Here is a 133,454-nt window from a genome sequence, read left to right on the forward strand (position 1 = left end):
TGGGCTAAAGCAGTGAACTATTTGTCTTTGTCAACGTGACACATTTTTACTGATTGGCCGTGTCGGGTGGTGGAGGGTTACGACACATTTATAAATAAACGCGATCTAAACCCAAAAACGTTGATTATGAAATAAAACATAATAAAATAATTCTCACGTTTCGGCCACAACGGCTGCTTGCGTTGTGGCCGAAACGTCGTGAGAATTATTTTATTGTTTTATTTTTATTATTGTATTACTTCCCTTCTACGTGACTTTACCAAAAGAACCAAGAAGGTTCTTCAAGGGTTATGCCTAAACCAATGCACCTTCCGTTTCTTTTCTACGGCCAGTAGTGGTTCCTGTACCCAAATGTTGTCACATCTGCACAAAGCAACTCATTTGCACGAGTAATGCAAGGAGTTGGAAGTGGTCTTCAGAAGCACCACATCTCAAACGCCCACTCTCTTCTTGGGGTCATTTGTTAGTGTCTAGGATATGCCATATCTAGTATATTATTGTTCAAAATTAGATGAGTTTTCGACTTGAGAAATGTCTTTCGTTTTCCTGTTTTATATAATTCTCCGATCCGTTTTCTGTTTTCCCATAAATAAAAAGGCCACTCATTCCAGTGTTTCTCTTTTGACGTGTCCTTTAGCTACTGTTTTACAATTTTTCCCAGCACCCATCAACTTGTTCTTCACTCATTTCCATTCTACATGTTTCACCAGTCTTCGTCTGTGTTAGATCTGATTATTCCTCTGCTGACCCTGCAATGACATTTATATAAACTGCAGGCCAAAGATTGCAGGTATTCCTCCAAAACTGTTAAATTATTCAAGGGAGTGTGACAATAACTGGTCTCAATAAAGTTAAATAGGCATGGTGATTCGAGACAAGCCCTGTTTGACACCAACAAAGTATTGTCATCCACCAGAACGTATAAGTGACAAAACTGTTTAAATACAAACTTTATTGATGAAAAATGTGAAGATTTAAAACAAGTTAAACTGGTTGTAGGAAAAACACACTAACAGGAAAGTCTAAAAACATCTTAAACGTTTTAAAAACTTTAATCCATGGTCACTTTATAAGACACCATCATTTTAATCAGTTAAAACTTTGAAATATTTAATCAAAAATGATCATGAAACAAAATAAACACTTGTCAAACTGTAAATTGTTAAATTCCAGAAAATGTAAGAGATTAAAATATAGATATATGCAGGTGTGATAGGTTTACTCAACATTAGAACAGTGTTCATTAAAAATTGAGTAAAAAAAACCTGAAATAGTTGCAAGATAAAATTGCAGATTATGCCCAAGACCATGTTTTACTGCATTGGAGTAAGGAACACACCGTTTACGAACATCAATTTAAAATTCTGATGCAGACCCATCCCATTTTAACTTTACATACTTGGCACACGATGTAAATGTGTAAATATTTTTAGTACATTTTATATCACCACATGCCATCTGTGTTGTGCGCCCAACAGCAAATATCTTTCACTGCCCTATTACTCTTAATATCTTCATCTCTATTCCCCTCCCATGTCCTTCATCCCATTCATAGCTTTTCTGTTGAACTTCGTTTACGGTCTTGGAGTCAGGGGGCCAGCAGGACTGATGATTCAGGAAGACGTGTCCATTTTCACAGCTTATGTAAAAAGAAAATGCATATACACGTTCATGTCAATACCTCTACTGCAATATTGATTGTACAGTCATGAGCAGTTGACAAAGGCAGTGGTAAGACAGAGATATATTCAATAGGCCTTGTGCAGATGCATTGCTGCATTTTGTAAATGTCAGATGAACCACGAGACAATGTGTCCATGAGAAACGTGGTGTGTGTGGAAGTATTTTGTTATGACGTTCACTTGTGCAATTAACATCAGAATTATCAGTGAGGTACGGTTGTGGTATAACAGTGAAGGTGAAACAAGTAGTTAATTTAAAAAGCAGAAAAAACTATGCGAGAAGATTTCTTTGACTTACCTTCTCACCGTACAACTAATAACATGTTAGATTTTGCATTAAAAGCAAGAGTGGTAATGATATTTTTACATCCAGTAGCCGAGCGCGTGCGAGTTATTAACTGGAGAACATTACAAACGCATGTTAGCTCATGCAGAACAAACCGTACTGCATGCAGTGAAATCAAATCAAAGTACAAAATGTAATCGCGCAAGTCATTTGAGCTCACTCATATGGTATCACATTTAAAACGCAAACATTGCGAGCCAATCTATGGAGACATCACCGGCAGGGAAATTTTTCAAAAACAGTTTACACAAAAGACCAATGCATTCTTATATATTCATTTACATTTAAAGCGAAGTGAAATATTTCACGATAAATAGTATGTTATATTTACGCTTTCATGTAGTGAAACAAGTCGTTAATTACTATGGAGTTTTTAATTGCATAAAGTTTACATGTTTTTTTACATTAACAATGGCACCTTCTGGATTTTCATTCATAAAGTCAGCATAATGATATTCTAACCTGTCCCAGTAGAAATTTGAATGGTTTAATTGGCTTCTAATTGGCCTCCATAGCCACTGCAAGTCTTCCCACATGGAGCATCACCCTTAAATGAGCACCTGGTCTACATACCATTGCTCATAATTCAATAAATCCAGTATAATGTTATTCATCCACTAACCCCTTGTGTGCACGCGCTTGTTCAGCACATGTCCACTCAGCCACGTAATCGGCTAAAGGGAGAATAAATACTTCCACGATTCATTGCATTTTCAAAATAAGCAGTGCACAAATCACTTTGACCTGAAGTGCCGAATTTTCCAGCATTTTGTCACTCACTGGTGCAAATGTGGCCTCATTACCAGACTCCAGTAATGAACCTCAACACGAAGCAAAGTACCTTTGGAAAGTAATGATGCCCGATACCCTCACACTCATTCTAACTAAACTTAGAAATTTCTTAAAATCGAAATATATCAAGTGCATACATTTTTGTGCCAATGTGAAAACCACTGATGTGCACTAAAAGGATAGAGAAAAATGAAATACAGATAGCATTTTTTTTGGCTTACACTTGGCCAAGCTTCACGTCTACCTCGGGTACAAATGCCAAAATGCAACTTTAATGGATTACCATTTTTAGCCAGCTCGCTCTTTCTGGACTGCTCCACACACTTTTTGATCTCCAGTCCAATTGCTTTTGCCAGAGGTGGTGGCACTGCATTCCCAACCTGTACATCAGAGACACACAAAATAACAAAAGGCATGCTCAACACAATAATATATACAGGCCATACAAATATACATTTTGCTTTTAGCCCATTTGTACTGTGGAAGCAACTGCTCTAAGTGATCATCTATGGGTAGCAAGGTGGCAGGAGTGTTAACACTTGCACCTCACAGCAAAGACGTGTCTGGGTTTGTATGTTCTCCCCCTGGTTCTGAATATAGGTTTCTTACCAAAGCTAAAAAACCTACAATGTAACGGACCTGCTATTTGTATTTAGTTTGTTGTCCTTCCCCCGCACCTCCGATTAACACGGTTGGTACGTTCGAAGTTCAACATACATACTGTATTAGCCAGTTTAACACGTAGCAGGCTTTCGCGACCAATATCATCCATAATACAGGTTTTTTTGGGTTAGATCGCGTAAATATATAAATGTGTCGTTAAACCCGCCACAACCCACAACATTGTAAATGTTGTGGCTTGGCTCTCCAACACACCGGTGTGCTGTACTAGTAACGAATTGGAATGTCCTGTTTACGTGACAAACCCTACTAATTGGCTGTGTCGGGTGGTGGCGGGTTTAACGACACATTTATATATTTATGCAATCTAACCCAAAAAAACCTGTATTATGGTATTGGCCAAATATCCAAATGCTGAAATATTAACTACATATTACTCGATTGATAAAACACAAAGCAAAATTGACCCTGACTGCAAATACATGGCAGGACCCACCTGAGACTCAGTAAGGCTTTACTGGGTAAACAAGTGTTAAATAAACAACTCAAATTTACATTAAGTGGCCCATGCCAGGATCACAACTGGCAGCTTCTCCGCACTGTTGTTGCAATGCCCCACCAGTTACGGAATAGCTGTCGAGTCAACCTAAGAAAGGACACCAATTTCCATTGATGGTCAAGGCTATTAATATAATTGGCAGTGGTATATAGTGGAGCCAGAATTCCCACTCTGTGCAAACATATGCAAGAATATATACACACAACAACAAAAAGGAAAATGTATTAACTTGTTCATATCCATTGCTCAGAAAAGATGAAAATCAAAATCTGGTTTTGGCAATACAGCACATCAAATTGTCTTATTGGCAGCGTCGACTGACATGTTTAAGTACACACATCAGAAGCACAGCTGGAGCTTTGGAATTGGTCACTAAAATATTAGTGGTGTAAATATCTGGTTTTCTATTAAGTTCTACGCTTAAACTATAAATAACTTACATTTCTTCCTGCCTCAGCAGTCCGCCTGCTGTATTTTTTCACCTGAAGACGATTGCTTGTGTTGCGATCGACACATCGTGATTTTTTAAATTATTTTTCTATCTACGTGACTTTACCGAAAGACCCAAAGAGTATAAATTACTGTTAGGTGTGCAACTGTTTAATTGTTAGTAATCTAACAAGATAAGATCAATAATGTTCTGTTGCTTATCAATCCCCATGTTATAAAGGTGATTTACACAAAGTAGAATTCTGATGCTATTTTAGCACATCAGCATGGTATAAAATAGTATTGTAGTGAAGTTTTGAAGGCTACAAATTATTGCATGCTTTACCACATCATGATATTCCTTCTCATTTACAGGCAATTTGCTGCCAATAAATAAAGTTAAACTGGCAAAATAGATGGTTACATTCATAATTCCTCCTTATTTAACTCACAAGAACTGTACTCATAAATTACTACGACTGGCAGACAGAAAGAAGAATACATGGTTACAGGTTAAAAACTAAATTTAAACTGTAAAAAAAAGTGTGCTTGGGCAAGACATACCGCCTTAAGGGATAATGGCCAGTGGTCAAGAACAGCACCAGTGGCAGCAAAGGAATGGAACTAGGTCAACAGGACATCCACCGTGGAAGATGTTTCAATAAAATCATATCGTGTGCAAGTGCTCAGTGGATTGTCACATCACAGATCCACGAGAGATGGCAGTGGGTTGAGGAAAACTTTATCTACCAGTGGATCGATCATGTTTGATAATAATAACAACTCTGATATGCACAAACGCCCATTAAGCCAATGTGCTGCATGTTCATCTCGAGAAGAATGGCAGATGTGACAGCACCTGTCTGTGTTTGTCCAGGGTGTTCCCGAACAGGCGGTAGGTGTCGGGGAAGCCCTGTGAGCGCGCGCACTCCCGCACGCTCACCACCCTGTGCTGCTCGGGATGCAGCACGCGACCCTGAAATGGTAACACAGACACATGTACCAACGAGTAGAAACAAATGAAAAAAAATCACACGGGCAAAAAATGTCACGAACCTTCTCCTCCCCCGAGTCCTCCCATAGAGGAGGGTTACTCAAAAAACAGCCTGTATGACGTGAAAATGATGCAGCGCGTAGTGAAAACAGGGTCTAGTACGGCTTATGTTAAACCCGGCTTTTAGTTGGCCACCGACATGCTCTGATTTTACACCAACGAACTCCGTTCTAGGCCACTGTCACGCGAGCACGGGCCCAGCAATAGCTCCTAAGGGGAAACCCCCAAAGAGGCAACCTCTAAGGGGCAACCGCACCCATCGCATATCATGCTGCCTCATACTTGGAAAGAATAAAGTGGCCTCATAAAAGCACCGGAGCCCCATTTCTCCGTGGCTTTTTGACACCAAATGCACAATCTCCACGTTGTCCTATCTCGTGAGGGTAATGCCTTAAATCTAGTCCCGTAATTATGGCACTTATTGGCATGCGCGGGCACATTCTGTTGAAAACAAAATTCCAGCACTAATACAGTACTTGCACACACAGCAAATAACTAACGAAAAACGCTGCGTTGCGCTAACTCATGGCAACAGCCGGTAATATTACCTGCGGGACGTTTTGAATGTCCAGCCGAGGTAAAAAGATCTTAAGCTTTAGCTCCTCATAGACATCTAAATTCTAAATAGTAGCGAGAGCTAAACACTCTACACCCAGCACAGCGCAGAACACTGAAGAAACGTGATGAGGTGGGGTTCCACTAATACAGGAAATTAATAGAACTAGTATTGAACCGGAGCATACCGGCGGCCAACGTACAAATAAACCGTAACCACAATCGTCAGGGTGCGAACGCACACAGAAATGTGTTGCGAGAGAAATACAATTTAAGTACAAGTGCGGCACCATTGCTGAAGCCTACAGTGTGGGAAGGGGACGTTTGGCTGCACACCGATGCTTTTCCACCACTCCTGCTTGCTCTCATATAGGCCGCCATACAGCATATATCCCAGCTGTCAAGCGCAATGGGTAGTTATTGAAATCCCTGACATCATTAGGATGCCTCACCTGCTTGTGCACGAGCCAAGGGGTCAAAGTGGGTCGAATTTAACGTCAAGTTTAGCTCGTCCAGTGGACCCAATGTCCGTATCTTTTCCCATATTTTTTTGGTGTTGGAAGTCAGCTGTGGCTGCCAAAATTCACCCTGATGGACAGGTTGGCATTGCGACTTTAAATTTATCCCACCTGCTAAATCTGACAAACTACTTTTCACCCTTTCCCAATAACATTTTGTTCATGTCTTTGGTAATAAATATGTACTTGATTAAATATTCATATTCTTAAATACTTGTGATTATATAAATATGCTGCGATAATTATTTGTGCGACTATGAAGGGGCTGAGAATAAGTTGTTTTGCTACATATGTTGAGTGTTTGTTGGTGATGGTAATGACTAATATGAGGCTAAATTGAAATTAGCAATAAAACCCATATTCTTGGTTCTTTCTGTAAAGTCACGTAGAAGGGAAATAATAAAAATAAAACAATAAAATTCCCACGACGTTTCAATTGCAACACAGGCAGTCATCATCGGGTGTGAAAACCACAGCAAGAATTTTTTTGTAAAAAGTAGCGTTTTTTTCTTGCTGTGGTTTTCACACCTGATGATGATTGCTTGTGTTGCAATCGAAACGTCGTGAGAATTTTATTGTTTTATTTTTATTATTTTATTATTTCTCTTCTACGTGACTTTACCGAAAGAACCAAGAATATGAATCCCTGCAGTCACGAAAGCTTTAAATCGAAATGAAACCCATGTTAAAGCAACCCAAGCCTAATTTTTTTCAGTTATGTTACCTAGACACACCTCTCTCGGGCAGCTGAACCTTATTGTATTGCTTTGAGAAATGAGTTAAAAAGCCAAACACAACTTGTTTAAAAACATTTTGCAACTAATTCAAGTTGTATCATATTGCAGCAAGCTTTCAAGAAACAATTAAATAAAAAAACAAATGTGTTCAACAAAAGTACGGTTGAAATAATGCTGCTAACGGCAATTGAGGCAATAATTTAAGTTACATTAAAAGCAACAACAAAATCAACTTAGGGCGACAATATTGAGAAATTATCCAAAAAAATCAGACATGAAATACATTTCTGGCGGATACTGGGTGACAATGTTTCTTGGGCCGTGGAAATAATGTTGTTATACCTATTAAGCAGGAAGGCTGCTTTCCAATTTGGCTAACGCCATTAATCACCTGTAGCACATCTCCTGTGCACACCGAGAAGCAGTTAACCTGCAACCACTCGATTACCCGCACATTTATTAAGCAAATTGGCAAGTCTAAAATGCCTCGACTTATAAAACCACGGCTTTATTAATTTATAGATTTACAAAGCTGATTTTTCTCTCATCACAAAACTCATTAAAATTAAGTTGTGTGAAAAAAGCAGTCTGCTATAAATCATTTTGTTTTGGAAGCTGGCATTTATGAACAAGCTATGTTCATTAAGCATAAGCTTAATACACAATATATTGTAGCTGTAAACGCAGGTAGTTATGGTTACTTTAGTTATTCCTGGATTACAATTTTTGTGATACAACGTATTAAACTAGCATATCAAGCAGGCATTAATAAGACTTTTTTTTTAATTTTTAAGAAATGTAATTCTTCTATGGGATCACGCATCTAATGTTTATAATTTGGGACAAAGACTTTAAAAAAATGACTGCACTTTTGTGATTATTGCTTGTACATGACAAGAGCCTGATACCTACTCTTGACCAGTCTTAATATGCTCGGCTGTTCTTAGAAAATAAGATTCAGGAAATATTCTGGACAAGGTAATCACATGGATTTCATAACAAAGGTGTACATGTAAATGTAAACGTTTGTGTTTGCGTATAGGTCAGTGTTTGGATTCACTGCGGAAAGAAACACAGTCAGTAAGTGCAGCACAATGAATTGCCCTTTGCAAAGTTCAAGGACGATGCAACCCTTGGCTCTGCCACGTGTGGCTCAAGTTACCTGCTTTCCCATTGGCTCGGGGTTGGTGACGGTCGTGCTGAAAAAGCCATCCCACTCGAGCCGTCCATACAGACCGGCCCAGTGGTTGTGCCGATTTCCCGTGTGCGGCAGGCACCAGGGGATCAATGTGTTGAATTGCCGGTCCGCGGAGTCACACGGCTTGCCTGCAAGTGCGCGAAAGGGGGGGGGGGGGGGATTGGAGAGGATGATCACCACAAATGGTGGGGGGGAAAAACTGTTTGAGAGTAGTCCAAACACATTCCTGCGGAGGGAGCTGGTAGGAACGTTGGGTTGCTCGGTCACTCGGTCAATGGCCAGGGTTAATGGCGGCGTGGTGTATTATGCAAATATGGCCGACTGTGAGGGCGGGCACAAGCCGGCGTGAGTAGGTTAAACGTTGAGTTTTATAAGGGCACCACGGGGTGACCACCCCCTCCCCACCCAGCCCCACCCAGCCCCACCCCCCACCCAACCCCACCCTCCCCATCCAGCCCCTCCCTCCCTCCCCCACCCCTCCCATTTTCGGATGCACGACGGACAGACACAGATTCCCCTGTGGGCTGGTGGAACCAGGTGGTTCCTACCAGTATATGGTACGTTAAAACTTAATACCACAAAACAATAAACTCTGTAAAGGCAACGATTTTCTTTTTCATTTGAATTTGAAGACATTAATTCACACGCTAACTGCTAATTCTGGTGATCCATTAAAGGAATGGACTGTCAGACTTTAAGACCTGTCAGGAAAAACTGGGCCATCAGACGTTTGTGTAGTCTGCATCATTTATTACTGATAAATTGTTAAAGCCATGATTTGGCACTCAATTCAAGGCATGCACCAAATTAAGCCGAGCCAAATATTTCATAGTACATTTCATACTGCATAACAAGTATTACAATATACCTACTCACTGCATTCAAGGAAATTCTTAACTCCTGCCCAAATCACCACTTAAGTTAAGCTTATTATAATAGCTAAAGCGTGCTTTATTCTCCTCAAAAAAAGAGATGTATTACTTTACAGGTAAATGATGAATTATTTCCAACTTTATGTATTTATAACTGTGCAATTCACCCAATGGACCATAGTGGATAATCGTATTAAGCCTCGCTTACGGGAAATGTTCATGATGCGAAGATGAGTGGAAAATTAGAATGCTTGAGTGACTGTTTTCAATTGCTCTTAGTGGCGGTCAATGAGAAAAATGGATCACAGTACATAAAATTATCGTCTCTCCAGAGAAAGAGGTATGCACAGCTCAAGATCATCAAACATTGGCAATGCGGTTCCCCGTTATTTTTCTTCATTAAACACTCCTGACAAGATCATCTAGCCTCGCGTGCTTCTGTGCTATGTGCGTGTCCCTACACGACAACACAAGAAAAGTGCTTAATATGCAGCAGTCAATTCTGGCACAAATGTGGAGAAAAGGCACAGTCTGCGGTGGCTTAATTGAGACCCATGTGGTTACTGGTATCGATCGCAAATAAATATTTACGCCCTTAAATGCTTAGTCAGGAGAATTTTAAACCAGTTGAAACATTTCTAACAGCTTGAGATAAAACTATTAAATATAAAAAAAAGCACGAGTGGCAAAATGATACATCAAACAGTTAGTTAATACCACTTTGTTGGAAGTCAAAAGTGGTTGTTCTGCGGAGGGACTCATCTGCACAAGAATCTAGAATTGCAACCACCTGCTTAGGAGAGCCAAATATATATGTGTATATATATTTAATTTGCAGGTGTTCTGGAAGCCCCACAGTGTGACGTGCCAACTAGCTATAAGCCATTCTCGCTATTCTCTGTAAAGAAGGGCTGTTGGTCAAAATGTTAGCCTACTAAATATATTCTCCATTATGAGGCAGTGATACCGATTGACGTGGTGAGTTTTTTTACTTGTGCCTGTGATCCACTGCAAATGCAGTCACCTATTATTCTTGTTTTGTCAAATACTGATTTGTGCACCGAGACACTCTCTGGGCCAAATTCAGATCTTGAAATGGTTTGAAACAGCTTTGATGTTTTTTCCCACTTTGTAAGGAATGTAATACATATTTTTTTATCAGAGTTTTTTTTTGGGTTAGAGCGCGTAAACATAAACGTGTAGTTAAACCCGCCACCAACTGACATGGTCAATGAGTAAGGTTTGCCACATAAATAAAACATGCCAATCTGTTGCTACTACAGCACACCAGTGTGTTGGAGAGTAAACCCACAATAATTACAATTTGAGCACAACGTGTCGCTGGTGATTACAACCAGCCTCATCAGGCGATAGCCAGAATTGTGAAAAAGTCTTCCTGTTTCGGTCTTAAATAGATTAAAGGTGATGTCATCACTGTAAGGCTATCAGGTGCAAATACCAGAGGGGGGGGGGGGATTAATGTCATCATATAAGTCGTTTTTTCTCCCAAAAACAGAACGGTAAAGGCCATTTCACCAACGCGCCACCTCTGAACGTCAGCCGTACCCTCGGAGCAGGAGCAGACTCCGCGCAGCATCGCTGAGCCCTTGCCGTTCTTGCGGTCGTGGTGCGTGTAGCGCAGGATCTTGGAGGTGGTGCCGTCGGACAGTCGCACCTCGATATTGGGCAGGTCACGCCAGTCCGAGCCGGGCGCCAGCGGGATGTAACGCATGCGTGCCTCCACAAGTGGGCTCAGGTCCTGCAAAGTACCAAATGCGGAGTTTTAGTCAGCGATGTTTAAACCAAGGTATTTACTCGCCTAATTTTTTATGCCCCCGAATTAATTGCGGCACTCGTTTCCATCGTTGATATAAAATATATAATAATGCAATTTATTTCTGCAGGAAAGCTTTGTTGAATCTCAAGGACTTCCAAAAGGGTCGGATGTTATAATGTTTGTCAAATTCCTTTTTTAGCAATGCATTGCATTTGGGAGGAAACAAGTACCCAGAGAAAACCCAAGCAATAAAGGTCTGTGCAAACAGAATTACATATGTTTTACTGTACCAGCTCACAGGGGGTTTGGGAGTAAACTGGCAAACGTTTTTTGCCAAGGCATTCCTCTTACAACTAGTGTCTTTCGCCGAGTTGGTTAGAGAGGACATGAATACAGGGCAACTCAGTATGGATAAAACGTATTGATTTCACTATTGACAAAGGTTTAATTTGTGTTGTTCTCCCTTCTATGCCTAGTACAGTGTTTTAAGAACAAATTTGAGGGTTCATCCATTGATAACAAGAACAAAAACCCAAAATAACATCACAACTGTACTCCACTGCCCATTAAACACTCCTGCACACCCGCGCTGCCGATCCACTGTTTTGGCTGTTATAAAGCGCCGCACGGTTTTCAACAACGTGCGTGGGAGACCTCCAGGGAATGGTGCTCCAGGCACGTGGCCCAGCACACGCACTCAGCCGCCAACGCCCACCCACATACCAGGGGCTGAATATCACCGTACCCCAGCGGATGCAGCGTTCTAACAGCACAGGCTGCACACCGTGTCAAACAACGCTCAGCAAAAGCCACCGGGGAGGGGGGGGGGGTGAGCCAAAGACTGGCTCGCTACACCCAACTGCAGAATGTAAACCTATTGAGCGTTAACTAACACTGATGAAATCAATTTTGAAAGCACACTTTTTTCTGAAACCGATGTCTTTATAAAAGGTGTGTCATTGATGTCATCTTTCATGTTAACCCCCTTTCATGTTCACGGTGGAATGAAGCAAATCGAAAGCAAAAAAAAAACCCAAGCACACTGCATCACGTAATCTGAAGTGTTTGTTAACATTCAATTATTCGTCAAGGAATGGCTGAAGGCAAGTGTGTGTGGTCATTAACTGCAATGGTTGAGCGTGTTTTTAGGTCGCTTTGGCCAAGCTGTTATGTTCTATAAATATGGTTCCACAAAAAGGTTGGAGAGGGTAAGGAAGGAGAGGACTCGATCAGCATCTAGTGTTCCCAGTTTTATCTCGCCAAGCTGATTGTGCAGGCTACAGGGTTGATGGTGCAGACTGACATAAGCATGCGGATCAATAAACACATTGGACAGCTCAAAACAATGGGGGGGGGGAATAAAAAAGCACCGTCAAATCCCACTATCCATGCAGATTTTGTTAGCTAGTATTGTGGAATTGAACATTTGGTAAATGCACGAGGGACATTAATAACCAGATCACGTAGCGGAGCTGTAAATAATTGCACCATTGCACATATTATTTTCTTTGTACCTTGCACCCTTGGTTTTGCATGCTTCATTTTTTTTGTCATGTTGGTCTTCCAAAAGGGAGACCGTCCTGAGAGACCAATCTATAGCATAATCATTTTACAGCTGTGCTTGTGTCTTCAAGGCACCATACTACACAGTGCAGACTTCAACTATAAGCCTCTCTCTACCCTAATGGAGAGCCATTGTTAAAAATGTTACTTAATATAGGAACTCATCTTCTTGGTTCTTTCGGTAAAGTCACGTAGAAGGGAAGTAATAAAATAATAAAAATAAAACATAATAAAACAATTCTCACGACGTTTCGGCTACAACGCAAGCAGCCGTCTTCAGGTGAAGAATGAGACACTACCATTCTTCACCTGAAGACGGCTGCTTGAGTTGTAGCCGAAACGTCGTGAGAATTGTTTTATTTTTATTATTTTATTACTTCCCTTCTACGTGACTTTAACGAAAGAACCAAGAAGATGAATCCCTGCAGTCACGAAAGCTTTACATCGAAATATAGGAACTGTTTTATGCTTGAATAAAATTGCCAATGTAGAGCCTTAATTTCTCTCACTGGATTACCACCTGTTTTAGAAAAGGTTAGGGCAGCCGACTGAGGACTGATTTACTGACAGTTGCTCTGCATATGCCGTTAAATCCAAAGCTCTCACTTGAGCAGCACATTGGATTTTATGTGTGCAAGCGAATTAAAATGCAAGTCAACAAAAAACGTAGCAAGGTGGCTCAGAAGTCAGAGAAACAAGGCCAGCATGACTGAGATCCTGAGTTTGAGTATGGGTAACATACATTTTTAGAAATGGTTCCGAGATCGATAATTAGGATTATTCCAGCTTTGAGAATACAACATTTAACTTTATAATTACAAGAAACTCACTTGGCTGGGCATAAAAGAGCATGCCTACATTGTGTAAATAAAGGGGCCTAATAAAATAACATTCTAAAAGTAGTTACGTGACATTCTAGGGGGCTATTCTCTGATACAAGGTGGTACACCACTAGAAGCTTGAATTCAGAAATGCCATTTCCTAGTCTCATGACATGACGTTGATACCACAACCAGAATATAATCGAAAGGGGGGGAGAAATACATCAAGATCAATGTTTGTCAATGACACACTGTGGGTACTGGCCTTGCAGATGTGGTCGCGCAGTATTGGCTGGTATTGCATGCCACGGATCTGCCGCTGGAACCAGGACTGTGGCTCGCTGTTGTAGGAGATCTCAAGCGCCGAGGCTCCGTTGCGAATCTCGGGAAGGTCCGACATGGTGTCCCGTACGGTGATTGTGCGGAACGGAGCAGAGGACACCCTGCATTCAGCAGCAAAATATATGCATGTGTCCATAAGCATGTGCTCAGCAGGACGTGGATTCACAAGCGCTATATATTTGTTTGTCGCATCCCTAGAACCCATTGCTTTTTTGCCCGCCTTACGAATTTTAATGGTGTCAAGCGAGTATTCGTATTATGACAACTAATGAGACTAATATTGTCTACAACAGCGGTAGTAAATGTTTACAATCCCCAACACAAAACCACGATGGGATTTCTGCAATTAGTCTCCAGAAACAGAACACAATGCCTAAAGGGATCATTGGGACTGTAGAATTTCTAGCATTTTTAAAAATACAGAAATGCCAAAGCATGGAATTGCCAAAGCATGCAATCTAGTGGCGATCCTGGGAATTGGCAATAATTATTAGGGTGTACAAATCTAATTTATTTAAACGGAGTTGCAGGATCCACTTACAGAATCACCACAAATAGTATTGAGCATTCTGGATGCTCCATTCAAATTAAGGGGATTCCAGTAGATTCCAAGAACTGGAACAAGACAGGACGCTAACACTGCTATAATGGAGATATTAATATGGCACTCCAGGGTAAAAGAATAACGATCTCTGCAAGGATTATCCATGGAAGAAAAATAGGATTCAAATTATATTCCTGCAAAAAAAAAACTCCCAGCACGAGTTCACACATATATCAATGCACTTTAAAATCGACTCAAAAAGTAATAATGGTTTGGTGCTCTAACTAGTCATTAGGTACAGGAAAGCTTGTACCCGAGTAAATGTTACCCCCAAAAAATAATGAACATACATTCACAACCATTTTGGCTTACAATCACTAAAAAATCAGCATTGATCCAGCCCTGCTACATTAATTTTCCTTGAAATTAAATTTTCCACTGCTGTGTGAAGCCCATTGAATGTTCTACCGCTGTGCAAAGCTTTCTTGGTCTCCCACTGGGCTCCCAATGAGTAAAGCTTGATATGTGGCAAGGAAAGATGGCAGTGGTTTCTGGAGTGCAGCGAGCAAGGAGATATAAGGTATTCTTCTTCTTTAGTGCTGCCTAACGGCGTGTGCGACTTCACGATGATATTGGTCCCGGTCTAGCACGGCGTGTAGAGTTTGTGCTCTTGTTAATTGTAGCCATGTTTTGATGTTACTGAGCCATGTCGTTTTTGGCCGTCCTGGTCGTTTTTTCCCTTCGATTTTTCCTTCCAGGATTTGCTTTAATAGCTGGTATTTGTGGTCGTTTCGGGCAATGTGGCCTAGGTAGTAACACTTCCTGCTAATGATGGTCTTCAGCAGTTGCCTGTCAGTGCCCATATCTTGCAGAACTTGTGTATTGGTGGTTTTGGCTGTCCATGGGATTTTCAGCATCCTTCGATACAGCCACATCTCGAAAGCTTCGAGCCTTTTTGTTGCTGTTGTTGTCAGTGTCCACGTCTCTACTCCGTACAGCAAAATTGACCAGATGTAGCATTTCAGTGTGCGCAGTTTCAGTGATGTACTCAAGTTGCAGTCTGCAAGGAGTGTTTTCCATTTATATATAAGGTTACATAGTTATTATACCATTTGTTTACCCAGGAAAGTCTCACCCGAGACTCAGGACTCTTTTTTTCTGGAGGGTCCTACCAAGTTTTCACACTAAGGGGTGAAGATTGCTATGCATATTCGGATAGTTATCTGCAGGTACATAAAAACATTTGGACTAGCACGACATCGCACAACGGCCTACTCTTGCGAATTACGTCATGGGATCTCTTTAACATCCACTGTGAAGCTGAAAGTGAGTATTTGTGTGGTTAATACGCCCCGCAACATTAATCAGGGCAGCCACTGTGAACCTCTGCAACAAACAGCAAACACACTACGACTGCTGGACCATGTCAACGTCCAAGTTAGAAAGGCACAAAGCGGATTAAAAAGCATCGGTAAACTGTTCTTAACAAGATAATTATTACACAATCTTTCCTTCGCAGTATTATTCTGCATCGATTAACTTATGCATGGGTTTATCCAGGAAGTCCGATTTTCTCACATACACATGCCAAATCTGCTCATGAGCATAACTGTGCAAATATCCCATTGTACAAAAAGTCTTCTGGAAAAGATTGCTGACACTCGGTGATGTTTTCCTGGGTAAAAGGCATTATTATTACTCTACAATTGATGCTCCACTGCATGCGAGCGTTGCGTACTTGGTGACGTTGCTGACGTATTTCTTGTCGCCGACCACGACGCTGAGCTGGCAGGCGCGCGGGGCGAACACATGCAGGGGCGCGGGGTAGAACGGCAGCTTCTCTCCTGGGGCGGCTGCGAGGATTATCGCCCTGCGCCGCGTCTGCGCCACACCGTACTGCCCAGCCTGTGGGCACATCACCAGCAATGCCATAACGCTGCATCCACAGCAAAGGGAGGGCACACTCCCATCAACTGTACAGACCAATCTTGATTTGAAGCTTTCGTGACTGCAGGAATCCATACTCTTTGTTTTTTTTCGGTAAATTCATGTAGGTCGAAAAATAAAATAAAAAATTATATATCACGACGTTTCGATCGCAACACAAGCGGTCGTCCTCAGGCTGAAAAAATAACCCAGCAGTGGAACTGCTCAACCAGGAACTACAGACCAGTGGATTGTTTTGTCCCAGACCAGGGGTCGGCAACCAAAATAACAAGTAGCCATTTTTTCCAATTCGGTAAAAAAAAAAAATTCAAGAGCCGCAATCCACACGAATATGAAACGGTCCTTAATAAATAACGTCACGAAGTAGTCCTTAAAGAGCCGCATGTGGCTCCAGAGCCGCAGGTTGCTGACCTCTGTCCCAGACAGATTTCTACCCTCAAAGCTCTGGCTCAGCACAGTCAAATAACACTAGCACACATTCATCCAGTAAAATAATTTCCTCACTTTCCAAGTGACCAAACTTGGTTTTAACACATGGTGTTCTGTGTACTGGCACACTCATTTAACCATAATAATTTTCAGCCATTTGTCAATTTACTGCTGGATAAAAGCCTCGCCATGCCATGCTGGCATTAAGGGGTTGTTTGGCCACACTTTACCACGCTGGTCAGAGGTGGGTTGGTTGGCGAAGAGGAGAACAAGAAACGAGCACTACATTGAGTCCGCACATGTGCACATTCCTACCACATGTTATAAAGAGGGTGAAGTTGGCATGGAACGAAAAATACCCTGAATTTCAGTATCCCAGTAACTGCGAGGCTGTACAAATCCTACAAATAATATAATTACAACTGAGGAAAACAAAATGTACTCCTTTGAGCTGTTCTTTTACAGCAGCTGTAATCCTGTTTATAGGCATTCGTTTTCATTGCAACTTAGTTTCAGCGATCCCAAACACAACCATGTTATCTTTAATAACCTTTATATTGCTTTACACAAGTTTTTTTTACACAACTATTGGAAATATATCAAAGGAACTAAAAATAAAGGTTTTCCCAGGCATCACAGTGGTGACTCGATCACAGTGGTTCTTTATTTTAAAGGACAAGTTATACATCAAGTGAACAAATGTCACCACAACCGAGGGAACGCATCCCTCTGTTTTACTTCTCCATTCCTGTCTGGAGGTCAAAGTAAAATATGAGCACAGGAAAATGTATGTATGTATGTATGCAGAACTTATTTCACACCGTACATAGCCAAACATGCTAATCAGAGGTGCAGGGAAGGTCAACAAACTAAACACAAATAGCAGTTCTAAAAAAAGTTTTCAATCAGAATTTAAAAGTATATAGCTGCAGTGGCTTCCTAACATTTGAAGGAAGAGCGTTCCATACAGCCACAAAAGCGCATCTGAAAGCGTGCAATGCAGTGACTGTCTTTTTGTTCGATGGCCGGCTAAAAACTGCTGCGAGGATGGCTGGAATGTGACATAAAAGTGGGTGCCATTTAGAGCCATTGTTAACTTTGGATTTACTGCATGGCCATATCAGTTATAATTGCACGGAGCTATTCTCTAATTTAACGATTCTGTCTTTGCTAAATATACAGTGTTGCGATCTTGATTTCAAGCTTTCGTGACTGCAGGAATCCATACTCTTTGGTTCTTTCGGTAAAGCGACCGTCTTCAGATGAGCGAGAAGACGGTCGCTTGTGTGCGATCAAAACGTCGTGATATATAAATGTTCTACCTACGTGACTTTACCGAAAGAACCAAAGAGTACAGTGTTGCAACTTTCAAATTAGCTTCAGAGCATTCTTTAATCACCTGAACTCCTAGCCTCTAAACATGGTATTAAATTAAACAGTCTACGCATGCATCGGTCTGTCACGCCATCGCTACTTTGTGTGAAAATCTAATTAAAGGATTCCGTCAAGACTCAATTCCGACAATTGAGCTACACCAAGATGACGGAGATTTGTAAGGAAGCAGGCAACGGTTTTGGCAAATGTTTCAGAAGCAAATTGATTCATGTAAGGATTATAATGTTGATTGTTTTCACTGGGTAAGACCTCAAGAGACCAGGAAAGAGAGCATTATTTGCAAGAGTGACCAAAATGACAAAAGCTAAATAAATTAAGGTAGAGCAATAAAGCAAGCATTATCAAAGCACTCTTGATTGGTTTTATTCATATAGACCTTTTAGAACCATATATGACCTGGATGACCGTTTAATCTTACAACCTGTAAGTCAGGTTTAATGATGCTGCCAATTGCGACACCACTAACGGAGCGCAAAAGCACATGCAAACCATCACTTAGTGGATGCTGCTGCTGCATATGAGTGAAGGAATCGGTAAAAGCATTCCACAAATAGAGCCGAGATAAAGGCAATTGCAGTTAAGCCTAAGGTGGATGTGTCATTAATTCGTAAAGTAAAAATGTTCTTCTCATATTGATTACAGGTAATTCCTTCTTAACATCGGTACGAGAAAATGTAAAACTGTGTAAAATGTAAATGTGTTTTAGAAAAATGCTCTGCAAACATGACCTGTGCATATTACCGTATTAGTAACAAATTACGTTAATCAGCAGTTTGTAATTTTAACACAGGGTTAGCTTTTTAAGACGTGCAAATAAAACCATGTATTTCCTCTTCAAGATGTTTCACATCACGCGAAGCCTCACATGCTATGAAGTTGCTTAATTTTAGTTGGATACAGCCATGTTATTCAAATACATTGGAATTTGTATCCATTGCACAAGGTAAATTTCATTCTAATTAAGTCGAACGAGGGAAATTTTTACCTTGACAGAAAACGAAATTGGGACAATATAAGTCCATGAGGCTCAGAAAAGTGGGGAACAAAGTACTTGTTTCAAAAAGTCTCCAAGAAAATATGCTGAGTTTGTATGCTCATTTGACAGCTCAAATGCTGCGTGTCAGCTGGATTTTGCTTTGATGCCATTAGTTTTCCTCATTTCACTTCACTATATTCACATTACCAGCTTCAACAAACACATCTTATAGATATCATAACAAAGACACACCTTTGAATGTCTGTCAATCTTATTCAGTTTTAAATAGGATAATACATTATTCTGTTTATTAATGAGAAATATTTTATCGTTAAATGTAAAAATAATGAACGTCTTTGGTCCGGAGGGTCTAAAACCTTCCCATCCTCGAACTCAAAAGAGTATAACAAAAAAGATGTGGTGTGTATTCACGTATTCTATATTTTTTCAGAAAAATGGCACACATTGGCACAGATGGAATGAGTATGCAGAGGCAACTTTTTTAACGATGCCACACAGATAAAATATTAAGGGAACACACGTTGGCCATGGTGCACATGGACCAATGGCTCGCCACGTTCGTCTCACACCACCTGATAAAAATATAAACCCATCGTTTCAATGACTCTTGTAAAACGTCAGCCTATTATCTAAAAACTCAGATATTACCCTGGGGATGGACGGGAGCAGATCACCGCTCTATGAGACTATAATAGGTTGGATATGTTCACCAAGCGCATGTAAGTTATTCCTTCCTAAGTGTCCTTCCTTACACTTTTGGTTCTTTCGGTAAAGTCACGTAGGTACAAAATAAAATAAATCACGACGTTTCGGGCGCAACACAAGCGTCCGTCATCCCACCTGATGAAATAACATTGATATATGAATAAAACACAAGTGTCCGTCATCCTACCTGATGACGGACGCTTGTGTTGCACCCGAAACGTCGTGATTTATTTTATACCTACGTGACTTTACCGAAACAACCAAAGAGTATAGATTCCTGCAGTCACGAAAGCAACAAATCAAGATTGTCCTTCCTTTTTATTTTTCCATTTCTCCCCCCATTCCCCGCTACCCCCCTCCCCCCACTCAGTGGGGCAGCGAGCCCAGGTCCCCCCCTTCTTTCAACTCAAGTGCACTGCGTTCAGAGGACTTATGTCCGCGTGGTTTCTGTACCCCCTCCCTACGTCGCGATTTATGCTCTGTACCGGGCTCCAATTGAAGTATAATAAAAACATATGAAAAAAACTCAGAAATTGATCCGAGTTGGCAGTGGAGCAAAAGGGGTAAATAAATAAAATATCGACACACTCAGGCAATATGTAATGCTAAACGTGGAGTGCTGGTTCTTATAAAGACAGCAGAGGCTGCTGGCAAGGGAGTGTGGCAGGCAGACAAACCTGCATGACGCCAAACGTGCACTGATATCCCATGCGCACAAGGCAGCGCAGCGTGAGTTTCAGCACCATGGAGCGCTTGAAGGACACAAAGTTGCGCACATTCTCCAGCAGGAAGAAACGCGGACGGTAGTAGTCGCAGTAGCTGCGGACGCACACGGAGGGCAGCGTTAGCGCAGATGAAGACAGCTGCAGGCTCTGGATGGATTCGTAACGAAACACAGCAAGATAACTGCTAGTGCTACTGGGAATTGCTCAATGTCCAAAACCTTGTACGTGTGAATCTATGAGTGTATGTACGTGTGTTCGTTTCGCAAGCACATATTCATTAATAATGGCACCACACATGCAAGGGGATGGTAGGTGTGGTGTGGCTAGCAACACCCCCCCGCTTCCTTAGTCTACCCTCTGAAACAGATATCCACATACCACACCAGGTGGGTCATTTTATGCAGTTGACCTTGACCAACTTGATGTACGCGCAATAAAATAACTTGCACCAATGGCCTTTACGGCGAAAGGTCTTTGTATATATGTTCAAGTCTGCGTGTTTCCCATGAATGCTTCAACAAGACCTCCTGTACACTGCAGTGTTTAAATAAATAAAATCTCCTCGCGTTGCTATAAATTTCGCAGAATCATAACTTGTGGGAAAGTTCCAAAGTAAGGCAATTTTTATATTTGAAACTCGGCTCGATGATGCACCTGCCGGCAGCGAGCTTCTGTAGTATGTTTAATGCCATGGAGGCGCACACCGGCGCCAACTGAAATTCACTCCGAGAAAGAAATGTCAGCACTGGACCACCCCCTGATGTTCAACATTTCAACACCTATACCACAAGTGAAATGGATAAAATTACATTGCCATGTGTAATCTCACCAAAATCCACTTTTATTCATATATCAATGTTATTTAAATGCTAGGATGTTATAAAACTGCGTTTAGCAAAACAGTGTTTAGCCCAGCGTGTGCCTTATTTCAATTCGAAACATTTCCCTGGGTAGTTTTTCATATGGTAGTCGCCAATTTGTATTCAACAGAAATCTTACATTTACACATCCAAACATTTCATCGCTTTAAATAAACTACGAGTGAAGTGAACCAACACTCCATAAATTACAGCCTGCACTCAAGTGACCAGCCCTGAGTTCAATGCGTCCAGGAGAAGAGAAGTAAATATTCGTACGGTATAACATTGCTTAGCCAGAGTTAAAAAAATATCTTTGTATGCTGAATGATGAATGGTAACATGCAACATATAACATGGATGCAAAAAAAAAAATAACTGTAACCTACAAAGTAGACATACCTCTTGAATGCCATCATCTGTGAATGTTTACATTACACTTCTTGTGCTCAAAATAGCAGTTTGGAAATATCAACTTGTTTTTCCAGTGGAATGTTTTGTTTGATATCGTTAAGAAAGCCTGGCAGGCTACTGTACGAGGCATATGTTTAAATAAACTGACCACACATGTTCATGGTCCAACTAGACAACCAAGAAGCAATTATATCCGTGACCCGGAAAACCTGCCAATTTTTTTTTCTTCAAATATTTTTTTCTATGTCAAGAAAAACCTTGAAATTGTAATGAGTATTTTAAAAATTTAAACACACTCCATGTATTCTCACACACCTTCAACCTATTTAATTCCACCAGCACAAAAACTGTGACTGAATCCGTGCTATAATCAAGCAGGCTGTGAAATTACGCCGTTAACAGCAAGGTTACACTACTTAAGTCCCAGAACTTTGCACAGCATGCAACCCATTTATATGATAAAAGTAATTAAACGAATGGCTGCATTTAATCATTAAACCCCACTATTAGTTCAAATGAAAAAAAAAACAGTAATGCTGCGTTGGCAGTATTGCTATGAAGAAGGGCCATTCCCCCAAATATCACCACTTGTGCATTTTTTCCCTTTTTAAAGCAGTATTATTCAGTCTTTTGTAAATATAAATTGTAATATAAAGAATAATATTTCTCAAAAATATGTATACATCGCTGTAAAGATATAGCCATGTTATTGCATCCTTGTTTATCATTTTGGGATATGGCTACATGGTGCATTAATTTTAAATCAATTCCATGGCACACAGACACACAAGTAGAGCATTACATATGCAGGGTATGCAAAGTTGAACAATACAATTGCCAAGACATGGCTCCCATCCAAAAAGCCAACATTTAACCATGAAGCTGATATTCACATGCAAAAACCCGCAGACGTGCTTAGAGCCAATGCCCTGCTCCCCCCATCTGTGCGCTCACCTGAGATAGGAAACGACGAGCGAGTTCTTGAACATGGAGTACGTGCGAGAGTTGAATCGGTTCATGCCACTGAAGCCCTGGCAGGGCGGACCGCCACACAGGAGCTCAACGTCGCCCTTCTGCGGCAGCCGCTGGCCTAGCCCGTTGGTTTTCTCTCCTGACATGACCAGCTTTAGCAGAATGTTGCAGTCCTCCGTGAAAACCGTGCTGCCCGGGTTGTTGAGACGGAAGGCCTGCGCGGCTGGCTCCCACATCTCGATGGCCCACTTAGTCTCTGTGATGCCTACATAAGATATTGCAGACACATTGGCGAGTTATATTACGACTGGCCCTGGCCCTTGCTTCCCGTTCACCAACTTGTGGCGACACATGGTCAAACAACCCCATGAACAAAACTGCATGGAGGCCTTCATCCAGCTGTGGATAGATCATGGAAGTCAATGATGATGGAACTTCTCCCTTATATACTTTCCCTCTGCGTGGAAGTACTCTCAATACCTGCCTTTCCCTATAATTACGGTACACTGGATTTATGGATGGTCTAAATACAGCTGAAAGATGTTGTGTACCTGCTTGGTGGAAGCCCTCCGAGAGGCCACCACAGCCCGAGAAGACGTCCAGACCCCGAAGCTTCCTCACCTTCTCCTCAGGCTCCTTTTCCACCGAGTGCTCTACACTCACCTTCCCCTTGCCTTTGCCTGGACGTGAAACGACAATGGAGATGTGTTACGAACCGCTCACTGAAGAGACCGGGTGTGTCTCAGAAGCCATAGCTCTCAACTGGCACCGCTGAGGTTCTGGGTTTGAATCCAGGAAGCTGCTTATGATCAAACCGTGTCCCCTGAAGTATGAGTTGATGGTCTCAGCTCGGTCACCAATGACCGACTAATAAATCCATTACATTAAATGTAGTTTTGCAGTTAATTTGGCTGAATTCCAGTTCTTAGATTTAAATATATATCTTTGGCTGTCATGCTGTCATATGACAAACCGTATTCTCTTAGGCAGAGCAAATTAGATGTGCTGCTCTCTACTATGTGTGGGCCACAGGTCACTTGAAGGAATCTGAGGTAGCTCTGTTATATCCACTCTCATGTAATGATCTCTTCAAGCGATTCAAAATTATACCGTATCACATGACATGGCGCCGATAGCACAATTATAAGACAATATTGGGGGAGGAGGGGGTGGCAGAATGATAAAATAAAACATTACTTTTCTTTTATCTTGCTGTAAGCCCAAAGGTAATCACTTAAAATTCTAAAAACAACTACAATTGACAACAAATGTCTTCCTTCCAATGTCAAGATTATTGTCCCACAGATGCAAAATGGCATGTAGCAATTGCGAAAGCACAAACAATTATTTAACTATTTTCTTCATGTACTTTATCAGTGAGATCAAATATCCCTTATGTAGGGGAGAACTGAATATTATATGCTGAGCAAGCACTGACATTTTTATTTTTTCAACTCGAGAGTAATGTCGAAACATGGGCCCGTGGCAGCAGCACACAACGGGTTACTCTTCCAAATGATTACGTGATGGAATCATTCACATCCACTTTGATATGAACATTATCAGGTAGCCATGGGAATCAAACCGTCAACAATGCACGCAAACCGACAGAGGGGAGTGTGCGCCAACTACTTTGGCTCTTCAGCCACCCTCAAAAGCAATGAGCCTATGAATGTATTCTTTGAAGAGGAATTTATATTGGGGGGTGAATAAACTTTTTTAAAAAGAAATGCTGCTAATGCATGTACAATTTGGGGCAGTGCCATAACTACAGTAAACCTTATTATTTTACTAAAAGGTCAGGATGTACATGCATAAGTAAAAAAAAATGCCATGCAAGAAACAGAACCAAAAAGAACGTTGGTATATTTTGGGTGTGAATAAATATTCAATGTGATATCTCACCTTTTCCTTTGCCTTTGCCCTTCCCTCTGCAGCCTGCACTGCGTGCATTGTAAGGAACATCCTCAAAGCTCTTTGTCTTGGCATTGTATGCCTGCAACGGTGAGGCAGGTCACAGCAGGCCATCCAAAATGATTCACAAAAATGCGTTCAATTGAGCAGGCTAACAAAGAGGAATACAATTAAACACAGTAACCAGTGATTTTTGCTTTAAAAAGACTCGTGTTTTATACGAAGGAACAAAAATAACGAACAGTGACCCATTTGCCAAGATCACAAGTAACCTTTAACAATGCAAAAATGTATGGCAAATGTATGACATTTCTCCACAAATCTGGATGTTGTCTGATGATGCTAATTGTAATTACTGGTCAAACATCATACTGAAATGTAAATGTTGTGGGTTTACTCTCCAACACACCGGTGTGCTGTACTAGTAACGAATTGGAATGTTTAATTTACGTGACAAACTTTACTAATTGGCTGTGTCGGGTGGTGGCAGGTTTAACGATAAATTTATATTTACGCGATCTAACCCAAAAAAAACTCTTTTGGATAACATGTCAGGAAAGCCTACGTGTTAATATGTATGACAGTGGCTTACACAATTGTTTAATGCTAGTGTAATTCACTTGGGTGGGGAAATCAGGGTCTACGATGGTGCACGACAAACTGCAATCTACCGGCTAATTCTGAGCGGGGGTCGGGGGTTTGTGTGGGAGGAGAAAACTAGTTGCCCAGAGAAAACCCACGTGAGATAAGATTCTCTTAATGTCCACAGGTAGCAACTAGGAACCTAGTTGCTGTACCAATTCGATATGTTTTACTCAAGACAGTTCAATCTGCATGATCCAAAACCACCACCACCTTAAACCGCATCCACACAAACCATAGCAGATGCAGATACTCGATGCACAAATGGAAAATATAAAACTCTCCAGTGTGCGACTGTGGTCATCCAGACCAGACCATGCAACATATAATAACGCAATGTCCGATTCACAAATACGAAGGAGCCATCACAGCGATACACTCTGCTGCTCCAGACGTGGTTATCTGGCTTGGCCACCTGAACGTGAAATTGTAGTTGTTGCTCTGCAATCTACATCAGCCATTGGAAAGAAGCAGATTTTATATCAAAAGGTGAATTTAGCCCTAGTCTGGTCGAACACCGAAGCACATCCCCAATGCGTGGTCGTAAGTCCACAGCTGGGAGCTGTGGGGGTGTGGGAGGGGGGCAGCATGGAGTTTTGGTTGCATCACCTCAAGGAAGTAGAAGCGGTCGGGCCCTCCCTGCGAGTACTCGGCCACAGACTCGGGCAGGTCCTCTCCGTACTCCACGCGGCATTTTCCCTGCACGTTGCGGAACTCCACGACAGTCTCCTCGTCGCTCCAGTACAGCAGGTTCACGTCACCATGGAATGCTGCGCTGATGCCCTTGTGCGTGTTCTCTGGCCTGCGGTGAGCACACACATGCACGCACGCACGCATTTATAATGCACAAACGCCACGTGCCCGACAGAGCCAGTTTAGTACTGTGCCGTATAGTCATTTTTTTTACATTCTGTTGTATTGCTTTTTTAGAACATGTAAGTGAATAAAATTTGGTTTTCATGGAAGCAATATAATAACACATTCCTGCGGAGGGAGCTGGTAGGAACGTTGGGTTGCTCGGTCAATGGTAAGGGTCAACGGCGGCGTGGTGTATTCCGCAAATATGCCCGACTGTGAGGGCGGGCACAAGCCGGCGTGAGTAGGTTAAACGTTGAGTTTTATAAGGGCACCACGGGGTGACCAGCCCCTCCCCACGCAGCCCCACCCCGCCCCACCCTCTTGACTCTCCCGTCCCCACCCCGCCCCTCCCTCCCCTCCCCACCCAGCCCCACCCCTCCCATTTTTAGATGCACGACAGACTGACACAATAATCCCCTGTGGGTTGGTGTAACCAGGAGGTTCCTACCAGTATAATTGGACCAATATCTAGACTTGCAATTGCTTACTCATACCACTGCTGTCCCCAGAGCTTCCACTAGTGGGAGCACTAGAGAGTCCCTCTAGGGGGTATTAGTCTGCACACTGGCCAGACATCTTGGAAGACGTGGGAGTTTCCACACTTTACCCCACCACATGTGACGTATGTATGCATGTCGAACGTTGTCACATCATACGTGGGCAAATGTGCCAATCGAAGGTGTGATCTGCCCACTGACAAACTCTTTTCCATAAATCCAACGCAATTTGAACATGGTGTACAACATCAAATACAATTGTTTCGTTATATACTTGACCAGAGATACAAATGATATATAAGGTTGGATGAAACCCAGAAAAATAACTGTAATGAAATGCACTCAAACACAATGACACCCCTGCTGTGTACAGCTCATGTGCAGCTCAGCTTAAGCAATTATTTTCGGTCTGTGTTTGTATATGGATCACAGTTTTTATGTCTAGTTTCATTTTTGAGAACACTCAGGGCATTTTCATATAGCTTGTAAAAAGGTCTGAAATGAATTCAATTTCTGTGGGCAATTATTTGTTAAATAATAACCCCATCCCTATTAAAAGGGGCACAAGGAAACTTCAAATCAAGATTGAAACCTTTTACGTTTGCTCTGTAATAGTTACAGGCGAAAGATTCAATTTTCACGACATAAACTCATGGACTGAAGCATGAATATCTATAATGTGATATTTGTAATGGTCAAGATTGTGGTTTGTAAATATTTAGACAACTTTTTCGGCTCAATTCACAAGACATCAGTTTTTTTGGTATAATTTTCTTGCTGGAAAAAAAACCCCACCTCTTTTTTATTCTTACAGACTCCGAAGCAACATCCGCACCGCCAACTTGCCACTTAGAACCCCATTAACGTCAAGCAAGCTCTGTTTCACTTTCCGAGTGAAGACGTCAGGGCATTTTTAATTTTTAACTGAATCTTACGTGGTCCTACTGCTACAAAACAGCTGTGTTTTCCTGCAAACTCACGTCACTGGGCGGTAACAACAGCTTTCATACTGTGGTAATGATTTCTACGCTAGTGGAAATGGAATATTTTCGGGCACGGATATGATGGTGCACCATTGGGAATCTGAGACTACACTTGGATGTATGTTGACAAAACTGAGATGTAAGCAATCTACATTATAATCAATGGCATAAAAACTTAGCTCAGTGATTTCATGCCTTTATGAAGTTTGCTCGCAAAGTCGGTAAGATTTGCTGGCTGAGAATATAACCCCAATATATTACTGCCAAGAAATGATAGACTCACAAAGCCCCAGGCAAACACTTGTGACATTTAAGCAACTGGTTAACACAATTACAGCTGTCAAGCTGTTGAATATAAGAGACTACATTTTCAACTTCTAATCTAGAATACATTTTCAGTTGTTTGCCAGCACAGCTTGAAATACTCCGCAGTTATTACTCCGCTGAATTTGCAAACATAAAATCAACTATAAATATGACATGGTAGGCGTGTTTTTAGTCTACTCCAAAACTATATATTGACTTCCAACCGTGCCTACAACACAGGTTGCTGCTGTGCCCTCAAACAACAATGCCGAGGGCCAAGCGGTAGAGTTGACAAAATGTTTGAAGGTTTGGAAGACATCAGAAAGCACAAATTCACCTGTAAAATTTGTTGATTTTAAACTTGATGTCCGTCTCGCGGTTGTTGCGTTTGTTGCAGAAGATCTGCGAGATGCGGCCCACACGGTAAGGCTCGGGAGCATCCAGGTTGCTGCCCTTGATGTAGTCCGACGACTTGCGGTAATACTCTGGGTGTACCTCCTCATCAATGTCCTCCTTCCGTGGAGCGCGCTTCACCGGCGATGCTGGCTTTACGCTGCAAACAAATGGATCTTTTTTATCATCACAGTTGCTGAGGACAGGCCCTCAAAGCCCAAAATGCCATGCGGCCAAAAATAAACAGCGCTATTGAAGGTATAAGAGTTATTATGTTTGAGCTGAGAAAGGTTATAAGAACTAAGAGACCATCGGAAGCAATTGCATAGTTGAGCAGTGGGAAGAAAGAAGCTGAAAAAGGAGTGTTAACTGCAGCATGGTGGCTGAACACTGAATGTATGGGACGAAACAGCGTGGGTGGAAGAATCAATGAAGTTCATAGGAAGAGGAACCAATCAATGCAGGACCAGCTTATCCCAAAATGCATGCTATGTGAGGGCACACAAAGACTATTTTATGATATATTATTTTATATCTATATATAACTTGGACCATATTGACGCACAATGGTAATTATATTAGAGGTTAATTTAATACACCCTACAAAGGCACACATTAATAACGTTATTAAACTCTTGAAAAGACTCGCCGAGTGTCAAGACACCATTTGAGAGGGGTCATAAACTAGATTGTTGGGACAATTCCTTTTTAAATGAGGTTTGCATGTGAGAATACCTTGAGAAAATTAGGTGATAACACTTAAAAGTTAGCACAGATGAGCTACAAACCCACGTGCTTGGGAGTTGTCACAAATGTCAATATGATCTACGAACCTTTGCATGCTAAGAGTTGGATTATAGGCAATGTGCCACAACACCCAGCATTGATAATTTTATGCAGAATTACTGGGTGCAGGTGTTACGAGGTTTCTAAATTCTTGACTTTTTTGACACCACTTGCAGAGTACGCTATCCACAATGATAACGTGCTGTGAAAAAGTACAATATTTTATGTGATAATTTTATTACATTTAAAAATGGCTTGCACATATTTGCCTTATGCCAGTTTTATTCCGCAACTACCTTCACTGGTGATTGATTGAAAATGTCACTGTCCAAAACTCTTAACATGCCTTCTTCTGCACAAGCTTTAAAAAAAAACACACAATCTGACCATCTGACAGGAATGCTTAATGGGCTTCGCAATGCTTTGCAAGCTTTATATTGCATTAGTGCTGTACACATAATGCACGCATGCCTTTAAAAAAATAAGCATTGATTTATAGCTGTGGAGATGTTTATAATTATGCCAGAGCTGTAAATGGAAGTTGTTTACATTGAGAGCTGTTTTCCATTGAATTTCAGGGAACTGATAAATCAATTCTCGATTGCATTTCAGAAAATCCACGAATGTAAATGAGAAAACACTGGCACACATCTATATTTTTTAACAAGAACCATTTTGCAGCATGCTGAAGCACTTGCAGTTTGAATAAACTGCGTGTATTAATGCACAAACCGTGACTGAACAATAAGTGAACGAGAATTAACATGCATGGCCAACACGATTAGCCATGTTTGCATATTCACAAACCTATTAAAGTTCAAGGTACAACAATGAATTAGGTACCATTGTGACTAAAGAGGTTGGTCCTCAAATTTTTATTTTAGTTTAAACAAGTATAAAAACAGCCCACAAAATACCGTGCAAATTTTTGGCCAAAATATACTTCACGAAATACGGTAAGGGCTCGACATCCGCTAAGATTCTGTTCTTGGAAATGGACATAAAGTATTTACAAAAGCAGATTCTATGTTAAGTTCCGTGTTTGATGGATAAGGGGGAAAATGACTATGTTTGATAACATTAATTCTGTACTATACACATAAATAACATCCTTATATTTCGTTACATTGTAGAGTAATACAAATATATAACACAATGGAAAAAAAACCCCATCAATTATTTATTCTGTAAATGTGCAAGTTTTATTTACTTTGGATTATGGGGGAATGATGATTATAATTTGGCGGTCATCGATGCACTTGACGCCACACTCTCCCCAATTGCCTTCGAGAGTTATTTATACAATCGGATTGTTGACTCGTTTACCATGTAATGGCAACCAACAGCTGACGCACTATCACCACCGAGAAAGTCTATCAAAAAACGTAACTTTTCGAGATAAACTCATTACATTGCTCTGCCTTTGGCTCCTACTCTCCCTTCCTCCATTTCACTTGACACTTAGAGAACCCATGATTCGAAATAAATCAATAACCACCACAAATAAGGCAAGAATAGCACAAGGCAAAAACACTTGAGTAAAAGCTTCAGCATTTGCAAAGCTGCACAGTGGCCACCATCCACTGCTGTACTGCGCAGGTTCAATACTACTCCCCATAATGCGATATTGCCAAATCAAGGGAAAAGGTGCAAAAGTCAACTAGTATACAAATGTAAAAATCACAAATAATACAATCAAATTTCGCTGAAGAAAAATTAGCGAATGAAGAGGTTTTACTCTACCGAATGCAAAAACCTTAATGTCAAATTTTTTTGCCTAAAACTACAGCAGTATAATTATGAAATGTAAAAAGAAATACTATACTGTGATATCAAATCTTACCAGGAGTAACATGGTTAAAAGTTACCGACTGCCTTTTTTAATATGTACTATATATCTTTTTTTAAATATATATTATATTCCGAAAACGTTCTGCTGGTGGAATTTCTGGCTCCCTGGCCATATCCCTGGTGCATGATGACGTCACTCGCATCTCACAGTGTTGAGCAGGGCTCGTGCGTCATGCAGACGCCATTGATGCCTCCCTCCTGCCCCCGGTCCCACCCTTCACCCCAGCCACGTTTCCCACGCAAATGTGTTTGATACGCTATCAAACTATCATCATACTACTTGAAAAAAATTATCTATGGCTCGGGTTTTCTGGCTGGCTGCTAGCTCGGCTCCTCTGTACCCAAAAAATAACTCTGTTGTTAGCGGCTGTGGGCTGTTGCCACCGAAAATAGCTGGGCAATTGGCTTTATGGGATTTTCTGTAACAAATAAACATTGTATTGAAACGGTGAAAGACGTTCGAAAGACAAATCACAGATAGCCACACCAAAGAGGTGGGGGCAACGAATACAGAATACTGACATGGTTCATTAAATAATGCTCCAACTTTTCAATTTGTGCTAATAATATAATTAATTCTAGATTTGAAGCTTTCGTGACTGCAAGGATTCAAACTCTTAAGTTTTTTCGGTAAAGTCACGTAGGTATTATTTTATTTCTATTATTTCTATTAGTTTATTACTTATTAATTTTTACCTACGTGACTTTACCGAAAAAACCTAAGAGTATAATTAATGATCTCGTGAGAATATTCTTTAAATCAAAGAGTATTATAAAATAACTCGCTACATATTATCTTGAATTTTATTATATAAAAAGCTAATAATTTTTACTGCTCTGAGTACAGGATTGTAAGCAAAGTATCAACTTGCCAGCTATCTCTTATTTTCCGTTGCAGAGCAACGCACGTCCCTTGGATGTGCGTTGTCCGTCGGAACGGGCCATGTCGGAGGGAGGGGGAGGCGAACATCAAATATACAGTGGGCTGGTAGTCATATCTTTAAAAAATATATAGGCCATAATAAGTCATTGCAATATAAATAACAGAAAACACCAGAAAATAAGACTAAGATTAATTAAAGTAATTTTGTATTGAATCAACTATGCGAATGCATTCCCCCCCCTGTTTACAACCCTGAGCCATTGGTGAAAATTTGATATTCCTGTAGCAAGGTGCAGTAATGCATAAGAAACCAAAAGAGGACGTGCCACCGAGTGGAAATAATTTTTATCAACCCCAGAGGAAAGAATGGCCAAGTCAACCTTACCCGGAATTTTAACTCGAATCTGCAAGCGGTGAGCTATAATGGATGCACCACCACCCAAGTGGAAGGTCGTAACTAAACAATACAACTCAACAACGTGGTGAACACATCAGGTGACCTAAAAACAAGGCCAGTTTATCCACACTTTCTTCACAAAGTGGTTGCTCAGCCCGAGTCCCAAAATACCAAGTTGCAAGCAAAAAAAAACAACACTTTTGGAAGTATAACAGATAACACAGTTAATGTTTCCTTAAATGAGCCAGGTCATAAGAGCCTGGGAACAGAAACAATGGGAAGACATTCCAAAATTGAGTACTGTCAGGAAAGAAGCATAAAGATAAGTGATCCATATTTTTTGGTGCGAGTTTTGATCTAAAGTATAGCGGTTTAACACAGTATGGATGAGGCTAAACAGTAAAACTATGTTTTATTTTACTAGGGAAGGCCCAGAGCGATATAGCTCTTTTTCAGAAGCAACCTGGCCACAAATGATAGTTCAACAAAGTGGCTTATCATATGAAAATTTAGCACAGCCAAATACTGCAAACGCATGTTTCAAAATGTGGAGGGAAAAACCAGAGGACCTGGAGAAAAATCCACGCAACCACAGGGAGAACATGCGAATTCCAAATATACAGGCGCCAGTCAAAATCGAACCCACAACTTCCTGTCTACCAGGCAAGGTAGTTAACGTTTCGTCACCGTGCCTGGTCGACAAGAGTCTTCAACAGTCGGAATAATCAACGAGTGAAGTTCGCGAGGAAGGTAACAGAGGAACAGCACTTGCAAGAGCAAAGATAAAAACGTGGGAGAAAAATAAAAAGACAGGTCCTTTTGAACGGTGACAAAGGCGGCGTCGCTGCACTACCTGAAGTTGAAGGCGTCAGGCATGAGGTAGACCCCATCCCCGACTCGGTAATCGACACCGTCCTTGAGCGCAAGCATGTACGTCACGATCGCGTCATCCTCCGGGTTATCCAATCGCGTCTGCACGCACGGCGTCTCCCGTTGGTTCAGGTCCGACAGCCGCACGCAGCTAGCGCAAAACCTGCACATGGGCCAAACAAACACAACAAAAACGGAGTTCGTCAGTGCCAGGGTGGGAGGCAGAGACTTCCTACCACTCAAGACGTAGAACGCAGGGCCATCAAATATCAAGTAGTGACACGGTACGGCATTTATTCACGATGTCAACTTATGATCACCGTCTGAATTGCGAAGCTGCCTTCAAAAAGTCTTGTTAAGTTACATTTCTTCAGCCCTCGTTAATAAATGCATTTCTTTCACGGATCATATAATGTGGCACAAAATGTAATATACAGCTTGACAACATTACAAGAACCACCCACACGCACTTGTCTCCGAATGATTCTATTATTAAAATAATACAACGTGAAGTTGAGGGCTTGACGCAGCAGCAAATAGTCCAATTGAAGGTAGCAGCTAGGATTATTAAGCAAGGGCAAGCAATGATAAAGCCACATTATACACACGTACAACAAAGATGGAAAATATATAAACTGAAAGACAATACCAACCCTTGATAATACTAATTAAAAACCAGCCGATGGAATTCGGGGGCTACATGCCACCCTGCTAGCTTACACATTAAGTGGACACAAATCGTCTGAGATGCAGGTGTTCCTATTCCCTTAGGTGTCCACGCTTTCATTCTGTCCTATTCAATGTGTAATCACCACCACAAAGTATGCATGTAATGATTCAACCCCGCTTATATATGCGACTGGATGAAATTTCACAATTCAAATCAAAATCTTGTTTTGTCTTTTACTTTTCACGGATTTTCTTGATCGTTCCAACGACTTGCTTAAAGAAACAAGGGTGTACAAATTTGCAAGGTTCAAATGATTGAACTCTCACACGCACAATTCTATGAAGGTATCACGATCATAGGAAACAGTTTTGATTGACGAATTGATTAACATCGCGACAGTTATGTTGGTTGCGAGAGTTCATGCTGGTGTTTCATTTAATTTTCTCTTAATTATACGTCGCGCATAGATGTCACAAATTCAATCTACACTGTGTACATGTGGATGCTTGCAAGATCCTCACTTGAATTTGTTTTCCTCAGAAGGCATCACTTCGGGAGGGCTCTCGAATCTCGCGTACTCCGGGTCGTACCACAGCTGGTAGAAGAAAGATTTCTCTTCGTCGTCTTTGCTGGTCTTTTCTTCTTCTGTTTCCATGCCACCCTGCACAGCAAGCAAAGTTATGTCCATATCACCGAAACAGGACACCCTCCTAGCCTGGAACAAGACCGAGATGTCATGATGGCAAAAGTCGCCGATGCCACCACAACGCGACACTGCTTTCTACCCTCTGCCAGGTCCCAGATTTGCTACACAGTCGATGGCCTTCAAGATTTAGCATGGGCATAAGGGACATTTAATTTCCCATACATTTCCCTCTTATCATTAACAATTTACGATTTGCTTTTTAGTTAACTCTTTATTTTGGTAATTTATACCAAACAAACTTGTCCTGCTCATGACCAGGATTTTTTCTTCTTATTTTTTAATGAATAAATGTAGTTAGGAGAGAGCGAATGAAAAAGAAGTATAAATAAGGTACATGTGACAAATTCCACAGACAGCTCTAATCAGAAAGCATACTATGAATACAATGCATGTTTACAGTACAATGTCAGTTATCGGTTGAGTAGAACATTTTCATTTCAAAAACGGGAAGCTGCATATGAATAAGAACATATTCTATGGTTCAACGGAAGAATATTCTATGGTTCTTTCGGTAAAGTCACGTAGATAGAACAAATAACAATAAAATAATAAAAATTAAGTGAATAACAATATCACGACGTTGAGATTGCAATACAAGCGGTCGTTATCAGAAACAGGGAGGTTAGCCTCTGAGGGCAAGCTGTTTATAAAGGTTTAGAGATGGGTGGGGCAGCTAACGTTAATGTAGAATGACTTAAAATGAAAGTTTTAAGTCAAAATTGAATAAGGACAATTTTGATTATAATTGGGTATAATTATTTTCCAAATTGTTAATGTAAATTCATCCATGGTTATATTACCTAACTTATGGACTTCAATTAAAATAGCAACATAGTTTCAATTATTCTTCATACCTGGAGGTTTTAGCACCACCCAGTGGTAACAGTAACTTTGTAAGTTAAAGTGTATATTGTACAGCATGAGCAGTGGTGTCCACATAGAGCATTATTTAGTAGTAACCGCAAAATATACTGATCACTTTACGAAGTAATTATCTAATTTAATTTTTGCACATTTGAAAAGTCACCATTGCATCTGCGACCGGTCTACTAGCGATCGAGAGCTTAGTTCGAGGGAGACGGTTGTCACTTTGTCGACACGTTGCCCGTCTCGATGCGCAGATTCCAACAAATTGCACCACTGCAGTTGGCGGTCGATATTCGAAGTGGACTGCGACCCTCAAAGGAATGGTGCAGCCCCCATGGTTGCCACCCCGTGATCCGTGGATTCAACAAATCACTCGAAAACACTGGCATGGCAGCAAGAGCAGTTTATGTGAATGCTGTCGCAAGAGGTCACACGTTTGACGCAACGGTCCTTCGCTTGCTATGCGCGATGAATGAATTAATGAATATCTCATTTCAAATTGGTTTAAAAAAACGCCCACAAACATAGTAATAGATTTTTCTGCACTGCCCTCTGCTGCCCACAGCATAGCACTAAACTACAATGGCAATAATATGACCACTGACGCACACAGAATGAGCCACTGTGCGCAATGACTGGCACCAACCTCCATGAAAAAGTTTGGCGAAGGGGCCTTGTACGTTACGGACACCTTCCCGTACACGTACGACAGCAACATGTCCTCGCACTCATCCACCAGGAAGAGCTCCAGCGGGTCTGATGTCTCCCCCAGCACCGTGTCCGGGCCGCGGCAGAACCAGTGTGGGTGGAACCACTTCTCCCCGTTCTCTTCTTCCCACATGGACGTGATCCTTCAAACGGGGGAGTAGAGGGACACAATTCAAGTCCAGTTCATCCATTGCACGCTGTTAATCAGCGACACGCCGTATTAGGCTTGGAGATGTGCAGCATGGAGCCAATCTCGCATCCTAGGTCACTATCTCTTACAACCTTTTGTCAATCCACCGTTGGATATCGGCCTCCCCTATGTCATGCAGGTGGTTGAACGCAGGGAGCATAGGGATGGAATCAAGAATACAATACAAGATCGATTTTGCCGTTGACCAAGTAGCCCCACAGCCACTTGTGGCAACCTGGCAACAGTGGAAGTTGCCCATCCAAGCAATAAACCTAGCCGTCACACTCAGCTTCCAATATCTGGGTCTATTGGTAATTAATTACATGAATACATTTATAAATTAACTTTTTTTAGGCCATGTACACCAGTACTAAACCATAAAAATCCAGAGAGAGCAAAATACCAGTGTAACATTGCATTAGTTCACATGTGGAATACAAGGCTTCGACAACATCTCGATCTACAATGCAGTTAACACACACATAGTATGCCTGACATTTATTTTAAGTAAATTATTCATGTTCTGGTTTTTAACATGCACAAATCAACATGACATTTATTCATGGCCACTGGGAAAACATTTCAATATTGCTACAAGCCAAGGGCCAAGTGTAATTAAGAATATAATATTAAATTCACAGCTCTAATTTTGCATGGTGTGTTTTGGCATGTCTGATGTTAAGCTTTCATCATAGGTCAGATCCAGAACCGAGGAAGATCCCCGCACGTGAAGCAAAACGTCATGTCGATCAACGTGCAATCCAACCAGAAAACATGTCGGAGAACTATACATAAAAACCACGAAAACCTATGCTGTAATACTTTCGTTAGGTACCCTCCCTACCTGGCTGGGAAGAGAGGCTTAGAAGGGTCATCTGGACACACGACCACACAGTCTCCAACACCCAGCTCCTCATCATCCAGACGAACACGCTGGAAGTATTTGCGTTCGGTTTCCGTCTTCACCACATGCGTACACACGCACAAAATAGCAGTCAATGGCACATGCTATGCATTCCATGGTCAATCAATACAATGGCGAGGCAGATGACATCTCGCCACCTGGGTGCCCTATGCATGCAATGCATAAACCTTACCTTCTGAGGCTCTCCAATCCATGAAATCTGAGACTTGGACTTCTTCTTTTTCTTGATGTCTGTCACTTTCTTCTGATGGACCTTATTCACCTCCTCCGAGTCGGACTCCTCAAAGTTCTCATCTTCTTCAGCCTCCTTCACGGCCATATTTGGACACCTGGTCGAACAGCAGCAGCAATCCATACCACTTGACAACCCACGCGATACGAATACCAATGTGCAAATTGGTATAAACAAGGTGGCTAATCTAGTCAGAACTTGGGAGAAAAAAAAACATGAAGGATGATGCTAATTAATGTAAACATGGGTTTGTCTTTGGAATTATTTAATTAGCAGTATTGAAGCTGATGGGTAGATGTCAGGGCAAAAACATTTTCATATTTGCAACTCATCCTTTTTTGCAATCCTTTGTTCAATGTATTCTGCCTTCAAGAGGGCAGGTTTCAAATAGCAACACAACTTTATACTACAATTGGTTCATATTGGATCTTTATAAGTTACTGTGCCCATATTCTTGGTTCTTTCGGTAAAGTCACGTAGATAGAAAATAAAAAACCACGACGTTTTGATTGCAACACGGTCTTCATCTTTTCTCTCCGCCTGATGAGGACCGTGTTGCCATCGAAACGTCGTGGTTTTTTATTTTTTTTATTTTCTATCTACGTTACTTTACTGAAAGAACCAAGAATATTAATTACTGCAATCACGAAAGTTTTAAGTCAAAATTTACTGTGCCCACCCACCCCTTTATAGATGGATGGAGACAATGCGTAACTGTTTCAACCTTAGTTGGCAAGGATAGACAATAACATAAATCTAAACAAACGCTGGCCAAAGATATAACCCGACTAAAAGAATACAGGCAGCGAGAGAACTACGTGTGTTCACAGAATGCAATGGGATACGCACTTCCGGTTCATGCAGGCTTGCTTGAAGCGTCCAATTCCGCCAAATTTAGGCATGACCTTGCAGGTTGAACATTTCCCACAGTCTTGTTGTTGGCACACCTACACAATAAAACACACACTTTTAGGAACCTTGTCACCCATCTATATCTTAACAGATCCAAAGTCAGAACAAACTTGACCTCGGTCAATATAGAAATATTCAGGCATATTATTTACACTATTCAAATGTAACACGAATACATTCTAAAATATGCATTTTGACCTTGCCCTACCATACCTGACTTACTGATACGATACACAACCAACTAGTTAATAATTTGGATATCAGAGCTCGAGTGGCTCTGATATAGGTCATTTATAGGAAATGGCACTTACATTTTACAATAATTTCAGTCTTGGCTTGTCCTGCAAATAATTAGATTGCAATTTGTGACAATGTATGAACTACAAAGAGGTGTTGATAACGTAATAATCATGTGCCGGGTTCACGACTTGTGTGATTTTTGCGAAATCGTTTCAATTCTGGGTCACGATTTCATTCAGAAAATCAAAGAACTTTCGGAAATAGTTACTATACTATTCAGTTGCATGAATCTACAGAATGTGCTATTTATGCAACATTTATGCTAACAGACTGAGGTATGGATATATACTAATGAGCAAGACAAACAGAATTAATTCCCATTGCAAACATGAATTGTGACAAATGTCAAATTTGTTGCACGGATGAATATGGAAATGTCGAGTTACTATGTAGTATATATCAAATCGCTCACAACATCCGCATGGAATCATGCATTAAAAGGATGTATTACTTATGACTCGCACGTTGTAGTTTTGTAAGGCCATATATCAGATGCATTCATGCATGCACGCATGTTGAGCATTAAGTGTGAATTTGAAAGCATTGAAATGAATCAACGCATTATTACACCCCTATATCTCAAAATTTGCTCGACTGTAAGGCAGAGGAGAGTTGACCCATCACAGCTGCTTTCTTCCAGCACAGCGTCGCCGCTGTTGCACAGCATTACCTCGCAGACCCCACAGCGGCGGCGCTTTATCACATTCTCCTTGTCCCGCTGCTCTATCTGCTCATCAAAGAACTCGTCGAAGATCTGCCGAACGAGCAGCGTGGTGGTGGCCTTGCTGGGGCCCTTGGCGTCTTTGGCGATCTTTGTCGGGTGCTTAATGGTCTGCCTACGCTGGGCTCTCCTGCAAGAGAGAGCATCAAGAATGGGGGAATAAACAATATGAAACAATGCGAGATTGTAAAGACCCTTTAAAGCATGTGGTATTTTCATTCAGTCATAGAACTCTCTGCCTCCCAAAACTTCAGCTATTTTTTCACCTCACAATGCATGTCCTTCACCGACTGTAAAAGAAAGACAAATCCAGGTACTTTTCGAAGGGAATTCAATTTTCCTTCCCAACACTTGTAAGAAGGTCATTCCAATACTAATAAAAAAATGCTTTACAACATTCAACAAAGGACACATTTATGAATTTTATTTTGCTATGCACAGAACATTTACAAGCTACTATTTTACAGCACCATTTTAACCAGGTTTCCATGCATACCTAAATGGCTACAGTCATCTTCATGCTTGTCCAGAGAGTGTAAAGGGGTTAAAGGGCAGGTCAAACCTCAATCTGCGCCTCTTCCCCCTCTGCTGGTCTGCATTTAACCGGTAGTAGAATTGTATATCTTCAACACCGGATATATTGCTACTAATAATTTGCTTTACTTAGCCAAGCCACGATGGGTCTTTCAGAAGGGTCCGACACATTTGATGTTTGTCCATTTCCATAATCGAGTGCTTTGCATTGGGTGGAACCGGAAAAAACCCATGACTCTTATGAGTCACTCAAAACGTGAATGTAATCTATTGCTATATGGTCATCTCTTGACCACGTTTCAGCCTAAACCAAGTAGTAACCAGACCAATCCTTACTTATATTTGAAGATCTGCAAAGATTCAGGATTATTTTGTCGTAAAAAAAAAACACTACTCACGATAAATGGACCCCCCATTAGATTTTGATAGAACATCGAGGAGATGGTGTCATCGTATCATCTACATGCGTCATGACCAAAAAAAAACATGGCGCTTCCTGTGCCGAGCGAGCCAGTCTGGCTCTGTACGGCTCCGGTAAGGCTCAGTTGTACAGTGGAAAAAGAGAGGCACCAAAAACAGAAAGGGAGGAGGCGGGATGGTGCCTGCACACACCGCTTCCCGAGTGTGACGCCGGCCAGCTTGATGAGGTCGCGCATGCAGGGCGTGATGATAATGGGCGGCTCGTCCTCGTCTCCCGCCTCGTCGTAGCTCTCCACTTGCTCCACAATGAACTGCGCGTGGCGCAGCAGCGAGTCCTCCGTAAAGCGCGTGAAGCTAAGGCCGCACGGGGGCACCGTCGTCTAGTGCAAGAAAACGCAGGCAGATGGAACGAATGAAAGCAAAGTCATTTCATCGCTCACTCACTCATTTATCATCTCACAAAAGGCATGTAGAGGAAATTGCCTACAATCCATTTTTGATCAGTAATCTCGCATCATAATGTGTAATGGAACGCTGGTGAAGTAGTTCGAGCACTACTCTATGAACTTGCCTTTATTCTCGGGCCAAGGCCAACACGAGTGGCGAGTTGTATCGCAACCGGTCGAGTTCACATTCACAAACCCTCACTGATCAGCGTGAAGTATGGTCAAATAACACCAATGACTCATCGTGTGAGGAGGCCTTCATCCAGCAGCCGATTAAAACAATTGTTGTACAATATTACATAACTTCTCCAGTCATTTGATGAATTTCACAATTCAGGAGCGCAATTTTATTGCAAAATCAAATCTCTTTCATCTCTTTTTTAGGGTCTTGTTTGCATTCTTGTTATTTTTTCTCATTTGCAGTTTTGTTCACTTCTTTAGCCTTAACACTGGGAAATTATTTTCAAATAATTTTCAAAATCAACAATTAATTCTCACAATGAGCATAATAATACATTTTAAATTGACGAATCGTTGCACATTCATGCGCATCATTTACAAAGTCGAGACATATGTTATTAATACTGACATTGTCTTCATTCCGGTAGAGATGTATACATTAAAACATGTCTTGAGTATAACAATATATGATAAACTATGCTTTTTTCTGGGATCCAAAACAACAGTTCAAGTTTGATTGAAGCCAACAGTTTGCAATCTGTGCGTCATGCCCCCCTGGAAGCCTTTCAGGGGAAGCGCAGACTGCGGCATGGATATTATTAAGGATAATTTTTGAATGAGCAGGGAGAATTTTTTCTCTACGTCGTGGCAACAAAGGACTTGAATACACAACATGACACAAATACATTACGAACGCCGTGTTTTTCCTGGAGGCAACACGGTGTTCGTAACCTCGGGGGCAGGGTCAACGTGAGGGACACCATACCAACAATGTTGATTATCGCTGTTCTAAGTATCTATATATATATAAAATCGCGAATCTGTCTGTCTATCTGTCTGTGTGTGTGTGTGTCGCCGGACCATACGCACTTTCATTGGACGGCGGTTGCCCCTGGCAACGAGTAGCGACTTTTTCGACGTGGGGTGGACGCCATTTTTTATTCCCGTTAAAAATAGGCGCACGCATTAACACAAAGTTTCACGTCCTCTTCACTCCCCCCCCACCACAATGTGTGCAATTACTATTATACGCTCGGTAAATCATAAAATTATAGCGATTACACAGTATTATTGTATCGCGGGGGATCGGCGCCCCTCACTAAAACCCTACAACGGATCGGTGCGCCTCACTAAAACCCTACAACGGATCGGCGCGCCTCACTAAAACCCTACAACGGATCGGCGCGCCTCACTAAAACCCTACAACGGATCGGCGCCCCTCACTAAAACCCTACAACGGATCAGCGCGCCTCACTAAAACCCTACAACGGATCGGCGCGCCTCACTAAAACCCTACAACGGATCGGCGCGCCTCACTAAAACCCTACAACGGATCGGCGCGCCTCACTAAAACCCTACAACGGATCGGCGCGCCTCACTAAAACACTACAACGGATCAGCGCACCTCACTAAAACCCTACAACAGATCGGCGCGCCTCACACAAACCCTACAACGGATCGGCGCGCCTCACTAAAACCCTACAGCGGATCGGCGCGCCTCACACAAATCCTACAACGGAAGCGTAACGCAATGTAGTGTCGTGGTTAGCGCGCCACGCTACGAACCCGGCGACCCGAGTTCCATTCCCGCTCACGGCCACCACCGGTGACGATTATTTGAACCGGTCCTGGGCCTCCCCTAGGTCTACTCAGCCTCAAAACGAGTAACTGCTGTGGCGTATGAACATCGCCACTGGGGAGACAAAGGCGGCCTAGCGTCGTGGATCCAAGACCCGGGCGAAGCCGGGTAGTAAAGCTAGTATATTTATAGATTAAGCAAGAACAGTGTCAATTAAAGATGATTACTAAAATCAGTAGCACAGCACCATCACTCACCTATCATGAGAACTGTTCACATGCAGTGGCATTATAATATATAAAGGGGACATGCATAAATCCGGTGATATGCCCTTTTATTATTTTTCAATGTTCTCATTACAGATTTCACCTGCGCTAAGAGACTGACCTCGATCTTGTTGAGCAGGTCCTCATAGGTGGCATCCCGGTTGTGCTGCAGGAACTCGATGACGATCTTGAACATGTAGATCTTCTCCTGCATCACAGCAAACGTCGAGGCGTACTCCTCGCTTGGGTTCATTAAGATGTAGTCGGCAAATGCTGGAGCACAGGTGCATGATGACATGCATCAAACACACAATTACACAAGCCAGAACTAAGGCCTCTGGTAAATCATTAGTTTAATTACATGACTGCTAATTTAGACCACATGGCCCTTGGCAAGACTTGGTAGAAATAAAATGTTCATGGTACAACTGAGGGTGGAATGATAAACAAGCATCATGGGCCAGATGCATTTTGACAAAATTACCAAAAAACATCACCTGAGTGGAGTTGTTAATGGAGTCATGGGCATGTCTTAGCAAAAAAAGCAACAGAGGAACTTTCAACAACATGTGAAATGAGCCACATAAGTGTTTAAAGCGCAACAGCAGCCACAAAAAGCTGAATAATCATATGCACATTTACTTTTATTTCATTTTTTACCTACGTGACTTTACCGAAAAAACTAAGAGTATGAATCCTTGCAGTCACGAAAGCTTCAAATCTATAATATGCACATAATTAGTACCATTGTGTGCCTGTGTATTGAACAGTTATATCCACAATTATATGAGAAACTGTGTAATATTAACAGAGTGAGTTCCAGAAGCTATGGAAGGACTCTTTTGCTCATTTACCCGTGGTGATGCCAACAAGGGCCTTTTCTCCTCCATCAAACCCAGTAGTCCACCATGAATTAATGGGACCCAGCTTCTTGGCACTCACACCACCTAGTCAAAGAACGTAAATCCATCATTAGCGCAACGTATCTATAGAAAACATGCAATTCTTTTAACATTAAATTTATAGCTCCAATGCTGATTTAATGCTGCATTATATATTTAAAAAGAGCACCGTTTCTGATGGATACAAATTAAACATTGTTATATCACAAAACAGTTAAATTTTGACAAATAGCTACATTTTAACATGACTGTAAAAATGAAGTATATTTGAGTTGATCTCGATGTTTTAAATGCAAAAACTAATGTATGGTTTATTCACATACTACATCATTCGAAAAGTCAGAAAACTAAAGTAAACTATGTACACATTGAATTTTTTTTTTTTTATCAACGGCTATTTGATTTGCACACACCATCATTGCAGGGATTCTCATCATAAATAGGCTTGACGACTCCACTCAGATAAAGCTCCACATTTTTTTCCACGAGTCCGGTGTCGAATGCGCACAGGTGCAGCTTGCGGTCGTACACGCTGCACACGGACATAACCAAATCACGCTCCGTAGATTAAAGAGAATGCAACACAATTAGTCTGCAATTGTCAGCAATCAATGGTCTACATTAAATGCACACAGGAATACATGATCATAATTTAATAAAAAAATGTACAGGCCTGAGTAAATTCACTGCTGGATTATCGGCTTACCCATGCTGTGGGCCAGATTTATATATTTTTTGGCAGTCATGGGGGTATTTACGTATATTGTACCATGCTGGTCAGTGTGGGTTGGTGAAGTAAGCCATGGCCAGCAATCGACCTCAGGTCACTGGGTTCATAGCAAAGCATACAAACCACTGCACCGCCAGTCTCCATACATGATAACATGTTGAGCAAATAATCCAAAAAAACATAAATCAGATTTCATTATAGTTTTTCGATTTAAAACTTTCGTGACTGCAGGGATTCATCTTCTTGGTTCTTTCGGTAAAGTCACGTAGAAGGGAAGTAATAAAATAATAAAAATAAAACATAATAAAACGTCGTGAGAATTATTTTATTATGTTTTATTTTTATTATTTTATTACTTCCCTTCTACGTGACTTTACCGAAAGAAGCAAGAAGATTCATTATAGTTGTAATAGTTGTTTTTTGAATAACAGGGATTGTTTGTACTGTACGTACAAACAACATCATTTGGAACCAATAGAAGAAGATAGATCCCTAGTGGGCATTAAAACGTTCAGATAAATGTTCTATAGTTGACGTCTGTATTTCCCCAAAAGTTAAAAGAAATTCTCAAGGAGCTGTCTAAGAATATTAAGTTTACTTGCACACCAATGAGTCTTGAATAAATGCATTGTTGTATGCTGCGACGCAACACCTACCTGAAGTTTGTGACTTTGTGCTGAGGTAGGTCATCGTAGCTTTCCATCGCATCCGAGTTGCTTTCAAACACCGAGAGTCGCTCGTCCGTAAGCATCTCTGGCTCATCCAGCTGAAAACAATACAGGGTAGAAACTTTACATTAATAAATCTGACGCATCTTACCAGTATGTCTCTCGATGTGGTTCAGCAAACCCCATCACGGCATTTCAGGGGGGGTGGGGGACAGGCTGTGGCATGGATGCCGTACAGTATAAGTTGCTAATGTGCAGGCAGAACAATTGGCACCACATTGCAGTGACAAAACACGAATGCACAACACGCCAATAGATACTTTAAGTGAGGTTTGGAGGGTATGGGGCGAGAGGACAAATGGTCTTTATTTAGGAGCCGACAAACTAAAATAGTTGAGAACTACTGGATTATATCACGTTTTGAATTGCCAGGCAATTGACACTACGGCAAAGTCAAATATGATTATTTCAATAAATGAAAAAAAAAACATGACCTTAACAGTCACCCTTAAATCTAAAAAGGCAAAATCATGTGCTTGGGAATGTCACAAATGACTAAAATTACATGATTTTTTCTACAGCTCAGATTCTGACCATTTAGCCAATTGGACTGGCCATGTTTTATATATATTTGTAAGGACCTCAGTTAAATATATATTTTACAACGGACACACAAGTGAAATGGATAAAACTGAGTGGTGAACTTATGACTTTACACTATCAAATTGACACAATTGAGCCCTTAAATGACATCAGCAAAGTCAGCCGATAATGGAATGCGAGAAGGCGGGACACGATTACAAAGAAAACTTACTGCATCATCTGGGTCTCCTTGAAACAATTTCAGGTCACGGTCATCCAGAAACTGCTTACACTCCGTACACTTCGGTGGTGGGGTCTTCAAGCGAGGCGAAAGAGACAAACCACCCATAAAGACGTAAACATGAGCAAATTTAAACGACATTTCATACAGAAATGTTAATGGAAAAGCAATCCACTACTTTACGCGAGTTAAAATGCTAGTGAATATTAAATCTGTATAGCATATCTAATGTCATATAATACACTCCAACAAATACATACCCTTGCTGGTTTGAACTTTGCAGGTGAACTTTCAGGTGCATCAGACAGCAATAGTGGCCTACAAACACCAAAGTTTAGAACCGACTCATCAGAATGTAATGCAATACAGCGATATTAAAAAAGGGGCAGTTGTCATACAGCATCATAATGGATGGACATATGGGTGTCGTCATGAAAGTTAAAGTTGTCTAAGCCATGAAATTAAAAGGTGGCAAAAGCAACAGCCTACTTACTTTTCAGCAAGCAATTCCACTTTTCTCCTTTTGTCCTCCAGACCCTCCTTTATCAAAACAACAAAAACAATGAATGTTTAAAGAATCAGCATATAACTAAGCATGTAATTAATGCGCATGACAAAGTTTATACAGTGGAACCCCATTAAAACAGTATTTGTACAGCTTTCACAATGACTCAAATGAATTGCAATGAAAATTCCAGATTTACATAATTGATTCAAATTAAACACAACAAGATTAATGTTGGGCATAATGCAACTCGCATACACACACAAAGTATTTCTACTTTCAACAAATGAACAGCATGAACATGAAAGTAAATAATATTCACCTCTTTAGTCTGGGAATCTTGAATGACTTCTTCCTTCACCTTTCCATTTGCCTCCTCCGACTTGCGTTTTACAGACCTGCAGATCGCAACGTTGACAAAACCGATTAAATCCTCACGCCAGCCAAAGCCTCTCTCACACGACAGGCTGCACCGATCTTGGATCATGATGATAATGTTCATGATGTCAGCATGAGACACTAACCCTTTGCCAAACATTGAAGCGATGGATTGCTGGCTGCTCCCAGCTGCCGCCCCCGACTTGCGGCCACGCTGACCACCTCGACCACGGGGACTTGCGAGTTCTGCTGCGAATATAAAAATGTGTTAATTCAACTGTCATCAAGTATAAAACGGAACATCAACCGAAATTCAATTCTACAAGGAGAAATGTTCAGAGTGTCAACCTTCGCACACTGTCAGCAACTAATGTATCACTTTATAGTTCTTCATGAAAAATGCTTAATTTATTGGGCATACCCCTCCACTTAAACCAGTTAAGTGGTTTAAATGTAGGTAATTAGCTTAACATATTCAACTTGCTCACACTGGATTACGTTTTTTGAATCACTATAACTATATGTATTCATCTAGAGTGAAAGTTATACGTCTTGAATTTGTTACAGATAATGGTGTGAATCTTCCGTTCGTAGGAATTATAAATCGCAAAACTGGACTCTATCCCAGTAGGAAAATTAGAAGGTTGGCATCTTAAAGGAAGCAGGCCACCAAACTAAGATTTACTTGTTCCTAGAACACTATAAATGCTCGGGCGTCCCCTGAAAGTGATGCACAAATTCACTTTCTGAGCAGGATGGAAAGTGGGCAAAGGCTATCGGATTGATCCCAATAGATGCGCCTAAAAAAGCGAGCTGTGAGACAAAAGATCTGAGTGTAATGCTGGAATGATTTTAACGATGCGTAGAAAGATTGCAGGACTGGAAAAGATACGGAAGAGTAGGCAAGAGTCGTGCCCATCTAAAATTAGTTGAAAAAAAGAGCCGACTCAGATGGCTAGCACATGTTGTAATAAGAGACAAAACCCACATCAGAAGAAAGGTGATGGACATTGAATGAGGTGGTTTTAAGTGGTGAACCAGAATATCAAGAACTGCAGTGTATCTAGAGATGGCCTAGGACAGGATGAGCAGAGAGGAACAACGAAGCACACCCCATGAGTATGGAAAATGCCAGAAGGAAAAAATTTAAAAATATTTTAGTGACAACCAAAGATTGATAAGTGAATTTTTGATAGTTTGATCGGGCTGAAAGTCTAGATGATTCTCAATAAAATTTTGGTTGGCGTGACATTTCCCCTCAATTATGTTTTCCAACTGCAAATGTTCTAATTTAACAAGCATCACAATAAATGGCAACAGCAGTTCATTATTTGCAATTGCATTACATTTTGCTATGCAACAACTATCCTGAAATAGCAGAGGGGACAACAGATTCTGTTCCTCTTAAGATCCAATGTAATCAGCATAAACGTGTTCACATGGACAATTCTGTGTTCTGCATGTTATATATATATATTTAATCCATTCATAACTTTTCTATTTTCTAGATTATTTATGATTTTCTTAGACCTATTTAAAATGTTTACATTTACTTCAGATTTAAAGCTTTCGTGACTGCAGGGATTCATATTATTGGTTCTTTCGGTAAAGTCACATAGAAGGAAAATAATAAAAATAAAACAAAAAATCTCACGACGTTTCGATTGCAACACAAGCAATCATCATCAGGTGTGAAAACCACAGCAAGACACTTTTTTCAATTATTTTATTATTTCCCTTCTACGTGACTTTACCGAAAGAACCAAGAATATTTACTTCAGACTTGAGAAAAACTTTAGACTTATACATCAGCATAGTACTGTATTGTATTTTGACAACGATGTACTAATAAAGGCCACTCTCATGGGGTGACAAATAAAAAAATCTCACCACAAAACAAACTTGTGCACGTATATATTATCAATTATTTCACGAACCAATACAACATTCAACGAATTGGTGATTTTTTCCCCATTATAAATACAGGTGCTTTTCTCAATATTCCACAAAACAGCTGCGTCTTATTAAGGTGCCCACCCACCGCCACTGCTGCTCTCCGCTTCGACCGCCTGCTTCTTTTTGCGACCCCGCGTTTTCCCGGCAGAGGCCGCCGAGGAGGACGATGACGACGACGACGCAGGTTCAGCATCATCTCCCTCCACGTCCCCATCGTCCATCTCCGCATCGGACTTGACGAGCACAAGCCCGTCACCGTTGGCTACTGCCTTGCCGGAGCATTCAGGCGAGCCATTGGCCATTGCGGGATGCGCGTCTCCATTCTCTGTTGCCGCCTCATCCCCGTTGGCCTCCACAGATTCTGTTTTGCAGGCAGTGGAGGTGGTGGCGGCAGTGGCGGCATGGTGCGTGGTCCCATTCTTTCCGTGCTTCACTTTGCCGTTTTTGGCAGCACCATTTTGGTGGGGCTTTTCCGAGCCTTCTTCCTCCAGCTTTGGAAGCTCCCGAAGGAGAAGGGTCTTAACTTTGTTGAAGTACCCCTTCTGCAGGGGGTACAGGGAGTGGGGGCATCTACGATTAGAATGGCTGGCTACATACAATGCGAAAGAAGTTCAATATACATACATAACGCAGTGTTAGGAATTATAAAGAAATCACAGTGATCTGCATTTCCCATAAATATGCTAAATTCCTCTTGATATGCAAATTATTTTGTCAAGGCGCCCTTCCCCCCTTCCAACCCAGCTTAAATATACGCTCCAAGCGTGGTGGTGTTTCATTCAGACGCTGTCTCCCCGACAGACCTGGTCTTCACCTGAGGACAGCTGCTTGCGTTGTGGCCGAAACGTCGTGAGAATTATTTTATTATGTTTTATTTTTATTATTTTATTACTTCCCTTCTACGTGACTTTACCGAAAGAACCAAGAATATAAATCACCATGTCTTATGATTTTACTCTCACTATGAACCAAGTTGTGGGCTACATTGTAGGCAGTAGACAGCAGTTCAGCAGAATAAATTGTTGTACTCTACATCTACGCTCCTCACTTTAACCAACTTGCATTGACCAGCATGGTCAATTTGGTCACATGACCGACATGGCCTGCACTGTATGTAAAGCACAGGGAGAACTGGTATTTTGGCACAGGAATAACGTATGTCATTGCATCGGAGATGCATACCAACTGGAAATACTCAAAGCAATCCACAAAGGTGACGACAATTGATGCGTAAAGTGAGCAGTATACAAATCGCTTTTGTTAAACCGATTTAGAGTTGCAGGTGCATTGAATGTATGTATGTAGAACTTATTTCGGACCTTACGTAGCCAACTGTGCTCAACGGAGGTGCATTGTCAAAGCAAAGCGATGAACTAACCCTTGCCGTGGAAACACTAAAGTGCTATTTTTTATTATAGGCGCTCTTAAAGCAAGAACACGTCTCAAATTGCGCTGTGTTGCTACAGTGCATGGATCGTGTGTTACCACTTTACCTCTGTGATGTCTTCCTCCTTCAACTCTTCCTGCAACGTTTCCAGCTGCGTTTTCACCTCTCCAGAAAGAAAAGGTTGCACCAGGCCCAGCTTTTTCTTCATGTATCCCTGTGTGAAATAAGATGTCAACCACAGCTTACATTTGGGCTATATAAAAGCCTTTATGGATACCGATTAATATGGTAAGGATGGAAAGATTCACTTCTTCAGTGATTTAAGGAATTGTCCCAATTTTTGGTCACGATTTGATTCAAAGTTCTGTCAACATTAATCTCATACTGTTATGTTTGCATTTTTAATGTTCTGTGACATGTGTAGAGTTGCATTTGCATGGAGGGAGAAGTGGTGATCTGGTTAGTGCATTGCACTATAAACCCAGTGACACAGTTCCATGCCTACCCATGTCTCACATCAGTGTGAGCGATATCTAAGCTGGTCCAGGGCTTCCTCTTCACCAACTGGTTTATTTCAGGATGTTTCTGTTACGCGTCGTCGCTCTAAATATTCTGTGTTCATATTTTGTTTGTTGCGGTTGCACCCGACTTAAGAGCCGCATGGCTCACAGGGCTATACCTAATAAATGAACTTGAACTCGAACTGAGTAGTATCGTGAAGTATAGTCAAACAATTAAGGGGCGTTTTATCCTGCAATGGATTGACAGAAGGATGTAACATTTATCTGCACTGCAATAAAATATGCTTTTTCTATAAAGTGAATGTACTATTTATTAGACTGTTTTAATATAAAAAACTCCTTTATTAGATTAACAGTTCAATCAGCAATACCTATACTATAATATATTTAAATCGAGAAACCATGCTTAATCTATTCTCTCAAGTACCATTCAAGGCATTAAATGTGAGCTTAAAAATCAACATTAATAAAACATATTTATACTTGCTAATTGTGTGAACAGTTGGTCTCTTCAGCCAATGAAAACTGATGGGAGCACATTGTGAAAATGCTCAAAAAAAGAATGCCATTATACGTTAATGAAGTACATACACGCAGTTGTTTATGTTATGCATACAGCTATATCTTATAGAAAGTGCAGCGGCCACAATAAGGGTCTCGCTTTAAAACATTCATTCACTACAGACCTAGCGACTCTCAAATTGTAAAGTTAGAGTACCTTTAACTTACCTTCTCTGTTAAACATTCTGTCCGAAAGCGTTCTTCCAACTCTGCGAGCCTGCACACAGATTAACACAAAACAAAGTTTCCAATGAGTACTGTTCATAATCCGACTTATTTTTATTTTCTATCTATATATAATTTTGGATATCTGAAAGAACGCAAACAGAGGAGTTCGAGCGATTCAATAGGTTCATGTGTTGGATGGATTGTTCCATTGCAAGATCGTGAGAGGCAGTAGCAGCTTGGTATGGCCTTCATCCAGCAGTGGATTGATCATGGCTGAGGAGTTGATGTTTTTGCTGCAATTCAGATTCATTTTATCGAAGCTTTTTTTACACCTCAAAGATTTTGAAAATCAAACGTATGATATAACCCAGGGCAGACACCCTTGTGAATAAACGTCTCATTGTCTTCTATTATTTGTTTCCATCTCCAGGTAAAATTAATGTAAACTTGATAACTCTTTTCATCACTGTACATTAGCACTCCTAAAATGTTTACAACTCATTTATGAAGTCCTAGACCATATCTATGTACTCATCTCGTCAATGCAATGATTTTTCAATGAAATAGGGTATCTTTATAGTCTTGAAAATGACCGTTAACGGTGGTTTTACCCACGTGCTATGGCCTAATAATACCACAACGCCTAACCACCAAAAAAAAACTGACAATATTGCACATATCACAGTTTGCTTAAGGAAAATGGTAAATTTGATGTCTATTTCGAACCTCAGGAAACATGCATTACAATTACATTGCACATTCTGTTCAGTTTAACTAATATTGGCATATTTAAGCTTTGCACATTATTGTCAAGGGAGGGAACTTTATCTACACATTTCTAAAAACCCAACGAGAGCAGGTGCACGATAATGATTACGATAACGATGCCTGCCGTTTTTTCAAGCGACACTGTGCCATGCAATTTCATTGATGGACATAATTACTCAATGGCTTAGCAAGCCCACACATGACTGTGCGAGAGACACGAAGCATGGATGGATTAGTGTCAGAAATATTCTCAGACAAGAGGCCACCGAAATGGCAGTGGTGGCCTGTCTGTCCATATTAACACAACTACAAAACCACGCAATGTCTCAGTCCATTGAACGCACGCACTTTTGATGGGCGCATTAAAATCCAAAAGATTCAGCCCAAGTTCCACACTCGAGGGGCCATGGTGACTCACAGCTTGGCTGTTCAATTTGCTTTAATGGTGACAATAGGTGACATCAATGACGCAAACGTTCCCACTACTTCAGGTACAAAACGTCCCAATACCAAGCAAACAGGACAAACCACAGATTAGTGTACAGTATCTGCCTGTATGAAGGTGTAAGAATTATCCTATATTATGCAGTACATTATGCAGTAAATAATGTAAACAAACATGCAACATGGCACATTATTTTGCACGAAAAACTGAAGATTTTTATCACATTGCTTTTTAGAGCAGTCTCAATGCGAGGCATTGTCCGAGCAGTCTCACCTATAGTAGTCGCTATAAAGCACAGAATAAAATAAATTACAGATTTGCTCAACAAGCCCATACCATACTGCAACATGCAAAATTACATAATCTGTGACGGGAAAATATAGAATGTTCTAATACCCAAGAACACAGACATTCCATCCAAAACTGCATTCCACATGAATGCATAAACAATACAGCATCTGGTTACTATTGTTTTCCATTGTATCGTTTACATGAATAGAACAAAACAAGATGACTTCAGATGTAATCATGAAGCGGAGGTTGCAATGGGTGGGACTTTTGTATTTTAATGAAGGATGGCAGGTGAGCAAGCCAAGTATGGCACCTAAGGGGCCGATTTCAATTCAGATGGTGATGAGACCATCAGAGTGGTCCATGAAAGATGGGATTCGACAATAACCATCAAGATCTAAAGTCATAAAGTGCCGAGAAGTAGGCCTTGAAGGTTGGGTCTTGATTTTGCAATAACTAACGATCTAGCAAACAGAAATAAATCCATGGCATTGATCACGATGACCTCAACTATGATACCTTAATTTATAAATACTTAACTCAACCTGAAAGCCTACATGTGTGTATTTTATTGCCTAGAAGCTTTGCCAGTTTGTCCATATCTTAACTTATAACCTAATATGTAAAAAAAAACATGTCCATTATTTTATTGACGTTCATGACCGCTTTGTATATTTTAACTGAGCCTTCTGTACTTAATATTATTTGCTTGTTTCCAGGTCCCTCTTGCAAAAGAGACTCATGTCTCGATGACCCGTCACTTCGCGATTAGCAGGAATTCTATACTTTTTTATTTTAACCAAATAACCACAAAAAATTAATAAGCCTCCAAAAAAACCCCAGCACAAATTGTTGCTCTGCTTGTGTTGACCTGAATGGTAACGGTTACTCCACAAGTCAAAAACATTATTTTATTTATATGCATATATTAAAAAAATTGCATGGATTCAAAGTAAATGTCATTTCATATTCTTGGGTTTTTCGGTAAAGTCATGTAGATAGGTTCATATTCTTGGGTTTTTCGGTAAAGTCACGTAGATAGGTTCAAATAAAATAAAATTATTGGAACCTATCTACGCAACTTTACCGAAAGACCCAAGAATATGAATTCCTGCAGTCACGAAAGCTTTAAGTCAAGATTTAAATGTCATTTATTTAGATAACCAATCGAAAAAAAGAGCGCAAAATATGTATGTAGGACTTTTTACACCATCCGTAGCCAACCGGACTAATCAGAGATGCGGAAGTACCACGACTGCCGCACGCAGCAGCATGACGCAATCACCAAATCCATGTCCTTGAGTTCCTCCTTAGTCTACCACGTGCACTTCAGAGTATGGAAACAGAGCACAGCATGTACCTTTGGCAAGTTATTGAAGGTGGACTATATTCAAAAGGATGAAAGAGGCAAACAAAAGCAGGTTGATGTGCTTTTGATGAGGCGACGAATGAGAAAGATCGGATACTGTGAGCAACTTAAGTGTGGGTTGAGGCGACGCAAATTTGGTAGTGATATTAAAAAAGTAACGACGTATTTGCGAAACGATGTAAATGGGGGAGATGTAAACCGAGATATATTACTACAGTATGAAATGATACAGCACATACATGGAATGCAAAACTATTGAACCACCACAAAACTATCACTTTTGGACAGGTAGAAAGTACTAACAATTTTAAAGAAAAATTAACACAGAAAATCCGAAGCCCTAATGATAACTTTATGCGTACACGCACTACCTCCACAAGGACCACTCGCCAACAGTTCTCCATCACAGTACCGCACTTAAGACCCCACACGCACAAACCTTTGTTAAATACATTGCTGGACGGGGGGGGGGGGCTCCACACACCGTCTTGGGAGCTATTTTGACCACACTCCCCCACAAAGGTCAGTGCAGGGTGGGGAGGCAGTGTGGTACACATAGATGTGGCAGCGGAGGACAGCAGAGCAACCAATGGATTGTGTTGCACTGCCCTCTAACCCCACTACCACATAAACCCGCAGCTAATAACATTGTGCATGGCGGCCTTCCATCCAAGTATTAAACACGCGCATATAGCCTGCTTAGCTTTCTGTGATATCACACGATGTCACATTCAGAGTGATTTTATTATAGGCATAATCACTGCACAGTGATTATAATTAGTCATTGTTTTTACAATACTATCCCACGCTTGCCAGTAAGGCTACAACTATGGCATGATATTTATTGCTGTTTACATTTTTTAAAATCTATATTATGTATGTTGCACACTTCGTCAATTTTCGACATTTCATAAACTTGGTATGTCGTCAATAATCGGCAAACATTCAATAACGCATTTAACGTTATCTTCCTTAAATAAGTGTCTTGAAATACCTATTTCCGGAAATGAAACGTAACTCAAAACACAGCAACGAATAGCACGCCATAGATCGCTGCACGTGGTGTGTGCCCGACCAAGGCCAGAGCAATCGAACCTAACAAACTATCCAACCGGGATTGAACGTACAGAATATAAACCAGCTGCGTCCTTTATACGCCGTCGATTCAATAGGCAGGCAGTAGAGAATCAACAACATATTGAGATGCAGCATAGCTATATTGACAACTTGAAGATGTTAAACTCTTGATATGACGATTTCGTGTTGTCTATAATTGAGGACATACATACAGTATTTCCAAACTATAATGTATATTCAATTAAAATTAGCAACCAAAAGCACGCCGTACACAGCACCCAAGCGTGTTCGTGGCAGGGCGATGCTGCTGTTCTGCAACACTAAAACAAAGATCACCACGCTGTGTGCACATGCACACACTCTGGGGGTGTTTGAAAGCACCTATTAAGGCTCGTGCGGCACACGGCTTCCCATGATCACTGTTTCATTGCTTTCATGGCTTTATTTTGGTGATTTCGAAAAGTTTATTGGTTTGGCCATGTTTGTTTGTTGTACTACGGAGTAAGACCGATGGCATTAATCTAAGTTGTCTTGTGGTTGTTGTTGTTGTTTGACTTGCATCCCACTGGGATGTTGGCACACAGCGTTGGTGTACGGTGCTTTTTCTGCAATATTTTGCTGTCTTTTCTTGGATTTTCTGTTTGCACTTAGTCACATAGTCACTTTAAAGATGTTTTCTTGTTCATGTTTTTGTTTTGTTGCGGTTGCACCCGATTCAAGAGCCGAATGGCTCACAGGGCTATACCTAATAAATGAACTTGAACTTGGGGATAACACCACGCCCGGTCGTCTTTGTCTCCCCCGCTCTGATGTTTTTACACACGCAGCACCAAGTCCCTCGGCGATTTCAGGAAGTCGACGCAAGGTTAAGTAAACACGTGCGACAGTGACGTCCATGGCGGGAAATTGTAGAGCGAGAATATCGTGATATCGTGGCACAAGCCACACACGCACATGTCATCTACTGCTGGATAGTGAACTACCCACAGCTCGTGCGATGTAAGAGTAAATATTTGGCCATAACTCAAGCTGACACGTGCCGTACCGCACCACAGACATGCCAACCTTACACACACACATACACCCAATAGCTGTTATCGAACACCTATAAGCGTCTGCACACAGCAAGAGGGGTTGGTGGTGGTTATGCTCGGTCACCTTTGTCTCCCCAACACTGGCGTTCACACACACACACCTACACCGCGCACCGTGCATTACTTATTTATGGATGATGATGATGAGGGAGGAGGCCTTGTTAGTCGAGGCCGGTAATCGAACCTCTGAGATTGCCGGTAATCGAAGTCTGCGGTGCCGCGAACTTGGGGCGATGGTCGAGACTAACGACGGAGTGGCGGGCCCAAGGCGGAGTGAAAGAAACGCCACCGAGGGTGTCCCCCCGTTGCGGAGATGTTGCGATTCAATCAACTCCGTGTGTGCATTGTGAACATCGCCGGACTGACGGCGAACCATGGCGACGATTCGGAGAGGATTTATCCGGCTGACGATCATGAACCACGGCACTGCACCACTGCCCCTCATAAATGAACGACAACCACCACCATCGTCAACCACCACCGTTATCATCACGATGACAATCGTCAACTACCCCATCCACCACGACCCACCGTCATCACCGCCATCGACAATCAACCACCGCGGCGGCCGCCCTCACCTCTCCCTCACGTCGTCGGGGAGCGTGAGCGCCATGGCGAGACGCCGCGGTGTCCGTGCTGCTGCTTGTGGCGGTGACTGATTGTGGTTGGTGTTGTTGTTGTTGTAGCGGCGGTGGTTGTCCTCGCGGTGTTTTCGTGCTGCTGTGGGTGGTGGTGGTAGCGGTGGTGGTGCAGGAGGAGGAGACGCCGCTAAGATGTCCCTCAATGATGACAGCGTTTCCCGCGTAAAAGCGGCCTCGGGCGGAACCAACTCGCGAGATCGCGGGGGGGGGGGGGGGGGGACTGAGGTTGGGGCCACGACTCTCGGGGTGAAGAATTGCCTCCCTTCACCCTCCCACCCCCCGAGATTCCGCTAATTGTCACAATTATGGTAAAGAATCGATGTCTATATTTTGGTTTTGTTAGTTCAAGTTCATCTATTAGGTATAGCCATGTGAGCCATTCGGCTCTTGAATCGGGTGCAACCGCAACAAACAAAAAACAAAAACATGAACAGGAAAACATCTTAAAGTGAATATGTGACTAAGTACAAACAGAAAACCCAAGAAAAGACAGCAAAATATTGCAGAAAAAGCACCGTACACCAACGCTGTGTGCAAACATCCCAGTGGGATGCAAGTTAACAACAACAACAACCACAAGACAACTTAGATTAAGGCCATCAGTCTGACTCTGTACTACAACAAACAAATATGGCCAAACCAAAAACTTTTCGAAATCATCAAAATAAAGCCATGAAAGCAATGAAAGTGCTGCCACCGCCGCCGCTGCCCCCGCCTCTCTCTATCTCCTGTGTGTGGGCCCGAGGTTCAACTGCAGTACGTGGGAAATTTGATATCAGTGGTAGTTCTGTGAGGTCCGCTTCCGCTAATTGTCACGATTCTCGGCCACAATTACGGTTAAGAATCGATATCTATATTTTGGTTTTGTTAAAGTGCTGCCACCGCCGCCGCCGTCTCTATCTCCTGTGTGTGGGCCCCGAGGTTCAACTGAAGTACGTGGGACAGTTGATCTCAGTGGTAGTTCTGTGAGGTCCGCTTTCGCGGGCCCCGTTCTCTTGTTACGTGGAGGGTTATTGGGTCGTCTGGTTTCTGCGTCTCGTGACACTGAGAGCACAATTGGGAAGAAAGTTTCATGGGTGGGGGGAAATTATAACAAAAAATTACATCTATCGCTTTTTAATCTCGGGTTTGTTTGCACTGTTTCCTGTTTTGTTTGAGTTTTGTTTTGTTTGCATGTCGTGTGCTTCGAAAGCCTCTATTTTAAATATTAATATCTAATCGCGCATATGATTGACTTACGTCTTAAGTGATATGCGGTACACATTGCGCAGCATTTTCATCAATGAATGTAGTGCAAGCCTAACGGTGACATTTCGGACGAATCCGAAATTTTGGGTTTTATTTTGGATTAATCCGAAAATCCGATGCCCCTTCCGTGATTTTCCCGCCATAAGAAATGTCGCGTATCGGAAAACTTCACAATTGTTATAGCTTGGAATATATTTAACTAATGAATGTTATATATTATCCATCTAACAATCCGAAAACCCCGGAATGTGTGTAATCCGAAACGTATCCCTTATATTATGTTCAAATGCATCATATTCTTGGTTCTTTCGGTAAAGTCACGTAGAAGGGAAGTAATAAAATAACAAAAATAAAACATAATACAATAATTCTCACGACGTTTCGGCCACAATGCAAGCAGCCGTCCTCAGGTGAAGACATCGTAAGAATTATTTTATTATGTTTTATTTTTATTATTTTAGTACTTCCCTTCTACGTGACTTTACCGAAAGAACCAAGAAGATGAATTCCTGCAGTCACATAAGCTTTAAATCGAAATTCAAATGCATCATCACCCATTCAACATCCATAATATTTTGCCTGTTACAGATTTAAACTCTGCAAGTATAATTCATTACGTGTTTGCTATGTACACGTGGGGATGGCCATCACCACACCCAACTAACAATGTTTTTACACACCGCACAAGCTACTCATTCGACGCTGAGTCGACCTAGTGGAATCACAGGGCCGGTTCAGATAAACCTCACCGGTGTTGGTGGCCGTGAGCCCAATGGCTCACAGGGCTATACCTAATAAATAAACTTGAACTTGAAACTCGGGTAAGCCGGGTTTGTAGCTGCACACAGCGTGCTAACCACTGCACCACCGCTCCCCCAACACCCCCATTTCAAAGTGCGCGGGCCCGAGTTGGTAGAGTCCGGTGACCCCCCCCCTCCTCCATCACGCGTCACGTGCCGCTTAAACCAAAACCCCGCGCTTGTTAATCACCGGCTGTACGTAAGTTTGTTCTAATTTAAATTGCAATTTATGTTTTTACAAACGATTATAACCTATTGCGACTGCTATTAAAAGCCGGACGGTCAACGTTTGCTTCTGTTTGCGATCGGCACAGGCGGTAAACGCGCTCGCGTGGGCCTTGTTTGGAGCCTCTTTTACATGTACCACTTGGTTAGCTTAAACATTACAACTTTGAATTTGAATGAAATGATCAACATTGATGCAGGTTATTTCTGTAGTGGTCAGCTTTAAGTTGTATGTATTGCTGTGTTACTCGCCTCGAGAGCTTGTGCAACAGCAGTTTAGCAAATGTACTGATTTTAAGTAATGTCCATATAAACATCATTGCTACAATTACCGTAAACTTGTAACAATATTAAAAGGCATTTCATTAAAATGTCTACTTGCTTTACTGAAAATACGTGACCTGGAATATCCTAATCTGTTAACTTATGCCATTAGTATTGTTTAGCACACTTTAAAGGTATCGAGGTGTCAAGTGTAAAGTTAACGTGGTTATGAATGAAGTAAATGCTAAATTATATTTTTTCAAATAACCACTTTCCTAGTTACAGTATAGTATTATTATTGGAGTTGTACGGCTATGTGGTACGGTGTTGTGTTTGAGATAAAGCGTCATACTCTTGAGTTATACTGTGTTGATATACTCTACTCTTATGTCATGCAATATTCTGATTTATAATAGGCATTTATAAAGCACTTCATAGTACTAGATATGTAAAGTATCTGTAATAATCTTAAAGTACTTGCATGAATGTGAGCTATCCCAATGCCACCACATTTAGACGCTTTATAAATACACATTGTGATATTGTAAGGAATTACACTGAAGACGATGTACAGGACACTGACACGCAGGCCTCTAAACTGAAATGAGTTGTGTGTGCACCAGTGTTAAAGACTTGTTTTAAAACTGTTTAGGTCAGCATTACACTGTTTTAATAGTTTTGATAATGCGTTGCTGGAATGTGCCACATGTCATTTCACGTCTTTATCAATTGGACTTGTGCTACTGGTACGATCTTATTCTGGTAATTGGAATAATTTTATTTCGTGTGGATGGTGCTGCTAAAATAACGTCTGTATGTTTTTTCTATGAACGCGCATGTTTTACAGAGTAATGTCACAAAGCTCTCAAACTTCCCTTTTGGAAGAGGTCTCGCAATGGAATGCTGAAACCTGTCAAGAACAACTGGAGGCTGTTCTACCCAAGCTTCTAATATCCTATACACAAATGAAGAATCTTGATTTGAAGCTTTCGTGACTGCAGGAATCCATACTCTTTGGTTCTTTCGGTAAAGTCACGTAGGTATACTTTACCGAAATAACCAAAGAGTACAAATGAAGAAGTCACAGCAATATTTCCCGTAAAATAACTTAGAGTATACATTTTTGTAATATAAAAATAACAGTATTGCAGAATTTTGGGAAAACAGTATTGTATTAAATTTTGGAGGCTACATTGTCAACAGATGGCAGTTATACTGTACTTATCCAATGTTTACATTGTACAACTTCAACCCAAACTGATCAGCATGATGAAGTATGGTCTAACATCCTTCATCCAGCAGTGGATTTACACAATTATGTGCATGTACTGTCAGGTCTAGTGTTTATAGACTTTTAAAAGGCAGTTGATTCAGTAAATACGTACCAACATTTCATAATTGAGAGGACTAGAATTTGAATGACATTTGTTAATGCTATGTGGAATGCTTGTAATTTAAGACTTAATTTGATATGCTCTCGAAATATTTTGTTTTTAATATAACACTCAAAACTTACATTTATTTAATTCAGCAGCAGCAGCTTCATGATTAGAACATTTGGTCAAATATTTTACGTAAAAGTTATACACCCATTGACAGCAGTTGTATGTAATTATGTTGAACTTCTTTCGAACAGTACGTAGCCAACCGTGCTAATGGAGAGGTTGTGATGCTTGGAATTCTGTCATTTGAGCATAAAATATTTTCTCGAATAAAAGGTTCCCTTGACTAAGCTTACTGTCTATATTCTGAAGAGAACAGTTTTATGAAGATAAGTAAGTATGTCTCTACATTCAAGTTATGTATCATTGTGTTCTGTGACTGATATATAATTCAAAGTAAAAAATGTAAATGCCTCCAATTTGACAACAAACTTTGTATGGCTCATTAGAATATACACTTGCAAATTGCAGCCGAATATACTTTTTTATGTGGGGCAGTTTGATAAATCCATTGTGTTTATTGCTGGAGCCGTGAAAAGCTTTTGGTTTGGCTTAATGTCTATTAGGATACCACTTTTATGGGACCATTTTTGTGTTTTTGTTTACAGAGGTGCTAAAGGTGTTGACAAACCATTTCCTGCCACACATTCCACTCAGTGATGTGGAACCTAAACTGTTCTCCAAAGTTCTTCCTGGGGTATGGCACGTCTACAAATACTGCACAAAGCTTGACGTTTTTATATTCATATTCTTGGTTCTTTCGGTAAAGTCACGTAGAAGGGAAATAATAAAATAATATTAATATAAATCAATAAAATAAACTTGACGTTTTTGTTATTCCATCTCAAGGGCAAAACTATTCCAGTTTCTAAAATATGTAAATTTGTAAATGAATGAGGACTCGGTTTCATTTGGGCACTCAACTCAAATTGACTATCGTGTCTTTGCGCTGGATACATCTATTTCCATTTCTCGTGATAATTTTCAATGGAAATATAATGCATCAGGAAAGGTCCCAAATTATGGTGCATAATCATGGATGTCTGTTCCAATGAGCTTAACGTTCCACCTTGAAGCAGTAACATTTCCGTGAAAAATATCGAAACTAGTATTGTGTTTACTGCATGACTCGTGATATCACTGTTGTATTTCAGGTAAGGGAAATCGTCGATGATTTTATTGAGGAATTAACATCTCAAGGTGCAGAGCTGTCCAGCCAAAACATTGAACTTAAAACACTGCTTCGAAACATTTTAGAGGTCTGTAAACTACTACAACTGTTTTACAAGATTTTTTAAATACATGGTATCCTTGCAGTATTTACGTTCTTACAAGTACACAATTTAAAACATGTATTCTGGCCAAATCAATTTACTCAGTATTTATAAATACCTAATGTAGAACAATATCGATTTTTTTGTAAAGATAACACGTGTTAGTACATTTCCACTTTATTTGTAAGTTCATGAATTGCATTATTTTACCCTTCCAAAATCAGTACAGTATCTCAGTAGCTCTCATTTGAATAAAGCAATTATGTCAATGGTGAACGATCAGTGTAATTTAATATATTATGCTACAATTGACCACATCCTATTGTATATTATTTCTGTTGTAAGTGAACATTACTCTGGTGTAATATGTATCTTGTGCTTTACAGGCATTGGTATCCATAGTTGAATGTCTGGAGGCATGCATCCGACAAGTTATTTCTGGAGACAATGCATTGTATCTGGAAACCATCCATTCCCTTCCATTTTCAGTTCTTCACATCCTCAAAAGCACCTTTCAGCACTGCAAGGTAACATGCCACACAAGCACATACCACCCACCATGGCCTTATTGTTCATATAGACAACTTATTTTTTATTGAGTAATAATATTTTACAACAACTGATACATTTTTATATGAGAATAGGTTTTCCCCTTTTTTCTGGCAACAAAACAGGTGTTAAGATGTTAAAACACCAAACTGATACTTTTTACAAGGAATCATATCTGCATTAACCACAATGCTTATGGTGAGAATGCAAACAAAAACGTCCTCTGATAATATATGCATTGTCTTTGAAACTGATTGGTCCACACCAGAGACAGCTTTATTTTGAGCCTAGTCTCAAACAGCGTTAGACCAGAGGACGTCAAAACGCGTGTATTCAAGTAAATGGCTCGTTATTAATGAAAGAAGACCAGTATTATTGCATTGTTTCATTTCAGTCCACTTTTGGTGTAACGCAGGAGAAATGGCACTCCAGACAATTCGGTCCCTAAGATCTTCAGATCGCCTTCTAAGTACTCCGAGGTTAAGGCTCGGTTTTTTGGGGTGATCAGGCTTTTTCCAGTGCAGCTCCTCAGCTTTGGAATGCTTTGCCTTTGCTAATAGGACAATCAGAATCATTAGCTATATATTTAAGTCTGTCTTGAAAACTATGTTCTTTAAACTGGCTTGTACCCCCTAATTCTGGCCGTTTACCCTGGTTCTATTTATTTCCTGCTTTCCATGCATGGTGCATTGGAATTTGGGATCAAATGCACCTTACAAATGTATTTTTTTCTTGAGACAAAGTTTAATTTTGAATTTGTCCTGTGATATTTTTTGCTAACTGTGTTGTCGATGCTGCTCCATGTATTATGGTTTCCAGCACTGGGAAATTAAGGTTATATGTGGTTCTGCGACTTGCAAATTTGTTCAAAGTACATCATGGGACCTTCTTTGCCAGTACCAAAATATAAGAATAGGTTTTTACCCTTTTTTCTGGAAACAAAACTGAAACTTTTTTACAAGGAATCATGTCTGCATTAACCACAAAAGAAAGTTGTCTCTGGTGTGGACCAATACGTTTCAAGGACAATGCATATATTATCAGAGTGTGTTTTTTTTGCATTCTGACCACAAGAATTGTGGTTAATGCAGACATGATTCCTCGTAAAAAGGTTTCAGTTTTTTTGCCAGAAAAAAAGGAAAAAACCTATTCTATTATTCTTGTTCAAAGTAGTTTTGAAATTTGTCTTGTTGCATACGCAGCAATTCTGTGATTTCCCGTATAGGGTCACATGGTCATGCCAACGTGAATGCAAACGTTACACATTGCGGATTTTATTTTAGTTTGTGATGGCATGGAGATATTTGAAAAGGAAAACTTCAATTATGTTTTTTTAAGATAGATGATTAACACACCTTGTTTATTACACTCCACCTTGCTTATCACATTTATTTCATAGGCAAAGCATTTGCCTACCAGATTTGCTTGTGCTCCTTGGGGCAGGAATCCAGACAAGAGGAGGGTTGGTGGTCAAGCCGTGGGCTTTCCGAGCCTATATACAGGCTGTCATTGACTATATTGTCTCAGTAATGTATGACACCATTGCAAAAAACAAAAGCAACAAAGTTCATATTTAACGTGGGGTGTTACATAGGTCGCTCTCATTTACACACAACAGTGCTTGTCACAAATGAACCGCAATACCTTGCTGATCTCGTCAAGAAGCATACACCATCATGCGAACTCTGGCCATCCTCGCAGCACATTTTGGCTGGCCATCGAACAAAAATGGTCACTGTATCGTGAGCTTTCAGATGTGATTCTGCGGCCTTCTGGAACATTCTTCCGATATTAGGAAGCCACTGGAGCTATGCATTTTCAAATCTAGATTAAAAACTAATTTATTTAGAACTGATTTTTGGGTTTAGTGTGTTGTCCTTCCTTCGCACCTCTGATTAGCAATGGCTGGCTACATGTGGGGTGAAAGAACCTGCACTGGTTAAGCTTTTAGGCGGTTTGGACCAATGCCTCTTCATGGCGCACGTGTGACTCGTTTATGCTTTGCAGAACAGCGAGGCGGTGTATGGCTGCAAGCTGCAGCGTGTAGCGGACCTGCTGCAGGCTGTATTCAAGGAGACGTACTCCCTGCAGAAGCTCTTCCTGGAGATGATTGATAGAGTGGTGATTAATCCGGAAACTTCTCAACAAGACGTCACAGACTTGATCGCAGGTGCTGACATGAGGCGAGGGGTCACAGAGTCAATGTCCCCTCAAGAGTGTACATAGTTAAAATATTCCTGTGCAAGTCCCGATTATGATATTTGTGCCACACCAATTCAACACAAACTCCGATACACACAGCGATTCTTCATTTATCTGTATTAACATATTAATAAAGGTGTCCCTCAGAAGAGACATCCTATTTCCCACACTAAAACACAGGGGTCAAGTGACGAATTAATTAAATTACCTGCATTACAACACTACATCATGATGATGATTGATGACCATCCTCATCATGCAGCTTCTGCTTCCAATGAATGATGTTGAGGATGTTGATTATCATTGCTGCAGCAAGATGAAGCGCTCAGAGCTATTACATAATTTAATGCACATGAAAACATGGATAAGAGAAGTCAGCTGGAAGTGACAGAAAATGTAACAATATTTTCACTTATGCATGCTTTACTTCACCTTAAAGGAATAATTTGTGATGATGGAAACACGTGATATTTTACTCACATCACCTTGGATAAGAAAATATGATTGTAATGCTTCTGCTTTATTTAATTAACTGTCGTTCATATATTATGTGAATTTAAACTTTGTTGGTTGTTGCACAGAGGGCCAATGACTAAATGCCAAATAGCCAGCAGCAAAGAGTAAGATTACAGTTGTAATAGATTACAGTTAATACACTCCTGAATTGATAACTTTGGAAAAGAGATAATGGGAGGGAATTATAAAGTGAGCTGTGTGAGGGAAGAAACATAAAGAGAAGTGTTGTGACCTGCAGTGTGTGTGCTTGAACACTGGATGAGATTCAATGGCCGGGGTCTTGTAGATCGATTTCTCAACATCTGGAGGAGGAAGCAATGAGTGAAGCTCATGGGTATGGGTAGCTAATGGCAAAAGAGTGGATTGTATTATGAGTGAAAGATAACAAGTCATTAATAAAGAAAATAAATTGTTATTTAAAACATAATGGCAGAATTGGCAGTGAAGGTATCAGACTGGCTACCAATAAAACTGCATATATCGACCTATTTAGAAATTTAGAAATTCAAGCTTGCAGGTTATACTTGATTTCACATTTATGGTAGTTTGGCAATTCAGGGCGGGATGCCAAACTTAATTAAATGCTTGAGTAGAAATGTGTTTTAAACTGACGTAAAATTTCTGTATGAAATATAAGTAATGTTATTCTTATAAATTATAGGGTTTTGAATGAGTGTTACATGTGATATTTATACAATAGTTAACTATATCTCTGTCAATAAACATTGATGTGTGTGTGTGCATGCGTACTTTTCTAGTGATTCATGGCGTGTTAGAAATATGTACTGTTATTGCCAACATGGACCACGCACTTCAAGCCAACACGTGGAAATTTGTGGTTAAGTATGTAAAAAATGTCATACAATATGTTCAATATAATGCTACCTACAGTAAGCAAATTGTACACATATATAAAATCGTAAAAGTAGCGGAGTATAAAAAAATTAACCCGTAAAAACAAAGTTTTTCACTATAAATCCTTTATATGCGTGGCGACTAGAGTCTTCTCGTCCTCTGGCTTGAGATGGCTGCCACCTATGGGTCAGATGATTGCCTGCCACCATTAAGCAATTGGTAATTAAATATAAAAAAAATTCCTAAAAAGTGTAAAAATTTGGAGAAAAAAAATTCACGAAAATTAATTGTCACGCACAACGAGTCTGTGTGGAAATGTCAGCTCGATTGGATCACGGGAAGTGGGTTAAAAAACGACCGAAAGATTTGCACGGTCGTAAGCAAGCAAGTGAACTTAATATAAAAGGATTTAAAAATGAATTGTGTTACAGTTTGCCTGTAAACTCTTTTGTACATTTTCAGGCAGAGTATGAAGCATAGGGTGTACATAGAAGCTCAACTTAATCACCGGGACATTGTCAAGGGCCTGTGTGATGATTTGGTGTTCAACTTCAACGCTTGTCTCCAACGGTCCGAACAAATACAGCAATCTACGAACCAGGTGGTTTATTTTACCCTTTCATACAACATTAGGTGGTACTTTTGAAGGCATTCAGAAGTTTAGTCTATTTGTTTTATCCTTGTAAGTCTAAATACTGTACATTATATGCTTGTTAACATATAATTAATATTCTTTGTGAATGTTTGTTTTACTTGATGAATACGTTGGCACAACGATGGATGCATAGCATGTTGCAGATTTGTTAATTGCCAATTGTTTGTTAAAGTTGCACTCCGTTATTAATTTTGCCTACATGAAGTGGTACTTGTGGCTGTTTTCCTCTAGCAAACCACCATGACCGAACAGAGAATTTTTACCAGGACTGTCAAGTTGTGTCGATTCTTTGCCAATACGCTCATTCATTTCATCAAGGTGCGTCTTTGCAAGACACATACTCGCCATTTAATGTACTGTTTTGACAGAATGTAAATGTCCTCCAGATTTTAAAAGCTTGATCAATCCTTTATTCATGAATGAAGGAAACTTAACCTTTTAAGCATGTATCACACGGTCATACTTTTTTCGACTTATGCATACCAGAAAGCTCTGAGGTAGCATGCAAGGGTATAGACCCTTGAGTCACAGTTTAATATGATAATTTTGGATACTGTAGAATATGTCTGTGCAATCCTGTAAATGTCTGGGTGCTGCAGAATTTAACTACGTTGTCAAAGTTGTGAATATGTCGAACACTGCTATACTTGCAATTATATACACTTTCGTGACTAGAGAAATACTTTATGTATATTTGATAACTGTAACCACTGGACAAGGAAATAAAAAGATGAATAAAAGTGAACGTCTATATCTTTTTTTAGGAGTTTAAAGAGTATCTGGGAACCTGTTGCAGATATCTCTATGACCTCTATCTTCAACTGCATAGGTATCTGCATTCAATACACATTTTGCCCGACTTGTTATGAAGTACACAACTTTTGGTTGTATTAGATATTAGCTTAAATGAGCATTCGAATGTAAAGTATCAAGCAATTCCATTATTTGCGCTCTTAGGAAAACTTTCAAATTAACGCCTTGAAAATGGGATAAATAAATTCGTAATCATTTCCTTATTTTTATACGTATAACATTAGTCTAGGGATTATAGATTAGGCACCAGGGAACTCGATCATGTTACATTTCACGGCTTCTGCTTATTATCACGACATTGTCCCTTTGGGGGTACGTGTAATTACCGTACTTTCAGTAGTGAACTTTAATGATCATTGGTGTGACAAGCCAATTTACATTCCATCTACCATATTGTCGCGCTGCATTGCAGATTTGCTCCACAAACTCCACTCACGTGTTATCTAAAACAGAAACCAATTAGTGTAGCTACATTGCCATATTTCCAAGTGTTCAAAGTATGTGTTGACATGAAGCTTAGACATTATATAATCTACTTTGCGTATGAAGCAACATTTCAGTATTTTGTTGCTTTTGGAAGTTCTGCTAAGCAGGACACACATTTGTCCATGTGCTTGCGGCTTAATGGTGCGTGCTGTTGTGTGCAGTAAGATGTCTCCGAGTGTGACAGCCCCATCCATTGCCGACGCTCACATGCAAGAGCTGAGAGGACAGTGTGCTGGTGTGCGCTCACCCATTGCTGTCTGAGCTCATAGGCTGCTTGCACTTTGCTGAAGTTGTGCTCTCCGAGACACGAGGTGAAACCGAGGCTGTTCTGCCAGAAGGCGCGTGCGTGCATATTGTTCGGGAGTTTACATATAATTTGCCTGCTTTTGAGTGCAGCATTTTATCTCAAAAGGATTTTGCGTTTCATGAATCTAAACTTTTGCCGTCCAATATTGGTGCAGATGTTGCGCCGTTGTCAGTTGACAGTCTACATTGCACCTGGTGAATTTTATACTTCATCATAATCATCCATGATTTGTCTTGTGCTGGATGAAGGCTTCTCCAAGCAGTAAACATATATCATGGTCAACACAATGCAACAATCCGTATAGTTGAATATTTAAACAAATATAAGTATCTCGCAGGAATGCATTTTAACCAGTAATTTGATTGTACTCCAGGAATACGTTTTGTAGCTGTGGTTAGTATGAACTTATACATATATTTAACATGCCGCATGCATTACTTGTTATACAGTGTGATATGGAATTTTTGAAATATATAACTTTTTTTCAAGATATCACTTCAACCACAAACATGAAACCTACATCTAACATTCTTCAAGGGACCGGAGAAAATTTACTTTAGATCTGAGAAAACTTTGATCATGAAACACTTGTCCTGCCATAAAACAGCTTATTCTTCATGCTGTGTATTCTCGAACTCTGCTTCTATTTGTCATCTTCACTGCCTCTCTAATGTTGTCAATTGCTCTCTTCTCTCATACTGTGTCCGCATTGCCTGCATTTGTCTCCTGTGCTGTGTACATCTCTCAATGCACACTTCTCCATATTTTGCCTTTCTGTGTACACATCTCCTCATATCTCAAGCCTCTCGCTGCACACATCTGCTCTCTTGTTTCTGTCTCTGCCTCTTTCACTCCATGTATCTCCTCCTTCTCACCTTACACTCTCATCTCATGGTGCATTAATCTGCCTCTCCACACATCTCCCAGTGTCTAACTTTGTGTGTTTAGTTTGTTGTCTTTCCCCCGCACCTCCGATTACCACGGTTGGCTATGTACAATGTGAAAGAAGTTGTACATACATACTCTACACAACCCAAATCGCTGTGCTGTCTGTGCTCTGGTTTTCTATACGCTGACTTAGAGCTCAATAATTGCACTATGCGTACCACTTTGACGCGGTCGCTTTTTCATGCCAGTTGTGAGGGTTAGGCCACGTAGATTGTGAGATGCGTGGAGTTAATTGTGGGAGGTGTGTGGAGTAAGATACTGAAAATGTATGGAGTAGAGGTTGGAGGTTTATTTGCAATATGCAGGTGAAATGATAAATACTAGGATTCATCTTTAAAAATGTATGCTTATGATATGTTTTATGGGATTGCTCAGTATGTATGTTGTGGTGTTTTAATGTACTGTAACAGATGTAAGTCAAGAGTGCTATCTGCCACATTGTTTATTGCTCATGGGGGTGATGGACATGCTGCCCAGCCAGACTGAAGATGTCCTGGAGATCTGGTGCAGTGGCAGTGAGGATACAGAGAAACCACCCAGGTGACAATACAATGAGGATTTTTACAGAAAGTGCCAAAACCAGAATACATATATTTTTTACCTTAGGATGAATTCTTGCAAAACTTAAATAAAACCACTGACACAAATAACAGCTTTGATACGTTCGCAAGAGATTTTTATAGACACTTGTAATCCAAGCGTGTCTTTTTTGGGTCGGGGTGCATGTTGAGCATATCTTCTGCCAATATTTCACTACGCACTACTACGGGCATCTTCAGGAGTTGAATTACTCAACAACAGTTATTCAACTTCTGAAGATGCCCATAGCACTGTGTGGCAAAAGATTGAGAGAATAAAATTCCCAACATGCAGCCCAATCTGGAACACGGCACTTGAGTGTCTATACTTTGTTATATGAAGAATAACAATTAGATGTAATCTCTATCTTTTCCCCAAACAATGCAAAAACCAATATTACATCAACACTTAAGAGTTAGAACATGCTGCTTTAGTGTGGTGTATCAGCAGTTTCACACATTCTGTAATATTGCAAGAACATAGCGTTGTTATTCTTGTGTAATTACAATTGCAGCAGACAACAGAGCTCCTTTGGATCCCTTCACTCAGCCAGGGAGCTGTGAATTGAGAGTGTGCCTTTAATCTCCGCAGGCTCAGTCTCTTCAAAGCTGTCTTTACGGCTTTGGGAGCGTGTCACGTGGAGCTCGCCCTCCCCGTGCTTTCTGCCAGGCGTGATGAGGAACGGGAATCCTCTGGCTTACATCAGCCTCTACGAATACGTCTGCACTCACCTCTGCGCTTTCATCACCTCGCTGCCTGCAAAGCATTTTGGAAAACTGGTGCGTGAGAGCTACTTTCTTGTGCATGAACTCGGCTCTGAACTGTTGATGTATTATGTGTGAGCACTGCTGCTGTGTTTTATGTGAGCTCCCCTCTGTGGTGTGATCTCCCTCGAATGCGGTTGTGTACGAGCTGTGTTATGCATGAGCTCTGCCACACATGCACAAATTCTGTAGCGTGATATGAAACATAAAATAATATTACTTATGCGGATGTTGTCATTATGTAATGGTCACTTCACTGGACTTAAAATCCAGAGGTCTCCGGTTTGAACCTCTGGCAAGGCAGTTGAAACAATGGGAAAATGTATTAAATCACCTCCGCCTCTTTCCACACAGTGGCATAAATGGGTACACCACAGTCAATCAGCAGGGCCTCTAAGATGTCTGGCTTGCGTGGAAGGTAGGGCTAAATACCCTCCAGAGCTGCCTTGGGTGGAGGCCCTTCCATGTGAACAAGCATTTGCAGGGCTGTACCTTTAGATTTCGAAAATGTGCACTAGCATTTTGTGAATATTTGTTATATATTGGTTTCTTTCAGAAATTGTGACTCATAAATATGAGCTTTAGTGGATTACATAGAGATTGGAGAACAATGTATTTTGCTAGTCTATCATTTCATCACTTATCCTCTATCCAAAAGTGATTAATCAGTGACAACCGTATAGCCAGCATAGGATAATGTAACTTAATTCCTGCTGAAAATATATAGAAAAAATTTACTTCCTAAACTTTTTATAGTGAAAATGTATCCAAGTTGTAATAACATGAGTGAGATGCAGAGCTAAGTTTTCATAAATATTTGATGAGAATTGTAGCCATATGAACTGCCTGTGGTATACTTTAATGCAGTGTCTTACCTAGTAAAGTACACGTGTGGTAATGCTGTGTGCTCGTGGTTTAGGAATGCTGCCTTCTTGAGGCCGTGCTGGGAACTGACGTGATGTCTGCTCTGCTCGCTGTTGACAGCTGGTGCTTTCTTGCTCGGTGAGTTTCCTATTTTTACGTGCAGTTTAGAGCACGTTGTATTTTCTATTAACCTCCCATGTGCATAAACTGTCTACGAAGATCATAGAAACCCGAATAATGAACAATTTAGAGGCTAACCACCGACGTGAACATAGGACCACGTGAACGACAAAATACAGTTGCTTTTCGACTCTTACCACATCATCCAGAATGTGCCTAAATGTGTCAGATTGTAAGCGAAGTGGGTTCCGACAGTGCTTGGTTTGGGTGACCATCGTGTGCAAAGGACAGGTGCAATTGGTGCCGTGGGCAGAAGAGGGACAGTGCGTCAAAATCTATTGTTCTACATCCCCCCCACCTTTCTCTCCAGCATGGTACAGTATGGTCACATATCCCTGACGGCCCACAAGGCATGGGGAGGCTCTCCTATAGCAGTTGACTAGCTGTACTACCCGGCTTCGCCCGGGACTTGTATCCACCACGGCCGGCCGCCTTTGTCTCCCCAGTGGCGATGTTAATACGCCACAGCAGTTACTCGTTTGAGGCAGAGTCGACCTAGGGGAGGTTCAAATAATCGTCACCGGTGGTGGCCGTGAGCGGGAATCGAACTGGGTTCGCCGGGTTGGTAGCGCAGCGTAGCGTTAAGCACTACACCCACCGCTCCTCACACACCACACACGCACAGACACACACACAGACACACGCAGACACACACAGACAGACACACAGACACACAGACAGCACGCTAACCACTACACTACCGCTCCCCACACACCACAACAACAACAACAACAACCGCCATTCGCCACTAAGTGGCGGTGACGTCACCACGATGCTTGTGCCAGGCCAAGTGCACCTTGAGGCCACGTGAAGTGTCGAAAGCCCGCTGGCAGGAGGTCACGGGGCAGACCCAGGTGCCACTGGTCGACTGACCGAGATGACCGAGATGACTGGCTGATGCACCACCTGTGCCCCCTACTGTGCCAACTTGCTGTGCTTTAGCCACCCGGCGCTCCGCTCGTTGTTGTGAGCGTCGCTCCTCCGCCCTCCGTTGTTGTTGGAGGGCGACTGCCTCCAACTGCCCAGTAGCGTCCTTCACGAGCCTCCTCCACTGAGGCCGATCTTGACACCGCTGGTACCAGTCATCGGCAAGTCCACTCAGCTCCACGTCCTCCTGTACCACATCACTCCATCTCTTCTCCAGCCCGTGCCGCGCCCGTCTAGCCCCCTCGATCCGGCCGAACAAAAGCTGTTTAGGCATGCGGTGGCTGGGCATGCGGGCTACATGACCCAGCCAACGCAGCCTTGCCTGCCGGAGGAGCTCACTGATGGGACTTTGCCCAGATCTTTCAAGGATTTGTGAGCTCCTCACACAATCCAGCCTGGTTAAACCCAGGATGGATCGTAGGCAGGCCAGCCTAAATGTTTCCAACCGGCGAAGATGCTCCACCAGGGGGGTCCACGTCTCGCAAGCGTAGAGAAGGGAGGGAATGACCGTGGCCGAGAAGACCTGAAGCTTCGTGCGGAGCGACAGACCAGGTAGCTTCCACACAGCGTTACGCAACCGATGAAAAGATATTGCCGCTCGACTGATTCGGAGTGAGACCTCTGCTGATAGACTGGAGCCGGTCATAAGCATACTGCCCAGGTATGGGAAACTCTCCACTCTCTCCACAACTGCCCCATCACCAATTGGGAGTTGTGGGGGTGGAGTGTCCGATGGTACAAAATACCCAGGCAGGTGCTTGGTTTTGGTGGGGCTGATGGTAAGGCCCCACCTCTTAGTGGCACGCTCCAGTCTCAGCAGCAGCGCCTCCAACTCCTCTTCTGAATGAGCAGCTATTACCAAATCATCGGCATACATAACGTGGTTGACCAATAGGGAGCCATCCCTTGATCGCACCCGGGCGTCGATCAGCCTCCCATTATATCTGTACCAAACGGAAATTCTCCCGGTACAGCTATTGAAGGCTTCACGAACTACGCGGTCAAAATAGATGTTAAATAATGTGGGAGCCAGAGGACATCCCTGTCGCACCCCAAGGTGTACAGGGAAAGGCTCCGACTCCCGGCCACGTAGTTTTACCCGGGCCCGCTCACCATCATGAAGGTCCTTAATGATCGTGAGCAGAGGGTCAGGGACTCCGAAAGCACGAAGAACAACCCAGAGTCCAGTCCTACTGATGGTATCATAGGCCTTGACCAGGTCAATAAAGCAGAGATGTAGGTCTTTTTGGAATTCCCTACACCTCTGCTGTAGCAGACGGACAGAAAATATGGCATCTGTGCAGGACCGCCCTTTCCTGAAACCGCATTGGGGCTCCGCAAGCCCCTCCTCAGCGTGCCTAGCAAGGCGATGTTGAATAATCCTTGCCAGGACCTTACCCGGCACACTGAGGAGTGAGATGCCCCTGTAGTTGTTACAGTCTGTGCGGTCCCCCTTCTTAAAGAGGGGGACCACCAGGGCATCCTTCCAGTCCTGCGGAACCCGTCCAGTGGTCCAGACTGTTGTTATGATGTCATATAGGGCAGTCTGTGCACAAACGCCACCCTCCCTCAGCATTTCGCTTGGGAGATCATCTCTGCCCGGTGCCTTCCCTGGTCTCAGACTCCGGATCGCCCTCAGTACTTCCTCAACAGCTGGAACCTCAGCCAGCCACTCACAGGGGGTGACCTCTTCCAATATTTGAGGCACCGCAGCCTCAGCAGGGTTATCCCCACTTTGTGCCATGATGTTTTCCTGGCTGAGAGAATTTCCCTCCCCCAGGACCTCACAGAAATGCTCAGAAAATCTGCAAACCTGTTCCTGGGGGTCGGAGATTGGATCACCGTTTTTTCCTCTAATGATGGTAATAGGTGTGGCGCTGCAGGTTACTTTTTTGATGGAGTTAAATAGTGATTTGTGATCACGGGCCACTGAGGCAGACTCCATCTCCTCAGCAACCCGCGACCACCACCCATCCTTACAACGCCTTACGGCTCTCCGAACTTCCGAGCGAAGGCTGCGGTAAACCTCCTCATTCTCTGACGTGGGATGCTGTAGGCGATGAGAGTGGGCCTGTCGCTTTTCCTCAATTAACCTGAACACCTCCTCTGTCAGCCAGGGTTTCTGGGGAGGTCTGGACCGCGTACCCAAAGCAGCCATTGCAGCTGCATGAGTCACAGTCTTAAACCTCGCCCATTTACCCTCGACATCACACACGCACACACACAGACACACACACAGACACACACACACAGACACAGACAGCACGCTAACCACTACACTACCGTTCCCCCTACACAACACACGCGCGCGTGTCCATAGGTACACATACACGCGCTTGCTGCAGACACACACATACACACACATACATACACGCAGACACACACATACACACAAACACACATACATACACACAAACACGTACACAGTGACATGCGTATTCCCATCGCGGGGCACGGGACGTGCCTCCCGACAAATCCCTCGCAAGCGATCGTACACAGATGGACAGACAACTGAACAGTACGACATTTGGCTGGTAATTGCATCCAGCATCAGCGAAAGGACGTACTCTGTAATGGGAATTGTTGTGGTTTTACGCTTGTACACACCGGTGGGCCAAAGCAGAGACTTATGAGTGTTTTATCAACGGGACACTTTTTGACTGATTGGCCGTGTGGGGTGGTGGAGGGTTACAACACATTAATAATTAAGGCGAGTGAAAGGCAATAAAGTTATTTTTGAAGAATGCTTGCGAAAGCGTACGTGTTACAAAAAGACTCACTTTACTTAAGAAGCAGGCTAATGTGTACATGATAGACTGTCAGTACAGCCACCCATAAATATAACCAGGCTACACTGTACATTCTAGAGTGGCAGTACGCTCAGCCAGCTTAATGAGTATTTGTTGAGTGAACATTTAAACAAATCCATTATTGGCGCGTGGGGTTTAAACATAATTATACAGTAGTTTTTTCATGAGAAATGTTAATTGTTGTGGTTTTCCGCTTGAACACACCGGTGGGCTAAAGCAGTCAAGTCTTAGTCTTTTATGAACGTGACAATTTTGTGCAGATTGGGCGTGTCGGGTGGTGGATAAGGGTGACAACACCTTAATAAATAAGGCGATCTAAACGCAATAACGTTGTTTATGAATAATGTTTGCGAAAGCGTACGTGTTACAAATTGACTAACTTTACTTCCTAACCAGGCTAATGTGTACATGATAGACTGGCAGTACACCCAGCCAGCTGAATAAGCAGGCAGCAGTCTACATAATAGACGGGCAGTACGCTAAAGCAGCTTAATGACTATTTGTACAAAGAACATTTAAAGAATCGATTATAATAACCAGGCTACAGTCTACATTATAGAGTACCAGTACACCCACTCAGCTTCATAAGCAGGCTAGAGTCTACATGATAGAGTGGCAGTACGCTGACAGAGCTTAATAAGCAGGCTACAGTGTACATAATAGACTGTCAGTACGCTCACCCAGCTTAATGAGTATTTGTACAGTGAACATTAAAGTAATCGATTGTTGGCGCGTTGGGTTTAAAAGTAATATTAATAGCACACATTGTGGTGGGGGTGTAGTGAAGAGTAGGAAAAACTTTGATGAATTTACCTCAGAGTGGTGTGGTGGGTGTCGGGGCCTAGTAGCGTGCAAAGCCTGCGGCCTCGCCTAAAATTGTCGACTTGGAAGAGGCAGGGTACGGGTGGCGTTCCTTCCCCCCCCCCCCCCCTAGCGCGCCAACAACACTGTGTAATGGCTATTATTTAATTAATTACGGAGCTTATGAAAGTGGCGAAGGCGTGGCTAGCGGTTGGCAGGGGCAACCGCCGTCCAATGAAACTGCAGCCCTTGGCGAAGGCGTCGCTAGCCGTTGCCAGGTCCAATGAAAGCGGCGAAGGCGTCGCTAGCCGTTGCCAGGGGCAACCGCCGTCCATTGAAAGTGCGTATGTTCCGGAGACACACAGACAGATTCACGATTTTATATATATAGATTGACAAAAATGGGTTCTGCATGAACTTTTACATCTTGATTTTTTTTAAACAATGAAAAGGCATTGAATTTTGTATAAACTGATGCAGTCGTCCAAGCTTTCTCTTAATGAAAAAAATACGCGTGGAAATTATATACATTCATTAAAATGACAGATCTACACTAATATTGTATAAAGAAAGCAGTTAAATAGAAAGAGGCATTGGACAGGGAGATATGTTCACCAAGGTTATTCACAATGACATAAGATGCCAAAAATGGGATTTGGGAATTAAATACATAAACATACATTGAGAGACTAGTAAACACCTATGTTTTGCTGATAAACAGTAATTATAACAACCCATTGCAAATGAAGTGCAGGGTATAATTGAAGTACTTAACAAAGAAGGCTGAAAAGGCCAGGTTCGCTAAATAAAATAATATATTTCAGGTATTGTTGGGATTTTTTTTAGTATACTATTCCGAGGAAAACTATTGACAGAAAAATGATTAAATAAGTGGCAAATGAGAGCAGGGTAGGGCACTTTGGACAAACTGAATTTATTCACCAAAAGTAAAATATCAATCTTCTGAAAGGTTTTAACAAGTGCATAATACTTTCCATTAAATGAGCCAGACATGGACAGAAAGAGAAACACATGGATCAGGGCACAAAGGCAAATTAAGAGACATTAATTGTAAGGAAAAGTTACGTTGGCTGTTGCACAAGAGTGGTGACTGGAGTAAACATCCAAGGGGACGTCATTCGCAGATGTGGAGTGACATATCCTCATGTGCAGGAGTAAGATGGATTTTTGCATCACAGGAGCATAAGGGATGGCGTTGGTGTGGTAAATCAAGCCTGATGATACCATGTGTTGCTTTATTGTGATTAATACAATACTAGAATCAGAATATTTATTGATACTGGAGGAATTCGACCAATTTTTTTAAAGGTGTTTTTGTATGGTTTACAGTTGCTAAATATTGGCAGTGCTGATCAGTAAAGCCTGTAATGTTTACGAATAACAAAAGAGCAGAGTAGTGCAAATTGTATTGTCCGATGGTGGGTAAATGATTTGTGTATTGTTAAATTAATATTAACCTACCAATGTGTTAATGGTTTCCAGGTATGGATCTGCAGAACTCTGTGCACATCATGTGAACATCCTGACTGATTTGGTACGCTATATTCAACAATTCTCATATTCATTTATTTTTTAAATTGACAATTATTTTAAAATGTTGATGTTGTCAAGCAGAACTAATTAAGGCATTTTAAATAACACTTATTGCATGTTTAGTTTAGGATTTAGCCTTGTTTTATTATATATCGTTTGACAAGCCCTTTCATTTGAAATGTGTCATCTGTAATATGTTGTGTTGAGGGCAATGTAATTGACTAATATAATAATATTGAATGAAATTGACATTTGTATGGCCACTTTGCTATAGATATTTACATTCTAGATTTTAAGCTTTCGTGACTGCAAGGATTCATACTCTTAGGTTTTTCCGGTAAAGTCACGTAGGTAAAAATAAATAATACAAATAAAATAATACAAATACAATTATAAATCACGACGTTTCGAAGGCAACACAAGTCTCCGTCATCAGGTGGGACCGTCACAGCCAGATTTACTGTATCAAGTGAGGCAAAATTCCAAGAGACGAGCTCTTAAATACAAGTTAAGGGGGGAGGGGGGGTGTTGCCTCCGAAACGTCGTGATTTATAATTGTATTTCTATTACTATTTATATTATTTTTATTATTTATTTTTACCGAAAAAAACCTAAGAGTATAGATATTAATTTTGGAGCTTTCGTGACTGCAGGAAATTATTCTTTGGTTCGTTCGGTAAAGTCACGTATAAAGATGTACATTTTTTCTCTAACCCCTCCCTCTCTCTGCCTCCGCCCCCCTCTGTCTATTTAAGGCCACCCCACAGAGACGATCCTCCCTCTCTGTACCTGTGTTGCTCTCTCTATGTATCTTGGTGATATCTGTCTGCTTATATGTCTGTCTATAGTTTTCTGGTTATATTTTATGTTGCTGTTTCATTATACCTGATGATTGCTTGTGTTGCAATCGAAACGTCGTATGCTATTATTTAATTTATTATTTTATCTTTATACGTGACTTTACCGAAAGAACCAAAGAATAAAAGTATAGATATTTATAATCTTTCCAGGTTGAACTGCTGCCCAGAACAGTCCTGGAGAGGGTCCTGCCTTTTCTTGCTGCTCCGTCGACTGCTGTTCTTCATGGCTCCCGATCACCAGGTGTTTAAGAACATCATCTATACATAAAGCCGACAATGCAATAAGCAAAGCAGAGATTATTACATTAAAGTCTAGAGGTCACTACTGCCAGTGCCATTGGTTCTACTACACCTCACCATTTCTTCATTCTGTTGAATCTTGTCGTAGCAAAGTTGATACATGACCTCCAAGGTCTGTTATTAAAGTGCTACCATTTAGCTTTAGGTCTTCCCCTTCTGTCACCAACCTCTCGGTGCCACTGCAATGCCTGTCTGTAAATTGCCCTCCTCCATCCTGCACATGTCCTACTCACCACATCCTTCTCGTTCTGGTACATATGCAACACTTTTTTGAATTGGAATATTGCTATTGATATCTTTTTGACTTTGCATATCCATTACTGATGGCTTATAAGTAAAAAAAATAACAAAATGAAGGTAACTATCAAAACGCACCTCCAATTAGCACGTATGGTGCGAGAGAAGTTCAACATACATACATACATAGAAAACAATGGGCAGGAAAAGACCTTGTAACAAACGGCATGTGTGGTGCTTCCTGCCCCCAGGCCGAATTCCTCGTGAGGCTGCCTCCAGGGGAGCCGGCGAGCCTGCCCGTGTGGCAGCACCTGAGCGTGCGAGCGCTGGCTTCAGCCCTGCAGGAGAGCGCCACCTCCGAGCTGCTCGCAGCCTCCACCCGCCAGTGCAGGAACTCTGTCTCCTCCCCGCAGCAAAGATCAGGCCTCGTAAGTTCTACGACAGCAGTGGCATGAAAGGAGTGCATTGTATCCCCATGTTCTGTTTGTTACCCCACAACTGTACGTTATGTATGTCGGTACAAACGATTCTTTGTTTCTTCTTGGTTCTTTCGGTAAAGTCACGTAGAAGGGAAATAATAAAATAATAAAAATAAAATTATTCTCATGACGTTTCAGCCACAACGCAAGCAGCCGTCCTCAGGTGAAGAACAGGTCTGTCGGAAAGACAGCATCTTCACCTGAGGACGGCTGCTTGTGTTGTGGCTGAAACGTCGTGAGAATTATTTTATTATGTTTAATTTTTATTATTTTATTAATTCCCATCTACGTGACTTTACCGAAAGAACCAAGAAGATGAATCCCTGCAGTCACGAAAGCTTTAAATCAAAATTTAAACGATTCTTTGTTTTGGACAACACGCTTTTGGTGGCGCATCTTGACAAAGATAAAATGCGAACGTTTAAATTTGGCAGCTAAAATGTTCATTATATTTTTTTTCTCGACTGTTGCCAATGATATCCAAGGCTAAAGGCCTTTTGCTTTCAAGACCAGCCTTGTTGCTTAAATGCTTTGATGTATAATTTTGTTGCATATATGCACACACATTAACAGCACAATCTACTCCATTGTGTTCTGGAAAGTTTACAACCAATTGAGAATCCACATTGTTTAGCATTCCTGATATTAATGCTATGTTTGTCACGTGTCTTGCAAGTTAAGGCACGTATATTGCTTTTCATTATTTATTCAGTTTTCCAAAAGCATGCCTGCTCTGGTTAGCCTCTTTCATCATATTGATCCAGGTCTGTCTTCCCATAATTTCCCAAGATACACATACTCAGATGTGTTTTCCAGCTGTGTTTCTCTGGCAGATAATCGGTGTGTATCGTTTGCTCTGACGTGGATCAGAAATATGGAAATTGACAAAAACGTAGAAAAAATTAGAAAAACATGTAAAGAACTAAGGAGAGCTGCATGCTTATATTTGCAATGAGAGATAGATAGAGGAATATGACATCATATTGACTTCAGCAGTGTAAAATGGCCTGGGCAGAAGACATCGCTTAAAGTGATGTTCGGTTGTGGAGTCTTAACAACAGTGCCTAGGAACATGTCTACTGCAGAGATGGAGCAAAATAATCAGCTCGTGTACAATGCTAGACAGTTACACTATGAGACATCTCCTTTACCAGTGGCAAAATATAGTGATAGGTTTTTACCCTTTCAACTGGTACAAAAAATGCTTACCCCGAGCTCTCAATACTCTGATAGTGCGCTGTTGTTGAGTTGTACACCTTTTGGCGTCATCTGGTCCAACATCAATGGAGACTGGGCTCTAAGAAAAGCTGTCTCGGGTGTGGACCAATCAACTTCAAGGACAGTGCATATCATTATCAGAGTTGTTTCTTTTTGTTTACATTTTGACTACTTGTGTTGTGGTTATTGCAAACATGATGCCTTGTATAAAGGTGTCAGTTTTTGTACCAGTTGAAAGGGTAAAAACCTATCACTAATGCTAAAAAGTCTTGCTTTCGCTAAAATATGAGAGATGGCTTGGGGAGGCCTTCATCTATCAGTGGATAGCTTTGGGCTGATGGTGGCAATGGTATTGTAGTGCTTCCTTTAAAGCACTGTAGCAAGCTCACACTTGCTGTTTATCTGTAGAATACTGCCCTCTCCTGCCTGCTACACCTATGCCAAGATGCTGATCTGAGCCCAGAGGATCTGGAAAAGTCATCGTTGCTTCCTCTAGTTTCTCAACTCTGGGAGATCACCGTGGCCACACAGGTGCTCTCTATTATGAGTTTTGATTGTACTGTCCTGCATTTTTTATTTGTGTCAGTCATATTCACTCAACCATTGTTTCAAACGTTGCTTTTTTGACTGAAATAATCATAAGCGACATTGCAGAAAGATTGTAAAGAATGATTTTGACTTAATACCATAATTTACTGATGAGACCCAGATGGTTGAAACCAGTCAAAAGTTTGCTTGTTTAAACAAGTGCTGCTTGATCATATTGATATCAGTAATGGAAATCATTTTGTTTTGGATATAGTGCCCTATGCGCCGAGGCATGTACGATCACTTTACATCTTATCTCATAAAGCCTACAGGATTTGTAAAAAATATGTTTTTGGGTGTGGAGACAGAACCGAGTTCGGCTTTTATGTATTGAAGAAATACAAGTTTTTCTGAGGTTATTTCTTGGTACATTGAACCCATAGGTTACTTGCCAGTGTGAAGTTAAGTTGCCTGTTTTATAAACGAATTTGTATGCATACAGGTAGTAGCTGTGCACTCAGTTGGACAGCGAGCCTGCCTTCTGCTAGCCTTGTGTGCTGCGCTTATACAGAGTCTGGAAGACAACATCATCATACAGGTATTTATTGGTGTGGGGGTCATTACTCATTAACGTATTATCCACATAGTGCAAGTGTGTGTTTAAATTTTTTTAGGCAAAGTTGTGCATTTAACTCTTACAACCAGGATCAAGAATACAAGTTGTGTGCATATCCCAATCACTCCCTGCTGGCGCAAACCCAAACAATAAAGCAGGTGCTAGACATATATTTGTATATTTAGAAAGACGTACAATTATTTAATTAAATACCACTTCTTTAACATACATTTGTCCTTCTTTATATGAAGACAGAAACATGTTGCATTCTGAAAATAACATAAACTGTGGGTGATTTGTTAAATATTTATAAATATATTATGTTCATTGCAGATTGTGAATTTCTTGGAGTTGGTAATGAGCATGAAGCCAGCTGTTTGCTTGAAACTTGCAGCGCTGGATTTCCTGGGTACCCTGGGAAATAAGGTTATTCCTCCAGAACACCAGGTAAATCATTGTCTATTCATGTGGGTATGTTTATTCTATAACTCATAGATTTCAACATTGTTGGCTCAGGCTGAACTCAAATGATTTTGATGTGTTTCTTTTCCAGTTTATCATCACCAAACCTTACAGGTGCTGCGTGTACAATGGATACATTAGTATTCATACAATCCTTAAAATGAATAATAAGCATGTCATACTTGTGCTACTAATTTACAGACATTATGTCAGGATAGTAGAGTTGTTCTTGTATGATATTAAGGTTATAATATACATATTTCATATCTACTTAAAATAGTCTCCCCAATAAATGTAGGAAAAGCATATTGTAAGCAACATCTACGCTGCCTTAATTTAATTATTGGATGGTAAGCCCTGCTTAGCCTCGTGGATTATGGAGTGTTGCGATTTTATTCCTTCGCAGTCTAAGGTTCTTAACAAGCTACCAGCCCTGTTCTCCTCCATGCTGGCTGACAGCCACTGGATGGTACATCACCGAGCCCTGCAAGCTTTCACTCGGTTTGCAGAGGTGAGCATTCAGCATTGGCTTTGTCAGCAAGCTACTGTCTAAAGTCTAAACCAGCGCCCTACGTGCAGTTATTCATTGAAGATGCGCTGCATACCAGATGACCGGTTGTTGAATTTGTGAATATTTTAATCCGTATCTTATTTTTTGCAATTGGTCCCATCTTTTTGTGTTTAAAGTACCCATTATGGATATTTTCTGCAGCTGTGAAATTTGTGAATTAGGATTCCCGTTTGATAATTGGTTTTGTTGCATTTTGGTAGCGAGTCGAGGCATGTTACAGTATTGGCAAAGCAGTACATTTGTGTTTCAATAATTAAAACAATGCCTAGCCTTTTAGAATTAATAAGTCATGCATCTAGATGCATAGCTCAGGAACACAGTTATTGAATAATCAGCATTGTGACGTTTTTGTCATTAACTAAGAGATGAAACTTTGATATCTATGTGCAGTTACAATAAAGGGTGATATTTTATTTAATTATTGTTTCTTCCTTGCAAAAAAATCAGGAAACCAGCCATGAATTTGTGGTACCCCTCTGCCTGGGAACGGAGGAGATAAAGTCAAAGGTTGTTGGATATCTGAACAAAGTAAGTATGTTAATATTGTGTTCTAACGCTAAAAGCAATGCAATGCTGGAAGTAAAACAAAGCAATCGTAAATATTAACTCCAAGGACCAGCATTCAATTTAATCTAAAAGTTAATGCCAAAGTATGTGAATTTGCAAGACAGAGTGTGTGGAAACTTTTCTTTCAAAATTTACGATACGACGTTTTACCTACAAGTGATAGGTATAAAGTGCATACATCCATGTTTGTGTGAGTCATAAAATAACATTGTTGTTTCTTCACTTTGTCGTTCGCTCTTCATTTATTCTTTTCTGAAGGAAACTGTTTCTGCTCAAAGCACCGAATCCCAAGTGCAATATTTAAAGCAAGAACAACTTGTGCTGGAAGAGTGGCATACACAGTCATCAGTGCCAGTAAATCTACATCAGAGAGCACCTTCTCCCAGTGTTGAGGTAGGTCCAAAGCACAAGGCCATTGAGTCATCATGAAGCCAAGTTTCGTCATTGGTTTATTTGCTACATTGAAAGCATTGCACAATAACATTATGGCTCTTCCAAAAGCACTGTGCACTTAATCTTTTTCTTTCTTTGAAAGTTCCGACTAAGATTTCATTTGAAGTCCACTGTAAATTATAAGCATTTGTTGGCTTCGGAATTTCGAAAAATTATTCTCGCTTCTAATTTAGTACGTGCACTCTGCTGACACAGCATATTGATATCAACATAAAACAAAACAAAATGTTGGTCCCATTATGATTGATCTAAATGCATAGTTTGGATAATGTGTTTACATCAAGCACACATCTTTCCCACTTAAAATCATAGGAGTGTGACTGCATATTTGTTGGCATTTAAGGAACAATGACAAAAGATTAACACGTTGCCTGATGTCATGTCATTACTTGTTCATCCCGTTTGATCCAGGCACCTGCTAAGCGGGCGAGGATGGAAGATACGAACGCTGACTCGGAGAGTGTGCGATTGGCCCTGACTCAAGTCCTCGGCGAGGTGGAGTGTGGCTTGGACAGGCTGAGCCGACTCTTACAGCAGAGGGTCCCCCCAGACTGGCTAGACGAGCGGCTACAAAATCTGGAGGCCAAAATCCTCCGTCTGAAAGCATCTGAAAGGTTCTCGTGCTCCCAGTGAGAACCCCACCAGATGTGCCAGACCGCTGCAGTTAGCAGCACAGCATCATAGATCAGGGCGTCGTGATGGATATGGCTGGTGCAAATGTGTCATGAAACTCCCCAAGAGTTGAATATAACCTGGAGCGTGACACTTGATTGGATTAGCTCTTGCCGCATAATTGAATTGACCGGTATCTGGTCCAATAGCTGATGTTCACAGATGTACTTGCTAATCAACTTTATACTGTACATCTGTATTTTTCAGAATTCCCATATTGATACTTTTTAGTAACTGATAGGCTTTCTGTACGTTAGCCTTTTTTGTAGGTAAGTTGTAACATATTGTAAATGTACAGTAATTTTCAAGAGTGTACAATGTAAATGTGTGGCTCATTGTTCACGTTGTAATGTTATTTCCAAGTTTAATGTTTGTTGACCACTTTGATAAAATTTCTTTTTTAAACATGTTTCGCAATGCTCTAAGTCTTCTTGTATCTCGGCGTTATTTATACTTATGTTAAACATAAATGATGCTCATTGAATAAAAAGTAAATTTGCACTATTGAAGATTGCATTTGTTTTAAGAGAGGCCAACAATTACATTTAATGTACCAGTAATCGTTTTCTCTGGAGGCTTTAACATTACCAAGTTAATATGCTGTTTTAGATACAGCAGTGATATGTACTGTTATTACAATTCTGTAATTTTTCTGTTTATCAGTTATTATAATAACTCGTAACATTTCTTTTAAATTCATTTATTAGAGTTAAAGGTAACCCCTTCACAAATTAAGGTAACAATGTACAGCCCTGTTCTTCACCTGAGGGACGGCTGCTTGCGTTGTGGCCGAAACGTCGTGAGAATTGTATTTTATTATGTTTAATTTTTATAATTTTATTATTTCCCTTCTACGTGACTTTACCGAAAGAACCAAGAAGATGAATCCCTGCAGTCACGAAAGCTTTAGATTGAAATTTAACAATGTACATTTCACAGTTTTACAAGGTAATGATAATTGTGAAGCTATGAGCTGCGTTTCAGAAAGTTTTTGTAAAAAACTCTTTCTGAACATTATCAAGCTTATATTTGTAAGTGCAATAGTTAATGTCAGAGATTAATAAGATGTGTTGCATATGCATTGTAGTCTTAGCTAGCCAGGCTTACAAACTAACAAGGCTTTCAGCACCCGATCCAATGCTTGTTCAGTGAACATCACCCGACCCACGTCGAGACCACCTGTACACGGATCACATACAACCATTCTTGATGATATGTCCACTTGTTAAAGTACTGATGAGTCAAGTTAACCAACAACTTTGAGATGATCGAGTTCCGTGGTAACTTGATAAAACCCATACAAATTCATGCACTTGAACCTTTCAATCGAAAGAATAAACATTCACGATTTCCATCTTTGCTTGTGGATTTAATTGTCAAGTTGTGGATGTGGTAAATGGTTTGTTTTGGTTCACTTCTATTCACCTCCATGTATGGACTGGTAAACTATCATTGCATAAATATTGTATGGGCCACATTTCAATTCAGCCACACAATATAAACAAAATTACCATACACAGGGGCATTCCGAAGATGAATGAAAAGCACACGATGAGCAAACTGCACCTCTGGTGGATGCTTTGCTGCCGTGAGAGCACGAGTTCTATTGGTACGACGTACGCATTGTGGTCCTGCATTCCACTGGAGTCTCCAGCAGCTGATGTAGCAGAGGCAATGGTCCAAGGCACAGTCCCACTGATGCTGTAGATGGGCTGAAGCGATGCATTTCTAAGGCCCGTGAACCCGACATGGTCCATCGATGTCACCACCTCACTGCGCTGGGTCTTCACACCTTTTTTCTTCAGCATATGCGCTGCCAGGTTTTCCATTACACCTTTGTTGATGGGCAGAGCGAGCGGACCTCCCTTCTTCAACACGGTCACCTGGCGGCAGTAGGGACAAGAGATGAGGCCTTGAGTGTAGGCGTGAGAAGACAGCTTGATGAGGCAAGTCTTGCAGAATGTATGGCCGCAGCGGAGCAACTTGGCGGTTCTCGTCCGAGGATGGTAGATGAGGTAACAGATTCTGCACTCGAGTTCCTCCACAGCACCGTGTATTTCCTCCGCATGTTCCATCGCCGCGTGGTTCTGTCGGTGTGCCAGTGCTCCTCTTGTGCCAGCAGCCGCAAAGCGCTGTTTCAGGGCAGCGTTGATCGTACTTTCTGATGTGTGCACATTTTTATTTATGCCCGGTCTCATATTGTATCTGTAGCAGGTTAATAAGTGGAGAGTATTAACTCGAGACCTCAGCATGGACACATTCTGTACCGTACTCTCTGGTTCTTTCGGTAAAGTCACGTAGATAGAAAAAAATAATGAAAGAAAACACGATGTTTCGGTCGCAACACAAGCGTCTGTCTTCAGGTGAGAAAATTATCTGCTGTTGTGGCTTTATATAGGCAGGGGGGAGAGGGGGGGGTTGTGGCGTGCATGCACGGGTTGGGCTGGAGAAATTTGCAAGTGAAAGCTCGAATTAGTCATCGGACGACGACAACCGGGTGGGTGAGTGAAAATCATAGCAGTTAAAACTTCAATCTTAATTTTGGAGCTTTCGTGACTGCAGGAATTATTCTTTGGTTTTTTCGGTAAAGTCACGTATAAAAATAAAATAATAAATTAAATAATAGCATACCACGTTTCGATTGCAACACAAGCAATCATCATTATCATCATTATACCTGATGATGATTGCTTGTGTTGCAATCGAAACGTCGTATGCTATTATTTAATTTATTATTTTATTTTTATACGTGACTTTACCGAAAAAACCAAAGAACAGTTAAAACTTGTCGCGGTTTATCACATCCTTCCAATGATTGCTCAATCCGAATCCATCTCTGACCAGCACCACCTAGCCAGTGAGCTTGAACACGTATGCCAGGCTCTCAGGAGGAATGGATATTCTGACCGCACAATCCGCAAAGCTGCATCCCATGGGTAGAGAACCATCTGAGGACCCAATTAAAACCATCCCCTTACCATACATAGGGGATACCAAAAGGATTGCCAAAATCTTGAACAAATACAAGATCCAAGTTCGGTTCAATACAGTACACAAAATCCGTGATTTGATCCCATCGGTGAACAATGCGATTCCGGACATGCAATGACCTGGTGTCTATAAGCTGAGTTGTGTCTGCGGCAGCAGTTACATTGGTGAAACGAAGCGACGTGTCTTAGACCGGGCTCACGAACACAAAGCGGATTTGAAATACGGCAGAACCAACACCTCGGCGGTGGCGGATCATTGTTTCAACGCTGTGGGCACACATGACATTGTTTTCTCCGAGACCAAGGTGCTCTGCAAACCCTCTGGCCACCATCAGAGATTTGTTCATGAAGCCATCCAGATATACAAACACAGACAAAACTTTAATCGAGAAGATGGATTCAGATTGAGCAATCATTGGAAGAATGTGATAAACCGCGACAAGTTTTAACTGCTGTGATTTTCACTCACCCACCCGGTTGTCGTCCGATTATTAATTCGAGCTCCTTTACTTGCTAATTTCTCAAGCCCCACCTGTGCTTGCACCCCCCCCATCTCCCCCGTGAACTCCTACAGCCACGACTCGACAACCCCCCCCTCCCGTGCCTATATAAAGCCACAACAGCAGATCATGTTCTCACCTGAAGACGGATGCTTGTGTTGCGACCGAAACGTCGTGTTTTCTTTTATTATTTTCTACCTACGTAACTTTACCGAAAGAACCAGAGTATGGATTCCTGCAGTCACGAAAGCTTCAAATCAATTCTGTACCATGTCAGCAAAACTCATTGCACATATTTAACCAAACGACAATGCTGATGTTTAAAAAAAAAAGCTGTGGTGAACACTAAAAAATTAACCCGTAAAAACAAAGTTTTTCACTATAAATCCTTTATATGCGTGGCGGCTAGAGTCCTCTCGTCCTCTGGCTTGAGATGGCTGCCACCTATGGGTCAGATGATTGCCTGCCACCATTAAGCAATTGGTAATTAAAAATAAAAAATAAAATTCCTAAAAAGTGTAAAATTTTGGAATTTTTTTCACGAAAATAAATTGTCACGCACAACGAGTCTGTATGCAAAATGTCAGCTCGATTGGATCACGGGAAGTGGGTTAAAAAACGACCGAAAGATTTGCACGGTCGTAAGCGCGCAAGCAAGCAAGTGAACTTAATATAAAGGATTTAAAAATGTGGGCCTTCTAAATCTTGAAGAATTACAATGAATACTTGTAGTGTGCGCACACTGTTTTAATGCTTCTCCTTGGAAGAAAACAACTTTTCAATTATCCTGCCTCGCTATTGTTAACAGTCTTTACAGCTACAAACTGTAAATTTGAATGAAGACCGTAATTATAATATATATTGGGGGGCAGAGGCATAGCTAGGGGGGGCAGGGGGGTACACGTGTCCCCGGGCGCCAAGGTAAAGGGGCGCCAAAATGAGGCTTACAACGTCACATTATAACTTATTGCGGCGGGCGCGGCAGCCTGAAACTACTGCACAAATCTACACTTCAACCTAAAAGTTTATATATCCCGCCACACACAGCCTACATGTCATGTAATTACATTTTGGTATGTGATTAAACGGGGGGGGGGGGGGGCGCCAATTTTATAGTTCGTCCCCGGGCGCAAAATATCCTAGCTACGCCATTGTTGGGGGGGACACATCCCCAAATATGCTCAAAATATCCCTCCCAATATATTTTGCTATAAAATAGATTTCTGTTTATATGATTGTAATTATGGTTGTACTTTATTAATCCCTCATCTCTGCCAATACATACAGGTTAAAAAGAAAAAAACATAGCAATGTAATACAATACACTATTAGACATTATTGTTCAAAATAAATTAAAAGTCTATCCTATGTGTTGGTGAATTTTTAAATATTTTAGGCAGGAAATGGCAGGAAATGAGTTTTCAAATTAGACTTTTTTTTTCTGGGGGGGCGACCCCCAGACCCCCTGGAAGATTTGGTCCCCCGAATGTTGACTCCATGGCTACGGCCTTGATTTGAATGCACCAACATTGTCTCGAGTTTTTAAGTGGGTTTTAGAATTTGATATGAAAGAGGTTGTAAGAATAAGTTTAACAAGTAATCTAACCGTGAACCCTAACCAGTTTCACTGACATACCTGTCAACCCATACGGTTTATCTGTATTCTTTTACAGGTAAATTTGAGTTTTCAGGTCCTTAGAGTATACAGCCGTTTCAATGGGGGCACAGTTTCCAATCATTCCTGCATTTGCTATCACTGTCAATAAGTCGTAAGGACAAACTGTGAGTCTGTTGGACTTTATCTCAACGAACCTTGTTTTCTTCCCATGGACAACTTGATGTTGCTTTGCAAACATCCAACCAACATCAAAGTGCTGATTCAACAAGAAAAACGTTTGGGAGATGATCGTCAATTCACACAAAATGTGATAAGAGATTTTTTATTAAATAAATTCAATAAAATCTTTACATTTTACACGTTTTCATTACATTACATTTGTATTAACCCGTCATACGACAGGCAATTACACTAGCTCTTTATAATTCAGGTGTATTATTTAAAAGTGTATTTTCAGCGGCTAACTTGATAAAGATGTGTGTTGCTTTGCACCCTCAACAAAAAAAGTCAAGGTGTAAAGTAACAACTGGTATATTCCTTCCGAACCAGTTATTGCCAAGGAGTCCTGACCCCCAAAAAGTGATTTTTGGGGGGGAGAAATTATCAATAGACCACATGGCATGTTTAATATACAATGCACTGTTTAATGAATCAAACCACTCAAGAGCTGCACTGGCGTATTGAATAATCTTAACTTTATTACACTCGTATCTCTTATTGCCATAACACTAAGTTTAACAGAAGCAGACATGTTTTTTTTGTTACAAAGTACATCCACGCCACGTGTTGGTTTATTGAGACATGTGTCTAATGATACTTATAGACCAGAGGGCAACTTTTTCCATTAATCGCATAGTTACAAAAAAATCACACAATTGGAGCCATAATGGCTGTGGATCATTGGAGGTACACAACCGGGTAGCGGTAGTGTAGCGGGGAGCGTGCTGCGCTATGAACCCAGCGACACGAGCTCTATTCCCCCGCTCACGGCCAACACCAGTGACGATTATCTGAACCAGTCCCGAGCCTCCCCTAGGTCGACTCAGCCTCAAATGAGTACCTGGTGCGGTGTATAAACATCGCCACTAGGGAGACAAAGGCGGTTGGGCGTGGTGCTGGCCACCCACCCCCTCGTGTGCCGTTCCGGCCTTCATAGGTGCTCGCTAACAGCACTTGCCCCTACAGTTTGTTAAGGCTACACAGGGGATCTTTGTACACAACCGGACTCTGCTGAACACAGGGTAATTGTTAACCTATGTGAGGCGTGAATGTTATTTCCTCTGATTTTGCACCCTGTTAAATTTCGTTATGCCACAGTACACTTAAAGCGCATGTGTGATGAATTGTATTGTACTTTCTCCTGCATGGCTGTCAAGCACGGCACAATTTGGCTGCTTCCATCAGAAAGCTTCCTTAATTGGACTCACCATTAATTCGACTATATTTAGCTCTTAAAGGGGATATATAAAAGCATGTTATTCATTCCGTGAGCCTTAATTAAAGGCAATATGGCTGGCAAGACTGAACAAAATACATGGGTTATGGTCACAAGGGACTGACTTACAATATGAATTGGCAGTGTTGCCTCTTAATAGCATGTTAATGCACATTTAGTTGTTGAATCTAGTAGTTTACTTAAAATGTTCGTTCAACTTTATCTCTGTACTTGTACAGCTTATAAAAAAAATACTACTGAATTAACATTTGAGACTTTTTCAACATGTAATACATTACAAGTGTTTTTAAAGCACTGCAACAGCACATTTGAGCCTATAATGAATATCCAGCCAGTGTTTACCAACGTACTTATTGGAGTCATGCAACATACAATTTGTATATCTACAAAGAGGTTCTGAAACATGTATTTTCCACTAGATCTAGTACAAAACGGATTTTTTTTTTACCGTAAACATTCTGAATTCACTGTAACAATAACACAAAGCCCTTGAAGCTTCTTTTTATTATGACCGATTTCCAGAGTTAGATATGCTAGGAAAATATACCTTCATGACATGGAGGTGTGATTTAGAATACCGAGCACCTGACCAATGAACACTGTATTGTAATGTATTTTATTTTGGCTGTGTGCATACATTTATTCCTTTACTGACCAGAGCTTGACCACGTGTAAGCGCAGGTACATTCATAATCATGTTTTCCAGGGCAAAGAGCTCAGGTTGGAAGCTTGTGAATATCATAAGATCTTTGCATGGGCTGCTGACAACATCAAGTGCATTGGTTAATGACCATAGCAGTAATTATGTTTTACCACTGTTCTGAAAACAGTTCAGAGATTGGAACCATATTTCCTGAATTTCAAACTCGTTGGGAGGAGCACTGAATTATGAGCCTGGCACCCTGAGTGTGATTCCCAGCCACGGTTAACATCAGTGGTGAGCGATATCTGAACCAATCCTGCACTTTTCACCATACGCACTGACCAACATGGTGAAGTATGCTCAAACAACCCCCATGATCGACTTGTCGTCGGAATGCCTTCATCCAGCAGTGGATTCACAAAAGGCTGTACTCAAATTCATGACACTTTCTTTATTAACGTTTGTGGACTTTCATAATATAGTTTTTTTGGGTTAGATCACGTGAATATTAATGTGTCGTTAAACCCGCCACCACCCGACACAGCCAATTAGTAGGGTTTGTCACGTAAACAGAACATGCCAATTCGTTACCAGTACATCACACTGGTGTGTTGAAGAGCAAATCCACACCATTTACAATCTGAGTACGACTTTTCACCAGTAATTACAACTAGCTTCATCAGGCGACAGACAGATTTGTATTTACGCGATCTAACCCAAAAACTTACATTATGGATGACATTGGTCGCGAAAGCCTAAACTTTGTTGGTGGTTTTTACAAGACAGGAATACATTGGATCCAGGTTAGTACAAATTTATAACCATAACACCCTTTACGATATCACTTTAAACTATGCCCAAATGAACAACTATGCACACTTTGTCAAAACATATATACGCATTTCAGTGCAAGTATTCGGTGTTTATGTTGGAAAGAACCATCCGATAAAGAAGTTTATGCATTGTTGTTAGGCAATGTTGTAAAGTATTATATATTACAATTGGATGTAGGAGGGATTGTGTCACAAAGTAGACAAACGTTAAAATAAAGCTGCCTTAAGAAAAATGACCATTGAGACGAAAAAAAACTGGACAGGATATACATGTGTGGCAAATAAGTGCTCACTTGATTATAAACAAACTATTCAAACACTTTGAATTGAACAACAAAAGTTTTCATAAAATCACGGCTAATACAAAGCATATACTCAAATATATATTAAAACAAATGCACATTAGCACTATGTGATCATTGGTCTGGAGTGGCCAATGTTACATTGTCAGCCTCGACAGAGTGGGATAAATGGCTGATACGAGTAATTTGTAATGTACAGATTGTACGTTTTTCTTTTATGCACAGTTACTAAAATGGTGAAATTTACGTAGAAAATAACGTGATAAATATCATGTCGACGTAGCAGGAACAGTCATGGTGTTGTGGTGATTCCAAGCAATATTCAGAGGGGAGCTGCATATCTATATCTGGAGCATGCAGATTGTTTTATGTGCATAAAAACAACACTTGACACCAAAGGGATATTCTTTCCTAAACAGTTTCACTAATAATACTAACATGAAAAGGTAGAACTGAGAAAAAAATTCTTCTATGCATAATACATTGAGATTCGCTGCGTGTCCGTGGAATATCAAACATGTTTTTTACAAATATAAAATGTAAAACTGATTTATTCTGTCACAAATAGTCATACAATATGCATAAGCAAAAATCCCAATTTGTTTTTGACTGAAGAAAAACAGATACTCTGTATAATAATGTTGAGAATTTGCAAAATTACTTGATAGTACACCCTTTTCTATAAAATGCATCCAAACGAATTTTAAGTTAAAAAAATCTACCCCTAAAAACAAAAAAATTGACAATGTATTTTCACTCGAATGTTCTTTTGCCTGGATTCAAAATCTGAATTGAACATGCTGCAATTATAACCCGTGTAATTTTTCACCAAGAAGTGCGGATTCTTTGTTCCTATGAATAATTGCCAAGCTTGGTGTTATTCTGAGCCCTGTTCATAACATAGCCTGCTGATCTAGAGGAAAACGGCACACAATATCGAGGAGTTTGGCACGTGTTGTTAGATGTGGGCAAATCCTATGCTCAGTTATTCAAGTTCCCTCCAGACCTACTCGGAGAAGCCAGGTCGTCGAGTTCCCATATGAGATACAACAAAATTAAGCCCTACTTGTGTGAGTTGTATCTCCAAACCATGCTTAGAAACCTTTACAGGTGTGTGTACAAATAGATTATTGTTGCTGCACACCTCAGAGAGTATCATCAGTGTGTATCTCAAAGTCCTCAATCGTTAATGCGGAAAGCGACACTGCAGTTAATGCTACTGGGTGCATATAGCATTAGAAAATTGTTGTATAACCCGTGTGCACTCTCTAAATCGGTTATATGATTTAAAAAAATTGTGCAGCTTGAAAACACTCGGGGGCCGTCCATAAATGACGTCACGCACCTAGGGGGGAGGAGGGGTCAGACATTTGTGACGATGTGTGACGAGGGGGGGGGGGGGTGAGAAATGTGACGTCACATAAAAATGCGCAACTTTTAAATAAATATCGAATTGTTATAACAACACTAATTGTCAGTTTAACACTAATTGTTATAACAACACTCCTACAACATCAGAGTGCAGCGCCACATTCAATACGCACTACAATGACAATAGTTTAAAGCGATTTGAAGCATGTTTTATTTTCAAAATGGAAATATGGTTTGGGGGGGGGGGCAGAGCTTTGTGACGTCATATTTGAGGGGGGTCTGACTTTTTGTGACGAGGGGGGGTAAAAAATCGTCCAAAATCGCGTGACGTCATTTATGGACGGCCCCTTCGGGAGAATTGACACCGCAATATGATAGCTCCGTCTGTTTCTTCCTGCCAATAAAACAAATGTTGCGTGGGTTGTGAACAAATAAAGCTTTTGGTGGATTTTAATTATTAAGTGTTCACGTAATCAACACAAGCATGCATTTTTCAATAATATCTGTGTTTATATGGGTGGGTGTTAATTTTAACATGAGAATGGGCCAATGAGCAATTCCAAAAACGAAAAAAAAAACGTTAATTTAGTAAATTCAAAACTATTTTGGTTTAACACTATCATCCAGTTGAGCAGTTTATTTTCACTGTAAAATAAAAAAAAATCTCAATTATTTTATCTTTACCTTTACCAACTGCTTAATTGCTGTTAGCATATAAAAAGTGCTCAAACAGCTTTATGTAATTGAGACTATGTAATACCTCCCTCTCGTAACAATGCAATATCATTGCATGATTATATAATACAGTACACAACCGTACAATGGATGCAAGTAAATAATCACGAATAAATATATGCATTTCACTTGTTAAAGCTGTCTTTTAATAATGGCTTTGTTTAGATCAATCAAAAGCTATGTATAACATTTTAAACTTTGTTGTCAATTAGTACTGTAGTAGCAACCCTTCAAGGTTGTATGAAAGATGGTAATTGGTTCTACATCTTAATAATTTTAGTAACCAAATCAGTGGCTCGACAATGAGCCAGGGTCGAATTGCCATGTAATGGGCCACCACAATTCAATCGAGAAGGTTCAATATCGTTGCAGTATTTAATTTAATATAGTAATATAAATCTGTGGTGTGCAAAGTGCAATTTGATTATCAAACTGTTCACGAACTCAAACTACTGATTGATTTTTTATTATCCCCTACTGTATAGGAATACCCAGGTAAAATGTTGATTTGTAGCAACAATTATGAGAAAATATGAGTTTGTGTGTATTATTTTTGTGGGGTTGCATAATCCAGCCACTTATTTTTCAGTCCTGCGGAATGGTTACAGAACATGTTGTATGTTACGTCCGACAAGATACATCGCGCAATCTTAGTTTCACAATCCAGACTGTCCTACCGACTAATGTAAACACCAATTGGCTCCGATTGGATACAAGGTAATTTACAGTAATTGCTAAGAACTGGTACAGAAACGAAAGGGTAACATTTGCAGTACAAAACAAACCTTACAAAAACTTGTTGCATACTTCACATTGGTCAAGTTCAGTATGAGTAGTTTTTAGCACCAAGTTTTTTTTTTCAAAGGCAAAATATCTGTACATCACTTACAATAATCGCTCGTAAATTATTACAGAATGTACAAAACTAGTTTCAGTATGAATAGGCATATTAATGTCATTTTTTTCACTGTTGAAGGTACTAAAGAAGCAATTCCTTTAGTATGTTTTTATATATTTAAAAGACCAGACCTACTGGCAATACATCCACCAGTCTTAATAATTACATGGGGGATCCATATGCATTTAAACTACACCTTGGTAAGAGTTGTTTTGCTCTGGTTAGCTGACCCAAGTATTTGTGGTCTGAATGACTGAGGAAGCAAAACAACTCGTGCTCAACAGTTTTGAGGTGCAAGCATTAGGCAAAGCATGTCACAATTTTTTTTTTATTTTCCATGGTAACCATGCACATTGCCATTATAATGTAACCTTGTACGAGAGTACATTCCTGGCAAGACATGTTAAGCAATAAAGATGTCTGGAATAGAACATGGCAGTTGTTGTAGATGAGGCTTAGGCCTACAAAGGCTGGGCTGGGTGGAACGTGTGTCGGATGGAGGATGGGGAAGTGCCGATTTTGTCGTGACCGGCATTCGAGTGGCCTCCATTAGTCCAGCGACCAAGGGCAATCCCTAAGACCAAGATGGTGGGAAGACTGTTAGGGGAGATCTTGGAGGTGATGTCTTAATTCGCAGCAGCAGCAGCTACAGGATCTGGCGAAGCGCAGAAAGTTGTTGGCGATATCTTGATGACGAGTACATTGAGATAGGGATGAAAAATAAGTCCATTATTAGATTAATAAGGCTTTTATTAGTTTCTTATATACATGAGGCTTTGCTCTTTATACACCCCACCCACACTCAAGGGGGTATCAAAACAATGTACAATTTCAGAAATAAAATCGGATAAAATAGTTTGACTTTTGGCATCTTCTGTTGCCTAAAGTTCATCCTCTGCCTCCGATTTTTGTTTTATTATGCCAAGCTTGATCCCAAAGTGGGATACGAATATCAATGCGTGCTAAAACATCAGCTAATAATACCTTTATAATCACGTAACCTTAATTTAGCATACAAAACAAGCTCAGAGTACCCAGATTGTTCCCTGTCAAACAGAAGGATGTTATTACTTTTATATTTAACGAGGTCTGCCAGTAGCTTTAAGCTATTGGCAACGTATTTTTTTTTATGTAATCTATTCATCCATAGATGCTTGATTTTTTTCAGGAGGGTTATGTATTGGGATATTGAGTCGATTCCATGTGGAGGAGTGTTTTGCATGGAGGAGGAAACGAGTCCCCAGAGAAACCCTTGCACTCGGGGGGGACAACACTAACAAGTTCAAGAACACACTTGCTGTACTACTGTCTCCTAGGCGGCTTGTAGATCAGAAAGTTTCGGAGTGCATCAATATTATTATTTTAAATACACTCTATAACAGTGTAACTGTTAAATATTTGTTACAAAATTCGGAGCCAAATGTATTCCAGATAGATCCAGTGCAGGATTTCCGGGTGTCTCGAGTGTGCCAGTGGGTGTTTTCAATGGTTTTAATGCACATGAGACAATTTAAGGTCCATGTTAGACTTTTTGCACAGATGGTTTGCTGGTAAGACACAACATTATATTGTAATGTTGTACTGTAGAAGCTTGCCAATTCCCATATCCTCTGAAAATATTCCGTGCTTTATTTACAATCACTTGAGGCAGCAAGCAATGTTTTTGAAAATATGATTTCACACAGTTTTAAGTCCAACATTATACAACTGTAATTGGTTTTACCGTGCAGTAAAAATTACCCCAGTTGCAGCGGCAGTCACGGGTGGTTTATTTCGGTGTCACGTGACACGGCGTGCATACCCTTCAGCTGCTCCGATTGCTGGTGCTCTAATGATCCCACATGCTCCTTATTAAAACCTTTTTATATATATCTGTGCAGCATCTGTATATTAAGAATCGAATGCCTTGTAAATGTCACATTTAGCCCACTATTATACACTACTGGATGGGCTGAATATTGCTTATATTTATGGGTCACGGCAAAACAATTGTTATAATTCAACTTTATGTTAACTTTATACTGGGTGTATGTGTATGTATAACTACATACCTATTTCCGATTAAGCATTAACGTATCTGACAATATGGAAACTGACCGAGGCTAATACACCACACAAAGTACATAATATAACTAAATATAAAAAAAATCCAGGGCCATATATTTATAAGAATTTCGAATCCTGAAATAAATACAAATCAGAAAACAATGCATAAACAGTGCACATATAACAACCACTGCGCTGTTTTACATCGCCAAATTATGCCATGCTTAACAACAAACCTCATCCACAGCAGGTTCAAGTGCTCTCCACAGCCATCGAGCGAATTTTAATCCAAAGGAGTTGTATATGTAAACAAAACCACAGGGGACAAACGGCGTGGTCGCTCGCTCACACAAGCGTGAGGAAATCGTTGGGGCTGCCCAAGCAGAAGCATGGGTATAAGGGCTCCGAGAACTTGCTTACGAAGCAGAAAATCTCCAGCTTACTGTCGGCGTCGTAGTATGCAATGCTGCCCCTGTCCACGTCCAACACGACCATGAGGCGACGCGGCACGCCGGGGCACTGCACTACTGTCGTGACGTTGGCGTGCCAGAACGTACAGCGCGGCGTGAAGTTGGCCACCCACTCGAGGGCCCAGGAGGAAGTGCTGCGACCCAGGCGGGACTCTGGGCCCGAGCGCTCCACCTGACGGTAGGCCACGCCGGCCGCCCAGCCAGTCATGCTCGGACTGAGCATGACTTCCCAGTAGTGCCTGTGTAGAACGGAGAGACGTATGCATATATATATGGCGGCGAGATCGTCGTCGTCGTCATCATCAGTCATGGTCAGTCCATTGCTGGATGAAGCCCCCTCCAAACAGCAAGGTCAGTGCTGCTCTAATTCAGCACCAACACTGCCTACCTTGATGCAGTAATTTTAGCTGTGATGGTCCCACCTGATGACGGAGACATGTGTTGCCTCTGAAACATCGTGATTTATTATTTTATTTTATTTCTATTAATACTTTTAGTAATTTTATTTTTTACCTACGTGACTTTACCGAAAAAACCTAAGAGTATACTGCCTACCTTCCATATAGGAGCACATATAAACATATACTGTATAGATGTGGGTCTCAAAATTCCTGGATCTGCAGACCATTGTGAAATTTAAAACAAAGTTTGCAGCCAAACCTAAAACAGTTTGCAGACCACCGTGCATTAGAAATTTGGTCTTTTGTGAGAAAAAAATCTTACCAACAGTTCCACAGACCACTTCCCGTGGCCATGCAGAACACCAGTGGGCCGTAGATCACAGGTTGGAAACCGCTGCCTAATCGGCATGTAACGATGCACAGGTTCGTCAAACAAAATCAGTTCTTATGCAAATGATACACCGATCAAATTGTGCCTATAAGAATCGATAATTGGCAATTCAGGAAAACAATTTACAATTTGTAAAAATTATGTTATTCCTTTAAGTAAAATAATGAACAAAACTAATAAAAAAAAATAAACTAAAACACGAAACAAATGAGATGATAAAAACTACAAAAGAGCACAATCTTTAATTGTAGCCCCCCCCAAATTGTAACAGGAGTGGTGAATAAGTACATGTCTTCTGCTCCAGGTGTTTACCATGCACTGCGGATCTGTTTATAATTTTTCATGTAATTATACTTGGCAGTGTCAGAAGAATGACCACAGTTTCAGGAATTAAAGAGAATGGGTAAATTAGTACAATTAACAGCTTCGTCTTCTTGGTTCTTTCGGTAAAGTCACATAGAAGGGAAGTAATACAATAAATAAAATAAAACATAATTTTTTATTTTTTATTTTATTACTTCCCTTCTACGTGACTTTACCGAAAGAACCAAGAAGATGAATCCCTGCAGTCACGAAAGAAGCTTTAAATCGAAAAATTAACAGCTTGTTATGGACATTTAATGGGCCTTCTCAAGGTCCCTAGACTTGATTAAATGCGCATGAAAACACAAGTCTATGCTGCAACCTGGATTTGAATAAGTACACGTGCAAAGTACATTATTACGTGACAAAAGTTGTTTGCTTTGAATTCACATTATGAATACCATGTACCTGGGTTTAGTCAGAATTTCTGGTTTTCAGTTTAAATTTGAACCCTTTACAAAATACACGAATGAATCATCTTCCGAACGAAACGTATAATGATTGAGAACATCAAGAATAGATTTAATTCTAACAATAACACTGCACTTTAAAAAATAAAATTTGTTTATGCAATTTACAGATTGACTGGCTATTTTAGAGATAATTTTATTGCTTCAACATCGTGTCTTTGTATGTTTTACTACCAGTTGTGGAATGATCCCCTGATGCACTGTACATCTCCTATTAATAGAGTACCATTGAAGTGAGTTTCTGCTTTGGGAATAAGCTGCAGTGAATTCATTCAACAAGTGGGTTGGAGTGGTGGTCGTGACAGACACTGATAGCAACAACAATGACCATCATACAAAAAGATACAGCACCACTGCAACACCCTAAACACGTCAGTAAAAGTGATTTACTGCTCAAATGATCACTGAGGCGGTACTGAACTCCTGTTTACAGCCCTGAGCCAGTGGACACAAATTCTACATTGCTATGATGGGGCAAGTCTATAGGACAACCATTGTTGATTTCCTCACCAAGTGGTACTTATTTTATCAACCCCGATTGTGAGCTGCTTGCGCTACCGTTGAGCCACCTGGCTGGAAACACACTAACACATGTTTATATCAGGATAATTAAGTCAAAACTCAGTTACACTTTGACAAAACAAAAGATGAGCTTAAGTAGTTTCCAATACTTTGTAGCTATGTAATAGTTCTCCACGCATCCCACCACCGCCAGCCCCATCCCACCCTGCCAGAAGTTTGATGAATTGTGACCTTCATGTGAATCAAGACTCTTGTTTTGTTGTGTCGATTTAAAAATCTCATTGTAAGTTGTCTTTGCTCCAGTAGCTTAAATATTACTTAGATATAATTTGCATGGACGTAAAAATATTCTTATTCGCATGCGTTAATAACTATTAATAAAAAAAGATGCATCAACACCCTAAATATTCAGCTTATGACCAAATCACTCTGAAAGCGCCCAATTTCTTGAGGTTTCGGAAGCTTAAAACGGGATTGAGCTCGGACAGTGCTTGAATAGGTGATCACCGCGCATAAGACAGGTGTTATAGACTGTGGGTCTATGTGGTGGACAACAGAGGACAGTGCAGTAAAATAAACTGTTATACTGCACTATGTCCCCACGTATAAAATACCTGCCTTCACCAACCTGCAAGGAATATTGTGTTGAAGTAATGATCAAACAAATTACATTTCCCTGGTAGTTACAACCAGCATCATTACGCAGTTGCCAGAATTGTGAAAATGTCCTCCAGTCTTGGGCCTTAAATAGATGGTGTGAGGTCATCAATGTGTGCCCACAATCAATAAAGTCGATGAAGCGACTGCCTCTTGCGCTCATGCCAAATTCCATGAGTCGACATTGGAGTCATCCACACTTTCGCATCCAGTGCCGGATTAAGCTAGTGCGGGGCCTGTAGCATTATAAAGAGGCCCTATTTTTTTTATTAAAACACAAATGTTTTACTTGCATAGTAAAGTAATTGTATTTTTAATTGTCTATACACCTAGATAATAAAAAAAATCGCTAACCTTAAACACCCAGTCGTTCATAAATGTTGAAGGCAGTATAGTACTATAGTAATAGAGCAAGTGCAGAATCACTCAACAGGAATAGATAGCTTGAAAGCATTTAGTGCGGGGCCCTTGAAAGTGCGGGGCCCGTAGCATATGTAGCTACTTTTCCTACGAGGATAATCCGGCACTGTACACATCTACCGAAGGAACCATAGGTACCATTGCCAGGCGGAGGATGCAAACGCTTTCGACAATGCGTTGATCGCTGTGAAGTACACGAGGGCACCAAAAACAACACCGGGCTGGTGGTGGTGTTGGCGATGGTGGGGTGAGGCGATGCCCACCTTCCATAGGCGAACCCTTGCGAGCACATGATGTTCCACATGTCCTTGAAGGGGTTTCCGTGCAGCGGCAACGGGGCGTGCGCCAGCTGCCTCTCGCCGCGTGGGCGCGCGGACCGCCCGTGCCGCCGGTGGGGCGGGTGGTAGAGCCCCGCGAAGCCCAGCTGCGGGTGCGCCGACACCGTCACGGTGCGCCCCTCGTTGGAGATGCGCAGCATGGCGTGCTGCACCGCGCCCTCGAACGCGAGGCTCGCCTTTTCTGCACGGGGTTGACGGCAGTGCGCAGGACAGAGGAATGGGATTAGAGAGCTGGAACGGATTCATATTAGAGCGCTCGGATGGACGGATTCGTAAATGAAGTCACTTAAGCGATTAAAAAAAAATTGTGTTTGACTACTTTTTACGCAGTTGATTACTTGGGCCACCTTCAAAAGAGTGGTCGCCCACCCACTGTATCAATTGCACGTTTTGTTAAACGGCTGTTTTGCTCTCCCTTTTGATGTTCCCACTGTATTCGTGCGCCTCTTGAAAAACAATAAAATAATGCTTATAAATATAATAAGTGGTCACCCTGACTTCCTGCCTCATGAAGGCAAGAAACCCCCATATAAGCCATGCCTAGTATGACGTAGCTGATGATGTCAATGGCGTCAACAAGCCCCACTAATCACCTCCCGTCCAGTATCACACGTGGGAACAAAAGTGAACCTTTGTTCCAAACTAGTTTCCATTTGTTATAGGATTTGTTGAGTAATGCAATAAATTATTGGAAGAGTAATTTCTGATTTCAATAAACGGACAGTCCAAATAAACGATATACAGGAGATGAGTGGGGAGACACCTTGAATAACGTGCGCACATCCTGCTGCAATTGTCTGTGATGATCGCGTATCAACATAAATACAGTACAAATCCCTGTTGCCTTTGACAAACCCACCCAGATTGCGCCGATTCTCGTCAGAACCTTGGAAGATAAAAAAACGTGAGCCCAGATAGTGCTTGGATGGGTGACGACTATGCATAACAGCGAGGCTGTGGTGAGCAACAAAGGGCAGTGCAGAAAAATACATTGTTGTAATGTACTATGCTATGTTGTCTATGCTGCCAGTGTGGTAAATTATGGTAAAACAACCCCGGTGACTAATATAGCATTTGGGGGTCTTCCTCTAGCAGTGAATTTTAACAGATGTCTGGAAATATATATTTTAAACATTATATACAGTATTTATGACAGTAGTGTCATCTGAGCGATTCGTATATCCTTCCAGATTTCTCAGATCCAAATATTGGAGAAATTACACCAGAAGACAACATGGCAGAACCACCTCGAGAGCCATTGAACGGAGCTTCTCTCTTTGCAACATCAGACGGAGCTGCTTCATGCACTCTAAACAGTGGTACGTCACATGCCAGATATCTGACATACGAATACATTTGAGCTCTCAGCATAGTTCGTCCCTAAGTTCATTGCTAAAGTGATGAACTTCGTGACGAACTATGTACTAAGTAATGAACTATAGTTTTGTGTGTGTAGTTATTGGTGACTGATCTGAAACCATCAAACCTGTTAATCTTAGAAACCGGGAATAATTACGGGTGGCCGTCCAGATTGGAACCCAAGGTCCCAGCAGTGCGAGGAGCTCAGTGCTCTTAAAATGTTGCCACTCTGGCTGATGGGTGAAGCGTACATGAAACTGATTTATGGATGAAGCACGCCTTACAAATGTAAAGTATTATTATGCTCATTCATCATTCATCATCAGCTATATTCTATCCGCTGCTCTCATTCACTGTATTTCATTAATTGCCTTCGAAAGTTTACAGAGATACCCTGCATATATTGCGTTGTATTTTCCAGTTGTGTCCCACCAAGTGATTTTATTTTGTTTCGCAAACTTGTGTGGGACTTTTTTACTTGCTTATATTTATCTTGAGCCCAAATATGCAACTTTCTTTCTTAAGTTCTTCGATCGTTTCCAATATTTAATTTCCATTTGTTGTTATAATGCTTTCCTCAAATATACTTTTTTTTTTATCCAATCCAATGTTTGTTGAATATATTTTAATGTTACTTAAGAGCCTTAGTGAGATCGTATCGCCATGCTTAACTCATCTTCTGAAACTGGTCATTTATTACTTTCTTCATGCAATCGCAATGTAGTTCCATCTTTATAATTAGTTTTTAATGCTTTTCTTAATTAAGCCTTGATTTGTGAGAACTTAGATGAATTAATTAGTTTCTACCGATTAAAATGTCTACAAAAGCCTGACAATGGTATTTGATATTTATTTGTTTGAGAATGGTTGATACATATATACTATATCTAGGCAATTGAAAAACATCAGAATTTGTCTTTTACATTGACCATTGCTGTGTTCATTAATATATTTCAATGCTGGCGCTTATAATCACAGTTGACCTTTGAATGAGATCTTTCACAAAAACAAGATATATATTCTACGTAATGTGTGTGGACAGAGGAAGTGAAGGTGGGTCCTTAGTACAGTGAGGTGTCCAGTGTGAGGAGCCCAGTGCCTGACACGTACGCTTCAAGCTGTGGAACGGCAAACTGTGCCCCCATGGGGAAACGATACTGTATGGGACGAGAGAACAGCTGTGGGTGCCGACAGTGACGAGTGCAAATGTGCCATTACCCCCTGTCACGACAGCAAAGCAGTAGCGGGAAAAAAATACCGCCTTAGAATTAATCAATGATTTTTAGGTTTAGGCCACGTAAACAATCTGGCCAAACATAATGTTGGCTGCGAACACATTCGCGTTGAGACACGTGGACTATCACCTCCCCTGAACCAATCAGCTTTTGTGTTGGCGTGCAAGCTGCCTGCTAACCTGGCTCGTTGATGGGGATTCCCTTGACGACCCGCTGGAGCCAGTCGGCCGGGACAACCTCATCCTGCACCTCAAAGTCTCTCTGGATCTTGGGAACGGCGATGGCGCTTACAGGCGTTTAAACTGTGGGGATAAGCAGGCGGCGGTTGTTAGTGCATTTTCAAGGTCAAAAGTCTAAGTGATTTCTTTGCTCAAATAAGCATCTCCTGTTGGCAGCCCTGAGCCAGCGGTGGAAGTTCCACACATCTATGGCGGGGGAGGAGGCTACCCATAGGACAACCACTGATCACTTTCCAACAAAGTGGTAATTAATATTATTGAGCCTGGATGGAAGAGGGGCCGAGTCAACCCCCAAACCAGGAGTAGAAACTTGCAACCTTCCGATTGTGAGCCGTTCACTTTACTGCTCAGCCACCAGGCATTTGGTGCAGAGTACATTTAAGTTAAAACATAATGATATCGATCCCGGCTGGTTTTATGTACGAATGCACAATCATGAGTGTAAACAATGTTGTTGTTTGTACAGAATATACACTGAATTAGCTTTTTTTTTAAGTATGATAAAAAATAATTACCTTTTTACATGGCTGCTGTAAGCCTGCAAAATAAACAGTTATGAACGTCAATCTCTGTACAAAGAGCTACTGCATATACTCTTGAAGACACACAACATTTGTCTTTATTTTAAACAAGGTGAAAACCCAATACGAGACACTCATTTGTGAGAGAGACATGGAACCATCACGAACGAGAGACCGTTATGATTGCAAAATTCACTTGTGGGTAATTAAGAAATGATCTGGTTAAGATATACTGTACTGCAGGGCGATGCCCCCATCCTTCAGTGTATTGTGGTGGTGAAATAATATAACCATTCACAACCCCTAGCGATTTGATGAATTGTCATGATGCAATGCTGTGATGTGGAGAAACACACATTCGGCAGTGGATATCGATAAACGGCACACACGCGTGCATGTATGCCCTACATGCGCAGACGCACTGTGATAGTGCAAAGGAATGCTCCCAGAGATCTGCGACGCACCTTGAGCAGGTAGAAGTCGTCTTTCTCCTCCGTGATCTTCTCTATGGTGGTCTTCACTTCGTGGCAGGGCCTTAAGGTCCGAGCTGGAGACGTGAGCCACTGCGGCGGCCACGACCTGGCGCGCGCGCGTCGCGTCCTTCTCGATGTTGCGCCGCACCTTCTCCTCCTCTTGGATCAGGTGGTGCCGGATGGTGTCCAGCATGTCCGACGCCTCCTTCTTAAGACGGTCCGTCTTCAGCTGTTCTCGGCGCGCGGTCAAACAAAAAAACCCGTAATTATGATTAGCGGATTTTTGCGTCGTGTAACACATTTGTTTCAATACAATATTAGTTTTCCCCACCCCTCCCCACCCGACTTTCATCTCAATTTAACTATCGGCAGCATATCAGGAGACATCTCCCGCAGAGCAGTGCATCCGCTCATGTTGGAGAACGGCCCACAGAAGCCGATATCAGCAGAGCTACCGCTCAGATCCTTCTAGTGACTTCTGTTTCATACACGGTAGACGGAAGCACTTGCTACCTCACTCTGCTCATGACACGAGGTTCGTTGCTAAGACCAACAACTCACTATACTTGAGGACCCGGATTAATCAGAAGCAACTGTCTGGATTTGAACCCAGGACCTTACCCATGACAGCTCAGAACTCTGACCTCTGATCCACCTATAACGCATTTACTCAACAACAGCTCTATTAGAAGACTATTCGATTCCTTGTTCAAGATGAACTGTAAACGTGAATATACATGCTCACACAAAATGCTGGATAAATATTACATGAAGGAAAACGCGTCTCTTTGTAAAGAGTGTCACCTCAATCTCCTGATTCTTCTGCTCAGCTTGCTGTAGGAACTTTTCAAACAGCCCTATCTTCCCCTCCAAGTTCCTGGTCTTGTCTTCCAGAAGGTCCTGAGAAATAAAAACGCTCACGGTAAAAACCCACAAAACCCCACATCTGAAAACTCTGATTAACACTGAACTTGTATGAACATTGAAGGGGTTATGCGCTTCATTTGCCAAACTAAAGCATGACGTAACTTAATCTTTAAAAATATATATATACTTTGTGGTTTTATTTACTTGTTCAAGCATGAAACTGAGGTATGGGTGAAATTAAATTTAACGTAAATATGACTTGAGTGATTGCCTCTGTCATCAAGGTTTTATGATTTAGTCTCCAGCCTTATGAACACACTCAATGCCATCGCGAGGTGAGACTTTGAATTGATATTTGTGTGTGCAATTATTGAGATCTGTAAAGTGCTTATAGCAGATGCTTTGTGAAACAGATAGGGTAATGTGTTTTGTTTCTTATCCTTTCCCCGCACCTCCAATTAGCACGGTTGGCTACGTATGGTGCAAAAGAGGTTCAACATACATAATGAAACAAACCAAATTATCACGTTCAGTTTGATTTTGGAGATGATTTCCAACAGTTGCATTCATGATTTTAAAATAAATCTGCTCATTCTTCAATAACGGTACAGGCAGACCTCGCTACCCTCATTCGTTATGGCGCTCTTTGTCCTGTAGAACACTTTCACAAAAAAATGAAAATCTAAAAAGCACTTACGTGGGAGAACATGCAGCCCTGACATATTTGTTTACATTCTCTCAGCCAATGAGAGATACGAACGCTCTGAGCCAATCAGCCGCCCACCCTCCGCGATTCGATTGTTGCAATTCGTGGTTACGAATACAAAAAAACCTACTTTTTGAAAACGTTATTACATAATTTGTTATTCAATGTTATTACAGTGTGCCTGGAGCCATTCTGCAGTTAGCCAGCTTAAAAAAGAATACCCGCCTGCTGACGTGTGTTTACTCCGTCTTGGCCTCTGCCTTATTTACGCGTGTTTTTTGTGAGCATTTTAGACCCATCATGTCTGAAATATAGGCTGCAATTGTTAGCGCTGGAAATTGTGAGCAAAGCATCACTTTTAATGTTGAAATGAGGTGGGCCGAGGTGGATCTGAGCGTCAGGTAGCTGTGGGTCGTGGTTAGGTGGATGCACCTGGTGAGTTACAGGACATAACACTGATGTTATTATAGTAAAACATGATTAAAAAAAAATGTTTTACTTATAAAATGTTGACCATCTGAAATATTATTATTAGCAGCACTATCACCGATACCCAAATGAGGCCCTCATATTCCTCATATGTAAGAAATAACGACGTCGGGGACACATCCCCATAGATACAATGACCCCATTTCGTGCCGATTTGATGAGTGCTCACTCCTTCAGGAACGCATCTTCAGTGCTAAGTGAGGTCGAAGTGGAATTTAACTGTAGATATTGGAAAAGGGGAATTAAGGAGCTGATTCTAATTGTTTTTATCTTTATCTTAAACACGTGTAAGGGAAGCACTGCTGTGTAAAATTAGGAGACTGTATTCTTGGTTCTTTCGGTAAAGTCACATAGAAGAGAAATAATATTGTTTATTGTTTTAATTTTTTTATTGTTTCATATTATTTTATTATTTCCCTTCTTACGTGACTTTACCGAAACAAGCAATAATATGAATCCCTGCAGTCACGAAAGCTTTAAATCAAAATTTATGGAGGCTGTGTTAGAATACATGCACTTGGTTATACGATGTACTGTACATTCTTATATTTAAACAACGGTGTGATCCTGTGATGTTGCATGCTCATACTGTTTGTGCCAGGGCTTGGCAGTATTAAAATAGCAGACATGGGGAGCATCAGATGGTCAATGGGTCCGGTTATGTATTCAATCTCTACCCGAGATATTCCGTCAAGTCCAATAGTAGAATGTTATTACAGGAAAATGTAATGGTACAGAAAACCTGTGCATGTTTTTCTCCTGAAAATGGTGGGAAGATAAGCGTAAGAGCTAAGAATGAATTTAATCTTCAAAACACTGCACTATACTTATTGATATTCTCACAAATACTACCGAATATCATTTGCGAGCTGAGCTAAGTGGCTTAATTCCGCATCCCTTTAGACAACTTGTGCCCGATGGATTGCAAACATCATGTTTAAATTAGGAGACGTTTGCATTTGGTGCCTGGTGCTATTTGTGTGTTGTTGGATAATCTTTAAAGTAGGAGGGCGGGTAGGTCTTCACATATGCACCATAGATGGGTGTTGGTTTACGACGGACCACCCATCTGTTCATGCTCACTCAACACCACACCACCCATCACCTGTCTACCCTCACAACTACCAATTATACCACCAAAAACCCTACACCCACCCCATCCTTATCACCCAACCACCTATGACATCACTAGAACCAGTCTTCTCACCCCATCCCTCATCACCAATACAGCCACCACTTGAATATCCTTCCATCCATCCATCCATCACCCCACCAAGACCCTTTTATCCACCCATCACCCAGCTGTCCATCACCTGTTCATCCTCCTGACCACCCATCACCCCACCCAAATCACCCAGACATCATGGAACGTATCTTGGTCTGATGCCTCCGGGAGGCGCCGTGCCCCGTGGTGGACCTCACCAGGATTGCAGACACACAGAACCGGTTCAAGTGCCACTCGCCACTGATATTAGCCATGGCCAGGAATTGAATTTAGGTCGCCATGTTCATAGCTCCAGTGCCCAAACCACTGCGCCACTTTTCCACTCCCACATGACTGGCCAACCATTATTCGTCTATCCACCCATCCACTTGTCTATCCACACAACCACAAATCACCTGTTTACTCTCCCAACTTACCTATGATTCCACCAAAAGCCCATCTACTCACTCATCAGCCATCACACGTAAAAAAAAACCTTGCATTTCTAGTCATCCGTCACCCCATTTATCCATCCGTCGCCCATCAGTTCCATATCACCCACCACACCACATCACCCATTACTCGTACATCACTCGGCCGCGGCGTGCGCACGCACCCGGACGTGATGCGCGTGCTGCGCGAGCGTGCGCACGGGGTGGTCCCGGTGGCCGCCAGCGAGCACGCATACGCTGCACACCAGCGCGTCGTCCACCGCGCAGTACAGCTTCAGCGGCTCGTCGTGATCGGTGCAGCGCCGCTCGGCCAGCCGCGCCGTCGGCTGCAGCAGCACGTGCCCGCGGAAGCAGCTGTTCTCGTAGTGGGGCCGCACGTGCTCCTCGCAGAAGGACACCTCGCACTTAGCGCACGTCCTCACGGCCGGGCGCTGGGCATCGCGCCGGCAGAAGCTGCACGGCACCGCCGGCGACGACGGGGACGACGGCGACGACGGCGGCGACGACGACGACGACGACGAGCACGCGTCCAGGGAGCGGCAGCCGCCCGCCAGCTTGAACCTGCCGCCGCCGCCGCTGGTGATGCTCTTGAGGTAGCTGTCCACCACGTTGCGCAGCTTCATGTTGGCCTCGACCCGGCGGCCCGTGACGTCCGTCTGGCACTCGGGGCAGCGCACGTAGGTGTTGAGCTCGCACATGCGGCGGAAGCAGGCGCGGCACAGGTTGTGGCGGCACTGCAGCTGCACGGGGTCGTCGTACAGTGACAGGCACACGGAGCACGTCAGCTCCTCCTGCAAGCTGGGCGCGCAGCTCGCCATCGGCTCCGTCGGGCGAAGTGCTTCTCGCTCTCTGTCCGTGTGCACACAAACACACGAAGGCGCACACGCTCATTCACTGCAATCAGTCGCTGACCTCACGGGCGGTCAGCCGCCTTCTCGTCGCTCTTCTAACGCAACTGTCATGGCTGCTGCTCCAGTGAAGTTCACGTATCGATTGCTCCAGCCTTTGTTGAGGAATCGGTCTCCCAGACTGTTTTGTCTCATCCATGCCGTGCTCAACTACCATACTGGAGGTGAAACTCTTCTCTTCCTACGTCTCGCTCTGCTCAACTCACTTTGGAATTCCCTCCAATTACCTCTATTGCCAAGTTCTCGTGACTTTGCTCAACTCACGAACGATATGAACTCTTATCGTATGCATTATATCTTCAATAAGTCTGGTTTGCTGCTGGCCACAAAACAGAAGTTAGCCAGGATAACATTATGGGTGGGCGACGAGTACGTGACTGATACAATTAACTATTGTTGCATGCTGGTTTAAACTGTAATACCCACTACACACAGTACTGCAGGTAACACCAGTGCATAGAGTTATGTGCAGAGTTTAAATTCTCAGTCGATAGTTTCTAGAAAGCATGCTCTGCTGAACTTATGAATAGCAATTACTGGAACAAGGCACTACCACTAGAGTATCATGTACGTCTACCCACAATAGTGCAATCATTTCGCACCCTATACATCTGTGTTGCCTCGTGATAGACCAATAAGGCGAGATGGATGTGGTGGGACCAAAATAATTCCAGGAAGCAGGTTTTCGGGTTCGATCCAAACTGAAATGGAGCACCGAGTATGTGACACACAAACACACAACCTACATTGGGTATTCTATTTCGGTTTAACATCGCTGCTATAGTTAACTTAAACATAATAATAGGTCAGTTAAACTTAACTTAAAATGGCCACGAGTTGACCAGTCACAGCCTAAAATGTATTTTTCAATACAATACATGTAAACATGTTACCCCGATAATGAATGGAGGCACAGTGGTGGTAACAGTGCACGTGTGCTGTGTATGGATGTGAATGTAAATCTACACGCATGTTTAATTACATACCCACTGCTGTATGAGGAATACCTGACGTCCCACGCTGTGCGGGTTATGTCATTAACTGACCACACTTCACCATACCGGTCATGCAGTGCGGGTTGGTTGAGCTAAGGGGGTGGTGGTGATGGGGGGGGGGGCATAGACACAGGGGCATAGTAGAGTACAACTCTTGCGTATCTCATCGGATCGGTCGATTTAATCAGAGGCAAAGAGAACGCGGACCGCTTCTGTCCCGTATTCTTTGTTCCACATATTTGAAACCGGTCGGTTGACATTTTATTGTTGTTGTTGTTGTTGCAGACATTCGCCGAAGCAAAAAGGGGGAACGAAACCCCATCATCATCATCACCACTGCGGCGAAAGTATGGCCAAACAACCACCACCCATGATGACATGTGACGTCTTGGGAGACGCGTGGCCCTCATCCAGCAGTGGATTGACAACAACTGGCTCGCGACACGTCAACACACTGCATCCTTCATAATCAACGTTTTTGGGTTTAGATCGCGTTATTTATAAATGTGTCGTAACCCTCCACCACCCGACCCACCACCCGACACGTTGTCAACGTGACACTTTTTTTACTGATTGGCCGTGTCGGGTGGTGGAGGGTTACGACACATTTATAAATAACGCGATCTAAACCCAAAAACGTTGATTATGAATAATATTGGTCGCGAAAGCCTACGTTTTAAACACTGCATCCTGCATCACGATGTGTGTGCGTGTCTTACACGTGGCATGTCGCGTTCACGCAGTACACATCCCGCAGAAGAATTGCGTACACGCATGCTGCTATCCACTGCGGTGACACACACACACACACGTGTGTGTGTGTGCCATGTCAAAAACAAAAGGTCACACTCAAATAGCTGAACCTGAACGATGTAAACACACCACAACCACACCATTATCCAATGCATCCTGAAAGCAGCAGTACGTCTGCCGAAACTTCCGACTGTGTTTAATGTAAATAAACAAAACAACACACGTAACAGTGTACCACTTCATACGGTGTACTTGTACAATTCGCGCACGTCTGCAGTATATGTGTAGACTGTATAGTGGTGGTGGTGGTGGGTTATTATACACACCGGGTCACGATGTTCAGTCCCTGGACTCTTGTTTAGAACGTCCCCCACTCAGCACTCGCCGTGACAGACCAAGTCGTGAGCTCTTTGTGTGTGTTGACAAGTGGCGCACAGCACCGCCGCTCCAGTCAGCGCCGTTATTGGTCAACAACACGACGTAAACAACAACAACAACGACAGCAGCAGCAGCAGTCGAAATTTTAACAAGAATGGCTAAAGATGGAGACGTCTCTTTGCGAGCGACGGGGGTCGGTGCTGCTGCCGCTGCTGCTGCTTTGCTGTCGGAAGCGAGCGATTCTTTGTTTACCAAAAATTAAAAGACCCCAGGCCAACCGAGGCAGGCAGCCAAAGCCCAGCAGTCATCAGCAACCACCAGCAACACCACCACCATTAACCCCCAGCCCTCTCTCTCTCTCTCTCAAGCCTTGCTTCCCTCGAAAGTGAGCGACGTTTCGACTCCACGGCCAACCAAACACAGCCTTCCTCCCCCCCCAAAGCCTTCCCTTTCCGCCCTCTCCGACTCGCGTTCACCACCACCACCACCCCTCCTCCTCTTCATGCGTCTCTATGGCAGGTTGTTGTTGTTGCTGTTGCTGCTGCTGCTAGTAGCAAGGAGGAGTAACGGCGATGAGACACCGTTGCCGACTGTGTTGTTGTTGTTGTTGTCTCTGTGTGTGTGTGTATCTGTCTCTGTGTGTGTGTCGATGGCTTCTGCCTGCGGGCTGCCACCGCCCCTCCGGCTTGTAAACAAAGGAGGAGGAGGAGGCCGCTCAGCTGTTGCCGGTGACGCGCAGCTCGGTCACGTGGGGGTGTCCCTTTAAATCAGGGGTCGGGAACCTTTTTGACTGGGAGAGCCATAAAAGCCAAATATTTCTAAATATCTTTCATTGAGAGCCATATAGTATTTTGAACGTATAATAAATTAAATATGTCTTACATTTAATGCGACTTCTGGTCACGGGACCCGTGACCCGTGAAATGTATCTTCAATACTAATTTCTGTTTACTTTAAAATGACACAGTATTATTAAGCAATATCGCAAGTATTTTAAAATCAGTTCCAAACTGATTTTATTTTTATTTTTATTATTATTATTTTTTTCATCTCTAAATTGTCTGGGAGCCACATGCCGTCACCAGAAGAGCCATATATGGCTCGCGAGCCATAGGTTCCCGACCGCTGCTTTAAATCATCATTATTACACTGGTCAACACACTTTTTCTGGCATGAGGTATTACAACGATTTCAAGGTAATTTTGGGGTGCTGATTCCAAATCTGGAATCAGTTTTTGTCTATCACATCAGGTTTTTGAGATATCAAACATTGCATTTTCAATAAAAACTGCAGAAGAAAAATATTACATAAATGTGGATATCTACATAAAATGATATTATAAACACACTATCCTAAAAATACAGCACCATATTTTAACACTAAAGCAGTCACTGACTCGCAACAACTTGAAATCATAAGTGACAGAGTTAATTTCTGGTAAAATCAATGAAAATGGGGTATGCCGATAGCATAAAATAAGATGTGATAGTAAGATGTGATAGAGCAAATCTGAGATCAGATTTGGAATCAGCACCCTGAAATTAGTCTAAAACAGCTGCAAAAGTCCAGGCCAGAAAAAAATGTTTTTTTTTGTTGACCAGTGTTATTATTCCTACTACGACTATTGCTGACATCGCTATGTTATTTGCCGGGATCAAAACTATGAAAAAATATATAATAAAAGGGGGTTTTACCCTTCTCTGGCAATAAAACCGGAGGTTGTTAAGACGTTCAAACAGCAAATAGATGTATTTTTCAAGGCGTCAAAGTCTGCATTGAACGGCACGGACTTGTGGCAAAACATGAAAACGTGCTCTTGATGATGTATGCCATTGCCTTGGAAACTTATCGAGCTACACCAGAGACAGCCTTCTTTATGGCCTCGTCTCATCCGTGTTACACCAGAGAACGCCAAGAGGCAGACAATAGAAAGTAAATGCAAGTATCAGAGCATGTGTAGCTCGTTTCGAGCAGTTATATTTATAGGACCTTTTTGCCAGTATCAAAATGAAAAAAATAATAGGTTTAACCATTCTCTGGCAATAAAACAGGTTTAGATGTTCACACTTCAAATAGAAATGTTTCAAGGCCTCAAAATCTGCATTAACGGCACGTACTTGTGGAAAAACATGAAAGCGTGCTCTGATGATGTATGTGTAATGACGAACTCGGAGACAATAAGATTTTGAGGCACTTGTTTAATTTAACGAGTACCATCGGTATAATACACAACTCTACGTGGGTACAGTCGCTCGCCTTTACACAACACCACACTGGGTACACACTATTACTGTTACTAGCCTACACACAACACCACGTAGGTACACACTATTACTGTTGCTAGCCTCCACACAACACCACGTGGGTACACACTATTGCTGTTACTAGCCTACACACAACACCACGTGGGTACACACTATTACTGTTGCTCGCCTATACACAACACTATTACTGTCGCAGGCCTATACATAACACGAACCGTCTAACACACGGCGATGGACCGAGACAGCCAACAACTATCTAGCAGCGCAATGTCGAGTGAAGACGACAGCGACGATGGCGACGATATTGAACAGCACGGCAGAGATCCCACTCCAACAACCGCCACGAGGTCCCTCACAGAGGCCCTTCTTACACGCTCAGCGTGGCCTCGCTCCGCCCCGGCCTTCTGGAACCTACTAGCGGGTTCCTGAGGCTTCCTGATGGCCCCCCCCCCTCTGTGACCTTTCCCCGAGATGTCCCCTCTCGTGTCTAACATGTCCTGCTGACTTCAATACTGCCGTACACTGCAGTTCCCCTTTTTCGCCAGCAGCCAGCACTATGCCACTGCACATGCATTTGCCTTGGAAACTTATAGGAGGGGATGCAGCCCTTCACTGTTTATTCATAATAATGTTATTTCAGATGACCTACTGCGGCCGTCTCGGACGCTCTTACTTCCGATATTATGCAGCCAGTGGAACTATGGTTTTTGTGTTTAGTTTGTTGTCCTTCCCCCGTACCTCCAATTATCACGGCTGCGTAATGTTTCCAAAGAAGTTCCACATAAAATAAGAATAGGTTTTACCCTTTCTGGCAATAAACAGGAGGTGGTAAGATGTTGAAACACCAAATAGTTACCTTTTGCAAGTCATCAAGTATTTGTAGCAAATCATGCACACAAAAATGCTCTGAGAAGTCTCTCAAAGTCTCTCAAAGTTAAAACTAGAGAGGCACTCCAGCCCTGCCCGTCCCCCACCCCTTATGTAACCGTAACAAAGGGAGACGTTATCATCATGAGCCGTTATCTATCCACTGCTTGATGAAGGCTTCCTCCTAGCATGCTCATTTCACCGCCATCCTTTTCACGATGCTGCAAATCCATTTGGTGTGTTGAGCAGTGTGGTCTCCACTGTGGTTGACATCGTGGCTCAAGCACCCTCCTTTTGCTGATGATCTATAATCAGTCCCATCCATCGGCCATCATCTCTTCTGGAAACGTGTCCTACCCAAGCCCACTTACTTTGTGTTTTTCTTTTTTTACACAGCTAATATGATGTATCTTATCTGCGTTAGTTCTCTGATCCGTGTTTTCATGTTCCTGTCTCTCTCAATGTCAACTGAGTGGACATGCACCTGGTGGTTCAGATGTATTATGACTTGAAATTAATTGACCCCTAACATTGATTTCGTTTGCATTTTCTTTTCTGTTTTAAAAAAACCTTATTTTTTAATATTCAGCTTTAGAGAATTAAATGTGGGTCACAAGATACCTGGGCCACACTGTATAGCCATGTGATCAATCCACTGCAAGATGATGGCCTCCCCATGCTGTCTGTGTAATAGGAGTGAATTGACCATACTTCACTACGCTGGTACGTACTGGCTGGTGAAGACTGGGAGCATGGACACCGGAGCATAGGGGGAACAGTACAACTATGTATTTTGCTGCACTTTCCTCTGCTTCCCACAACCCAATCACACGGCATCATGATAACCTTTTAGTGGATGGCAGTCGCTCATCCAAGTACTATCCAGGCTCATCCTGGCTTAGCTTTTAATTATAATGATATTTACAACGCGCCATGATTTTGTAGACAAGTCAACAACTCAGAGGCGTGGAGTCACAAGCTCAGGCCTGCTCGAAAGCCTGACCAAACATGTTTATTAACAGGGTGAGGGCATTTGATGCTGCGGATGTGCAAAGGGACAGAGAGTTCCACACCGAGAGGGCGACAGCAGAGAACCGACGTGAGGCTGTAACAGTTCGAGGCCTTTGAGATTTGACCGAATCGGGTGCATTTCGTGTGATTTAGTCAAAGGCAAACATTAACGTATATAGTTCAATCTATAGCGAAATATTATTGTTTAACCGTCTTATAATTATATAAGTGGGCAATAATTTCAAAATAAAAGTCATTTTTTCCAAGGAGACCTGAGGTTACTATGCAAACGTGATATTGAACGTGTAATGCAAAATAACATAATCAATGCGCACAGGCAAATCCATATTCTTTACTGCCTCAGCAGCTCTGCCGCTATATTTTTTCACCTGATGACGATTGCTTGTGTTGCGATCGAAACGTCGTGATATATATTTTTTTATTTTTCTATCTACGTGGCTTTACCGAAAGACCCAAATAATATAATAAAATACATTTTACACACCTGATTGCAGATGACCACAGTCACCCTGCTGTGATGGAAAAGACTTGACTTGCTGGATAAAAGTCTGACACGCCCCAATTTGTTGTTACGAGTGTTTATATTCTCAGCTGTCCCACACATTGTTTTGTGTTCATGCTAATGCCACGGGTTTCCTGTACCTAGTAAACAATGGGCCAAACAAACGAATGTTAACTCTATATATGCGGAGATGAGAGGTTCGTCAGATAGAAATGTACGCACAGACTGAAGACAAATGAGGGTAATAATACTCACAAAAGGTTATTTATAGACAGACTAAGGCGCGATTGTGACCACTGGCTCATTACATCTCAGGAAGTCATTGGGAGCGTCTGGCAATGGAATGCGTGGCATTTTTTAAAAGCTTGACATTCATATGAAATGGCTTAAAAGTGTTGTAATTATTCACATTGTACAGCCCTTTGTTAATCCACTGCTGGATGAAGGCCTACCCACACCGTGTTATGGGGGTTGTTTGACCATACTTCACCACACTGGTCAGTGCGGATTGGTGAAGGGGGGCACATGAGCAGTTCAGATATCACTGACCTCGATTGTTATCCATAGCTGGGAATCGAACTCACATCGCCAAGTTCAAAGAGCAGCGCACTAACCATTGCACCACCACTCCACCACACAAGGCTTAGCACTAAATAAAAACAACGTAACATTTTTGCAATATATAATTTGAGCAAAAGATGTGTCCTGTGTATGCACTTTTAAAGCATTGAAAATACTGCAAGAAATTTTTTCTGCTCGAAAACCATTGTTTTTCACTATCACTGTAACAAATGTCTAAGTCAACTGTTATTTGCATTATCGGATTTGTTACCATGTCTTGAGTACAAACGCAGCACGATTCATTGTGAATGTAGCCAAGGATCTCGGCTACAGCCAGGCCTCCAATTAACATTGGGATTGATCGGACTTCTCGACATGGCCCAAATCTACCAATTTGTTTAACAACACAAACGCTAAAACATACCATACCACACGATTACATTATATTCGGAGGCTGTAGATCACCTTCAAAATAAGCGCAAGTGCTTGGAAATACTATTGCTCTTCCTTCATGAAAGCAGATTTTTCCAAGATGCCTTCATTTGTTTTATTTCGAATGTATATTTTGCCAGTTTACGTTCACAAACATGATCCTTAACTAAGAAACAAGTACAATGTGGCCGATTTCCAAAGATCTACGGAAAAATATATATTTTAAGAGTAAGTCAAGGAGATAGGTTAAGGAATGAAGAAACATATACAATTACAGAGGTCACTGATTTTGTTGTTTAAGAACACATCGTAAGGACTGAGGAGATATCAGAGACAACATTAACAACAGTTTGGTGCCCTAAAATAAGGCGAAAGAAGTAGACGAAGACAGTGGAAGAGATAGCAGGAGCGAAACGAAATCACCGAAGTCAGAGTCCACGATTGGGCAGGAATAACTAAGGGGAAAAATGGGGTATGCCATTGCCCAGTAAGTCGGACGATACAGCGTTGTAATACGGTGTTGTTTTTACTGGAAGATTTGCTGGTTTATCCAGGATGTTTCTGTTGCGCGTCGTCGCTTTAAGATGTTCTCTGTTCATATTTTTGATTGTTGCGGTTGCACCCGACTCAAGAGCCGCATGGCTCACAGGGCTATACCTAATAAATGAAACTCGAAAACTTGAAACAACCACAGCAAATCATCTTTAATACTTTCGATAAGACCAGACTTTGTGGAATAATCAGTGGTGCACTTCACACGATTCTTAAGAGACACTTTTGAGACACGCGGAGATCTAGAGAGACACACACATATACCATGTACTGCATATTTGCATGTTGGACAGAGGTGGGGGCATTTGATAAACTTGCCCAGTGATTCAACTACTGCGCCAAGAGACCAAACCGGTGACTTCTGGATTGAAAGCCCAGTGGTGCTACCGGGGGAAATGCTTCCCTAAATAAATTTAACTTTTCCTTATCATTCTCCAAGTCGCCACGAGGTGGCGACCACTCACAGTGTTGCCTCGGTGGTTTCTGAGTGCGGGAGATGGGAACGCAGGACTTAAAGCTGTTACGCTGTTTGTTCATCATGGCCTGCGAATGCTCACTCGCATTCTCTTCCCCACCTCTTGATTTTTTTTGGACATTTCCATCTGTGGCTCGCTGCTGGGGCCCCCTGCGTTTTGCTTATTTGGTAATTTTCCCAATTTGTCGCGAGCACCTGTCAAAGTGCCATATCTGTCTTTTTCATGAAGCAAAAAAAACATTATAAACTTGCTACAGCATTTCCGAAAGTAATTTGTTTGACAACGTAAATGCCATTGATGTATGTTTTGTTTGCATATGTCCTGTATTGGCTGTATGATTTTCGAAAAGTTTTTTGGTTTGGCCATGTTTGTTTGTTGTAGTACAGAGTTAGACTGATGGCCTTATTCTAAGTTGTCTTGTGGTTGTTGTTGTTTGACTTGCATCCCACTGGGATTTTTGCACACAGCGTTGGTGTACGGTGCTTTTTCTGCAATATTTTGCTGTCTTTTCTTGGATTTTCTGTTTGCACGTAGTCACTTTAAGACGTTATCTTGTTCATGTTTTTGTTTTTTGTTTGTTGCGGTTGCACCCGATTCAAGAGCAGAATGGCTCACAGGGCTATACCTAATAAATTAACTTGAAACTTGAACTTGAAACTAAGTACTGTATTGCAAGATCTCCCAGAGCAACATCGCCTGGATTCTGAGGTGGTGCTCAGAGGGCGGTTAACTATCATAACTACTAAAAATACTTAACCAATTAAAACTCATGTAGTATGTATGTTTAATTTATTTCGCACCGCACGTAGCCAACTGCGCTGATCGGAGGTGCGGGGGAAGGACAACAAACCAAAGACAATTTCGCAGTTTGAAAGAAATGAGTAGAAAAAAAACTTGCAGGTGCTTTCGTGTTGTGAATCTAAAAATCTCCAAACTACTTTTATCGGCGTGCCTTTTCAACGCACATACGTACCGTAAAATGTAGCATAAGTACTGTGAAATGCTGCTTGTGACTACCAGTAGTTGTAGGTCATTGTTAGCATGGTAGCCATACGATGGGTGTGTCTGTGGCATTTGCTGCGGCCGAATTGTCCTCGTTAATACTGTGAGAGGGAAGATCGTACGACACTGAACTGTGATGTCTCTCAAGCACCAATTCTATACAACTCGCTTGCTGTGCCTGACCCAACGTGGGTGAAGTATGGTCAAACAATCCCCATGACCTACAAAGGTATTGTGGGAAGCATTCGTCCACTAGTGGCTTGACAAAGGGGCTGCACACATTACACGCAGTGCCGGATTATCCTCGTAGCAAAAGTAGCTACATATGCTACGGGCCCCGCACTTTCAAGGGCCCCGCGCTAAATGCTTTCAAGCTATCAATGCTAGTGCAGTGATTCCGCACTTGCTCTTTTACTGTAGTACTATACTGCCTTCAACTTTTATGAACGACTGGGTGTTTAAGGTTAGCGATGTGTCGTATTATCTGTCTGTATAGTAAATGAAAAAATACAATTACTTTATTATGCAAGTAAAAAAAAATATTTAAGTTTTTATTTAGGGCCCCTTTATAACATATGCTACAGGCCCCGCACTAGCTTAATCCGGCACTGATTACACATTGCTTTTTCTGTAATGATACATGCTACGACTTAAAAATGGTGAACTCCAATGAATTGTCCTTCACATTAATTTGAAAGGCAAATGCAATAACTAAAACAAAAACATTCACAATTGTAAGTGAATGGTGTTTTCCACGTTGGCGTTTTAATAATGCCAGGTAACCAAAATGAAAATAAATAAAAATATCTCAAAGGTGTTTGCATGCGCCACAATTCCAGTTGCTACATTATTTCTTGCAATAATTCAGACGCATGCCGTTTGTCCTGCGCAGCTGGCCTTGCACAATGGGAGTTGACTGGATTGTTTGTCAAGGACAATGACATTGCTTAGTTTGAACGTTTTCAAAAATTCTGAAGAAAAAAATAAGTAATTCCATTGCAGCTGAAAGCAAAATAATTAAACTGTATAAAACGCAAGCGCACCGAACTGATATATTTACCTTTCTAGAGCCGGGTGTGTACAGGATATGCCACAAATGATAGGTTTACATCTTCTTGGTTCTTTCGGTAAAGTCACGTAGAAGGGAAGTAATAAAATAATAAAAATAAAACATAATAAAATAAAATTATTTTATTATGTTTTATATTTGTTTTTATTATTTTATCCCTTCTACGTGACTTTACCGAAAGAACTAAGAAGATGAATCCCTGCAGTCACGAAAGCTTTAAATCGAGATAGGTTTACAGTTTTGCTCCCTGACAGATTTCCACACTATTGTGTATGTTAATACCTGTTGGGCTTAAGTTTACCTTGATATAATATACCCTATTTAAAGACTAATTTTTCTGCACACCAAATGTTTTACAATCTTGATTTGAAGCTTTCGTGACTGCAGGAATCCATACTCTTTGGTTCATTCGGTAAAGTCACGTAGGTAGAAATAAAATAAAAATAAAACAAAATAAATGTGTTTTACGTTAATTTTTTATATTCTACTCTATAGTGTCATTCGGTGTACACCCAGATAAAGGTTGGACGGGTGGAGTGGTGGCACAACTGTGAGAACCTGTGTTTAAATCCTGGCCATAGCTGGCATCACTGTGGTGAGTGATATCTCAACTGCTTCTTGACCTCTCCCCTTTCACCAGCTTGCACTGGCCATGCGTGGTGGAAGCAGAACCGGCCCTAGACCTTTGGGGGCTCTAAGCAAAATTTGGTTGGAGGCCCCTTTGATGTATGATTTTTTTCATCCACGAGCTAGCAGTGACTCTAGGGGGCCCTCTGCTGGCCACGGGGCCCTTTGCAATTGCAAGGGTCGCTTAGTGGCTGGGCCGGCTCTGGGTGGAAGTGTGGCATATGTCAGTCAACAACCCTCATCAGCCTACACGATGTGGAAAGGCATTCGTGAACAAAGCACTGGATTCACAGAGGGTTGTTAATATTGCCCATCCATTAACCTTCAATTAATGCAATTCAAACAGCTCCCTCTAAGTGGATATACTGGACATCTGTGAAAAAGAGCTGCATAGCTCATCAGATTCCTTCAGTCTAAATAAAGATTCTGATTCTGAGAGGCTAGACTAAGCTTGTTGAGGCCACATTTGATTGCAGGCGTTGAACAATTACGAATATCACTTTATCCAGGGTTTATATATATAACCTAATTATTCTTGGAGTAGGGATTCATCTGGATTTTTACACAGGACATTATTACGAAGTACCAAGTGCACTTTAAAACATCGTTACTGGATATGGCCCAGATATGTGTGAAAGTGCAAATTCAACACACAGATAAGATCAGTAAATGGAGCCATATATTCTCTTCGAGTGTAAAGTCACTCAAGGTTCTCTACCTCTGGCTTATGAATGACATGTCTTGATATTCCATTGACAACATTATATACACATTACTGTAAATGGTAGATAAACAATGGAAAGGACGAGCACGGTTGGCTACATACGGTGCGAAAGAAGTTCGACATACATACATGACACATCTATTAAAATCCGTTCTTAGACTCACGATGCGTGTTAAATTATACATATAAGATATTTTTTTTAAAGTCAATATACGGGGTGCTTAACAAAAATTAACACTTCTGAGAATTTGCAACAACACCACAGGAAATGTGCCTCCGGGCTCTGGAGACCACCTGGAGAAGATTCCAGGCACGCGTTGACAATGATGGCGAACAAGTGGAGACTCTGACTTTTTTTAAGCTATTCACATACTTTTGTTATCATGTTACAGTGTACTACCCGTTGTTTTTCCATTTTAAACGATAGCGCCATGTAAGTGTTAACATATTTCCGAAGCACCCTGTACTTTATTCCCTAATTAATGAATGCAGCCACTAGACGTGCTACTTTAAAGACGGTCACTGTATCGTGCGCTTTCAAATGCGCTCCTGTGGCCGTCTGGAACGCTCTTCCTTCAGATATTAGGAAGCCACTGAGGCTATGCGCTTTCAAATCTCGATTGAAAACTCATTTCCTTCGAATTGCTTTTTGCGTTTGGTTTGTTGTCCTTCCCGTGCACCTCCAATTAGCACGGTTAGCTACATATGGTGCAAAAGAAGTTCAACATACATACATTGTAAAAAAAACTAGATTCGTCGATCAAATTGTGATTCCCTAATCGTGACAAACCATCAGATTGCAGAGTGGAGAGAGTTCTCTCATGTCTACAAAACGAAGTGCAGTGTATGAGTGTAATGCATTGACTTTGAGGCAGGGTAAATGGGTCGCTCACAGACGGGTTTGGTGTGAAACGCCGGTCTAACAGAGCAAGAAAGTTTCTGTAAATGGCTATAAAGATAACAGGTCAGAGGTCGGTAACCTGAGGCTATGGAGCCGTATGCAACTCTTTAAGGACTGCTTCGTGACGTTCTTTATTATGTAACCACCGTCTCTTATTCGCATGCTTTGCGGCTCTTTAAATATTCAGTTTTTTTTTTCGAATAAAAAAAAATGGCTCATTTTTTTACTTAGGTTGCCAACTCATGGATTCGGCATTTATTTTTTGACACTTGCACATGGCTTATTTTTAGTGTCACTGACTCATATGTGTGGGCGTGCTCTCGGCATTCATGTTCCCTAACACACGCAACATTCTCAAAAAAGGAATTGTTGAAATATCCTGAGGCAGGACCATCATAAAAATTGACCTCGAGACTTCGTGAAACAGAAAAAATAAATCTCCAGCCCTTCAAGTTGCTTACTCACCCTGCTGCTGGTGAAAGGGCCTCCACTCGAGGAGGCTCTAGCCATCAAGTTCAAAAGTTTGGAGTACCTACACTTTACCCCAACCACATGTGGTCTGGCGAATAACTGTTGTGTACGAACCCATTTATGTGTGGCACATTAACAATGGATCACTCTTTTAATTATGTCCTTGTGCAGCAAGGGAGTAAAGTGTGGTTCTGTGAAAGTCCTGATGTGCTGTGCAGTGCATCAATGCATGTGTGTACAGCAGCATGTGATGACTGAGTTGGGCCTGTAGGTGGCTGGCAGGGTTAATGAATAACCGCACGTGTAAACCAGCCACATGGTTAATGGCGACTCGGACGAATTGCTGCGTGTAACACGCGTTGTTGCATGTTACAGAGTGACGGTGCTGTTCTTCACGAGATTAATATTAACCACAATAAATTAATGTGCTTGCCCTCGATTTGGAGCACCTGCCCACGTCCTTCATTTAGAGTGTGCAACATATGCTTCTGGGTGGACAGAGGTAGGGAGATTTGAGAAACTCCCTCCATTGTTTCAACTGTTGCATTAGCAGATCAAACCGGCGACCTCTGCCCATTGTGCTAATCATTACACCACGATTATCCATCCCACAGTTGAACTATCTGCGCCACGTGGCAAGATGTTTACTACCTAGCCTTGTATTCGTCACTAGTACAGCACACCGGTGTGTTGGAGAGCCAAGCCAACAACATTTACAATCTGAGTACGAAGTTTCGCCAGTAATTACAACTAGCTTCTACTGACCAAGACTAATTAGAGAATCTATCGAAATTGAAAGAAGTAAAAAATAACTTTAACCGTTCGGAGAGTTAGTTTGCATGTTCTCCGCATGGTTGCGCGGTTTTCCCTCCACATTTATAAACATGCGTTTAGAGTATTTGGCTCCTATCAATTTCCAACACTATAAGCCACTTCGTTGAGCTAACATTTGTGGCCCGGTTGCTTATGAAAAAGAGCTATATCGCTCAGTGGGCCTTACCTGGTCAAAAAAAAAAGTTTTGTTTAAAATTTTTTTTTTATTCTTGCCAATCAACTGATGGATGAATGTCTTCTTCCTTCCTTTGTCATTCATTTGGGGTTGTAGTTCGACTATTCTTCACCACGTTAGTCAGTTGCGGATTGGTGAAAGGTAGGCGGGGAGCAGCGACGATGTAGACATTCTAGATTTGAAGCTTTCGTGACTGCAAGGATTCATATTCTTAGGGTTTTTTCGGTAAAGTCACGTAGGTAAAAAATTAAAATTAATAAAAGTAAAATAAAAAATAAAATAAAAATCACGACGTTTCGGAGGCAACACAAGCTTCCGTCTTCAGGTGGAACCGTCACAGCACGATAGCTGTATCAAGTGAGAGAAATTCCAAAACAGTCCTTGTATATATACTGGTTGAGGGTGGGAGGAGCCAAGGTAGGCACCTGGATATTATTATTGTGAGGTTCGGTGCGGCTGAAGCACGCTGTTGTAGAAATTCACTCGCCCACTGATGTCAGCGATGCTTGGGCACTGAAACTCATGGCGCTGTTGGTCACGTGGCAGGCCAGTGCACGAGCCACTGCCTTGCCACCCTTCCACCGCATTATTCCATTATCATCATTACTCTCACGAGACTCTTAGATTGCTTGAAGGATGAAATGTCATGGCAATTAGTTTAATTCGTTTTCAATCGTTTAAAATCACAGATGTGCAGTATCTATAGCTGTCAAAATGTAAGCACTTGAATGTCGTCAATACTTATGACCAAAAAGCATTGAGAATGGATTGTTGTGCTTACATTCAAAACGTCTACAGTATTGAGAGGCGTGTGCGGGTGTCATGATCTGTACAACAATGTAACAACCTGTCGCTTTAAATGGGTGCGTTTTTGTTCAAGTCCAATACCTCAGTAGTTTGGTATTTGAGCTAAAAGTGTGTGGGTGGAGGATGGGTTTCACACGCTTTGTGTCATGCTCTGCGACATGAACTCAACGTCAAATGGCCTAGCATAGGGTGACCACATCATTACCCTCACCATAGCTCTGCCTCTTTAAACAGGAAATGTTTGTTACTATAGCTGGGAAATTATTGTTCGAGCCATGTACGTTTTCCCCGAAGTCAAATGCGTTTTGGTAGTCTAATAAGGCTAAACATAACAGTGTTTGATGTGTTTTTTTTTTCTTCTGGAGAGAGTGACTTGTATGCGGTCAATGGTTTTAAAAATAAACGTTTCGAAAAACCAGCTTTCCCACGTGGTTGGTTGACCTCTAAATTGTGCATTTTTACATTCCTTATGATCTTTGTGAGCAATTTGTATGTATGAAGCACTTTTTTCGGACCGTACGTAGCCAAACGTGTGACAGAGAGTGTCATGGATCCAAAAGAGGAGGGAGACTATACCATCATCATTTGCAGCCTTGTGTCATTCTTCTGCTGGATGAAGGCCTCCCCATAACATGTTGTTCATGGGGTCACCATGCTTTGCCACAACACATCTTGTTATTGTAACTTTGCTGACCCGCTACTACTGGACATCTGTGAAAAAGAGCGTTTAGCTCATCGGATTCCTCCAGTCTAAGTAAAGATTCTGATTCATTGGTCAGTACAGATTGGGAGTGGAGGGTAGGCCTAGGACATATCACTCGCCACTGATGTTGACCACTACAATTACTGCTGATTAAACTCTGGGAAGGGGATGGGTTTTTTTTTTAAAGTGAAGTGGGTTAAGAAGTGTGCCAATACGTCACCCCAATGGCACCGCAGAGTTAAAAAAATAATTCTAAACAATGAATATTTTATTTTACCAGGTAAGGCCCACTGAGCTATATAGCTATTTTCCAGAAGCGACCTGGCCACGAATGATAGCCCATGTAAATGTATATAAATGTGGATGGAAAACCCAGAGGACCTGGAGAAAAATCCACGCAACCACGGGGAGAACATGCAAACTTCGAATATAAAGGCGTCAGGTCGGGATCGAACCCACGCCCTCCTGTATACCAGGCGAGGGCGTTAACATCTCCTGGCCACCGCGGCACCCAAGGTTGCTGAACTGTCCCAAGTTGTTGAACTGTTCCAGGTCACCGTGCCAGTTCAGCAACTACTCAATCGGCAACACTTTACATGCAGATCTCCAAATGCATTCACGTAATTTCACAAGCCATAAACGTAACCTGACGATGCCTCGGATGGATTAGCCATACCTCCACGCACTTCGTTAACATCTCCAGACAGGGGCAAGACTTTAACTTTTTATGACATGTTTTTTTTATGACGGCATGTACTTTCTATATTATATATATTACCCACCGAAAAACTCGCCACCGGCAAAGTTCATTTTGAAAACTGTCAGGTGATGTTTTATTTTTATTACAGTACTGCACGAAGGCTGCTCGTTTGGCTGCGGTGTCACATCAACAGTGTTCTTGACAGTTATTAAGCGACGCGGATTCCAAGAACCTCACCCTGCCCGAGTTATTGTGAAAGTAAATATTTGACAGACGACAAATAATTGTTTTCATGTTTCTAAATTTATTTTTGTTACGAATCATCATGTGATGTAAAAAAAAAACCGTGATTGTTATGAATTTGCGTCACTTAAAAGCCATGTATTCGAATACAAATAATTAATAGTGCAGTATAAACTGGAGTGGATCCAGGGGAACGGGGAGGTGCCCCATTCCTTCTCCCCCCGAAACCCACAAATTTTTTTTATTTCATTGATATTTACCACAGAAAATACAGCTATCGTGCTGTGACGGTTCCACCTGAAGACGGAAGCTTGTGTTGCCTCCGAAACGTCGTGATTTTTATTTTATTTTACTTTTATTAATTTAAAATTTTTACCTACGTGACTTTACCGAAACAAAAATAAGAATATGAATCATTGCAGTCACGAAAGCTTCAAATCTAGAAACAATCCCCATGACTGTCGCACATAAGACACGGTCCCCCCGGTCCGTAGCAGCCGTGGATCTACAGCTGTAGATCTACAGCTGGCTCCCTGTTTCCAACATCTCCATCTCCAGCTGTAGATCTACAGCTGTAGATCTACAGCGGGAAGGTGGAGGAGCAGTAGAGAGAGCAAAGAATGGCTGGGGTATGAACAGAATGCCTTCGAAGTTGACCAGTGCTCCGAAAGGCATTCTGTTGTCGAACTGCAGAGAGAAATACAAATCGGACAAAAGTTGGACTCGGGTCGAGATGTTGGAAACATGGAGATATCTATCGCAGCAACTTTAAATGACGGCCAAATCCACTGCGCCCATCATAATGAGAGTTTTCAATGCTAAGTTAGAAAAACTGCATCTGAGATATGAGGCTGCGATGTCACTGAGTATGCTTTGATGTCGTGTCACATAGCACGGCTGTGATATCACACTCCTCGGAGCAAGCCGTGATGTCACAGAGCACAGAGAATGCTGGGATGTTAAAGAAAACATTGCATCCATAATAGAGGTTTTTTTTGGGGGGGTTAGATCGCGTAAATATATAAATATGTCGTTAAAACCCGCCACCACCCAACAGAGCCAGCTAGTAAGGGTTGTCACGTAAACAGAACGTGCCAATTCGTCACTAGTACAGCACGCCGGTGTGTTGGAGAGCCAAGCCGCAACGTTTACACTCTGAAGTGACGTCACATCAAATTGCGCAACTTTAAATAAATATAGACAACAGGTTCTACTTAATTAGACTTTTTAATAAATGGTTTCTCCTACAACATCAGAGTGCATCGGCCACATTAAATACGCACTACAATGACAATAGTTTAAAGCGATTTGAAGCATGTTTTCTTTTTGGGGGGGGGGGCAGAGCTTTGTGACGTCATATTTGAGGGGGGGGGCTGACTTTTTGTGACGCCGTGTGACGATGGGGGGTCCAAAATCGTCCAGAATCGCGTGACGTCATTTATGGACGGCCCCTAATTGTTCGCAATGCGAATCCTGCAGAAACATTGTATTTCTGTTGCTATGGTGTTTTGACCTGTATCGCTTTTGACACGTGCCACGCTCGACCGAGAACGACCTTCAAAGAGACAGATGCGTGCACACACATGCGCAGGTGTGAACAACTCCTATTGTTCTGCCTTAAGGCAAAGGGGGCCGCGATGCTTATGTTTGCTATCGACTGAGGACACTTGTGCTGTGTAACGAAGCAGAGATGTGCGTCGTGGAGTGGAAGGATATTTTGCACCGAGAAGGTTGGTGGCCTATGGGGGGAGGGGAGGAATAGAGGAGGCATTCACAGTGGCCGGTGAAATACTGGTGAGAGATGGACCGCCGTGTTTGAGATGCCAAGGTTCGAAAGTGTGGGCGGTGGATGTTGGTGGGAAATGAGACGGGGTTGGAGAGAGATCCACGGATTCCAAGATGCACTTAGATGGCTCGTAAACACAGATGTCGGGCTCACCAGTGGTGAAGGATTGAGAGAGACGTAAGGTCGAGTTAAGAACAGAAAATTCAGACTCGGAGTTTATGCCTCGTTTTGGCTGACGGTAGTTGACAGCGCGTGAAAAGTTGGAGGAGGTGGGTAGGAGGTGATGGGAGATATGTTCAAAAGGGGGCGACGATTTTGGGAATTTATGGCGGAGACTTTACAGTGGGGTGTAGAAATGACAGCGCAGTCACCTCCACTGACAGAGGATTGATGGATATGCTCATAGCGACGGTAGCCAGGAGGGATGGCTTCAGAGGGAGAGTAGAGCTTCTACACGAGACTTCCAAAACAAGTCTTCTTTGGCGAGCTGAAGAATGGCAAGCGAGCACAAGGTGGCCCCAAAAAGCGCTACAAGGACACCCTTAAAGCTTCCTTGAAGAGCTTTAGATTCGACCTGAAAAGCTGGGAATCCCTAGCACAGGACCGACCTGCCTGGAGAAGAAAAGTACAGGACGGTGCAGTCCTCTGTGAGAGTAGGAGAAGCTCCTGTGCCATCTTGAAGAGGCAGCAGCGCAAATCTACCAAGGAAGGACGTGTGGCTGCACCTCAGAGCTCTACATCCTCCCTGACCTGTCCAGTATGCCACAGAGAATTCCGGGCTCGGATTGGCCTCTTCAGCCATCTGCGCACTCATCAAAACCCAACAAAATGACAAACGTGCAATGGTCATCATCAACTTTGAAGTTTCAGAGAGACGGTGAATAGCAATGATCTCCACCGGAAGATAGTTGATAAGGAGTACACATTTTATACTGGGCTAATTGAGAGTTCAAATGCAACGCTTTCTGTAAATGATGAGAAAATCCATCACACCGGGAAAATGCGTGCATGCAGTGAGTTCAACACTGGGCACCAACTCTCACCTATGAAGAATATTTAAAGCTCTCTGTGTGTGAACGTCAACACAGTATTTCCAAAAGTGGGCCAGGCTGTCAAATCATTGAGATATACAGTTTCTCTTGGTGATAGTCAAAACAGAAAGAGCTGTTGTTATTTTTTATTAAACAGTTGTTCTATGTTTACAGTCACTGAAGCAGTAACTTGATAACTCAACTTGAGAGAATTCCTCATTGGGTTCAAACATTGTCATCAAACCCAGCGATGCTCATGTTACTGGGAAGGTGCTTGATGCACTTGGACCAAGGCTGCTGGCCAAGATATATCCTCTTCTTGGTTCTTTCGGTAAAGTCATCACGTAGAAGGGAAATAATAAAATAATAAAAATAAAACATAATAAAATAATTCTCACGACGTTTCGGCCACAACGTAAGCAGCCGTCCTCAGGTGAAGAACAGGTCTGTTCACCCGAGGACGGCTGCTTGCGTTGTGGCCGAAACGTCGTTAGTATAATTTTATTATGTTTAATTTGTATTATTTTATTATTTCCCTTCTACGTGACTTTACCGAAAGAACCAAGAAGATGAATCCCTGCAGTCATGAAAGCTTTAAATCGAAATTTAATAAATATCCTCTCTCTCTCCTCTCTTCCATCATTTTCCATTAGCTTTGGCGGTGAACAGTAATCTCTCCTCACCACATTTCGTTATTGTCTCTTAAGTCCTCCTTTTTATGCCATGAACCCACCTCTTGCGTGGATGGCCTCCACTTCTTGCCCCTTCTACATGGCAGTGCAAGGCCACTGATGATCATTCGTTGGCCCTCCCTTCTTTTTACACTTCCAAACCTTTGTACCTTTTGAACCAAAGTCGTCTGCTGCAGGCCTCTTTGTTCCCCTATGGCACGTCAATTAGATTGTCGTATTCGTGATGCTCCCAGAATCCTTCTCGGCTCGATCATTTCTTCTTTCTTTCATCCGATCTGCCGAAGATCCAGCATGCATTATTCAGGTCCGTAGAGCAGAACTAGGGTGGAGCTGAGTTCACCATTGCCATATTAATAATACAATAAGCATTTAATCCCTTTTTCACGCAAGGCACTGCTGGGTGAAGGCCTCTCCACACGCCATGTCAGTTGTGGTTGTTGTTCGCTATACCGAGTTCACTGCGCAATACGTGTAGATGCAGCGAGGTGGCCCAGAACTGTTTCAGATATCGCTTGCCACTGATGTTAACTCGGGTTGATGAAATTCGTATCACACTGCACTAACCACTACACCACTGCTTCGTACCACTGCCCACTAAAATGTGAAATTGATAGAAAACCACGCACCGTTCGTTGTAATCTTCTTGTCTCTAATGTATATTTTGGGTGCGATGTCATTAAGAAAACACAAAGCATGCAAAATGAAGTGCATTGTGGAATACTGTATTTCATTTTCGTGGCTGTTTTCCAGTCAAGTCCTGGCTGATAATATTGGCAACGTTTTAACGAGTGTATTTTCACTATGAGACCTCCTTTACCAGTGGAAAAATATAGTAGTAGGGTTTTATCCTTTAAACTGGTACAAAACTGACACCTTTATACAAGGTATCATGTTTGCAATAACCACAACACAAGTAGTCAAACTGCAAACAACTCTGATAATGATAAGTGCATATTATTATCATTATCAAAGTTGTTTCTTTTTGTTTGCATTTTGACTACTTGTGTTGTGGTTATTGCAAACATGATGCCTTGTATAAAGGTGTCAGTTTTGTACCAGTTTAAAGGGTAAAAACCTACTACTATGAGTGTATTTTATTTTAATATAAGTGGGGAGTGTTCACTGGGGAGAATGCTAGTCCGTGCATGTTTGTGACGTTGGGGGTTCGTACAGACTAGAATTGGATGTTGCTGCACTGCCACGTGATGCTAAAAATGACGACCACACCTGTTTCATGCGCATGCTGGTGACCCATCCGAGCACTATCCAAGTTCAAACCCTGCTTAGCCTTCAAAGTGTAAAGGGATCAGGCACATTTCGGGTGATTTAGTCTTGGGAAGGTAAGTAATTAAAGTATAATTAATACATATTTTTGTCGCTCTTATTGGAAACAAATATATAATTTCTGCATCGAATGAAATGCAATGTGGTAGTGCTTTCATGGGTCGGCCATTCCGACCCATGAAGTCGCTACTTCCCACAAAACAACAGCCTTGTTGTTATAATTGTTTTTTTACCCTTTTATCTGGCAACAAAACTGACACCTTTTTACAAGGAGTCATGTTTGCATAGACCGCAATACCTGCAGTCAAAATACAAACAAAAGACATAAAGATATAACTCTGATAATGTGCACATTATAACTCTGATAATGTGCACATTATCAGAGTTATGTCTTTTGTTTGTATTATGACTGCAGGTATTGCGGTCTATGCAAACATGACTCCTTGTAAAAAGGTGTCAGTTTTGTTGCCAGATAGAAGGGTAAAAAACCAATTATCATAGTTTTAATGTCAAATGAG

General features: G+C 41.6%; 2 protein-coding genes and 1 pseudogene across 3 annotated transcripts; 1 reads left to right on the plus strand and 2 right to left on the minus strand.

The window, feature by feature from the left end:
* Positions 1-943: 943 nt before the first annotated feature.
* Positions 944-57,323, minus strand: DNMT1 (DNA methyltransferase 1). Of its 2 annotated transcripts, none has more exons than XM_061550601.1 (34): positions 57,109-57,323; positions 51,487-51,535; positions 50,343-50,450; positions 48,935-49,391; positions 47,040-47,139; positions 46,838-46,913; positions 46,504-46,550; positions 46,271-46,328; positions 46,002-46,085; positions 45,176-45,285; positions 44,203-44,321; positions 43,742-43,834; positions 43,009-43,160; positions 40,609-40,796; positions 39,412-39,592; positions 38,379-38,476; positions 37,470-37,626; positions 37,217-37,332; positions 36,121-36,325; positions 34,423-34,562; positions 33,215-33,394; positions 28,389-28,604; positions 26,017-26,209; positions 24,757-24,847; positions 23,403-23,531; positions 22,834-23,116; positions 20,561-20,702; positions 16,149-16,315; positions 13,790-13,967; positions 10,930-11,122; positions 8,456-8,619; positions 5,289-5,405; positions 3,104-3,200; positions 944-1,639 (listed from the first exon to the last, which is right to left on the minus strand). In XM_061550601.1, exons 1-34 carry the CDS (start codon positions 57,141-57,143, stop codon positions 1,614-1,616), a joined length of 4,749 nt encoding a protein of 1,582 aa, XP_061406585.1. In that variant the 5' UTR covers positions 57,144-57,323; the 3' UTR covers positions 944-1,613. The 2 variants fall into 2 exon arrangements, with proteins under 2 accessions (XP_061406585.1, XP_061406583.1); XM_061550599.1 differs by having other exon boundaries at positions 47,040-47,142.
* Positions 57,324-60,544: 3,221 nt separating this feature from the next.
* FIRRM (FIGNL1 interacting regulator of recombination and mitosis) lies at positions 60,545-86,469 on the plus strand. Its single transcript, XM_061550602.1, is given in 26 exon segments — positions 60,545-60,658; positions 61,447-61,483; positions 61,759-61,847; positions 62,305-62,409; positions 62,811-62,951; positions 64,981-65,143; positions 66,450-66,534; positions 67,009-67,147; positions 67,433-67,519; positions 67,966-68,030; positions 68,662-68,725; positions 68,727-68,811; positions 70,166-70,295; positions 70,926-70,995; positions 70,997-71,113; positions 72,018-72,100; positions 78,184-78,243; positions 79,254-79,335; positions 79,883-80,059; positions 81,737-81,859; positions 82,359-82,454; positions 82,806-82,919; positions 83,341-83,445; positions 83,953-84,033; positions 84,331-84,465; positions 84,937-86,469. Coding segments are annotated over 26 exon segments (2,769 nt in total). The 3' UTR covers positions 85,159-86,469.
* A 4,199-nt stretch (positions 86,470-90,668) lies between these two features.
* LOC133341669 (nuclear factor 7, brain-like) lies at positions 90,669-111,669 on the minus strand (annotated as a pseudogene).
* Positions 111,670-133,454: the final 21,785 nt, after the last annotated feature.

Source organism: Lethenteron reissneri, chromosome 12 (genome assembly GCF_015708825.2).
Source record: "Lethenteron reissneri isolate LAM-NWPU_2019-01 chromosome 12, ASM1570882v1, whole genome shotgun sequence".
NCBI lineage: Eukaryota > Metazoa > Chordata > Hyperoartia > Petromyzontiformes > Petromyzontidae > Lethenteron > Lethenteron reissneri.

Excerpts from the sequence above, each read along its gene's own strand:
- DNMT1 (XM_061550599.1), bottom strand. The coding sequence starts at position 57,143 with ATGGCGCTCACGCTCCCCGACGACGTGAGGGAGAG. Across the intron at positions 46,551-46,837 it reads AAGATTCCCAGACTAAAGAG|GAGGGTCTGGAGGACAAAAG; the intron begins GTGAATATTATT and ends GTTTTGATAAAG. Across the intron at positions 39,593-40,608 it reads GGCGTCACACTCGGGAAGCG|GAGAGCCCAGCGTAGGCAGA; the intron begins GTGTGTGCAGGC and ends TCTCTCTTGCAG.